This window comes from Gambusia affinis, linkage group LG04, assembly GCF_019740435.1.
Source record: "Gambusia affinis linkage group LG04, SWU_Gaff_1.0, whole genome shotgun sequence".
Classification (NCBI taxonomy): Eukaryota; Metazoa; Chordata; class Actinopteri; order Cyprinodontiformes; family Poeciliidae; genus Gambusia; species Gambusia affinis.
In genome coordinates this window covers 7501-125200 of record NC_057871.1, presented here as the reverse complement: position 1 = coordinate 125200, position 117700 = coordinate 7501, and the positions used below count along the sequence as shown (strand labels likewise).

The 117700-nt window shown below is 46.0% G+C and overlaps 10 protein-coding genes and 2 long non-coding RNA genes across 31 annotated transcripts; 8 read left to right on the top strand and 4 right to left on the bottom strand.

Moving 5' to 3' along the window:
* The first annotated feature begins 2146 nt into the window (after positions 1-2146).
* On the top strand, positions 2147-6800 carry eif4a3 (eukaryotic translation initiation factor 4A3). Its single transcript, XM_044114975.1, has 12 exons — positions 2147-2423; positions 3077-3149; positions 3219-3285; positions 3363-3425; positions 3504-3636; positions 3705-3785; positions 4067-4208; positions 4814-4952; positions 6025-6140; positions 6233-6340; positions 6439-6566; positions 6652-6800. Exons 1-12 carry the CDS (start codon positions 2270-2272, stop codon positions 6666-6668), a joined length of 1221 nt encoding a protein of 406 aa, XP_043970910.1. The 5' UTR covers positions 2147-2269; the 3' UTR covers positions 6669-6800.
* A 104-nt stretch (positions 6801-6904) lies between these two features.
* soul4 (heme-binding protein soul4) lies at positions 6905-8995 on the bottom strand. 2 transcript variants are annotated; one of them, XM_044114979.1, is made up of 6 exons: positions 8896-8995; positions 8171-8342; positions 7987-8072; positions 7779-7920; positions 7527-7710; positions 6905-7460 (listed from the first exon to the last, which is right to left on the bottom strand). In XM_044114979.1, the coding sequence occupies exons 2-6, from the start codon at positions 8322-8324 to the stop codon at positions 7283-7285; spliced, it is 744 nt and encodes a 247-aa protein (XP_043970914.1). In that variant the 5' UTR covers positions 8325-8342; positions 8896-8995; the 3' UTR covers positions 6905-7282. The 2 variants fall into 2 exon arrangements, with proteins under 2 accessions (XP_043970914.1, XP_043970915.1); XM_044114980.1 differs by having other exon boundaries at positions 6942-7460; positions 8171-8355; positions 8896-8974.
* On the top strand, positions 8895-22013 carry tmem178 (transmembrane protein 178). Of its 2 annotated transcripts, XM_044114976.1 has the most exons (7): positions 8895-9023; positions 9121-9248; positions 9327-11185; positions 14626-15242; positions 16122-16235; positions 18409-18546; positions 18870-22013. In XM_044114976.1, exons 4-7 carry the CDS (start codon positions 14753-14755, stop codon positions 19109-19111), a joined length of 984 nt encoding a protein of 327 aa, XP_043970911.1. In that variant the 5' UTR covers positions 8895-9023; positions 9121-9248; positions 9327-11185; positions 14626-14752; the 3' UTR covers positions 19112-22013. The 2 variants fall into 2 exon arrangements, with proteins under 2 accessions (XP_043970911.1, XP_043970912.1); XM_044114977.1 differs by lacking the exons at positions 8895-9023; positions 9121-9248; positions 9327-11185; positions 14626-15242 and adding an exon at positions 15815-15988.
* A 94-nt stretch (positions 22014-22107) lies between these two features.
* On the top strand, positions 22108-51231 carry LOC122829977 (serine/arginine-rich splicing factor 7-like). 9 transcript variants are annotated; one of them, XR_006370464.1, is made up of 27 exons: positions 22766-23266; positions 23351-23530; positions 23638-23763; positions 24297-24428; positions 24500-24664; positions 25994-26203; positions 26280-26423; positions 26492-26602; positions 27028-27126; positions 27417-27544; positions 33488-34143; positions 34681-34762; positions 35832-35948; positions 36030-36133; positions 36571-36799; positions 36870-36989; positions 39050-39212; positions 39407-39524; positions 39598-39770; positions 39844-39960; positions 40032-40302; positions 49471-49651; positions 49722-49901; positions 49966-50052; positions 50118-50246; positions 50314-50474; positions 51034-51231. XR_006370464.1 is itself a non-coding variant. In XM_044114967.1 (27 exons), the coding sequence occupies exons 1-27, from the start codon at positions 23264-23266 to the stop codon at positions 51065-51067; spliced, it is 4080 nt and encodes a 1359-aa protein (XP_043970902.1). In that variant the 5' UTR covers positions 22766-23263; the 3' UTR covers positions 51068-51231. The 9 variants fall into 9 exon arrangements, 8 of the variants coding, with proteins under 8 accessions (XP_043970905.1, XP_043970906.1, XP_043970907.1 ...); XM_044114967.1 differs by having other exon boundaries at positions 26018-26203; positions 50314-50358; XM_044114966.1 differs by having other exon boundaries at positions 22767-23266; positions 50314-50358.
* gemin6 (gem (nuclear organelle) associated protein 6) lies at positions 43952-45248 on the bottom strand. The gene is made up of 2 exons (XM_044114985.1): positions 44883-45248; positions 43952-44758 (listed from the first exon to the last, which is right to left on the bottom strand). Exons 1-2 carry the CDS (start codon positions 45014-45016, stop codon positions 44317-44319), a joined length of 576 nt encoding a protein of 191 aa, XP_043970920.1. The 5' UTR covers positions 45017-45248; the 3' UTR covers positions 43952-44316.
* A 129-nt stretch (positions 51232-51360) lies between the features above and the next one.
* Positions 51361-53399, top strand: LOC122829982 (reticulon-3-like). Of its 4 annotated transcripts, none has more exons than XM_044114981.1 (8): positions 51361-51531; positions 52267-52417; positions 52487-52543; positions 52611-52749; positions 52833-52902; positions 53058-53104; positions 53192-53250; positions 53317-53399. In XM_044114981.1, exons 1-8 carry the CDS (start codon positions 51471-51473, stop codon positions 53363-53365), a joined length of 633 nt encoding a protein of 210 aa, XP_043970916.1. In that variant the 5' UTR covers positions 51361-51470; the 3' UTR covers positions 53366-53399. The 4 variants fall into 4 exon arrangements, with proteins under 4 accessions (XP_043970916.1, XP_043970919.1, XP_043970918.1 ...); XM_044114983.1 differs by having other exon boundaries at positions 51442-51531; positions 51631-52417; XM_044114982.1 differs by having other exon boundaries at positions 51517-51531; positions 51618-52417.
* A 731-nt stretch (positions 53400-54130) lies between these two features.
* On the top strand, positions 54131-66550 carry cdk15 (cyclin-dependent kinase 15). Of its 3 annotated transcripts, none has more exons than XM_044115241.1 (14): positions 54131-54293; positions 55482-55622; positions 55710-55804; positions 56009-56088; positions 56198-56292; positions 56557-56619; positions 56688-56811; positions 58822-58942; positions 59020-59113; positions 59215-59278; positions 59352-59400; positions 65550-65692; positions 65887-66063; positions 66310-66549. In XM_044115241.1, the coding sequence occupies exons 1-13, from the start codon at positions 54141-54143 to the stop codon at positions 65997-65999; spliced, it is 1335 nt and encodes a 444-aa protein (XP_043971176.1). In that variant the 5' UTR covers positions 54131-54140; the 3' UTR covers positions 66000-66063; positions 66310-66549. The 3 variants fall into 3 exon arrangements, with proteins under 3 accessions (XP_043971176.1, XP_043971175.1, XP_043971174.1); XM_044115240.1 differs by having other exon boundaries at positions 58780-58942; XM_044115239.1 differs by having other exon boundaries at positions 58780-58942; positions 65887-66550.
* A 353-nt stretch (positions 66551-66903) lies between these two features.
* Positions 66904-83484, top strand: LOC122829937 (signal-induced proliferation-associated 1-like protein 2). Its single transcript, XM_044114867.1, has 19 exons — positions 66904-67182; positions 68309-69437; positions 69525-69652; positions 69725-69913; positions 70319-70472; positions 72821-72912; positions 72985-73139; positions 73211-73793; positions 73875-74149; positions 74542-74706; positions 74800-74912; positions 75060-75139; positions 75210-75457; positions 75836-76003; positions 76714-76744; positions 81571-81748; positions 81940-82018; positions 82102-82180; positions 82257-83484. The coding sequence occupies exons 2-19, from the start codon at positions 68477-68479 to the stop codon at positions 82398-82400; spliced, it is 3822 nt and encodes a 1273-aa protein (XP_043970802.1). The 5' UTR covers positions 66904-67182; positions 68309-68476; the 3' UTR covers positions 82401-83484.
* A 237-nt stretch (positions 83485-83721) lies between these two features.
* Positions 83722-91729, bottom strand: LOC122829938 (acylphosphatase-2-like). Its single transcript, XM_044114868.1, has 4 exons — positions 91591-91729; positions 91495-91511; positions 89934-90043; positions 83722-84400 (listed from the first exon to the last, which is right to left on the bottom strand). The coding sequence occupies exons 1-4, from the start codon at positions 91691-91693 to the stop codon at positions 84286-84288; spliced, it is 345 nt and encodes a 114-aa protein (XP_043970803.1). The 5' UTR covers positions 91694-91729; the 3' UTR covers positions 83722-84285.
* A 477-nt stretch (positions 91730-92206) lies between these two features.
* LOC122829528 lies at positions 92207-103300 on the top strand. 5 transcript variants are annotated; one of them, XR_006370384.1, is made up of 4 exons: positions 92207-92274; positions 92779-92928; positions 97533-100368; positions 100455-103300. It is a non-coding gene; the product is annotated as an uncharacterized LOC122829528 (long non-coding RNA). The 5 variants fall into 5 exon arrangements; XR_006370386.1 differs by having other exon boundaries at positions 97533-100762; positions 100849-103300; XR_006370385.1 differs by having other exon boundaries at positions 97533-100930; positions 101015-103300.
* LOC122829527 (equilibrative nucleoside transporter 1-like) lies at positions 93893-111517 on the bottom strand. Its single transcript, XM_044114151.1, has 13 exons — positions 111337-111517; positions 109464-109597; positions 109124-109205; positions 108054-108226; positions 106813-106952; positions 104433-104567; positions 104200-104297; positions 103440-103521; positions 103307-103371; positions 96313-96421; positions 96102-96187; positions 95829-96028; positions 93893-95744 (listed from the first exon to the last, which is right to left on the bottom strand). Exons 2-13 carry the CDS (start codon positions 109487-109489, stop codon positions 95633-95635), a joined length of 1308 nt encoding a protein of 435 aa, XP_043970086.1. The 5' UTR covers positions 109490-109597; positions 111337-111517; the 3' UTR covers positions 93893-95632.
* Positions 103445-104512, top strand: LOC122829529. The gene is made up of 3 exons (XR_006370387.1): positions 103445-103953; positions 104203-104314; positions 104431-104512. It is a non-coding gene; the product is annotated as an uncharacterized LOC122829529 (long non-coding RNA).
* Positions 111518-117700: the final 6183 nt, after the last annotated feature.

Sequence of the window (117700 nt, the reverse complement as noted above, 5' to 3'; positions counted from 1 at the left end):
GAGCTGGAGAGGGAATTCAAACATTTTGGAGCAGAGATGCATCTAAAAGTTGCAGGACGGTAGCCCTTGAGGAGTGGAGTAGGGGATCCCTGCACTACACCATCTTAGAGCTGTCGGCCGATTGTCGGCCCATTTTCAAAACCTGAGAGATCACACATTAGCCGACAGAAATCCTAGGTAGAACGGTTCCATCGGGTTCCATCGGGTTCCATCGGGCCGTGTGGTGTCCAACAATGGGCACAAAATAATGGCTCCAAGTCCAGTGAAGTCATTTTAAAACCAGGCATTAATCAATGCTTTACTACAATCTACCTGCAGTGCATGTGTCTCTAGTGTCAGCGTAACGTCCTGACTGAATGAAAATCATTAGAACCTTTTTATGTCACGTTAACGAAGAACAGCTGAAAAGTTACCGGGTTCATCAACTGGTACCAATTTGGCTCCAACTCCTCCCCTCATCATTTCTATATTCTTTACACCAAATGTTTTATAAACATTAATGTTGTTTCCACATATCATCTCCAATGTCCGCTGGACTTCGGGTTGCTCCGTGTCAGCTGTTTGGGATTCCCCTCTGTAATTTCCCCTCAGAAAGCAGGAGGAGAATCCGGCTTTCTGATTGGCTACCTGTCACATTCAACAGGCTGCGTTAAGCTCCCAGTGGGGAAAACCCCTGATTTAGATCGGAGCGCCACAACGATCTACCGTAACACACCACACACTACAGGATGATCGGTTATGAAACCACAAGAGACAATCTGAGAACATCAACGTTCTCAGATTGTCTTAAGGGGAAAATGTAGGAGTGAACTAACGTGTAGTGTGAACTATTGCATCAGGTAGTCGATGTTCCATCTTCTCTATTTAAATCTAATGATTACTGAAGGACAATATGGTTTACAGACTTCATAATCTGAACTCTTTTGGTTGAATCCAGTATTTATTTACACTTTGGTGTTTTTATTCATTTTTGTTAATGGAGACTGAGAATCCATTTTATTTTAGTTTTTGGTTGTTTTGTTTATTTTATCAGTTCCAGTGTTAAATGTTCTTTTGAAAATAAAGTGTATTTATCTTTGGCAGAAAATCACATGAATTATTATGTAATTTCCATTAAATCAGTGTGAAAAGGTCTTCAAACAATATTATCATTTATCGTAATCATTTTTGAGACAATTAATCGCTCAGTAAGATTTGTTATTGTGACAGGCCTAATCTGGATTGTTGAGTATTGAAAAAGGAAGTACAAATAATCATCTAACTATATTATATGAGTTCATGGCTGTTCATCAACAAAATAAAACTGTAATATTATTTTGAACTCCTGCTCATGTGGGTATTTTGGGTAATGAAAGAGCAGATAGCATGGCTAAGGAGGCTAATAAAAAGAAGATATTGATATGCCAATAAAGTTATCTAAATCTGAAGGCAAAAATATAGTTTGGAGAGAAAGTAAGAAGTTATGGAAAATTAGGTGGGATAATGAAATAAATGGAAGGCATTTATATAGGATACAAAATACAGATGATGTAGTAAAGATTAGAGGAATAAATAAGAGGGAGGAGATAATTATAAATAGAATAAGAACTGGTCAGTTTTTTAAACTGAACTCTTCAAGATGGGAAAACATCTTACTGGTTTATGTAGTTGGTGTGATGCTGTAGAAACGATGGAACATGTTTTTATTAGTTGTAGAAAATATGTAAATCAAAGAAGATTATTAAAAACTGAATTAGGTTTTAATAGGAAATGGAAATTTGAGAATGTGGTTGATCAATTAAATAGTATTGAGGGAAAAAAGATTTTTCGTTTTTTAAAAAAAATACTGGGATCATTATGAGAATTTGAGGAATAGATATTAGGATCCAATAGATGGCAACAGTAATGGATGTAAGCTGCCGTTAAAATCTAAAGAAAAATATTTTTTTATTCCCCCCCCCCCACCCCCCCCCCCCACCAGGGGGTCTTTTTTTGTGGGCTCTAGTGTCCTTTATGACAGTAGGCTGACAGAAAGGGGGGAAGAAGAGTAGGAAAGACATGCGGCAAATGTCTGTCGGGTCCGAGAGGCCTCCAAGCGTGGGTTGCGCTATCCCCTACGCCACCACAGCACTCCCCATAAAGAAGAAGAAGAAGAAGAAGCCTGCTTACGTCCTTATTACGTCATCTTGGCGACACGCGGGCTAGCGTTAGCAGTTAGTAGATCGTTGTGGCGGCTCGTCTTTTAACCCTGATTCACCGAATTTCAGCCGAAGCAGAAACCCGCATAACGATGGCTGCTGCCGGGGTACAAGGCAGGAAGAGGCTCCTAAAGGAGGAGGACATGACCAAAGTGGAGTTTGAGACCAGCGAGGAGGTGGATGTAACCCCCACCTTCGACACGATGGGTCTCCGGGAGGACCTGCTCCGCGGGATATACGCCTACGGTACGACCGGGGCTGGCCTGCGGCCTGCGGTGGAGTTAGCTCGGGATGCTAATGCTAATGTTCTTCCTCTGGTGAAAGTGGTCAACCTGCAGAAAATCGAACCTCTAGGAACTGGGTTAAAGACGGATGAACTGCAGATATTCTAGTGGAAGGAAAAGTTATTAATTTGTGTGAACCCTCTGGGGAGGAGGGAGAGTGGGTCGGAGAAACTCGCTCCGCTAATATCGCGATTCGGACAAAACACTGTTTGGTTCTAGGGGTCGGAGAAGAGGGGCTGCTTCTGCCGATAATTAGAGACCGACTCCCGGTAGCATGTTGGGACCAGCGTCGCTGCTGTGAAACTGACAAAAATTTGTACGAAGTCCGGCGGGAACACTGCAGCACTAGCAGACGGAGACAGGCCGGTGCAGCTAGCATCAGGACGCTAAGAGCTAACGCTGCGTTCAGCCGTTTCTGGTTGAATGGAGGAAAACTGGAGGAGTTTGTTTGTTTTGGTGCTAACTAGCATTAGCAGCGACAAAATATTTACTGTCCAGATGTTAAAAGATACTAAAGCACGGTGTGAACCAGAGACTGGACCTAACTGGTTCTAGTCTTAGTTCTGGTACTGGTTCCGGTTCTGATTCTGGTTCTGACCCGGTTCTGTGTTCCAGGCTTCGAGAAGCCGTCGGCCATCCAGCAGAGAGCCATCAAACAAATCATTAAAGGCCGTGACGTCATCGCTCAGTAAGCCTCCCAGCTCATCACCAGCCCTCCCGTCGTCATGGTGACTAACACCCTCTCCACTCTGTGCAGGTCTCAGTCCGGGACGGGGAAAACCGCCACCTTCTGCATCTCTGTGCTGCAGTGTTTGGACATCCAGGTCAGCGGCCGGGTTCTGACCCAATTCTGCTCCGGTTCTGTTCCGACCCTGTTCCGACCCCTTTGCTCTCTCTGCAGGTGAGGGAGACCCAAGCTCTGATCCTGGCTCCGACTCGGGAGCTGGCGGGACAGATCCAGAAGGTAACTCCGCCTCTTCCGTCCTCCAGGTGAGTGTTGTCTGTGGCGCGCTCTGATTGGCCGGTGGTCTCACCTGCGCAGGTGCTGCTGGCACTGGGCGACTACATGAATGTCCAGTGCCACTCCTGCATCGGTGGCACCAACGTGGGGGAGGACATCAGGAAGCTGGACTATGGGCAGCACGTGGTGGCCGGCACGCCGGGACGCGTCTTCGGTGAGTCTGGGAGGCGCAGAGCTTCGGCTAAGGCCCCGCCCTCTCTGACCCGTCACTTCTTCCCACAGACATGATCCGGCGCCGCAGCTTGAGAACCCGAGCCATCAAGATGCTGGTTCTGGACGAAGCCGACGAGATGCTGAATAAAGGTGCGTTAGCATGGAGGGACAGCCTCAGTTAGCATAGGGTTAGCATAGAGCAGGGGTGGGCACTCCTGGTCCTCGAGGGTCAGGTTAGGGTTAGCTGAATGACCTCCCAAGTGCAGTCAGGTTCTCCAGAGTTCTGCTAATGACCTCACTATTTGACTCGGGTGTGTTGAAGTAGAGATGCAGCTAAAAGTTGCAGGACACCGGCCCTCCAGGACCAGGAGTGCCCACCCCTGGTCTAACCCCTCCATGCTAGCCCATGCTAACGGCGGCTGTCCCGGCAGGGTTCAAGGAGCAGATCTACGATGTGTACCGGTACCTGCCTCCTGCCACCCAGGTGGTTCTGATCAGCGCCACGCTGCCTCACGAGATCCTGGAGATGACCAACAAGTTCATGACTGACCCAATCCGGATCCTGGTCAAGCGGTGAGTCTGAAACCGGGCTGGTTCTGATGATTTGGCACTAGAACTTTGGATCCAGACAGGAAACAGAAAACTTCTTCCTGTCTTTATTGCAGCTGGGTTGTTGCTGAACTCTGATACAGATCAGCACCGGGTCAGAACTAGTTCTGGTCCAGTTGGAACCTGTAGATGTGCGATGGGGTTAAATCTGGTTAAATGACAAATATCTCTGTAGAAACGATAAGTTAGATTCTGTTTACTCTCTCACTCAGTTTGCTCCAGGTTTCATGGTTTGACCTTGTGGTCTTAAGAGGTCATTAAATCCCAAAAGTTTTTTTACTGCACGCTTTTATCCCTGCTCACCATGAGACGATCAAACCAGAACCGGGTCCAGATGATTGATGTTTTTGGACCTGCCTTTGTAAGGAGCTCTGAGCCGCGTTGCTTCCTGCTCCGATGGCGGCCGTACCATCAACATGGCGGTTAGCTGAGAAAGGCGGGTCGCATATTCCTACTGCTGAGCAAGAACCAGTTCAACTCCTCTGGTTCTGGAACAAAACGAGAACCTGAGATGATCAGAACCTGCTGGTTCTGTTGGACCAGGACTGACCCAACCTCCTTTCCCCCAGTGATGAGCTGACCCTGGAGGGCATCAAGCAGTTCTTCGTCGCCGTGGAGAGAGAGGAGTGGAAGTTCGACACCCTGTGTGACCTTTACGACACGCTGACCATCACACAGGCTGTCATCTTCTGCAACACCAAGAGGAAGGTCAGACACACACGCACACACACATGCTGCTACACACTCTGCTTTTGTTGTTTAGTGGTTGCTATGGTGACTAGAGAGCAAAGAGGGGAAAAGCTGAATTTCACAGAGGCAGAAACTGAAACATTTCTGGTTGCCAGGTTTCTGTTTATGCCTGAAATTGGGCGCATTAAGACTTTTGTTTACCTGCCCATCAGTAGTAGCAGAGTTGCTAGCAGAGCCGCTAGCACAGTGCTTTTCAATTCCAGTCCTCAGCCCCCCCCCCTGCTCTGCATGTTTTAGATGTGCCTCTACACCAGAACAGCTGATTCAAATGATTGCATGACATCTTCTGCAGCCACCAAGTCCTGCAGGAGCCTGTTAATCACCCAAAGATTCAATCCAGGTGTGGCAGAAGGGAAACACCTAAAACATGCAGGCAGGGGGCCTGAGGACTGGAACTGGGAAACACTGAACTAGCAGAGCCGCCAGCAGCAACACCTGGAGATGTCAGGATTATTAAATCAAAGCGCTGCAGTAAAGCAGAAAATTACACACAAAAAAATGTTGAAAAAAACCCCACTTTTTTTCTCACTGTGTATGTAGACTACTCTACACTCACTCGTTGCCATAGCAACTGACGCCACCAAAAAAAACACTGAAACATTTCCATGCAAAGAATGATTATTTTTTAATTGTGGTAAAATAGCTACTGGTGCTATTAGCTAAGCTAACACTGTGGTGGATTAGCTAATTATTATATATTTTTAACCAAATTCCACAGCATATCTACACATTGTTGGTGTCAAAGTCAAGCTAGCATAGCTGAGCTACTTCCTTCTCCTTTGATATTTTTCCTTAAATTTTTTCTGACCTTGTGATCTAGTTGTCATACTGTAGCAAAGCGCTACATCCCGTTGCTTTGATACTTGGCTAAAACCAATGCTAGTCATCAGTCAGCCAGCAGCTTTTGGACCTCACCCTGCAACGTATCCATAGGATACTAATGAAGCGCCCTCTGCAGGCTGGAGCGGCTTACAGCATCAATATGGGCCAAAGCCTGATGGGAAATGTAGTTAGCGTGTTTCTGCTGCAGGTGGACTGGCTGACGGAGAAGATGAGGGAGGCGAACTTCACCGTGTCGTCGATGCATGGAGACATGCCCCAGAAAGAGAGAGAGTCCATCATGAAGGAGTTCAGGTCCGGCGCCAGGTGAGACTGGGAGGGAACTGAGAGGAGAATGAGGCAGATCGGGTGAGACTTGTAGACCCGTCCCCACTGACCCGTGTCCCCCGTGTCCCCAGCCGGGTCCTGATCTCCACAGACGTGTGGGCGCGCGGTCTGGACGTCCCCCAGGTGTCGCTGATCATCAACTACGACTTGCCCAACAACAGAGAGCTCTACATCCACAGGTAGGCCGACGCTCTGGGCACAACATTATGACCGCTGCAGAGCAGGTCTGAGGTGCTGACCCGTTCTGATTGGTCACGTGACCCTTCGTCTCTCCCAGGATTGGCCGGTCAGGTCGCTACGGCAGGAAGGGCGTGGCCATCAACTTTGTGAAAAACGACGACATCCGGATCCTGCGGGACATCGAGCAGTACTACTCCACCCAGATCGACGAGATGCCCATGAATGGTACGGCCCGTTTCCATGGCAACAATGATGGCTCTGCTCCCATCGGCTGTTTCCACGTTAACGCCTTGTCTGGTTTTCTCTGCAGTGGCTGACCTGATCTGACCTGATGATGTCACAGCCCCGCCCCTTCCTGTTTACTCTTCATTGGCCTCTCTTGCTCCCTGTTTTAACTGTCCAGGTGACGTTCGCTGTTGAACGTCAGCTGTTTGTGTAAATAAATTTGCTTTGGATTCATGTATGTTGCTGACATCTTGTTTCCATGGAAACACTCCACAGCTGCTGTGGGCAAGCAGCAGCGCCCCCTGACTGCAGGAAGAGGAACTCAACGTACAGCCAAATTTGTTGAAATATTTTTAAACAAAAAGAAAAACATCACAAATTCAGATTTTATGAAGAAATATTGAACGCTTCAGAGGGGCGGAGCTCCATGGATCAGGCTTCCCCTCCAAACATTTTAACTTGTAAAAACAATAAAAACATGACTTTCATTTACAGGACAGGAAGCAACATGCTGCTAGCAGGAAGTGATGTCATTGTGTTGGAGGGACGGCGTACCCAAGGAAGTGATGTCAGAGTGTCTGGGAGCAGCAAGTTAGAGCTGCTGAAAGCAGAAACCAATCAGATGAAACTTCCTGTATGTGAGCCAATGACCGGAAACAGTTTACAAAAAAGTGTTCTGATTGGTCCATCGACAAGGTGAGCTCTGTGGGCGGATCCTACGGCTCTCTGTGGATGAACCAGATCTCGTTGCGGCGCTGCGGTGCTCCAGGGTTGTCGTACACGGCGACCATGTAGCGGTCGCCGTGGACGCCGGGGTCACCTGGCTCAAGCAGCTCCCGCAGGATGCGTATCTGCCAGCCCACCGTCTGCTCCGTGGTCGTCCCATAGAACGTCCTGCACGCAATCAGAGGGTCAGGGGCTGGTCAGCTGATGTCCTGCTGCAAAAGGGGCGGGGCTTACCTTGCAATCACTCTGATTGGCTCCCGGTAGGTGACGCTGATGTCGGGATCGAGGGAGCGCAGCACGCTACTCTGGAACTCCGAGGGAAGAAAGAACGCCGTCTCCACACTCTTCTCAAAAGTTTCGCCGTCATCCATCACCTGGACGCTGCTGACCACAGGTACGGTCATGCCCAGGTAGCGCCCTGCGACCACAGAGACGCTGTGATGTCATCAGGCGCGCCAGCCGAGGGGTGTGAAGGCGGGGCCTCACCTGCAGAGTTCTCCTTGCAGATGAAGCGCATCAGCTTCATGAAGGCGAGGGAGATGCTCTGTTCATACAGATCCTCGCCGCTCCGCGCGCTCACCCAGAACCCGGCCGGGTACCGCCGCTCCTCGTACAGAACCTCGCCCATCTGGACACACACAGGCCATCACCATGGCAACAGCTACTCAGAACCGGGGTTCCCTTAGGCCTGTACCTTCTCATGGCGGGCGATCAGGACGAAGGGCAGCGGCTCCCTCTGCTGGCGGTTCCGGGTCATTTCCTGGATCGGCCCGGTCATTTCTGGAACGCAAAGAAAACAGGCCTCTATTTGGATGAGTGTTTGGCCCCGCCCCCTCAGCAGGCCTCTGATTGGAGGAGGGTTTGGCCGCGCCCCTCACCTGCAGGGACAGACACCTGGTGGGTGCTGGCCACCGCCTGCCAGTGGCTCAGCAGGCCGTCCTCGTCCCCCATTGGCTCAGCGTTGTCGGTGATGTCATCGGCCAGCTGCTCGTCGTCCAATCCCTCCAGGTCATCCAGTGAGATCAAAGCCATGACGGCAGCGGACCGGACCTGCGGACCGGACAGAACCAGAACCTCTGGGTTCTGTGAGCCGTCGCAACAGATCCGTGTGGACCAGAACTTCTGGATCGGTTCTGCTGAACGGACTTTTTGAGTTCTGAGCACAATAATCTGTGACGTCACTAGCTATGAAACGCTGTAAATCGCTCTGACGTCACACTCAGACCTTTAATGACCCCCCCTCCCCCCGGCCGGCTTGAACCGGTTCTGAACGGTACCGACGTTTCGCCGGGACAGGTTTTCTATGTCAGCAAAAAACCTGGACCGGTTCGGCCGGACTGGATCGAAACAGAAAGTGGGTCACGAACGGAACTAGTCCAAACAGAACCGAACTCGCTGCGAACTCCGTTCGGTGACGGTTCCGAGTTTCTGCTGCCCCTCCTGATTCTACAGGCAGACAGAACCGGTCCAAACCCAAGCGGAACCGAACCGGAGCGGGTTCTGTACAGATTAGCTCTGTTAGCAGCAGGTTCGGATCAGCGGCAGCACCGAATCGATCCAAACGGGACCGCTACTGAGCCCGGCCCTGGGCGGGATGGCTTACCGGGTTCTGGTCGCACCTGTTCCTCAGGTGAGTTCGGAGCTCCGACGGTCCAAACAGTTCAGAAGCTTCTCTGCTTCCGGCTGCTGGTCTGCGCCAAGACTTTCACAATAAAAGCCTGATGACAGCAGGTGAGTTTCCAACTGATCTGAGTCGACGTGACGTCATATCATAGCAACAATAATAAAGACTTTAATCCTGTTTTTATTTTTACTGTTTACTACTCAGAACCAGAACCTACTCGGGGTTCTGCAGATAAAACCGAACTGGGTTCTAAGTTCTGCTGTTTATAACTCCAGTAACAGTTCTGGAGAGACAACAGAACCGAATCAGAACCTAACGACAACAAGCTGCGGGTAATTTTTCATCATCTTAGATAACCAATAATGAATAATAATCAATAATTAATAATAATCAATCAATCCTCTCTGCAGTCTCATAAAGTGCATAAAGGTGGGAAACCCAGGATGACAAGAATAAATATATTAAATGAAAAAATGTCCAAAATGACTCGGTCCTGGTCACCGGGCAGCAGGCCGAGCGGAACCAGGACTCCACACCGGTACCAGCCAGTAACACGAGAGGCGACGGATTAGACCAGGACCAGACATGCAGAACCAGAACCGATCCAGCACTGGTTCTGTTTGGGCTTCAGACATTGTCAGCTGATTTTTTTGTTTGTTTGTTGTTTGGACCTTTATTTCTCCAGAACCTTTAACGGGTCAGAAGTTCTACAGAATCCATTTGATTCTGTTACAGAAAACTTCTGTTTGGGTCGACCAGAACCAGAGGGCGGTCCTGCATGCGGAAGAACCTGGTGGTCAGGTTGGGACTGGTATCGGTACTGCCTGCTCATCTCTAGATGATCATGATTGGACCTGTTTCCTTCTGGACCAGGTCCACCAGAACCAGGAGTTCTCAGGTTCTGACCCGGCTGACATTCATCATTTAGATAAAAACTGAAGCTTGACAGAAATGGAAAGTTCTGGTTCTGGACTGGTTCTGATCCATTATACAGCTGCTTAAACCCATTTAGTTGCTGTGATGGTTCTGGAGGCCCAGGAGACATCTGCAGGTTCTGGTTCTGTTGCCCCACAGGTGGTATTCGTGCTGGGTTCTGGTTCTGATTCCAAAACGTCAGAAGGATCGACATCAATCGGAACCAATCCAGAACCGGTACACGACCTTGGTTGTGGGTCGGTCCAGATCCTGGTTCAGTTGGTTTCAGAACCTGTTAGAATTCCTGCAGGTACCAGAGAGCAGGTCGGACCGGATCCAGTTAGGCGGTGACTCCGCCCCCTTTTGGTGCATTTGACTATGAATTTCCTGTATCGTAAATGTTTATTTTGAAGCAGTTATCGGTTCTTCTCAGTTATTATTGGTTATCGGTTATTAATTATTACTTGTTGGTGTCGGTCTCTAATTTGAACTCTAATTTTTTGATGTCAGTTTTTTAAACCAAGCTGCCACTCACAACATGTCCACTTCTCTGCCCTGCTGTTTTTATAGTCTGTTGCCATGGCAGCAGCCTCTTGGCTGTTGACCTTCATGCAGCTCACATCTGAACAGCGTCAGCAGAACCAGACCGCTGTGAGCGCGCTCAGTTGGCTCAACATGACCATTTCCTGTCACAGCTGATCAATAATATCCTCATTATCAATAATCAGCATCATAAACACTTCTGGTGTCACAGCACCTGCTCCTCTTTGCAGTTACACCAGTCACCATGGCAACCATCCAGATCCACTGTCACCGGCCACATTAAGGTTGTCTTTGAGATGTGGGAGACATTTACTTTGAAAGTCCCATAAGGAAGTGGTTCCACCTCAGTGACCTCCATCCTGCTGCTATCACCATGTCACACCTCTACCACTCTGACAGGGTGCTAATTAACCACACACACACACACACACATACACACACACACACATTTGCGTGGCTATATTTGTGGGGACTTTCCATTGACTTCCATTCATTTCTACAGCTTAACTAACCAAAACTCAATTCAAATCTGACCTCTGACCCTCTTATGGGGACCAGGCTTTGGTCATAGGGAGCAATTGGTCCCCACAACGTAGTATGTCTCAGAAAAATGGTCCCCACAAGGAATTACACACACACACACACACACACACACACACACACACACAGTCCCCCCCACCATCTCCCCTCCAAGGTGATCTGGACCCGCTGGTCGATTTGAGCTGATGGAGCTTCGGGACGATGATCAATACCTTCTGTGAGGAGGAAGAGGAAGAGGAGGAAGAGCTGACAAGAGGCAGCTTCTGTCCCGGTGAGTTGCTCTGGGTCTGGTGGAGGTTCTGGTCCGACCGGGTGGAGCTAGATGTTAAAGGATCCACAATTATTTCTAATAATCAACTTTATTTAGATGTAAAAACAATGCAGTAATAAAACTGTAGGCTATTTAGTTTCTATTAATTTTAATGAAATATTGTCACATGAACATTGCCACGTTATTCACGCTGCAAAGTATTCTGGGTAAATGACGTCAAATGGTCCAACTGAGAGCAACGTTATTAGCCTTTTTAAGGGATGTGCTGTGGTGGCGCAGGGCTTAAGCACAACCGCAGGTTCGATTCCCAGCCTGGTGAACTTTGCCGCATGTCTTTATTCCTGGGAGGTTTACACTGGAAACGATTATTAATCTTACTTCCGGACCAAACGGATTTTGCTGTGACGTCACAATGTTGGCGGCATCACGGCTCAAACACTTTGATCTCATTCAAAACGATGACATGAACTTGTTAGTTCCTCTGTCCATTGTAGTAGCTGATATATTGTGAAAATCCAGTAGAAATGAAGCACTAATGGAGTCAGAAATACACAGCAGAGAATCAGTCCAAGTGCAAGACGCCATGTTTCCATAGAAACAACACGCCGCCAGGCTGTTTGTGAGACTTGCGGCCACCTGGGATTTTCTAGATGGTTGTGGGCGGAGCTTGGTAAGGACCATTCCAGTGAGGATCTCTCTTTCTGACGCAACAACAATATATTTATTACTGACAGAAATTCAAACAATCTTTATATAATAATAATAATAATAATAATAATAATAATAATAATAATAATGTTTAAATTACAGATATGTTCCACGTTCCTCCTGAGTGAAATTAAAGCTGCACCATGTAACTGTCATAAAAATTTTTTTAAAACTGTCATTATGTTGTCAAAGTATGGATTGAGAGATAATTTGTGTAATTTGTGATAAAATGATTTCCTCTGCCTTCTCCCAGTGTCGTCTAGAAACAACCAATCAGAGACAATGAGGCGGGTTTTAATGCTGTCAATCACAATCTCCCGTGGCTGCTCATCCCTATGCTGCATCTAGCGCAGCCTGTTGTAAATGCTCAGTCTCGTTAGCATAGCTACCAATGACAGCAGAGAATCATTTTCCCTGTAATAATAAGTTGTTTTTCCACCATTTAGCAGTGAGTGAATGAGGTTGATTGAGGGGAGAGACATTTATAATCTAAACCTAATTTAAAATGTTGCAAACAGCATGCAGATTGTTGCATGTAAAATTCATGAGCAGTAAATATGGTGCTAGTATCCAAAGAAAGCGAGGTCGTTGCAAGCCTTTCAAATTTGATGCCTTTTATGGGTCAAATAGACTCAAGGAATTGTAGCAGCAGGGGCCCCCAATTAATTTTTTGTGACGGGGCCCAGGATTTCTAGCGCCGCCCCTGTGTCCAGTGGAGCTTCCTGTTTTCAAAACCTCCTGCTTTTAGTAGATTCCTGTTTTATTTTGGAGAGTGTTCCTGTTCCTGAGGCTCTTGTTCGGTTCTGTTTTATCTGGTCGGGTTTGGGGGGAGGTGTTGAGTTACAGGAAGCAGCAGAGGCCAGCAGGGACGCTCCTGAATTATTGATCGCTCTCATAGCTTTTATTTTCTTCCTGGGATGACGGCAGCAGCATTCACCTGAGATTTCCCAGGAGGCCTCAGTCACCCGGTCGCCACAGAAACAAGATAAAGCTGACAAGGACGAAGATGAGTCCAGTGGAGTCACGTGACCCTGACTCTCTCCAACAGGAAAACACACCCCGACGCCCCCACCCGCTAACCCCCCCCCCCCCCCCCATCGATCTGCAGACTCAGCGTTAATCTGGAGCTTCCTTCACGACCAAATTTCAAAATAAAACTACTGCATTATATCGCCTGCTCATTAAGGTGCCTGTGCTAGTCCTCTTTATCTCTGAGCCAAATATTTAGATTTGACACTAAATCGCTTGCTGATAACCGGAAGTGGACCACCAAAATAAAAAGAAGGGTCTTCATAAACCGTCATGTCTGCAATCATTGAGTCGAGATGCTTCAGCATCTCACCAGCAGAACTTATAGAGAAGTTGGCCCAGCCTTTATTTTGAAAGTCCCCCTCCCCCCCCCTCCACCTACCTCAAAGTAAATTTCCATTTTGGCTAAACATTTAGCTCTGAGCGAACTGGAGCTGAATATTTAGCTATCAATCAATCAAATGTTATTTATTGATCACATTTCAACATGTCATTTCAAAGAGTTTAAAAACAAAATGAAGAATCGAAACGTTCCATCAAATCCCAACAATAAATTATTGATCCATTCAGTGATTTCTAAACAACCAGTGAAGTACTGTAGAACCGGATGGTGTAGAACTGCTAGGTGTAGAATCAGAGGGTTCCAGGATGGAGCCTTGGGGAACCCCACATGTGACCTCTGACCTCTTGATGAGACGTTTCCTATTGAAATAGAAATCCCAGTTCTTCAGGTCGGTTCAGTAACGTGATCAGAACCAGAACCAGCTCTGTGGATTTTCCACCGTCTGTGTTTATGTGGATAAACTAGGCCTTTGACTAGGCTGGTCTCAGTGCTGCGGTAACCATGGAAACCAGGTTACCGGAAGCAGCTGCAGGCTGGAGATCCAGACGGATTCTACCAGGTTTGGTACCTGCTGGTTCTGAAACACCTGAACAGGTGAGATGAGTTTGTGATCCAGACGGTGATTTAATGATTCATCATTTCTTCTGGGGTTTTATAATGAAATAGTTGAAATTGGGTTTATGTTGGATAAACATCGGTGCTGTATTTTGGGTGGATGTGGAGATTAATCGTCTAGTTTCTAAAAAACTGTCTCTCTGGGATTATTAAATCCATATTTAGTCTGAAACTTTATATCTTAATGCAGAAAGCCGGCGCAATTTCTGAAAATATGACTTTGTTTTTTTCCTCTGTAAAGAATTAAATAATAATCTGAATAATCCAGATTAACTGAACATGATGATGAGTAATCAGAGGGTTCTGTTGGACTAGACCAGGGCTGGGCAGTCCTGGTCCTGGAGGGTCGCTGTCCTGCAGCTCTTAGAATCTCCCTGGTCCAACGGCTGAATCTCCTCCTCAGTGCAGTCGGGTTCTCCGGAGAACCGGTCAAACCAGTCGGGTTCTCCAGAGTCCTGCTAATGACCTCATTATTTGACTCAGGTGTGTTGAAGTAGAAACACATCTAAACGTTGCAGGAGACTGGACCTCCAGGAGACCGGACCTCCAGGACCAGGATTGCCCACCCCTGGACTAGACTCAGAACCAGCAGGTGGTTAGAACCTATTAATGACGTCAGATAGTGTTGTTGCAGCATCACCTGGACAGGTGTAGGTCAAAGTTCACTTCGGTTCTTTGATGTCAGCAGGAAGGGAGTCACTGGAAGTTTCTAGAACAAAAATGACGCTGGGCTTTTATTGTGAAGGGCCGGCTTCCGGTGCAGCTGCCCACCTGCACGCACCTTGACGCAGCTCACAGGCCAGTCGGCATGACAACGCGCTCTCCAGGGCAAACCGGGAACAGCTGATGGAGGAGGAGGATGGCAGCTCAGCATGTCCAGTAACGGAACCCGCGCAGAAAGCAGAACCGCCGCCGGTTCGGTCCAACTGCCTGCCATGGAGAGAGCGCGGCCCATCACGGTGAAGGTGTCCGCGGTGAGCCTGGCGCTCAGCTCGCTGTCCCTGCTGCTGCTGGTCACCTCCATCTCCACCGACCACTGGTACCAGACCGACACCCGCAGGCACAAGCAGAACTGCGACGGTTCCGACTCCAACGACCAGAAGAACCGGGAGATGCCCATCTACCACCTGCCGCTGGTGGACACCGGCGGCGCCGCGGCCCGGCAGCGGGACGTGGCGCTGATGAAGCCCGTGCATGTGGGCAGCAGGGAGGAGGAGCTGCTGGAGAACTGGCGGGCCATCCTGGGGATGGGCATCCTGGAGACGGAGTGCGGCAGGCCGCTGTTCTCCACGCACTCCGGCCTCTGGAGGAAGTGCTACTTCAAGGGACTGGACCCGGACATCGACAAGCTGATCGATCGGGGTGCGTGAACCGCACACACGCACACACACACACACACACACACACACACACACACACACACACTGATAAATGCACCACTGATGAGGGATGGATCGGAATGGTTAATCACGTGATCTGCTGCTGCGGATGTTCCGTTCAGACCCTGATGACATCACAGGAGGTCATAGAACAGAAAGCTGACAGCGAGGACGTCAAAGGTCCCTGATGACGTCATGAGGTCATCAGTCTGTGTGTTGAAATTGAACTGGAGTGAGAAGAAGCTGGACTCAACCCAATACCTGCCGGTACCAGCGAACTGGGAGGACTGGTGGGACTGGCAACCTGTCCATGGTGTCAACAGTTGAGAGCTGGTTCTGGCTCTGGCTGGTTCTGGTGGTTCTGGTTCTGCTGGTTCTGTGGACACACTACCTGCAGCTTTCCTCCAGCCTCCTGCTGTGACCCGGTTTCCCCTGGAGCTTTCTCTGGTTGGATGGTTCGTTCAGGTTCTGGATCTGATCCCGGTCAGATCCAGAACCGTGCAGAGGCAGGTTCCAGAACGATCTGGGTTCCAGATTCTGTTTAGGTGTTGAAGACGTGCAGCTGGATATTGCTGAGCTCTGACCCGACCCAACAGTGGTGGGCCAGGACAGATCAGAACCAGGATCCTGCTGACCTGGGACCAGCAGACTGGGTCCTACCAAACGCTCTGGCCCGCTCTGGAGCTGGCAGAACCAGAACCACAGATTACATCAGCCTCCATTTCTCAGGTTAAAGCCACGCCGCATCACTATGTTTCCCATGATGCACCTGCCACTCTGACCCTGACGGCTGGCAGGTGATCAGGGAGCTTCTGCTGGCTGATGACATCATCACAGGTGTGTCTCACCTGTGTGTCTGCAGGTATCGCAGATCGCTGCACAGCTGTGAAGTACCACTTCTCTCAGCCAATCAGATTAAGGAACATCCCCCTGAACCTAACCAGGACCATCCAGCAGGACGAGTGGCACCTGCTGCGTAAGTACAAACACACACACACACACACACACACACACACACACACACACACACACACACACACACACACATGCAGATGACACATACACTTGCATGTTTGTTTCTCTATGTTTCCAGGGACCACCCACTGACTTCCATTCATTTCTAATCTGAACCTTAAAACAGCTCCAGTAGCCTCCTGTTGGTTCCTTAAGGTTCCTGTTGGTTCCTTTAGGTTCCTGTTGGTCCCTGTAGGCTCCTGTAGGCTTCTGTAGGTTCCTGTTGGTCCCTGTAGGTTCCTGTTGGTTCCTTTAGGTTCCTGTTGGTTCCTTTAGGTTCCTGTTGGTTTCTGTAGGTTCCTGTTGGTTCCTTTAGGTCCCTGTTGGTTCCTGTAGGTTCCTGTTGGTTCCTTTAGGTTCCTGTTGGTCCCTGTAGGTTCCTGTTGGTTCCTTTAGGTTCCTGTTGGTTCCTTTAGGTTCCTGTTGGTTTCTGTAGGTTCCTGTTGGTCCCTGTAGGTTCCTGTTGGTCCCTGTAGGTTCCTGTAGGCTTCTGTTGGTTCCTTAAGGTTCCTGTTGGTTCCTTTAGGTTCCTGTTGGTCCCTGTAGGCTCCTGTAGGCTTCTGTTGGTTCCTTAAGGTTCCTGTTGGTTTCTGTAGGTTCCTGTTGGTTCTTGTAGGCTCCTGTTGGTCCCTGTAGGCTCCTGTAGGCTTCTGTTGGTTCCTTAAGGTTCCTGTTGGTTCCTTTAGGTTCCTGTTGGTTTCTGTAGGTTCCTGTTGGTCCCTGTAGGTTCCTGTTGGTCCCTGTAGGTTCCTGTAGGCTTCTGTTGGTTCCTTAAGGTTCCTGTTGGTTCCTTTAGGTTCCTGTTGGTTTCTGTAGGTTCCTGTTGGTCCCTGTAGGTTCCTGTTGGTCCCTGTAGGTTCCTGTAGGCTTCTGTTGGTTCCTTAAGGTTCCTGTTGGTTCCTTTAGGTTCCTGTTGGTTTCTGTAGGTTCCTGTTGGTCCCTGTAGGTTCCTGTTGGTCCCTGTAGGCTCCTGTAGGCTTCTGTTGGTTCCTTAAGGTTCCTGTTGGTTTCTGTAGGTTCCTGTTGGTTCCTTTAGGTTCCTGTTGGTCCCTGTAGGCTCCTGTAGGCTTCTGTTGGTTCCTTAAGGTTCCTGTTGGTTCCTTTAGGTTCCTGTTGGTTTCTGTAGGTTCCTGTTGGTCCCTGTAGGTTCCTGTTGGTCCCTGTAGGTTCCTGTAGGCTTCTGTTGGTTCCTTAAGGTTCCTGTTGGTTCCTTTAGGTTCCTGTTGGTTCCTGTTGGTCCCTGTAGGCTTCTGTTGGTTCCTTAAGGTTCCTGTTGGTTCCTTTAGGTTCCTGTTGGTCCCTGTAGGCTCCTGTAGGCTTCTGTTGGTTCCTTAAGGTTCCTGTTGGTTTCTGTAGGTTCCTGTTGGTTCTTGTAGGCTCCTGTTGGTCCCTGTAGGCTCCTGTTGGTCCCTGTAGGCTCCTGTTGGTTCCTTTAGGTTCCTGTTGGTTTCTGTAGGTTCCTGTTGGTCCCTGTAGGCTCCTGTAGGCTTCTGTTGGTTCCTTAAGGTTCCTGTTGGTTTCTGTAGGTTCCTGTTGGTTCTTGTAGGCTCCTGTTGGTCCCTGTAGGCTCCTGTTGGTCCCTGTAGGCTCCTGTTGGTTCCTTTGGGTTCCTGTTGGTCCCTGTAGGCTCCTGTAGGCTTCTGTTGGTTCCTTAAGGTTCCTGTTGGTTTCTGTAGGCTCCTGTTGGTTCCTGATCACAAAGTGATGTGTGTCAGGAAAATAATTCCCACAATGCATTAAATACATGGCACACACACAATGTGAAGGTTACCTGCAGGTTTATGTCACCTGAGTGACATCACTGAGTCAGCCTCCCATTGGCTGCACTGGAGCTCCTTAGTCCCTCCTTACTGTATGTCGCCAGTTGCCATGGAAACATGCTAGGTTGGTTATGTAACAGAGGGGGGTGAGCAGGAACCGGTTACCATGGCAACAATTTATGGGTCTCTGAGCCTCATTAGACATATTAGAAACTGAAGAAAAGATGTTTTCCTGGTCTTCAAACAGAACCAGAACTAGAACCTGGACCTGGTACTCTGAGAACTTTCTGCCTGCTCGTGTAGTTTGACAGCACAGGTCCAGATCCTCACTGCTGTGTGTGTTATATATACATATATATGTGTGTGTGTCCTCAGATCTGCGGCGCATCACGGCAGGCTTCCTGGGCATGGCGGCCGCCGTCCTGCTGTGCGGCAGCATCGTGGCGTCGGTCGGCTTCTTCTGGGAGGAGAGTCTGACGCAGCACGTCTCCGGCCTGCTCTTCCTCATGGCAGGTAGGGGGCACCCCCTGCTGGGGCAGCCAGGCGCTGCAGCACACACTGAAGGTCACCGGACCGGTCCGACCCAGACACAGAACCACAGATACGATTATACACGGTCCATTAAAAAGTGATCTGTTCAGAACCAGAACCGGACGGCGGCTAAGCAGCAGGTATGATTCCAACCAGGAGAAAGAACTTCCTGTTTGGGTCTCGGTTCTGTTTGATTTGCTGAAGGTCCTGAGGTTCTGACCCACTGAGGTTCTACTGGGACAGGTTCTGCTTTCAGAAACCAGAATACTTTGTGTGTTCTGACCCAGCGTTGCTTCTGTCTTCAGGGATCTTCTGCACCATTTCTCTGTGCACGTATGCAGCCAGCGTGACCTATGACCTCTCCAGGAACCCACCCTTCATCTACGGCCTCCCGTCCGACGTGGACCACGGCTACGGCTGGTCCATCTGCTGCGCCTGGGCCAGCTTGGGTCTGACCGTCGCCTCTGGCTGCCTCGGAACCGCCTTCCCTTTCCTCAGCCGGGCCGGCGCGCTCCGATCCAAAACGGCCCGTGAATCCTCCGTGTGAACCGCCGGTACCGGCCATGCGACTTTGGACCTCAAGTGGACAGACTCACCTGTCTGTAGATCCTTTATGTAGGTAGCTCCCCCTGGTGGAGGTAAACTATGGGAGTGTTAACTGAATCCAGTTGGGCTCTGAACACAGCAGACTTTCAGGTGTTCTGCTATGATATCACAGGTGGGCGTGGCCACACGGGCGCCGCTCCTCACAGTTTCTCCTGAGAGCTTTTATTTTGGAGGAAGAGGCATTTTTTCATTCCACTGGACTGCCCACTGCCCAGATCTGGACTTGTTAAAAATCACAGCTCGTTAACATATCTGAACTCGTTAACTCAACTCGTTAACATCTCTGGACTCATTATCTCGACTTGTTAAAGTCTCTGGACTTGTTATCTTGACTCATTAACGAGATAACGCGTTAATGTCGACATTGACAAGTTGACATTAATTCGACTTGTTAATGTCTCTGGACCAGTTAACATCTTTGGACTCATCAAAGTATCTTGACTCGTTAAAGTCTCTGGACTCGTTATCTCAACTAGTTAAAGTCTCTGGACTTGTTAACTCCACTAGTTAAAGTCTCTGGACTCGTTATCTAAACTTGTTAAAGTCTCTGGACTCATTAACTCCACTAGTTAAAGTCTCTGGACTCGTTATCTCAACTAGTTAGTCTCTGGACTCGTTAACTCGACTAGTTAAATTATCTGGACTTGTTAACTCGACTAGTTAAAGTCTATGGACTCGTTATCTCAACTAGTTAAAGTCTCTGGACTCGTTAACTCCACTAGATAAAGTCTCTGGACTTGTTAACTCGACTAGTTAAATTATCTGGACTCGTTAACTCCACTAGATAAAGTCTCTGGACTCGTTATCTCAACTAGTTAAAGTCTCTGGACTCGTTAACTCCACTAGATAAAGTCTCTGGACTCGTTAACTCGACTAGTTAAAGTCTCTGGACTCGTTATCTCAACTAGTTAAAGTCTCTGTTCCCATTAACTCGGCTGCTTAAAGTCTCTGGACTCGTTAATTCGACTAGTTAAATTCTCTGGACTCGTTAACTCCACTAGATAAAGTCTCTGGACTCGTTAATTCGACTAGTTAAAGTCTCTGGACTCGTTATCTCAACTAGTTAAAGTCTCTGGACTCGTTAACTCCACTAGATAAAGTCTCTGGACTCGTTAATTCGACTAGTTAAATTCTCTGGACTCGTTATCTAAACTTGCTAAAGTCTCTGGACTCATTAACTCCACTAGTTAAAGTCTCTGGACTTGTTATCTCAACTAGTTAGTCTCTGAACTCTTTAACTCGACTGGTTAAAGTCTCTGGACTTGTTATCTCAACTAGTTAGTCTCTGGACTCATTAACATCTCTAGACTCGTCTCAGCTTGATAAATTTGTGGATACCAGGTCTTTCTCCAGGTCTTTCTCCAGGTGATCATCTGATTGGATGAAACAAACGTCTCTAGTGAGCGCGCTCAGAAGTTTCAGTCTGTAGGACGAACTGGGCAAGTGGTTGCTTAAGAACCGGACCTGCAGAACGGACCTGAAACTCAGCTGCTCCTGTCCAGAATTCTGCTGCTCAGGTCCGGTTCCATCAGAACCTGTAGGTGAGCCAATCGTACCTAACCGGGTCAATGGGTTGGTTGGTTCTGGCTGGAGAAGCCGAGAGATTGGTTCTGTGAATGTTGGACCACAGCCTGGATGTAAATACTGTAAATGTTCTGATCCGGTATTATTCTGCAGCCGTGTTCTAATAGTTATGATCATTCAGCTACTGAGCCACAAACTGGAAGGAACCAACCGGACCGAACCAGTTTCCAGGTCAGAGAGTTTATGGGTCAGAAAAAACAGAACCAGGTGCATTCCACTGACCACTCTGGTTCTGCCTGCTTTATGGCAGAATCCGCTCCCGAACCAGAGTCTGGATCCAGCTGCTTCCCAGATGGAACTTCATCAGAACCCGGTATACCTGTCCAGTTCTGTTCCTGTGGAGCCGGGTGAGGAACTCCTGGATCAGAACCAGATGCCTCAAGTCCGTCTCAGCCGTCCAGGTTTCTGTCCTCATTGCCCAGAGACTCTCTGACCTGTTAATGTCAGCTGCAACCGATCCCTTACAGAACTTTGTGCTGGGTTCTGCCCCCCCGCTGGGTTCTGGAGGTGCCTCTGTATCCACTGATGTCATTCTGAGATTCTGTAAATAAACGATGTAACGCCTCCATGTGGCTTCATGTCTTTGTTTCTTACAGCTAAAATGTGAGTAACGGCCTTTGACCTTCAGATACTCATGACCGGGCCGGTTCTTCTGGGCCTGTGTGCTGTGTTGCTGAAGGTCGGTTTCTAATTCACCGTTTGGGCCTGCAGATGTGTGAAGTGAGTCAGTGTGATTTCAGAGAAACATGGTTTCTAGAAGCTGCTGTGAGGATGATGAGCACCGACTCGTCCTCTCTGCTGCGGAAACCGAGCCACAGACAGGAGAACCGGTCTGACACCAAGTCCAGTTCAACGCTGGAACATCTGCTGCATCCAGAGAGACTTGATGGAGGGGTGATGGAGGCCCCCATCAAAATACCGTGTGAGGCCTGTGGTACTGACCGTGGGTCAGATTGTTCCAGTTTGATGAAGATCTATGGAGGAATCCACTGAACTCAAAGGTTAGCATTCTCTCTGGCTGCAGCCTGTGTTAAACTCAAGGCCTGGGGGCCAAAACGTTTAAATCCTTGGTATATTCTAAAATGAGCAGGAGTTTGTCAGGGCTGGTCTAGAGAGTGAAGACAGGAGAGAGCAGGTCTGAGATTAAACTAAAACTTTCCTGGTAAGCAGTATTTAACACCGAATTAGAGATGAAAACTGGGAGCCGAGCCGCAGCTCGGTACCAAACGAACCGAGGCTTCTGACCCGCTGCTTGCCCTCACTGCAGTACCGCGACCGGCCGCACGCTCCCTTCATCAGTAACCCCCCTATGTACGTCACTGATCTGTAGACAGCGCATGCGCAGGTGAGCACAACGTACGGCACCGCCACAGTGACAACAACCGCCGCCGTTTGGTCGGCGAGTGTCCGCCCGCCACTGGCCCCGCAGCCAGACCCAGACCCGGTCAGGCTTTCACACCCAGCGCAGGAGCTGCATGATCGCAGCCAAGTCTATGAGACCCGACGGTATCGAACCGAGTCCACCGAACCGGCCCAGCTGCTCCCAGAGTCTCCACTACGGTCCAGAGAGGCAGACACCGGCAGCTGCGGGCCGCCTTCCCGGAGAACCAGGGGATCCCCGCCGCTAGCAGCGCCGCAGCTAACAGGCTAACGGTACCATGCCCTCCTCCCGCTGACCCGAACTAGCGAAGCGACTCCCAGCTGCAGACCGCGGAGCTAACTTCCAGCCAAGCCTTCGCGACTCCTCTGTGGGACGGCCAAGGATGGTGGCGGGGACTGGCTCCGCTTCGGAGGATCGTCCCGGCCCCGCCGGACCCGCCGGACCCGGGGCTTGCTTCATGTAGCCCGGCCTGCCGTGCCGGTCCGGTCCGCCGCGGGGCTCCAGCTGCCGGCCCGGGCCGCAGACATGCAGGCCGCTCAGCCGCAGTACGACTTCTTCAGCGAGGACAACGCCGGAAAGTGGAGAGGCCTGCTGGTTCCGGCCCTGGAGAAGGTACCGCCGAACCGAACCGCTCTGACCCGGTTCAGTCAGGGAGAGGATAGGACCAGAAGCAGATCAGGTCCAACAAAGACACCCTGGAGTTCTTGTCCAACTCGGTCCAGGTTCTGACCCGTCCTCTGTTGTCATAGTAACGCTCAGGTTGTACCATAGTCAGCTCCCCAGACTGTTCAGTGAATAGTTTCCTTGACAACCGGTGATGTCACATCTCTGTATGATGTCACATAGGTAAACAGAGAGGTCATAAAGCCAGCAGCTGCGGTTTCAGGTGGTTCTGGGTCGGGTCAGAACCTGATGCACCTTATCTCCACACCTGCTGACATCATCGCCAGCCGGCCAATCACTGACCCTTTTCATTAGTGAATAACCTCAGAGCTGCAGCAACCACCTGTTCCTCAGGTGATCTCAGTGCTTCCTGGTTCTGGTTCTGCAGCTGGACCTCGGGTCACTGTGGGTTAACCGACCAGGAAGCAGCTCTTTTGGAACTGGACCGGCCCACACGAATCTGTCATGGTGAGTTCAGGTTATTCTCCAGAGGAAACAAGTTCCCTTTAGAACCAGAACCCAGTGGGTCTAAACGGAAATCTCTCTGACCAGAACCAGCCCAGGACTGGTTCTGACCCTACAGCAGGCTCAATCTTTGTGGTTCTGATCCGGTTCCTGAGGCGAGATGAATCGGGTCAGAGCGAGCTCTTCCTAGTCCGATTCGGAGAAGCACAGGAAGTTTGTGTTGCTCCGGCCTTTACTAACCTTCTGGGGACCAAAGCCGGGTCAGAGGTCAGAGGTCATTCTCAGAGGGGGAATTAGGTTAGGCAATATGTCTGGTTAGCCATGAATCGAAACCAATGGAAGCCAAACAAACGCGTGTGTGTGTGTGTGTACAGGTGTTGTACCAGGTACATCCTAACCTGAAGTCCCAGCAGGAGGCGCTGCAGTACATCGAGGACCTGATCCTGCAGCTGCTCAGCATGCTGTGTCAGGCTCAGCCGCGCAGCGTGCAGGACGTGGAGGTAACACACACACACACACACACACACACACACACACCTGTCTGTAACATGGTGGGTGTAACTAAAGCTGATGACGTCATGCAGTGGGCGTGGCCTTTCATTCCCTCACTGTGGCTCCACCCAGTCAATCTGTCTTCCTGTCAGCCAATCAGCAGCTTGCAGCTGTGATGTCATCATCAGGACTTCACAGAGTGGCTGATTGGCTGTTTCCATGGTAACCGGTCTTCAGAGAGGTTCAGTTCAGAGCTAGGAGCAGATGGTACTGAGACCAATTCAGAATGGCCAGATGGCCTGAGCCAGAACCAGAACCAGACCGAAACTGGGCCAGAACCGATGTTCAGCTGGAGTCCACCGAGCATCACTGTGTCCAGGGTCCAATATGGCCCCTGCAGGTGAATGGTTCTCCAGAACCACTTTAAATCTGTTGGACCCAGTTCATTTAGACATTTGGGCCCACTGCTGGATTCTTCTCACAGTACCAGAACACAGAACCCACTGGGTTCTGGCCCTGGTTCTGACCCGTCTCTCTTCAGGAGCGGGTCCAGAGGAGTTTCCCTCACCCCATTGATAAGTGGGCAATCGCCGATGCTCTGGCTGCCATCGAGAAGAAGAAGAGGAAGAACCCGCTGGCACTTCCTGTCGACAAGATCCACCCCCTGCTCAAGGTATGCTGCTCTTCATCCTTCTCTTCTTCATCCTCTTCCTCCTCTTCATCCTCCTCCTCCTCCCCCTGCAGGAGGTGTTGGGCTATAAACTCGACCATCAGGTCTGCGTCTACATGGTCGCCGTTCTGGAGTATATCTCGGCAGACATCTTGAAGCTGGCGGGGAATTACGTCAGGAACATCCGCCATGATGACATCACCAAGCAGGACATCACTGTGGCGATGTGCGCCGACAAGGTGAGCAGTTGAACCTTAGACCTGACATTTGTTTCAGGCTTGTGTGGTATAAAGGTCAAAGAGGAGTCGGGGAGGACGAAGCGATTCCTCAGCAGTTTAGGAGGAAGAAGATGGAGTGATGAAGAGGAGGGAGCTGGTTAAACTGAGGGACGGCAGCCATATTCATTATTTATTGATCCGTTCAGACAGGAAGTGACGATGACTCCGGCGTTTCTGGGTAGAAGAAACGATGAAGAGCTGAACATGAGTCGCCTCCAAATCACTGAATGTAGTGAAGAGATTCGCACAAAAGTGATAAAAAAATTTTAAAACCAAGATTAATAAAATACAGAAGGATCATTTGTAAACATGGTGGAACTGTACAAGCTGACTGCACAAACTAACCCCTGTTGGCTTCATCGGGTCGTGATCTGCAGCTCTCGCTGGAGCGGTTCGCAGCCGAGTGTGAAGCGGCTGGGATGGCAATCAGTGCCTCCAAACCCGATTCCATGGTCTTGAGCCGGAAAAGGGTAGAGTGCCTTCTCCGGGTCGGGGGGTGTCCTGCCCCAAGTGGAGGAGTTCAAGTATCTCGGGATCTTGTTCACGAATGGGGGAAGAAGGGAGCGGGAGATCGACAGGCGGATTGGTGCAGTGTCTGCCGTCAAGCGGGCGCTGTACCGGTCCGTCGTGGTGAAGAGAGAGCTGAGCCAAAAAACGAAGCTCTCAATTTACCGGTCGATCTACGTTCCCACCCTCATCTATGGTCATGAGCTTTGGGTCATGACCGAAAGAACAAGATCGCGGATACAAGCGGCCGAAATGGGTTTTCTCCGTAGGGTGTCTGGGCTCTCCCTTGGAGACAGAAGCTCAGTCATCCAGGAGGGACTCAGAGTAGAGCCGCTGCTCCTTCACATCGAGAGGAGCCAGTTGAGGAGCATCTGGTCAGGATGCCTCCTGGACGCCTCCCTGGTGAGGAGTTCATGTCCCACCCGGAGGAGGGGAAACCCAGGACACTCTGGAGGGACGATGTCTCTCTGCTGGCCTGGGAACGCCTTGGGATTCCTGGAGGAGCTGGAAGAAGAGACTGGAGAGGGAAGACTGGGCCTCCCTTCTGAAGCTGCTGACCCCACGACCCGACCAGGATAAGAGGAAGAAGATGGATCGATGGAGGACGAATGAGACATGAGCGTTTCGTAGTTTGACTTACACTGATGATGTCACTGGACGTGCCGGCATTTGACCAAGTTACTAGGAAACAGCGACTCAGCCGCTAAAACAAAGGAGAGCAGCAACATTTTAATGAGTCGGGTCGGGGTTTTGGGCCGCTCTAACCTCCAGGCGACCTTGCAGGTTCTGATGGACATGTTCCACCAGGACGAGGAGGACATGGGTCTGTTCCCGCTGCTGGACGAGGAGCCGTCGGCCAATGAGGAGCAGCGATACTGCGACCTGGTCCGGAGCTTCCTGGCTGACGGACACCAGTACCTGAGGCAGCTGCACCTGTTGCTCAAGGTGTTCAGGGAGCCCTTCGCCTCCTGCCCCGCCCTCTTCTCCACACAGGTACGGCTCCGTCGGTTCCGGTCCGGGTTCAGGTTCCGACCCGGCTCCGGTTCTGACCCGGTTCCCTGTTCCCCAGGACGTGGACAGCATCTTTGGCCGCCTGGCGGACATCCAGGAAGTGACGGTGAAGCTGCTGGGCCTGCTGGAGGACACGGTGGAGATGACGGACGAGGGGAGCCCACACCCACTGGTGGGCAGCTGCTTTGAGGACCTGGCAGAGGTGAGCTCACCTGGAGCCGCTCACCTGGAGCCGCTCAACTGGTTGCCAATCTGTCCTCTTATTGGCAGGAGTTGGCCTTTGACCCCTATGAGGCGTATGCTCAGGAAGTCCTGCATCCTGCCTTCCACGAACACTTCCTGGATCTAGTGACCAAACCTGGAGCCTCTGTCCATCTGCAGGTAAGACCGGTTACACCTGGGGGCGCTTCACCTGACAGTTCCCACAGTGATGATGAAGTTCTGACATGAGTCAGAACCGGATCCCCAGTTCGGCCGACTATGACTCTGGAACCGGCACGTTATCATGCCTGCAACCGGTCTAGAGGCTGTGGAGCTAGCAGCGCTAACGGCTGTGGAGCTAGCAGCGCTAACGGCTGTGGAGCTAGCAGCGCTAACGGCTGTGGAGCTAGCAGCGCTAACGGCTGTGGAGCTAGCAGCGCTAACGGCTGTGGAGCTAGCAGCGCTAACGGCTGTGGAGCTAGCAGCGCTAACGGAGGCGCAGCCAGCAGTGGTTTTCTCTTCTCTTATGGGGTCAGGGTCCCTTTAAATATAGAACTATGATGATGATGACTGATGAAGATGGACCTCTTCATCTTCTGTTCCAGTCCATCTGCGACGGATTTAAAGAAGCCGTCCGCTACGTCCTGCCCAGGCTGCTGCTGACCCCCGTCTACCACTGCCTCCACCTGCTGGACACACTGAAGGTCACACACCTCTCCTCCACCTTCTCTCTCCTCCACCTTCTGTCTCCACCTTTTCTCACCTCCACCTTTTCTCTCTGAGGGTCCAATAGTAGATGGGCCCTGGTCCAAGACAAAGAAGCTGAGCTACTGGATCAGAACCGGTCCAGAACCAGTCATTTATCCAATATGTTCTGCTGGTTCTGGTTTCCAGTTGGGCCAGAACCTGGCAGGTCTGGTTCGTGGTTCTGGTCCAGCTGGCCCCTCAAGCTGCACCTGTGCAGGTGCCCCTGACTCGGGTTGTGTTTCCATAGCAACTGGAGGAGCGCAGCGAGGATGAGGAGGATAAGGAGTGTCTTCGTCAGGCCATCACGGCGCTGCTGAACCTGCAGAGCAGCTTGGAGAGGATCTGCTCCAGGAGCCTGGCCAAGCGGAGACTCAGGTAGGAACGTCTTCCTTCCACTAAACGCTAAACGGACCGAAGCCCCATCTTCACCACAAAGCACTGAACTCCACAGTCACATTCACAAGCACACACACATTTAGATACTGATTTGCAGATCGGTAGGGAGTTTGGGGTTAAGTGCCTTGCCCAGGGCCACATAGTCATGTGGCAGGAGGAAGCTGGAATCGAACCTACAACCTTCCAATCTCAAGACGACTACTCGCCCGGACTAACTTCTCTGAATAAACAGAACCACACAGGTGAAGCCCAGCTAGAGGGTCAGTTAACCCCTAGTGCTCTGCTACGCTGCAGCTAGCATAGCCTGCTATGAATGCTAAGGCTAGTTAGCATAGCCACTGACAACGGTGGATAAGCAGTTTTTGCGTAGTGGTAAGTTGTTTCTCTGCCATTAGCATAGTTAGCAGTGAGTACATGGGGTTGATTGGTCGCACTAAGTAAAAAACATTTCTTATAAAAGTTAATTGGTGAAGCTTCCATAAGTTCAGGTCACTGAACTCTAGAGGAGTTTGAGGCAGCGTTCACACCGAACATGTTTCAGGCTTCAAAAACGCGTCTGACGCTTTCACAATTATTCAATAAAAAAACATCATGTCAAACGGAAAAAAAATAGAGTTGTGATCAAAACTTTTGGATTACAAAAAAGTTTCAAACAAAAAAAATATCTCAATCAAATTGTAATTGTAAGAATGCATTTTATTTAACTAAAAAATGTTTAAAAAGCTTTGTTTTTTTTATTGAAGTCACCCATTTTGGTTTGGAACTTATTTTTCAATATCAGAACTTTTTACTTGAGAACCCAAGTTTTTGGTTGAGTCCAAGGTTGTTGTTTTTTTTCTTTTGATGCTCCTTTTTTTGCTTGCGGTCCCCACATGAACATCCTGGGCGGGACCTAAAGACGAGCAATGTAAGACGTGTTCCTATTGGATGCGAGCGATTTAAGACGTGTTCCTATTGGATGCGAGCGATTTAAGACGTGTTCCTATTGGTTAGCGCTGACTAAAGTGGATGACTCCGACTCCCTGCGATCTCAGAAACTTGTCCCGAACTGCAGGGCTTCGGTGACGGGACACAGAATGTGAATGGTAAGTAATCTAAACAAAATTACACCGTTTAGCAGCTACTAAAGTGTCCACCCTGTTTCAAAGAAGAAATCTTACAGAACTTATGACCACAGTCCCATATTTCATCTGCCGCAATCCCAGGTAGCATATCGTGCTAGCTAATGTTAGCACTAGGTAATGTTAGCACTAGGTAATGTTAGCACTAGGTAATGTTAGCACTAGGTAAAGTACATAAACTAGGCTTGTTTAATATTCGCCTGTCTTTATGTTGAATTCATTAACCACCTCTGTCGAGTGGCGTTAAGCGTGGAAAATACCAAATGTATCTGGAGGAAATATGTTGAAAACTGTTGTGTAATCCTCCGTGTGTGTGTGAACTAGCATTGACGCTAAAGTGGGAAAACACAGCGGATCGCTGCACCAATATCATTAGGTCCACGTTAATATGCACCACACGTTAAGTGACCGTACAGATTATTTATTTCCCAAGCACATATTCAGTGTTGTGGATGAGGGAGGCAATGTAACTCTTAAATGTATATTTTCTTCCAGATGCAAAATGAAAAATCAAGCTGGTAGATCACAGGCTGAAGGAGGATATTCACATAATTTCTGTCTTTTTTATTTGGTGTGTGTGTCTTGTACTACTTTATTTAGAATTAGATGTAATATTTGCTGTGTTATGTTATGAAATTAAATTGGTGTTCTCCTAATTCCCCGTCCTAGTCTGACCAGCAGAGAGCAGCTGAAGCAGGACAGGCTTGTAGGTTTTAGTGAATGGAGCGATTCCTCCAGCCAGAGAGGATCAGAACATGGAAAGACCAGCAGATGTTGAGTCAGAGACGGCCAGGTAGGAAAGGAAGTGTTGCTTTAAGGGCCAGGTGTATTTGGCTAACTATATTTCTCCAAGTCAGTTTCTTTATTGGGTTTAAAACTAATGCATGCTTATGTGTTGATAATGGCACATTGTAATAAAAATACAAAAATTACCACCAACATCCTGGCAGAAGTCCAAAACAAGTTTATTTCTGAGCTTTTTTTTTTTTACATCTGGAACACAATGAAAGCGAATTACCAAATGAGCTTTATTCCCTGCTATGTTAATGTTTTGTTATTTCTCCCTTTTTCATCCTCATTGCAGCTGGAGCTGGACTGGAGTTCTGTTGGGCTTTGGTGGCTTTCTGGACAGAGACGTCGGCTGAGCTAAAGCTGCTAACAATGCAACATTTTCCTTCTCCTATCATAAACTTAGCTTTTTTTCAACATGGAAAATATTCCTTCATCAGTCGCTTTGTTTGTTACTTTGACATCAATGCTTATCTGGTGGCCAATTGATCCTCTTAACCACTGAATGGGTCAGAACCACCTGGACTGAGCTGGTTTCATCAGAGGTAGCCAAGACTTTTCTCGATAAAATGACTTCCTGTATTTTAAGATGTTCTTAAGGTAAAATTGCATCTTTATGATGCTAATATGACTACATTCTCATTATTAAAAATTCTTGTAACCTGGCTATAACACTCACAAGATGAATGATAGAAATAAAGCCACTTTTTGAAAGTATTTTCTGTATTTTTTTTTTTAGAAAAGAGATTGAGGGTGACTAAAATTAAATCTGTAATGAAAAAACTGTTCAGTCAAATCGTAGCGGTCAGCAGGTCCAGGTGCTTGGATCCAAGGGAAAGGTCATTTAACAACAGGAAGGCCTCAGGGGTTGATGGAGTTAGATAGTTCCTCTCTGTCCTGGTTGAACATCATAGCGCGTCTCAATCTTGGCTCAGAAACGCATCAAGAAGCTTTATGACGCAAACCTAAAAACGCAAAAAAGGGAAAATACCAATAAGTGATCATATTTAGCCACACAACATAATCAAAACTCAATAAGCCCTAAAATCTTTTTCAGAGTTTTATTTGAAAATAAATTGACGATATCTCAGAAAATTAAATGTTCAAGGGAAACAGTTTCTGTATCACAATAAGGGAAGCTGCTAAAAATATTTCAGAGGTGTAACACTGAAGTTACTGAGAAAGAATAAACTGAAATATTTAGTAATTAGAAAATGCATGTTACAATTTGAATATTCTTATGAAAGTATGCAGCTGAAATCAATTTGAACTAGCAGCAGAAACGGTATAAGGTACGCTGATTATCTGTACTAAAAATGTAACACAGAAGAGGTATTAGTTTTAAAACCAATAAAGTGAGTGACTTGGAGAAATATAGCCAAATACACCCGGGCCTTAAAGCAACACTTACTTGAAAATCCCAAAGTTTTGATCACAATTCTTTTTTTTTTTTGTTTAACATTATTATTTGTTTTATTATTGAATAATTGTGAAACAAATTTAACTCCATACTTGTGCAGTCAGACATTTTTGCTGTAGCTGCGCGTGACGCTCAAATGGTGTTTAGTGTGAATGCACCATCAGACTCATGACCCTCACTGCTAGCCATCCAACCAGCTAAGCTCTGTGTGGCATCCACTACCCACTCATTCATTGCCTAGCAACAACCTGTTGCTTAAAAACAAACGATAGCTGAAATAGATCAGGAAAAGTCACCACTTTGGCAGGATTTCAGATATTTTAAACAAACCAATCAATGGATCTTTCCAAGCTCCGCCCACAACCGACCCACGTGACCACAAGTCTCAAACAAAGCCTTGCAGTGCGTTGTTTCTATGGAAACATGACTCATTAGTGCATCCTTTCAAGCTGATTTTCACAATATATCAGCTACTGCAATGGACAGAGGAACTAACAGGTTCATGTCATCTGGGAGGAGGTTACTGGTTTCTCAGTCACAAACTGGTTGCAAACCTGAGGCCAGCAGGTGTCAGTCAGTTATGGTAGAGCTGAACTTTGACCTCAATATAAGAAGCTACAGACTGAACTAAAAAAGGAACCAAAGAGCTCTGGAAAGGTAAAGGCAAATCTTCTGAAGCTGGGATATAATTCATTTAATTTCACATAATTATCGCGGTAGAAGCCATTTGTTAAAATGTTATGAAATCTATTTGTTCTACTTGATGTTTGTTGTGAATGACGTAAACTCACAAAGGAACGAGGTAATTAGTCCAACGTTTAGAAACTACAGCGGCTGTAATGAGCCACAGCAAAGGTAAACAAAGGTAAAATAACCCGAACAGGTGATCAACTCAAAACCACTCGTACCTTTTTACTCTCTCTCTTTGTAGTTTAAGCACACCTGTTACCGTGGCAACCGTCTGCCCCTGCAAGACGACCAAAGATTACGTTAAAAACAAAACATTCAGTCTGTTAAGATATCAAGTTTCCAGGCTTGATATTTATTTGTGGATTATTAATCGTTGGTTCCCTGAACACAGTGATGGTTGATTGACCAACTGTACTTGGTGCTAGAGAGGCTAACAGGAGGAACGGTTTAGTCCAAAACCTTTTCAGCTAAAATAAAATCTTCAGTGTGAGTCAGATACACGTTGCATATTGATCAGTTTAGCTAACATAAGACTGTAGCAGACAGGCTACAAGGTGTACAAGTTGTGTCCCTAACCCTAACGGGAAGCGTGTTTGTGAGACGGTCACGCACGTGACCGTAGAGCGGGCATCAACCAATGAAAAGCGGCCCCTCTGATAAGGTCCATAATTATCAATATGGAGCGACATGAATGGACCTTACCAGAGGGGCCGCTTTTCATTGGCTGATGCCCATTCTACTGGTCACCTGATTGGCCGTCTCACAAACAGCTTCCCGTTAGCTAAGTACAGCATAATAGCAGAACTGATACACCTTGTACACCTTGTAGCCTGTCTGCTACAGTCTTACGTTAGCTAAACAGATCAATATGCAACGTGTATCTGACTCACACTGAAGATTTTATTTTAGCAGAAAAGGTTTTGGACTAAACTGTTCCTCCTGTTAGCCTCTCTAGCACCAAGTACAGCTGGTCAATCAACCATCGCTGCGTTCAGGGAACCAACGATTAATAATCCACAAATAAATATCAAGCCTGGAAACTTGATATCGTAACGGACTGAATGCTTTGTTTTTAACGTAATCTTTGCTCGTCTTGCGGCAGGCGGTTGCCATGGTAACAGGTGTGCATAAACTACAAAGAGAGAGAGAGTAAAAAGGTAGGAGTGGTTTTGAGTTGATCACCTGTTCGGGTTATTTTACCTTTGTTTACCTTTGCTGTGACTCATTACAGCCGCTGTAGTTTCTAAACGTTGGACTAATTACCTCGTTTGTTTGTGAGTTTACGTCATTCATAACAAACATCAAGTAGAACAAATAGATTTCATAACATTTTAACAAACAAATGGCTTCTTTACCTTTCCAGAGCTCTTTGGTTCCTCCTATCAGTCTGTAGCTTCTCATATTGAGGTCAAAGTTCAGATCTACCATAACTGACTGACACCTGCTGGCCTCAGGTTTGCAACCAGTTTGACTGAGAAACCAGTAACCTCCTCCCAGTTGATGACATGAACTTGTTAGTTCCTCTGTCCATTGTAGTAGCTGATATATTGTAGAAATGATGCACTAATGGAGTCATGTTTACATAGAAACAATGCGCTACGAGGCTTTGCTTGTGAGACTTGCGGTCACAGGGGTCAGTTGTGGGCGGAGCTTGGTAAGGTCCATGCTACGTGCAGTGGAGTAAAGCTAGTGTGAACACTCATGGTGTGTTTAAAGACGGCTCAGAAAAACACATTGCCGTATGTCAGCTGCCAATGAAATAGTTTAACGGCTAAAAAAGGATAGATAGTGGGACATGAGGGGGACATGTCCAACATGTTCATTACACCACGAGTCCCCATGTCTCTCTGGTCCCCCGCTTCCTCTTCCGCCTCTGACCTGTCTCTTCTTCCTCTTCCTCAGCGAGCCGGCCTGCCGGCTCCACAGCCAGCAGGTAAAGAGTAAGCACCTGGCCATTAGGAGGATGAAGGATGTCCAGCGGAGCATCGACGGCTGGGAGGGGGCGGACATTGTCCAGTGCTGTAACGAGTTTATCATGGAGGGCACGTTGAGCCGCGTCGGTGCCAAGCACGAGCGCCACATCTTCCTGTTCGACGGTCTGATGATCAGCTGCAAGGCTGGCCACGCGCCTCCGCGGCTGCCCGGCGCTGCCGCCGCCGAGTTCCGCCTCAAGGAGAAGTTCTTGATGCGGAAGGTCCGGGTGGTGGACCGGGAGGACCGGGACGGCGAGTGGCGCCACGCCTTCGAGGTGGCGCCGAAGGACGGCGGCGGCGTGCTGTTCGCCGCCAAGTCAGCAGAGGAGAAGAACGGGTGGATGGCGGCGCTGGTGTCGCTGCAGTACCGCGGCACGCTGGAGCGCATGCTGGACCAGGCGCTGCTGCAGGACGAGGAGCAGCAGATGCGGCTGCCGTCGGTCCAGCGGTACCGCTTCGCCGAACCCGATTCGGACCAGAACGTTGTGTTTGAGGACAGCGTCCAGTCCAAGTCTGGCATCCCCGTCATTAAAGCCGGGACAGTCCTGAAGCTCATCGAGAGGCTCACCTTCCACCTATACGCAGGTGAGGATAAGCGGAACTTTCCACGTTTTTAACTTTCCACGGACTGAGGCGCAGGACCAACCAACGACTATGATTAGCATAATCTGCTGTGGAATCAAATAACACCAAAAACAGGAAGTATGACCCGCAACCTTCCTCTTCCATAGCAGTGTCTCTGGACTCCCAGGAAGTGTTAGCGGTAGCAACTTTAGCGGTGCTTACTCTTGAGATTTACCGTCTGAAGATTCAGTTATTATATTTCTGCTAAAATGTTTACTATTACTATTAAGACCTGAGTTTTTTTCAGCAATATTGATTGATTTTCATTGATCAGTTGTATTAATTATTGCTGCAGTATTGCTGACAGTGTGTCTTTAATGACCTTTGGGCTCTGAATGCATCACCACCCAGTCTGGGAGTGGTCGCCTGCCTGACCCGACGTCGGTAGGTTTGGTAGGAGGACCTCCCGATGGGAGCTGGTTCTCCAGAACCTCTGAACCCGGTCCTCAGTACACTCTCTGAATCAGAACCACTCAGTCATGTTTCCTGTTTCCACAGATCCAAACTTTGTCCGGACCTTTCTGACCACGTACAGGTCCTTCTGCCGGCCCGGGGAGCTGCTGGACCTGCTGGTAGAGAGGTGAGCTCATCTGGTCTAATGGGCCAATCAGGACCTCCACAACTCAGACCAGAAAGCGACGTCACACAGACAGCAGGTGTCAACGCTGAGCCTGAACCCAGTCTTCCTCTGAAGTGGTTCTGCTCCAGACTCTGGATTAGCTTGGTTCTGGTCCAGACTCCCAGCCCATCTAAAGGGTTACTATAAAGGTCTGCAGCCATCTTGTTTCCTTTGGTCCATTACTGACACAACATTTACTGTCTGCACGCACTCTGAGAAACATGCTAATTCTTGAAATATAAAAAACAGACAGATTGGTAACTAACATCACATTGTAACTTCACAAACATTTGAACATATTCATCTCAAAGTAATGAAAACTGGACAAAACCAGAGCAAACCTGGAAACCCAAACTGTTAGCCAGCTATCTGGGCCCAGCGCATCCTGACTCACCAGGAGCTAACTAGCCTAGCATGTCCTCACCTTTTTCACAGGTAGGAGTCAGGCTGGTTTGGGGGGCTGCTGCTGACTCAGACTCATCTGCTGTTAAGTGGTAAAACCAACAAGTTAAATATATTTGAAATTAATATTTGTCCTTCACTGATTAAATCCTGGCCAATTAGAGGCTAACAGCTTAGTTAGCTTAGCTACAGACTACTAACCGGTCGATAGCCACCGACCTCTTGAAGAAAAACAGGGTTACTAATTGACTCCCTTTCTTCCCGCTGTTCTTTTGTAAACCTGGTTTTCTGGTTATTATCTCTTTCTCTACTGACTGCTAAACACCGTCACCGTCCGGCGCTCAGCAGGAACAAACCATTTCACGTAGAAACGGGGGTCACTAAATATAGACGCTGGCTTTCTGGTCTGGGAGGGAGAACATTTAACTCTCACTGCTAGAAACAAGTAAAATCAACTATAGCATTTACTGGATTGGTGACAAAAAGGCCTTTTGGTATTAAAAAATACATTTTTGTGGGGGGCCCCCTAGTGGTCAGGCCTTTGAAGGGCTAACTTCTCCTCCTACGAGGAACACTCTGTTCTGGTTCTGGTCCTGGTTCTGGTCCTAAAGCCTGTCTGTGTCTGCAGGTTTGACATTCCTGAGCCAGCGCCGGCCGAATCGGACCCGACAGACGGGTTGGAGCAGGTTCTCAGCGCCGACCTAAAACGGTTCCGTAAAGAGTTTGTTCAGCCGGTCCAGCTCAGGTACAGAGCTCCTGCTGGCAGTCCTGGCCCTGGTAATGATCCTGGTTCTGGTTCTGATGTGCGGCCCGTGTCGTCCTGCAGGGTTCTGAACGTGTGCCGCCACTGGGTAGAGCATCACTTCTACGACTTCGAGCGAGATCCGGGTCTGCTGAGCCGACTGGAGGACTTCATCGCTTCGGTCAGAGGTCGGTGCCGGTCCAATACCCTATACAGAACCAACACTGACACCTACAGAACCAAAACCAGATCCAGAACAGTGCTGACCCACCTCCTGCTGCAGGTTTGACCTGTTTACCTGGATCCAGTCAGAAGCGGGCCTGGACCCGGAGAGGACCTGTACTTGGACTGGACCTGGACTAGGACTGGACCTGGACTTGGACCTGTACTAGAAGACGCTGTCCCTTTAAGACAGCTCTACTTCCTGGGTCTTATTTCAGAATCCTGAACAGTGATTGGTCAGCAGGCAGAGGGGGAGCGCACCCTGCTGGGCGCCACACCAACCTGCTGCTGGTTCTAGATGACAGACTTTCAGCTGGTTCTGTTGGTGGTTCTGAGCCTGACTGCTGGTGTCCGGTTCTTCGGACCCGGTCCGGTCGGGTGAAGGGTTCTGGTTGTGTTGCAGGGAAGGCCATGAGGAAATGGGTGGAGTCCATCACTAAGATCATCCAGAGGAAGCAGCAGGTGCAGGTGAGCCAGGTGAGCCCCCCCCCCAGCATCACCTTCCAGAACTCGCCCCCCCCCATCGAGTGGCACCTCTGCAGGCAAGGAGCCATTGAGACCTTTGACCTCATGACCCTTCACCCCATTGAGATCGCCCGCCAGCTGACGCTGCTCGAGTCTGACTTCTACAGGTAACGTACGATTGCCAGCGCACCGGGCCCGTCTGACCTCTGACCCCTGACCTCTGACCTGGGCCCTCAGGGCGGTGCGTCCGTCAGAGCTGGTGGGAAGTGTCTGGACCAAGGAGGACAAGGAGCTGCACTCGCCCAACCTGCTGAGGATGATCCGGCACACCACCAACCTCACACTGTGGCTGGAGAAGTAAGACATGGAGCCGACCCGGTGGTACCTGGTGGACACCTGGTGGACACCTGGTGGTACCTGGTGGACACCTGGTGGACACCCGGTGGACACCTGGTGGACACCTGGTGGTACCTGGTGGACACCTGGTGGTACCCGGTGGACACCCGGTGGACACCCGGTGGTACCTGGTGGTACCTGGTGGACACCTGGTGGTACCCGGTGGACACCCGGTGGACACCCGGTGGTTCCTGGTGGTACCCGGTGGACACCCGGTGGACACCTGGTGGTACCTGGTGGACACCCGGTGGACACCCGGTGGACACCTGGTGGTACCTGGTGGACACCTGGTGGTACCCGGTGGTTCCTGGTGGACACCTGGTGGACACCCGGTGGACACCCGGTGGTTCCTGGAGCCCCTTTTGCACTGCCCTGCTGAAGCTGGGCCGATCGTTTTTGCATTAGCACTTCCAGCCCGGTACCACCTCGCTCTCTGGAACCTTGAGAGCTTTGGTTCCAATCGGGCTGGCCAGACCGGGCCGGTTTGGAGTTAGCTGTTGATTGGTTCATCGGCTACGGGGGTGGGACAAAGATCAGGTGCCTCATGGAAAAATTTAGAAAAGTGCGGCGCACAAAAAAATATGCCGCGCAGCGTTTCTTTAGAAATTCTGATTAGTGGGAAACAGAGCAGCTGCTGCTCCTCCTGTCGCCTCCATGAATACATATTAATGTTAATTAGTATAAATACCTGGAAGTCTGCTGCCGCGTGAAGCAGTAACCATGGCAACGGTGTCGTTTGTGGCAGTATAAATATTTATAACAATAATAATAATTACATATATTATTTAAAAGGTGCTTTCAGAGAATATAAGGTAACCTCACAAAAATAAAGATAATGCATTTTAAAGAGAGAAAAAATCCAAATAATATAAAAAAAATAAAGAGATTTTGTAAATGCCTGTTGGAACATCAGAGCATTGAGCCGATTTAAAGACTCAGAGAGTCACTGAGTGGGAAAATGGACGTTTATTATGAATACAGGAATCATGAGCAGAAGTTACATTTATAGAATAGAGATGAACAGAGACTGCAACTGGACCGGTACTGGTACCGGTACCCACTTTAAGTTCTACTCAGAGCTCCAGGATGATCAGTCTGGATGAATCTAAACGCTGATAAACCAGCAGATCAATCTGATCAATCTGATCTCTGATCAATGGCTCCATGTTCTCCTCAGATAGCGGCTCACCTGGATGCAGCTACTGATGGACCTGATTGTCTCCACACCTGATCAATAATCAAACTGTCTGGAGTTAATCTGATGATCCAACCTGTTTTATTTTTTCAGTGAGAATAAAATGACCCATAGATGTATTTTTTTTTTACCCCTCCAGGGGTTTTTTGTGGGCTCTAGTGTCTCTTATAAGGAGGCAGGCTGACAGGAGAGGGGAAACTAGAGGGGGGAAGACATGCGGCAAATATCGTGGGTCTGGGAGTCGAACCTGCAACCGCCGCGTGGAGGACTCCGGGCCTCCAAACGTGGATCGCGCTGTCCCCTACGCCACCACAACAACCCCACATAGATGTATTTTGCACAGACCACTGTGTTACATCTTTATGAGACACAAACTGAGGAAATTTATTTTTTACATTCTAGTGAGGTTTTAGCATCTTTTTATTTTATATTCTTTATTTTGATCGCTTGTTAGTTTGTCTGAGGATAAATGCGGTTCAGTTTTATTGTTTACTTTAAACAATAAAATATTAAAATCATGAAGAAACCTTAAATCATGGGGTTTGATGTAGTTTCTCTCAGCTTCCTCGCCGATGAGCGCATACAGAAAAAATGGGCCTGGAGACCCAAGAGGAAAACCGTTCTGCGGTCGCTGGGGAGATCGCCTCGGTAGCTTTAGCAAGGATTTGATTTACGTGATGAGCCGCTCAATGCAAAACGACCAGGGCTATAGGACCAGTAGGACCGGGTCGAACGGAGCCGGGCTGGGCTAGGCCGGACCCTGCAGTGCAGAAAGGGCTTTGGTTTCCTCAAGGTGACGTCCACTCAGGCTGCCGTCTCTCTGCAGGTGCATTGTTGAGACGGAGAACCTGGAGGAGCGGGTTGCCGTGGTTTCTCGGATCATCGAGATCTTACAGGTTTTTCAGGAACTGAATAACTTCAACGGCGTTCTGGAAGTGGTCAGCGCCATGAACTCCTCACCTGTCTATAGACTGGACCACACTTTCGAGGTAGAGCCCCCTGATGCTCCGCCCATCCAACTGACCCACAGAACATGGTCCAACAGGTCTGGCAGGTCCAGATCACATGGTCTTAGATGCATCCTGGGATCTGTTGGATCTGCCATCAGGTTTAAAGAACCTGGCAGAATGCCTGGTGAACAGAACCATTGGTACCGATTCTGACAAATCTGCTTCTGTTTTAGCAAATCCCGAGTCGCCAGAGGAAGATCCTGGAAGAAGCTCATGAGCTGAGTGAAGATCACTACAAGAAATACCTGGCCAAGCTGCGCTCCATCAACCCGCCCTGCGTCCCGTTCTTTGGTACAACCCGACCGCGGCCTGCTGGTGCTGGCACCATCAGAACTTTGCTCTGATGGTGCCATTTGTGCTGTAGGGATCTATCTGACCAACATCCTGAAGACGGAGGAGGGAAACCCGGACTTCCTGCGGCGACACGGCAAAGACCTGATCAACTTCAGCAAGAGGCGGAAAGTGGCAGAGATCACTGGAGAGATCCAACAGTACCAGAACCAGCCTTACTGCCTGAGCGTGGAGCCCGACATCAGGGTGAGGCGCTGCTGATGTCACTTCCTGTGCCATGGAGTAGGGTTGAAGGTAATCTGTTGTGTCTGTGGAGCAGAAGTTCTTGGAGAACCTGAACCCGATGGAGGACCTGTCCGAGAAGGACTTTGCTGATCATCTCTTCAACAAGTCCTTGGAGATCGAACCTCGAAACACGCGGTCGTTGCCTCGTTTCGTAAGTGTTGCCGTAGTAACTGCCCGTCGCATGTTAATTTGTTCCATGACACGTTCTCATTCCTGGTCCAGGTGAAGCGGTACACCTGTCCTCTGAAGTCCCCGGGAATCAGACCCACGTCCGCAAGGGTCGGCTCCATGAGACATCCCACCCCACTGCAGAACGAGCCCAGGAAGATCAGCTACAACCGGGTCACCGACAGCGAGTCTGAAGGTGGTGTCATCTCTGCTCCCAACTCCCCCCGCACGCCGCTGACTCCGCCCCCGGCCTCTGCGTCCAGCTCCACAGATGTGGGCAGCGTGTTCGACTCGCCTCAGGGTCCAAGCAGCCCCTTCCACTCAAGTAAGGCCTGATCTCTCGCTGCGCCCACAAACATTAGCCACGCCAAAACTGGCCCCCAGATACTAACCACACAAACCATAGCCCCGCCCACAGACACAAGCTCCGCCCATAGACTAGTATTTGAGGCCAATATCTGTTGTGAGACATAAATTTGACTTTGACTAGCTTGCAAAGCGTGACTCCGCCCACACATACTGCCATCGAACACACCCCCACCCTCTGACCGCTGAATCACCCTAACTCCACCAGACGGATATTCCTTTCTGCTCAGTGATATTCTGATCTTGTGATTCACACTAACCTTCATCTCAGAACCAGTTTCCACAGCTGAACCGGGCCGGTTCTGCTCCTCTGACCCGTTTGTTCTGCTCGCCCTGCAGCCTGCGACAGCATATTCGCTGTAATCTCTCTGCCTCACGGCCCACGTCAGTATGACCCTCCAGATTCTCCGTCATCACACCTCACCTGTCGGCGCACGCCTAGGTTCAGGCTGGCCGGTGCTGGGCGGGAAACTTTGGGTCTGCATCCGGGTTCTGTAGGGTGTATGAATATATTTGGGCCTGGCGCCGAATTAAACAACACAGAACCGTTTTTCGAATCTGAGTCGTCTCTGCTGGTTCGACTTAAGAACCATCAGAAATTCTTCAGATCCTGGAATAATTGGGGCGTCGGTTCTGCTGATGATCCGTCATGGACCCAGCCAGCACTGACCTGTCTCACCTAGTCAACATCTGTCTCCATGGAAACCATCAGCTCACCTCTGACTGTTGGAAGGAAACACAACTACTGGAGCATTAGCCTTCAGGTCGCTTAAGGAGTACACTGGAGCCTGGCAGAACCCTGACCCGGTTCTCCAGGTTCCAGTCCAGTCATGGATTAGAACCAGTTTACCGGATAGAACCAGTATAAACCCAGTCTACCTGCTGGTTACAGAACCAGACTGTAGTCGAGTTTCCTTTAAATCATCCCTTCATCTCAGACTCATTGAACCTGTTCCCTCCCAGTGAAACCTGGTCTGTGTTCTTCCCATCCCACCAAATGTTCTGGATGTTTAACCGGTTCTGACCCGTCTCATCTCAGGGTCGTCCTCCGTCTCTTCAATGGTGAGCTTCAGTCGGACTGCAGAGGACGCTGCCGTCCCCCCTCCGGTTCCACCGCGCAGACGACCCGAATCAGCTCCTTTGGAGTCCTCCCCGTCCAAGGTACCAGCAACAGAACCAGGCAGCAACAGAACCAGGCAGCAACAGAACCAGGCAGCAACACAACCAGGCAGCAACACAACCAGGCAGCAACACAACCAGGCAGCAACACAACCAGGCAGCAACACAACCAGGCAGCAACACAACCAGGCAGCAACAGAACCAGGCAGCAACAGAACCAGGCAGCAACACAAACCAGGCAGCAACACAACCAGGCAGCAACACAACCAGGCAGCAACACAACCAGGCAGCAACACAACCAGGCAGCAACACAACCAGGCAGCAACACAACCAGGCAGCAACACAACCAGGCAGCAACACGAGACAGCAACAGAACCAAGCAGCAACAGAACCAGGCAGCAACAGAACCAGGCAGCAACACAACCAGGCAGCAACACAACCAGGCAGCAACAGAACCAGGCAGCAACAGAACCAGGCAGCAACAGAACCAGGCAGCAACACAACCAGGCAGCAACACAACCAGGCAGCAACAGAACCAGGCAGCAACAGAACCAGGCAGCAACACAAACCAGGCAGCAACACAAACCAGGCAGCAACACAACCAGGCAGCAACACAACCAGGCAGCAACACAACCAGGCAGCAACAGAACCAGGCAGCAACAGAACCAGGCAGCAACACAACCAGGCAGCAACACGAGACAGCAACACAACCAGGCAGCAACAGAACCAGGCAGCAACACAACGAGACAGCAACAGAACCAGGCAGCAACAAAACCAGGCAGCAACACAACCAGGCAGCAACACAAACCAGGCAGCAACACAACCAGGCAGCAACACAACCAGGCAGCAACACAACCAGGCAGCAACAGAACCAGGCAGCAACACAAACCAGGCAGCAACACAACCAGGCAGCAACACAACCAGGCAGCAACAGAACCAGGCAGCAACAGAACCAGGCAGCAACACAACGAGACGGCAACAGAACCAGGCAGCAACAAAACCAGGCAGCAACAGAACCAGGCAGCAACAAAACCAGGCAGCAACAGAACCAGGCAGCAACAGAACCAGGCAGCAACAAAACCAGTAAACATCCTGTTTCTGCCCCTCCCCCTCCTCCTTGACTCCGCCTCCTCTCCAGATCCAGTCAGCGTTGGAGAGCCCCCCCGCTGTGCCTCCTCGCCAGCCTACCTGTAAGCTCCTCCCCCCTCGTTACTCGTCGCTGTCCTCGTCTCCCCCAGACAGCCCCCCCTTGCTGCCTCCCCGAGAGCCGCTCAGTTCCCCCTTGCACCTCCTCCCTCCCCCACAAGGGCGCTCTCGCTGCGAAGTCTTGTCCCAGGCCTTCTTCCCTTCCTCCTCCTCCTCTTCATCTCTGAGCTCCGCCCCCGCGCCCTTGAATTCCTCACCACCACTCACCCCCACAGGAAGGAAGAAGCCCTTCCCCTCCCCGCCGCGAGATGGCCCCCCGGTGCCGCCGCGCCACGGCGTCCCCAAACTGCCCCCCAAGACGTACAAGAGGGAGTCTCTGAGCAATGCGCCCCCTGCTGGACACGCCCCCTGCTCTGCGGTTGGACATCTTGTGAAAGAGGCGGAGCTGGAAACGCTATAGCTGATTGGATGAACAAAGAGTTGGCCCATGAGAAGGTTCTGACCCGTCAGAACCAAGCTGAAACTGGATCCAAGTGGTCTCTTTTTGCGGTCCTTGAAGTTTGTTTGGGGTCATTTCACTTTTGGTCCTCATCTGGGAACTGTGGGAACCGGATCAGAACCAGTCGCATGTGTTGAGAACTGATTGGACCAGAGCTTAAACGGCTGTGGGAACTGTGGTCTGCAGCCAGCAGGTACTGGTCCAGAACCTGAGGTACTGATGCTGGTTCTGGTGATGTAAGTTTGTTTTTGTTTGTTGTTGTAAACAAAGGGAATAAATGTTTCTGCCTCTGACGCGGCGCTGCTCTTTATTTACCTCCATGGTCCCACTGAGCATGCTCAGTCTGACTCACCTGCTCAGGTGCTTCTCAGAGTCCAGGTCCGGTCTTTGGTGGTTTTTCATGCTGACCTGTCCCGTTCCCCAAGAGTTCTACAGAACCAGCCAAACCCGACAGAACCGATTCCCCAAGCTTCCCATTTGGACCCGTCCTGCCTCCTCCTGGTTCTGCTGCTTGTTGTGTTTTTCAGGTCGGACCGCAGTTCTATTTCTAAATGAGACAAAGGACGTGTTTGGATGTTTTTTTAAAAGGTTTTATTGGCTCTAGTGGCTTTTATTTGATAGTTGATTGACAGGAAAGTGGGTAATGAGAGAAGGAGGAAGACATGCGGCAAAGGTCGCCAGGCTGGGAATCGAACCCGCGACGGCCGCGTCGAGGACCAAGGCCTCCTCATGTGGTTTGTGCTTAACCTCAGCCCGGCTGCCAGGAACAGACTTGGAGCCTGGTGTCGGCCACCGGGGGGCGCTGTAAGGAGATTTTATTGTAGGAAAACAAGACAAACTCGGATTAATGGTAGAATGTGATTTAATGGATCAATCAGACCACACTGTCCATGGCCCAGTTCTTGAGAACTTTAACCCCAGCTAGCTGACAGGAGGTCCAGAGAACAAAACCGGAACGGAAAGTCAGTTTGGTTTGAAAGGATTCAAACTAAACTGATTCATGATCAGCTGATTGGAGGAGACCAGCAGGAAGGGGCGGGGCTTCTGCCCTTAGATTTAAAGGGCCATGCCCGTTTCCAGCTGGTTCTGTTCAGGAGCTGGTGATAGATCCAGACTGAGGTTCAGAAACCCGTTTGGTACCAGAGGCTCATGTAAAGCCAGTTAACAGGAACTGGATCCAGACTGAACCAGAACCGCTCTGGATCCGTCTCAATGCCCAGGTGGAATGGGTCCATCTAGACCCGGAGCAATCTCTGGAGCCTGGCTGATCTCCAGAACCGGGTCAGAATCTGGAACCGGGTCGGGCTGGACCCGAAGCAGTCTCTGGACCCGGTCTAGAATGATCTGGTTGGCGCTGCTGCAGTCGTCGGGTCGATATGGGGCCCGGATGGTCAGAACACGGGCGACCCGAAGTTCGTTCCCATCCTCCTCTACCGGAACCCGGTTCTGCTGGAGCCAGCGGCGGACTCCGGACCTCCTCCGGCGACGCTCGTCCGGATCCGGGCCACCAGTCTCCGGAGGTGGGAGGAGGGAGCGGAGCCGCTCCTCCGTGTCCGGGTCCGGTTCCTGCAGAACCTCCACGTGTTCCACGGCGTGACCCAGAACCACCCGGACCGACGCACCGTCCTCCCCGAAACTCACCAGAGCCACACTGGAGACAGAACAGAACAGAACCACATCAGAACCACAAGCTGATTCTGGTTCTGAAGCATTACGTGGGCCGAAAGAACACCCTCAGGTCTGTAGGGTGTGAATAGCGATCACGTGTGTCTCACCTGTGGGACACCGGGTCCACGGTCAGCAGCCAGCCGCGGTGCTCCTCCCGCAGCTTTCCCGCCGTCACTTTCACCTGTCTATGGACGCACTGGAGCCACAACTGCGGACCTGAATGAAGCCAGCTGCACTGCATCACGGTCCTCTGATCAGAACTCGGTCATCAGCCCTCTTTTGAATACCGGTCCCGCTCTGCAGGCGTCCGAAGGAAACACAGCAAACACAAGAGTTCCGCTTTATGCTCCACAAACAGCCGCTGCTGCCCCCTGCAGGCCGGGAACAGAAACAACAGTTAGATTTCCTTTGAGGGGAAAATTAATGTTCAAACTAAAGATTTTAGATGAGGTGCAGCTATTCTACAACTGGACAGGTGAAAAAGAAAAAGATGTCTCTATCATCTCCAAGCTTATAGAGAATAATCTAAAAAATAAAATAAAAATAAGAAAAGTTAAAGTTGCATCTTAATAAAAACTGAAAACTTTCAGATCACTCCAGAAATATTGAAATCAACATTATATTATCTATCAGCATCAGTCATTGCTTCAAAGTATGTGTTCAATTTGTAGATGAAACTTCGTATCCAATATGGCTGCTCCTCACATTACCAGCATGCTGTGGCGAAAACGGGTTTGTATTCCCAGAGTCAAAATCAATGTTACATGCAGAAGCTGCATGTTTCCATGTAGAAGGTAGAATTTAAATGATGCTCGGAAGATGTGAGCAGCCTGAGTGGGAGCGCTGCTCCTCCGTCAAGATGATGATGATGATGATGATGATGTGTTGCAGCAGCAGTTCAGCTCTGCGCACTGGAGATAATCCTTGAAGTAAAAAAAGAAAATAATAGTTTTTGGATTTTTTTTATTATCTAATCCTCTTTACTATTAACACAATTGTGGAGAAAAATGATCTTTTGTGTGAAAACGTCTTGTAGTAGTGAGTCTGTTGTGGGAACAAAGCCTGAACCTGATTGGTCAGTTTGTCTTTTCTGTGAGCTAAAAATCAATGAGGGAGTTTGATCCTCCTGTAGTTCTAAGAGCCGTTTGGATCCCGCCTGAGCTTTTCACAGTGTGCGGTTCTGGTGGGTCGCCGGTTTTATGGTTTAGCGAACCGGTTGGCCGACCGTGACATCTGCCGCTCTTCCTGAGCGTGGCGCTACATCTGCCAGTTAAACAGTTAAATCAGTGGAAATGTTGGCCAAGGAGTAGAAATGAAGCAGACATTGTTGCTTCTCCTCCTCTGGGCGTCTCAGAGCCACCAGAACCTGGGAATCTCCATCCGCCTCCAGGTTTCATGTCTTCCTATTTAGCATAATGTGTGGAAAAATAAATAAAAAAACATCAAAAAGCCTGCCGTTTCAGTGGGCCATGCACATTACGCGCTGTGGTTTAGGTTTGTCCTGGTTTCATGAGCATTGTGCTCTTGCAGGTCAGGAGCAGCGATACTTCAGCACCCTGATGTGGTGAACCTTATGTCTGCTCTAAATGGGTCTGTTTCTCTCAGTATTTTAAACTTTTTACATATAATTTAGATGAAACTGGTTTCCTTTGTTCAGCAGATTGAGGGAAATCAATCCATTCATCAAGTTAAACTTGTGTTTAACTTGATGGTTGTTAGGCCTCCACTCACACCTGCAGCCTGTTGGCTGATCAATCACTCAAATTTTATTTGTATATCATACTTCAGCAACAAGGCCTTTCAAAGTGCCTTGCATAAAAACAAAGTCATGCAACAAAGAATCAATAATCGAAATATTACAATTAGTCAAATGCTGCCGTTCTTAATCAATTATGTTTCAAAGGTCGACTCTGACCAGGTGGGCTTTTAGTCGAGTCTCTGTGTTTCAGCCATTTTGCTGCTTGTCCATGTTTGGTTCTGGTTCTGGATGCAGATTAGAACCGGGACACCTGAGAGTTCTGGAAGGTTGATGCAACAACAGCAGATCGTTAATGTGTTGTGGTGCTGAACTGTTCAGTGATTTATAAACTACCAGCAGTAGTTTAAAGGCTGTGGGAAAAGAAGAAATAAAAAGAATAATCACAAACTGAGTGAGGAAAATAAAACAAATGTCAAATCTTAAGATATTAACATGTTGGTTACAGATTGGCCTTTTCTGATGCTACAACATTTAAACTAAAATAAAATGATTTCACTTTAAAGTGGAGGTGATTTTTAGGATTAAATATATTATAATTTAACTCTTCGTCTCCTTATTATTTTAAAACTTAACTATAGAATAAGTTTCTATATTCATTTTTTATGATTTTGAAACAAATATTTTCTTCTAGATGAGGAGCAGAAAACTGATAGGAGCTGCTGATGAATTTATTGTTACATTTTTGGTTCATAAAGTCACAACATTCATAGTTCATTTTAAAAAGTTCATTTTAGTTTCATTTTTATTTCATTTTTCACATGTAGCATCAGGAATTTTTATGATTTTCTAAATATGCTGTATGTTTGTCCTTCACTTGATCTTTGTTATTATCTCCACTTTATACCAAAACTAACTGTTAGCTGCATAAAACAGATGGTTTTATGGGTAAAAATTATTAGAACATTTTAATCTGTATTTTTTGCTATCTTGGAAATATGGTAAAGTTCAGAGCAAACTGTCTGCTGCCAAAACCAAGAAAAATAAAAAATAAAATCAGTTTTCAAAAGTAAAGTATTGAAATTATGTTGGTTTTGCTGATCATGAGGGATTATATTGATTAATCTGTATTCAACAAGTCGTAACAGAACATATTTCTCCAACAATGACTTACGGAAGCAGAAATACTTTTACTGTACATTTAACAGAATCTGTTCTGTTGTAGTTTTTAGCAGCAGGATGCTAAACAGGGACCAGTCGGCCATTTTGTGTCACAAGCCTGACCCCTGACCCCTGATGTGACTTTGACTGAGTCCACACTTCATAGGGGAGTATGGCGCACTTAGCGCCTGGACCGGGCCTTTATGTGGCTCTGAAGGTTCAGGTCAGAGGTCATCACTTCTCCCAGGTTTCAGGCTGATCTCTGGTTTTTAGTTTTAATAACTGAAGCTGTGTGTTGATTGTTCCTCTTTAGGTCCAAAGATAATAATATCAGCCCAGGTCTTTAGTTCAGCATTCAACCTCCTCAGTATTTAAGCTTCTCATTCAAAAACCTTCCCCTTCCAAACTTGTATGTAACCATGGCAACAAGGTATTGTTTTTGCGAAACAGCAAAAGCCCAAATAATCCCTGAACTCTGAGCTCTAGTCCCAGAGAAGGTGAAAAGGCGACTTCATGGTTGCAGCTCCTTCATAGCAGGTCAGAATGATTTCAGCTGGTCCAAATGGTGCAGCAGAGTTCTGATGAAAACTAAAAACAGAAATTATATTTCTTCTGTTTTAGCTTCCCTTCATCAGCTCCCTGTTAATTAAGATTATAATCTCAGATTCTGCTTGTCACATATAGCGGTCATAATAATCAGATCAGAGATCTGACTGGTCCAGATGTTCCTAGCAGAACCTTCTGGTACCAGACTGCAGGTTCTACTGGTTCTGGAGGTTCCAGCAGTAGAATGGGAGTCAGATCTTTCAGTTTACTGAGTCGACGCCCTGAATACTTAGTAGATCAAAACTTTGCTCTGTGTGAAGCTGATGGTTAAACGAGATGTTTGTCCAGTCGAGCGGCTCCACAGCACCATACACACACATGATAAAATCAGAATTAATGAACTGATTTAAAGTGAACAGAAATTTTAATAAGCAGAGCCATAGCACACACTCCTGGAACTGAACAACACACCGTTCAAATTATAAACTCAATTCAACCAAACTTTTACGCTGAAATCCAACCGGAAAAGACCTGCTTTGTTTCCGGCGCCGGATCAGTGAGCAGCTAGCAGCAGAGCTAACCTGATCGCAGACCGATCAGAACCGTCCGGTGTCAGAATGTCCCGCTTCGGGCGCTACGGAGGAGGTAACCCGCTGTGACTGTCTTCTTAATCGGTACCGGTCCGTAGAACCGTCCGGTACTCTCTCACTGGATAGTTGCGGAGAGTTTTCGCAGCTAGCGAGCTATAAGTAGAGCTAACTGCTAACATTCGGCTGTGACGTCACTATTGTACCTGCTGCACGTGTCATCAGGTGTTATCCGTGGTATTTGTTTCATGTGATCACAGGCGTAGATCAATGGGTTTGATTAAGTGGCGGAAGTTGTTAAATTAGCGGGAAATATACCGGAGTCTGGTTCAGTGAGTAGCCAACAGATGAGAGGATGCTGCCCCCTTGTGGCACACCGGAAATTACAGCAACAAACTGAGAGCAGCTGAGCCCGCCCACCGGCACATACCTTCAGATTTATTATACTGATTTTAATACAGTGTGTTTGACGTTAGTGCAAATTATTATAGCTTTATTACACACTGTGGTTCTAATGCCGGTTCCGATGGCGGTTCTGCTGGCGTTCAATTGGTGGTTCTGTTGACGATTCTGATGGTGGTTCTTTGATGGTCTTGTTGACGCCATGTCTCTGGCCCCTCCTCCATCCGCTTCAGAATGTTCCTGTACTCTGATTGGCTGTTGGAGTTGCTGGCTCCGCCCCCTGACTCTGTCTCCTGTCTGCAGAGTCCAAGGTTTACGTGGGGAACCTGGGAACCGGCGCCGGGAAGGCCGAGCTGGAGCGGGCCTTTGGGTACTACGGGCCTCTCAGAACCGTCTGGATCGCCAGGAACCCGCCGGGCTTTGCCTTTGTGGAATTTGAAGATTCCAGGGATGCCGAGGACGCCGTCCGAGGGCTGGATGGGAAGTGGGTACCGCGACGGAGCATAGGTGAGCCGGGCGCAGCGGCGGACTGACCGGCTGTCGGCGTGTTTCAGGGTGATCTGCGGCAGCCGGGTCCGGGTGGAGCCATCCAACGGGATGCCGCGGCGTTCCCGCTACGAGAGGCCGCCGCCACGGCGACCGTTTGACCCCGACGACAAGTGCTATGAGTGTGGACAGAAAGGCCACTACGCCTACGACTGCCACCGCTACGGCCGCCGCGGCCACCGCAGCAGGTACGCCACCGCCCTGAGGTCACGCCACCCGTCCGCTCTGGTCTCATGATGCGATCCGCTTCAGGTCCCGGTCTAGGTCCCGGTCCCGATCCCGGTCCCGGGGGAGGCGGTATTCCCGGAGCCGGAGTCGCAGCCGGAGTCGAGGGAGGAGGTGAGTTCTGTCAACCTGCCGGTCTGGAACCACAGCGCCGGGCTCTGACCCTGTGATGTCATCAGATCCAGGTCCTCTCCTCGGCGATCCAGGTCCAGCTCACCCAGAAGGTCCAGGTCCGGTTCACCCAGAAGGCTGCGGTCTGGTTCTCCTGGGAGGTCCCGGTCCCGGTCGGTGTCAAAGTGCCGCAGCAGGTGGGTGTGGCTGTTCTGAGCACGCTCAGTGCAGAGTTCCCCTTGACCGACGGTTCTGTCTCTGCAGGTCTGGATCCATGGGCCGGTCTCATTCCGGATCTCGAGCCAGAAGGTGAGACCAGAGGGCAGTTATAGAGGTCATGGAGGTCATGGAGGTCATCAAGGGCGGTCCTGTCCATAGACATGAATTCGTAGATGCCTCATTGAGCGGATCGGCCCGTGCGATACGTGAGAGCGTCCGCCATATTGGATGGGGCGTATCTGCCGGACACATTCTATTTTTAGTTCTTTCACACGTTTTCTCTCTCTCTCTAATATATCTGGGAATCAAAAGCACAATGTTTTTAATTAATAAATCAGATTTTCCATCCTTGTTATATTGGCATTGATAAACGCACACCTTTACATGGATGTATTTATAAACATATTTACATGATTTCATAATTCAATGTGCATTTGCTATTTCAAGATATGAAGAAAAAATTGGTATTTTATTGTTTAGACAATAAACTTTGATCAATGGTCATTTATCAAATATACATATTTGATAAATATATATAGATTCTTTATTTTTTTGGTTCAGGAAAACATTTTTATTATAGTACAACGTCTGTGAAAGAAATTATAACAAACTAAATTATTTTCATGTCATTATATAAACTCATAATACCCAGCACTTCAGACTGACATATTTCACTTACAAAATGCACAAAAAATGAAAAACAACAAAAAGTAAAATACAGATTATCAGCACTGATGAACTTCTGGTTTCTCTCTCTCTCTCCAGTCGCTCGGCCTCCAGGACTCCTGCTGACAACTGACTTCCTGTTTGCTCTCTGATGTTTTGTACGAACTCACTCTGTTGTGTAGCAGCTCTGTGATTATTGATTATTAATTAGTGACTATTGGTTTCTGATCAGCCTGCTTTGGTTCCTCAGCTGTTTACTTCCTGCAATGATCTGTTAATAAAAGTTTATCATTCAAACACGTGTGAGTGTTCAGTCCACCAATCAGGCTGAGTCATGGGACTGAAGCCCCGCCCCCTGAGCCACCAATCAGACTGAGTCATGGGACTGAAGCCCCGCCCCCTGAGCCACCAATCAGACTGAGTCATGGGACTGAAGCCCCGCCCCCTGAGCCACCAATCAGACTGAGTCATGGGACTGAAGCCCCGCCCCCTGAGCTGTTAAAGTGTTCTTGGAGTCTGAGAAGCTGCAGAAGAAGATGGAGGACTCTTCTTCACCCAACCACTCCTCTTCATCACCCATGGAGCTCTTTCAGGCAGGTAAGACACACCTGAACACCTGCTCCTATGTGGTTGCCATGGAGACTAGCTGTGTTCAGTGAGCTGATTGGCTGTCACTAATCCAGTCTGTATGCCCAGTTATAGCCAGTTAAACCAGTACAGAACCTTAAACTGAGCCAAATCCAGGGTAGAACTCTGCAGAACCTCAGTCTGCAACAGAACCGAGCTACCGCTTGCTTCAGAACCCAAACAGAACCTCCAACTGGACCTCGGACCTGCTAATCTGCTGCGTAGCGTCGGTCACCTGATCGGATCAGCGCTGAGAACAGAAGCAGGTTGTTCCCGACCCACCAGGTCCTGGAGGTTCTGGTAGATCCAATTAGCTTCCTGGCGGTCGGTGGGACCACATCTCTGTCTTGGTTCTGCAGTTCTTCATGGAGACGTCATTGATGCCAAGTGCAGTCCCCAGAGAGGAGATGGGTCAGAACCAGTCCATCAGCCTGGGTCTGATTAGCAGGTGGAAGAAGAATTATAGTTCTGCTGGTTCTGGACTCATTCAGAACCAGTTTTCAGAAACGACTCCAACCTGGACTGCAGTCAGGATGGGATCCTATTCGGGTTCTGCCTGGAAGACACCATGTTCTGGATTTATGTGTTTGGAGATGAAACTGGGTAATACTGGATCAGAACCGGACAGGATCTGAAGCTCTAGGTTCCGATCTGATCAGAACCAGGTCCTACCCATAATGCCTCATGTTCTGCTGATCTCGCCAGCCCTGCAGCTCATCTATTGGAGGGAACCCAGAAAGTCCTTGGCGGCGTTTGTCTCATCTCTGATGGTCCTTGTTGCCATGGCGACGCTGTCGGTCATCAGCGTCGTGTCCTACCTGTTGCTGGCCTTTCTCTGCGTCACCATCACCTTCAGGTGGGTGGAGTTCAGTTGACAGAAATGATGTCACAGTGATGTCATGACGACTCTGCTTCCTGCCGCCAGGGTTTATAAATCCGTGATCCAGGCGGTCCAAAAGTCCCACGAAGGTCACCCCTTCAGGTAGGCCACAGAACCGCCTGGCCTCTGGGCTCCCTGACCTTTAACCCCATCCCTCATCCTCTGCAAGGTCTCTGCTGGACCGGGACATCTCCGTTTCCTCGGAGTCGGCCCGGCAGCTGGCCGATTGGTGCCGGAACCGCCTGAACTGGCTGAGCGTCCAGACCAGGAGGCTGCTGCTGGTGGAGGACCTGGTGGACTCGCTGAAGGTCAGCGGGCAGGATCCAGTCCGGTCAGAGGGCAGGATCCGGTTCGGTGGCCCGGTCTCAGCTGGGTTCTGGTTCTGTTGCAGATGGCGGCCATCATGTGGCTGATGACATACGTCGGTGCGTTGTTCAATGGCGTCACCATTCTGATCCTGGGTGAGTGGTTCTGGTTCTGGTCCATCTGCTGATCAACTCGTACTGTAATACCCACAGTCACCACTAGAGGCACTGACTCGCTCCTCCACCCACTGGCTCCACCCTGTTATCCTAATATGGTCGTTCCTCAGTTCTCATTATTGTTCTGTTTGCAGCCGATGTCGTTTTCTTCACCGCGCCGCCGATCTACCAGAAGAAGAAGGTACACCACCTTCCTCTTCTTCCTCCTCTTCTTCCTCCTCCACCCTCCAGCGGAACCGACCCGGTTCTCTGTTCTCTGTGATTTCAGACCCAGATCGATCGGCAGCTGGTTCTGCTTCAGTCCAAACTGGAGAAGGTTCTGCTGAGGTGAGTCCGCTCTCTGTCGCCTGGTTACCGTTTCCATGGTGATACCTGACGGTGTCGCCGCCGCAGGCTGCAGGACCGGCTGCCTGGAGCTGTGAGGAGGAGCAAAGCGGAGTGAACCCGAGATCAGCCCGGTTCCGGCTCAATAAAGAGTTCTGATAAATAAACTGCTGTGCCGTTTTTATTCAGATTTGCAGAACCAAGAAAAACCGCAGAAACCATTTCAGAACCAGAACCAATACTTAGTCTCAGCTGGTCCAGTCCTAGTCATCAGATTTATTAATCTCTGCACATCTGACCAGTCGGGTCCACAGTAAAGTACCTGGTCTGGACTGGTTCTGGTTCTGATCAGACAACCTACCCATCGTCTAACCCCTAACCCGCTGCAGCTGGAGAGACAGAAACAGAACCAGATGGAGTCAGCCCAGAGTCCTGAAGCCCCAAAGCTGCAGAGCAGCTCTGCTGCAGCCTGAGCCCGACCCAACAGAAGGTTCTGGTTCTGATAAAGTGCTTAGTCCGGGCTGTGGTCTCACTGCTTCCCCTGAAGAACCTCCAGCTGATAAGGGGTCAGAAAAGAACAAGTGCGGTTCTGACCCGGCTGATCCGGTCCACTTCAGGCTTTAGGAAGTCATGCTGAGCTCTGCTGGGACCAGAGCGGCCAGCAGGGGGCAGCAGATCCCTGCGCCTCAGTCTGAATGGAGACTGTTGTTCCCAGAGACCAGGATGGAGGGTGAGGGGGTCATGGGACCTGAAGGGGGGGCTGGGGGGGGGTCATGGGACCTGAAGGGGGGGCTGGGGGGGGGTCATGGGACCTGTAGGGGGGGGGGTCATGGGATGAGTTTGCTTCTCCTGATCCTTGTGAGTCTTGAGGAGGAAGAAGCAGCAGAGGAAAGATGGAGGAGTTTTCCCGCTGCGTGACGGAGGCCGGCGGCTGGCTGAGGAGCTGCTGCTGCTGCCAGGAGGAGGAGGAGGAAGATGAAGGACCAGAGGAGGAGGAGGAACATCCCAGGAGCTGCACGAACTGGACCTCCATCCCGCCTTCTGTGGTACCGGTCCAGATCCTCCACATGCTTCACATGAAATACTAGCTTCCTCACCCCAAAGGTTCTGGTTCTGTTGGGCCTCAGAAACTTTGGTGTCACTAAACACCATCACAAACAGGTGATGTTAAAGGTGGATGCATTGTTTAAAGGGGGATGCTTTGTTTAAAGGTAATGTAATTTGATCTTTATAGCACATTTTCAAAGGGCTTTACATGAATTAGAAGGAAATACAAAGAAAACAACAAACCAAAAAGATCAAAGTATTAAGAGTTAGAATAAATAGTCCATAATTTATAAACTAGTCGGAGTTTCTCTGGATTCTTGTTCTGATGAAACTAAATGTTGGTTTTCCATGTTTGATCCGTGATCTGGGATGTTAAGTGGATGGTACTTTCTATGTTTGTTCTAGATTCATAAACTAACAGGACTTTTTCTAGGTCTTGCTTCAATATTAAAAATATAAAGCTGAATGTTGGTCTAAGGGAATAATTACTCCACAGTTTATAAAAGTAGTAAATTAAACCCAGACAGACAGGGCAAAGAAATGACCAGCAAAAGGCAGTGATGGCAGGGAGCCTCTGTGGCCAGGAGATGTTTGCAGTGACCAGTTCTTACAGTCTCTGAGATGGTGCTATTATCCAAGAGAAGTCCTTGGAGATTGTATGAATGTCATCAGAAGGGGAGAGGAGATATGTTCACATATCTCCCAGGATTTGAGATTTGAGATATCCAGCCAGTCAAGGCTAACAGGGGAGCCAGTTCAGATACAGAGAGCTTTAGGTCGGGTAGATTGAAATTTTTTATCGGTCCTAAAGTCTCACCGATACATCTCTGTTAATTCCAATCATCCAAATTAGTGTGGTCGTTCCACTGAACCGAAACGAGCAACTTCTCCAGGATCGATTTGTTCCTGCTAGAGTTTTAGTCTGCAGCTGGACTACCATTCTCAGCAAGAATCACATCCAACTTGCATCTCTGTCCCACAGCATGTCAGTCTGAGTGTTCGCTAGTCAGCAGTTTAAGGTGGAACCATTGATTCAAGGTGCCGTTTAAGGTGGAAGGTTCTTATCAACTCGATGTATAAGCTTTTTTTCCTCATGTTGGGTACCTGGGTTGTCCTAAAGCTGTGTTGTACCTGTCCAGCTGTAAGGTGCCCTCTGTCCTGCGTGTAAACTCTGTCTCTGTGTTCAGGTGGAACATGAAGCTCCTGGCCCGTCTGGGCCTCAGCCTTACTGGTTCCACACGCTGCAGGTCCGACGGCTCAGGATTCCAAGAGGACGAAGCAACAGTGACCCACTAAGAGCAGCGACTGCGCAGGAAGTCTTCACCTGGGTTAGCTGATGATGTCATGACATGTGTGATGTAAAGACCGCATCATGTTCTTCAGAAACTGAAGCTTGACGTTTGCGCTGTGCTCAGAAAGCCGGTCTGGAGTTCGGAGCGGCCCAGTCGTACCTGAGTCTGGAGAAGCTGGGAGAAGGAGCTTTCGCCTCCGTCTACAAGGGTATAAGCAGGTCAGATGGTCCATATATGATGACATCACAGAGTAAAAACACAAATAACTTGTTTTAAAAAAAAATCATACATTGTGATTTGCGGATTATTTTTTAGTCTCTTGCAGTAGTAGACATGCACCTGAGACGACAATTTCAGACCTCCATGATTTCTAAGTTGGAGAAAATCATGGAGGTCTCGTTGCGCCTGGTTTTTCTGTTTAGGATCAACGGCCAGCTGGTGGCTCTGAAGGTGATCCGTATGAAGACAGACGAGGGGATCCCGTTCACCGCCATCAGAGAAGGTGATCAATGAGAACCGTCCACCACCCACCTATTTGTGTCTGCACTCACCTGTATGTGTGTGTGTGCGTGTGCGTGTGTGTGTGCGTGCGTGTGTGTGTGCACGCACAGCCTCTCTCTTAAAGCATCTGAAACACGCCAACATTGTCCTCCTGCATGACATCATCCACACCAGAGAGACGCTCACCTTCGTCTTTGAATATGTGGTGAGGAAGGCCTTCTGTCTTACGCAGCAGTTCCCAGTCTGACCTGAGGTGGCGCTGCAGATACAATATCAGTCAGGCCTTGTTGATTTGAGCTAAATGTTTAGAGCTGGCAGCAAATGTTTGTGATGTTTCGGGATCTCCAGCAGCTCTGATTCACTGACTCGGTATTTGTCTGTTAGTGTAGTAGCTGCTGTCTTCCTGCAGGGGGCAGTGCAGCTCGCAGTGCTAGATTGAAGCATTCTGATTCTTGTGTTGCTGCTGCAGCAGACAGATCTGGCCCAGTACATGACGCAGCACCCCGGAGGACTTCATTCGCACAACGTGCGGGTATGTGCACAACCAGCAGGGGGCGCTGCAGGAACAGCATGTTGCACTGATGCTGTTCTTCCATGCAGATCTTCATGTTCCAGCTGCTGCGCGCCCTCAGCTACATCCACAGTCGCAGGATCCTTCACCGAGACCTGAAGCCCCACAACCTGCTCATCAGCTACCTGGGAGAACTCAAGGTGGCGGACTTCGGTGAGGAGCGCCCCCTATAGACTGACAGGCTTTACACTCTAAAAAATTTAAATTCTGGTACTTGTTTTATCTAACTGTTTTATGTGCAAATTACTTTGTGAAATTCAGTTTTCATGCTGAACATAAGCGCGTTTTTGTTGTATTTACATAACAACAAAATACGCTAACTGTCAATTAAACATCATCCTGTCACTTTAAATCTAATGAGTATTTATGCAAATTAACGTTGTCCCTAGTTGCTTTCTGTATTGCATCATCACGCCAACTGTATTTGGGTAGCAGCACTCCATACTGCTTTTGGTGTCAAAAAACAGTTTCGGTGTTATTTTTTATTTTATTTTATTTATTTATGTTTTTTTCACCAAACCCGGATGAAGTCCTGCTAGCATGAACTGTAAAAATTAGAGTAAAAATTGAGTCTGAGCTGAAATATACCAAAAATAATTAAAATAATAAAAAACAAAATGAACCTTAATCTTAATTTGTGGATTCTGGGGACGTTTTCTGCTCTGCAGTTCTTCTCTATGCTGCGGTGAAAAGAGTCATGTGAAAGTAAGCTAGGTTTGCCCAATTACTGTGATGACGCAATACGGAAAGCAACTGGGGACAATATTTATTTGCATAAATAGCTACTAGATTTAAAGTGACAGGATTAGGTTTGATTAACCTGCTCAGCCTGAGTTGTTTTAACACGTTATGTAAAAACAATGAAACACGTTTCTGTTCAGCATAAAAACTAAATTTTAAATATTAATCTGAACATAGAACAAGCATCAAGTTTAATTTCTTGGAGTATAGTGTGACGTTTTGAATAAAAATGCCTGATCTCATAATCTATTTAAATTAAGTCGATGCAAAAAGTGAAGCATTTGAAAGCAGTGAGTACTGATGAATGTAAAGGGTTAACGTTACTCAAAGTTTTTAATATTTGTTCGACTGATTGTTGAAAAATAAATATGCAAACAGCTAAACAAATTTATCAAGTTATTTTAGATTTGTAAAACTTAAATTGCACAACTTCATTTATTTTTATATGTTGCAATAACTGATTCTGTTGAGCCGATTACAGTAAGATTTGGCCAGCGAGGTTTCCCACAATGCATCGGGCCACCAACAGCCGCAACTAAACCACTTTTTATTTGTCTCAAAAATTAGCTTTAAGATGTTTAAGTCTAAAACAAAAACGCAAAATCTTCATCTACGCAGTCAGTTCACCATGAATGAGGCGCTTATTAAATAGTTTAAACTTTAATATTTGAATTCACAAAACTGCACCATGAGTGAAATTGATTATTATTTTTGGGATTATTTATTTGCTGTTCTGCGGTTAATTGTGTTTGTTTTACTGAAGGAAACTGAAGCGACAGTTTCTGATATACCATCTTTAACTTTTAAAAATATATTTTAGTGAGTTAGATTTGTCTAATTAATCCAATGAAACAGAAATAATTTCACTGTTTCCATTGATTAACTTAGTTATGTCAACTGGTTCCACTAAACCAGGGGCCCCCACAGTGGCCCCTGAGGGCCTCCTGCATGTTTTAGTCTCTTCCTGGTTTAATGCACCTGGACCCAATGATGGATCTTTAGAGGCCTAAGAAGAATTTTGACCTGCTGAAAAGGTTGTTACGACCAGCAGGGAGAGAATAAAACATGCAATCGGCCCTCAGGGACCCACTTTGGAGGCCCCTGATCTAAACCCTCATTATAACTTAATGTTGAACAAACTGACGTCTATAAATTTAACTTCAGCATTAAGTTAAATAAAGTTATGCCTAAAGTGTCCCTAAACTCATTTTACTGACCTGAGTTTATTTGTTTTTACTTGAATAATTTTGTTGAAAATAAATATGAAACACTTTACATTTTATGAGCCCATTGACATAACTTGGTTAAGTAAATTCAACATTTCATTTCTTACAGTGTAGCACAGAATATTTAGTTTTTTCACTTTTAGAAAAAGCACAGGTCTCTGCTGTGCTTTTAACCCTGAGAGACTCCATGGTGCAGGGCTGGCCCGGTCCAAGTCCATTCCTGCCCAGAACTTCTCCTCAGAGGTGGTGACGCTGTGCTATCGCCCCCCCGACGTTCTGATGGGATCCATCCACTATTCTACGGCCCTGGACATGTGGTGAGTGCTGCTGCTGGCCGCCGCTGGGCCACCCGCCGCTGCCACCTCATCACTAAAGGTTGCTTTGCTTGAATCAGGGGGGCGGGCTGCATCTTCATAGAGATGCTGCAGGGAGCGCCAGCGTTCGCAGGAGGTTCTGATGAGCTGGAGCAGCTGCAGAACATCTGGACGGTCAGTTCTACGAGTTCTGATCGGGTCTGGATCCAGTTCTGATCAGGTCCACCTTAAAGGCTTTGGTTTTGTTGCGGCCGTGTGTTGGTGGTCTTCTGCAGGTTCTGGGCGTCCCGTCAGAGGACAGCTGGCCCGGGGTCAGTCTGCTGCCTAATTACACACCAGGTGAGCTCACCTGTCCACGTTCACATGCTGAAGGTACGTAGCACATTGACTTATGTTTCTGTTGTCATCTTAGAGCGCTTCATTCACTGCAGGCCGAAGCTTTTTAGAGATGTCTGGAAAAGGTAAGCTAAACCAAGATAAGGTCATTTTATTTATACAGCAGATTTTCAGCAACAAGGCAATTCAAAGTGGTTTAAATTAATTAGAAGGAAATACAAACAAAACAACAAACCAAAGGAAAGAGCAAAAGAAGAGAAAGTATAAAACTACATATTGTTTCCCCATGCTTAAGAATAAGTAGTCCGTAATTTATAAACTAGCAGAGGATTTCTATGGATTCTTGTTCTGATAATGTTGAGCTAAGGTAGCAAGGTGAGTTCCTCTGGATTCTAAGTTTGTTCAAATTCCTTTTCTGGGTTGCAAGTACTACAAGTACACGATAATGTATAATTTGTAAGCTAGAAGTATTTTTTCTGGAAAAACTAATAGAAGTTTCTCTGCATAATGATCTAAAAAGTATAATATTGGTCTAATCAATACTTCTGAAATACTGGGGCCGCCCACAGACATGAATATGTAGACGCCCCATTGACGCCCCTGAGTCCTACGTTACGTCGCCGCCATCTTGCGTGTGGCAGTAGAGCGATCGGAGCTCTAAGTTGTGTGCTGTGTGGACTTGTTACAACCGTTTTACTATATAAACTGGATTCCTTGGCATTACCTTTCACATGTAAGGATGAAAGAGCTGAATTACTTGACTTTTCAGCCAGAAACTCGCTTCTAAACTACCGAGAAATATTTCCTATGTAGCTAAACTGGCCCAAAGGAACCACTGATTGTTAGCATAGCTAATATTTTCATACTGTTTTCTAATGAGAGCTGGTGAGAAACCGCTGCTGGAGGGGAAGTGCATTAAAGACCAGTATAAATAATGACATTTGTGTTTTAGTGCACACTTTTATTTGTTCACGTTTTTTGTATTTTTAAGTGAAACATTTCAATGTGAAGTATTAGTGTTTTAACACAACTTATGTAATGAAATAAAAACAATTTACTCTGTTAGATTGCTTTTCACTCTTGTTTATGCCGTCCATAGCAGAGTTTACATGTCATACTGTAATAAATATATTTTCCAGAAAAACAGTAAGACAAAAATATGTAGCTAATGTTTGATAATGACTAATTTATCAAAGTTTACTGTCTTTACAGTAAAATATCCAAAAATAAAAGAAAATAATTTATTTTCTTCAGAATCATTTCTATCAAATGAAAATATTCTGCTCTTTATTCAGAAGTCCCCTAAAACAGGGGTGGGCAGTCCTGGTCCTGGAGGTCCGGTCTCCTGGAGGTCCGGAGGTCCTGGTCCTGGAGGTCCGGAGGTCCGGTCTCCTGGAGGTCCGGAGGTCCGGTCTCCTGGAGGTCCGGAGGTCCGGTCTCCTGGAGGTCCGGTCTCCTGGAGGTCCGGAGGTCCGGTCTCCTGGAGGTCCGGAGGTCCGGTCTCCTGGAGGTCCGGAGGTCCGGTCTCCTGGAGGTCCGGTCTCCTGGAGGTCCGGTCTCCTGGAGGTCCGGTCTCCTGGAGGTCCGGTCTCCTGGAGAACCCGACTGCACTGAGGAGGAGATTCAGCTGTTGGACCAGGGAGACCCTAAGAGCTGCGGGACAGCGGCCCTCCAGGACCAGGACTGCCCTAAAACAATTAAATAGTCACATCAAAGGTTGGAAACTCGGTCTTTAGTTATTTCTTTGATTACCAAATAAATTTGTGTGTGTGAGAAAATGTGTCAATGTCAGGAATTAACTTAAAATACTTTGTAGAACGGCACTTTGTGAAATTCGGTCCATTTAATTGGCTCCTGGCAGATAGGCCACATTCAACATGGCGGACGCTGCGGTGAGGCGTCTGCATAGTCATGTCCCCCCCCCTCACCCCAGTGGGCGGGGCGAAGTGTCAGGTGGGCGCGAGAAGCAGGACTTTATAAATGTTAATTCACGCTTAACTGATAAACCAGCCTCTGGTCACTAGGTGGCAGCAGCGTTCAAACTAATCAACTGTTTAAGCCAGTAGAAGTAGCTGGAGAAATATATTTACCGTCATAGAAGAGAGATGAAGTTTGACAGTGAACAGAAAAACGGCAGCAGAGGTCAGTAAAGCACGTATGACAGTTTTATGGTGAGGCTAAGAGATTTAAATTTTCAAATACAAGAATGCAGTCATAATACTACGAGAACCAAGTCGCATTAGCAGAATAGTTTAAATATTGGCAGAATAAAGACACAATATTGCCGGAAGAAAGTCCGGCAGTATATTTTAGCTGTCATCCACATGCAACTAAGAAGCTGATGGAGTGACGAGTAACGTGACCCGCGCAGGAAGTCTGGTTCTTTCTATTAAATAAAAAGTTGTTTAAACAATTGTTTCAAAGTTCTGGGGTTGAAAATTAGTTTCTGACGTGCTAAAACATTGAGTATTTACTCATTTGTTAAACTAGTACCAACTATAACCTTACAAGACTCAGTAATTCGCAATGTAGCGTAGAATGGTGAAAAGTTATAAAATTACAACTTTATTCTCGTCCAAATTTACTCGTATTTAAAACAAATGAAAAACTCAGAGCCTGGCTCTTATACTCCATCAAAAGCAAGTAAGTGTAACTCAGAAAAAGGCCAGGAAATGGACAAAACTTATATTTTTATTGCTAATGCAAAATGTTTCTCTTTTCATCTCTTCTCATCTGACAAGATGAAATATAAGCAATGTTTTTTACCCAATAAATATTTATTCACTTAATACTGAAAAAACATTTAGTATTATGAATACTTAATGTTTAACTAATTTTGGAAATTATTTTGAGACTTGAAACAATAAAACAGTTTTGATAATAAGGTCGTACAATGCTGGAGCCAGTCAAATTATTAAATATTAACAGATTCACAATAGTATTTCAATTTTGGGGGGGCATGAAAAAAATTATGATCCCCAGAGGCGGATGGCAGAAAATAGTTGAGAAACTCTGGGTTAAATAGTGAGGACTTAATTTTAAAAAGTAATAAAATAAACTAAACCAGGGGAGCCCAAACTTTTTGAGACCAACTTTTCTTTCACCAGCCAACTGAGACCTTCGACACGGAGATATAAAAATGATAAATTAAACTCTTTTGACTTATTTTATATCCATCAGTTACAGCAGAAACATTAAAGTGATAAAAACCTGATGCAGTTTCTTCCTCAGTGAGATTCTGACACTGGGAGCAGGTTACTGGTTTCTCAGTCAGTTCTGGCAGATCTGAACTTTGACCTCAACATGAGAAACTTCAGACTGACAGCAGGAACCACGGAGCTGTTGGCTTAAAGCTCATCTTGTGAAGTTTCCAGAGGAATCAGCTCAGATGTTGGACTGGATTTGATTTCAATGTCATTTGTGAATGTTGCTCCTCATTTCCATCAGCGGAGCTAGAAAGGTTATCATTTTGGAGAAAGTCTCATCAACATCAATATTTCCACTAAATAAGAGACAAAAATTAATATGATGTTTGATGGAGGAAAATCCTCTCAGACTCTGAGCTCAACGCCAGACAGCAGCAAGCCAGTTTTAAAACTATTTAACATTTCATTTAATTTCACATAATTATTACAGTAGAAGCCATTTGTTTGTTATTGAATGAAATATATTTGTCATATTTTTGTAAATGACTTGTACTCGCAGACGAACGAGGTCATTAGTCCAGGTTTGTTGTTTATTGAACGTTCAGAAACTCCAGCAGCTGATCAGCTCAAAACCATGAGGACCTTTTCACTCGCTGTCGTTTAGTTGCCGTGGCAACCGCCTGCGCTCCACAAGTCGGGCAGAGATTACGTTAAAAACATAACATTCAGTCCGTTACGACATTAGGTTTTCAGGCTTGATATTTGTTTTATGATTATTAATAAGCCGATGAGCCAATTTAAACTCCTGCTCTGATTGTCAGTCAGTCTTTGAGTCCCTTTTTTGTTTAGGAAATGAAACTGAAATGCGCAGAATTGGGCAACACCTTATTGAAACAATAATTACTGTGATTATTATTTTTGTTGGGTCATTAATTTGAACATATTTTATTGATTTTTTTTAACTTTAATAAAGTTACAAACATTTTGAAACTTGATGATCAGAGGACGTGCTGATCTCAGCGTCCTGGTGACGTTCACTTTGTCACCTACTGCTGAGATCAACTCAAAACCTTCCGCAATCGACCGATCAATCGATATTGACATATTGAACACCTCTGAACTAGACAGACAGGACAAGGAATAGATGCATCAGGGAAGTATGCACATGTAGCTACATTAAGATAAGACAAAGACATGAGTGAAAGTGTATCTGTTTGCTGTTTTTGCGTGTTGCATGTGTACAAACATGAAACCATGCAGCTCGGTCTCCCAGGCAACAGTCTGATATGATGGTGTTATCTAGGAGCAAGTCCTTGGGAGCGCTCTGCTCCACAGTCACATGGATGATTTTAGAAAGCAGTGAGGAGAGCAGGGGGCTCATGTTCACATATCTTCCAGGAGATTTGAGATATCCAGCCAGTCAAGGCTAACAGGGGAGCCAGTTCAGATACAGAGAGCTTTAGGTCGGGTAGATTGAAATTTTTTATCTGTCCTAAAGTCTCACCGATACATCTCTGTTAATTCCAATCATCCAAATTAGTGTGGTCGTTCCACTGAACCGAAACGAGCAACTTCTCCAGGATCGATTTGTTCCTGCTAGAGAGTTTTAGTCTGCAGCTGGACTACCATTCTCAGCAAGAATCACATCCAATTTGCATCTCTGTCCCACAGCATGTCAGTCTGAGTGTTCGCTAGTCGGCACAAATTTGTTGACATGCCAGGTACCCGCCAACTCCAAACAGAAATCCTGTTGTCATGAATAAATCCAAGATGAATCTCTCTGGGTGTGTCCACGTAGGACAGGAGGGCTCTCCTGTGCCCAGTCTTCTTCTCAAGAAAATTTGATCAATTACATTGAGACAGCAGCTGACCAGATCCATAGTTTGTAGATTCGGAGGATGTGCAAAGAAAGGCTCCAAAAACAGAGAGAAAAAGACAGGACAAAAACAAGAGGCAGGGCAGCAAGGGAGCAGAGGAAAAATGTGTTCACCTCCACCAAGAGCTAGAGAGAAAAAAAGAGACTAAGCTGAAATCTAAGATTTAGCAGCTAAAGTGTTTAACAGTGTTTAATCGCCACTGGCTGCCTGTGTATACTTGTTAGGGTTTGGGGGCGTGGCCAGGGGCCCAGGCGATGGAGTAGGTGAGAGGACGGGGACACCCTGGACAGGGGTCTGGGCCTTCACAGATAAAGACGGGACAATGCAGCATGTTAGGGCTAATTTAGAGGGACCATGGTGGGAAGAAGCTGGAGTACCTGGGAAAACGCGGCATTCTGGGAGACAATATGCCAACTCCCCTGATGTGCTGCCTGCTTTAGGCGTAAACATCCCAAATGGACCTGGATGAGAATAGTGCTAAGCTGCTAAATAAAAGCTAACAGGCTGCACAGTGGTAAATCAAATCAAATCAAATTTTATTAGTAGCACATTTCAGCAGCAAGGCATTTCAAAGAGCTTCACATCAAATCAAAACAAAAACACAGAGTGACGCAACATAGAATCAACAATCAAAACAGAACATCAAGTCAGATTCCATCAATAAATTAGTAATTGATTATGTTTCTAATAAAACTCTAAACAAGTGGGGTTTTAGTCCAGATTTAAAGGAAATCAGTGTTTCAGCTGTTTTACAGTTTTCTGGAAGTTTGTTCCAGATTTGTGGTGCATAGATGCTGAATGCTGCTTCTCCTCGTTTGGTTCTGGTTCTGGGGATGCAGAGCAGAACCAGAACCAGAACCTGAGAGGTTCTGGAAGGTTGATACAACAGCAGCACTGGTAGCACTGTTGCCTTGCAGCAAGAAGGTCCTGGGTTCGATTCCCGGCACGGGGTCTTTCTGCATGTTCTCCCTGTGCATGCTGGGTTCTCTCCGGTTCTCCGGCTTCCTCCCACAGTCCAGGAACATGAGTGTCAGGTTAATTGCTCTCTTGAAAGTCTTCCTAGGTGTGTGTGTGTGTGTGTGTGTGTGTGTCCTGTCTGTCTCTGTGTTGCCCTGCGACAGGCTGGCGACCTGTCCAGGTGACCCCGCTTCTCGCCACTGACAGCTGGAGGCACCATCACCTCCTGACCCCATGAGGGACCAGGGTGTAAGAAAACATGCGTCCTGCTCAGTCTCTGCTCCTCTGCATCAGGTTGGATCAGCTCTCCTGTAGGACTGATGACCTGGTCCAGAAGATGCTCAGGCTGGTTCCGACAGAACGGATTTCAGCCCAGGAGGCTTTGCAGCATCCATATTTTAGCACGCTTCCTGCTCCCATCATGCACCTCAGAGACTGTAAGAACACCACCTGCTAAAAAAGCTACAAAAAAATTCTTTCCAGATGAATGTGTAATACAATATAGAACCATGGTGCAGAGATTTCATATTCAGATTTACTAAATGCAGACACTATAAGCATCAGCATCACATTTTATACACAGAAGAAAATCCAAATTACTTGAATGAAAGTAAAATTTGCTGTTTTTCAGCTGTGTCCATCTTCAAAGTTCCTGGCGTTCGCCTGGAGACAGAGTTCAGAGACATCTTGAACCCCGGACGGAAACTGAAGTCAGCCCGGCTTCCTGCCGCCGGCTGTTGGTGATCAAACCACAAATCAGATCAACTCGACCTGACAAGACGAGGAAAGGGGCAAACCAACCCCTTAGGTAGACGGATTCATAAACTAGGGATGGATTTCTGATGCACTGGTCCAGGGCAGCTGCAGCTATGATGCAGTGGAGTCCTCTGGACTTGATCAACACTGCAGAATGTTTTGCAGAGAACCTAAATAAAACGTTGAGCGTCTCAGCGGGTGTGGTCCTGCCTGAATCAACATGAATCCAGAGACTCTTTCTGCTCCTCCAGAAACAGGTTCTGGTCCACAGGGCGTAACCGTTTCTGTTTTGTTTCAGGTTACAACACGTCTCCATCTGTCTGCTTCAGGCTCTCAGAGCGTTACCTGGAAGGAAATCCACCAGTCAGGTTCTGTTGGAGGAGAGGAGCTGCTCTGTGAAACTCACTTCTGCCTGACCATTGATGTTGTGACCAAGAGCCAGAAGCTGCAACTGCTGAGATGTTTATACATTTATGTATATTTGTTTTGTACATTTGATTTCCAAAGAAATTAAAAGAAAAACATCCAGACCTCTGGAAATCTGCTGAAGCCTGTTGTTCCCTTTTTCACCTGGACTGCTGGTTTTCATCCTGTTGAAGGTTTTACAACCCTAACTTTAAAATGGTTATTATTATTATTATTATTATTATTATTATTATTATTATTATTATTATTATTATTATTATTATTAATAATAATAATAATTTATTTTTCTTTTTTTACTTTAATAATTTAGAAATACCGATCACTAAATCCATCAGCTACCCTTTGCCTCCACCAGGTGGCAGCAAAGGGTATATTTGTTCTCTTTTTTTCCAACCACATGAAGCGCAGCTTCTGCTGCTGCTGCTGGTGATGATGATGATGATGATGGTGATGATGGTGATGATGATGATGATGGTGGTGGTGGTGGCTTGGTTCTGATAAAGGGTGAACAGAACTTTTGAGCGAATGATCAGAGGAAAGTAGTTAATAATCCGAGCCGTAAGTGAAGGCAGCACCAGCCGAAACTCCGACCGGAAACAGCTGAGATACTTTTCCCATTCGGGACCAAAAACCACAGAACCGAATCTGGAGTAGAGTTTTTCTGGGGACCAGTTCAGCACGGTACCAGCTGGAGATTCTGCCGGATGTGGTTCCGGTTCGGCAGGGAGTGTTTATGGCGTTATTGGTGAGTTGTTCTGGCGAACCACATTTAGATCCAGAAGTTATTGTATGAAGTTAGATCCTGGTTGTGGTTCTGGGGCCTTTGGACTCTGCTGAGTTCGGAGGGTGTTTTCAGAACTTTTTGGGTCTGTTTGATTTTGTGTAGCTTACGTCAGAAAATCCAGAATGTCCGAACTTGATGGGAAACTGGTTTCATCTTCTCTCAGAACTACCGCAGAGTCCAGAAGAACTCCGAACCTCCGGTTCCGATGTGTTCGGGTTTCGTTAGTAAATAAAGTGTTTCATTCTGCAGCCGGTGCACGATGTTACAGTCGGTTCAGTGTTGGATCAGAACTTCCAATCAGCTTCCCGGAGAACCTTTGTGTGTTTTTGGACTGACTGACAGAACCGGTTCCTGGAGAACATGCTCCCAGCTGCACACTGGCATCCCGCCGAGCCCAGACTCGGGACCGGACATTGTGGACTGAGTTTAGTCCAGTTTGGGCCCATCTTGAGCAGAACCCGCCAGGTTCTAGAGGCTCACAAGTTGAACTAACTAGTGGTGAACGAGTCTAGCTGGTTAAGACCGAGTTAATGAAACGATCTACAGGTTAACTAGTTTAACTAGCTAGTACCAACTAGTTAAACTACAGGTGAACTAAGTAACTGGCTCATCCAGGCAGAACCACCAGAACCAGCGGTTCTGCTGATGAGGAAGAGGATTTCTCGAAAGATACAGGAAGTGATGTCATAGCAATCAGCTGATTGGAATCAGTAAACAGGACTGATGTTGTCCTGGAGCTGGTTCTGACCCACAGCACCGGCTCAGAACCAGAAGAACCCCAGGCTGAGACAGAGCGTCTGTCCTCAGGCTCCTCCTGGTGGACGAATGTCTCACCAAAGTACAGATGGAAGATTTAACTCTGTATTTCTGAAATCTGAGAAAAACTCCCAAGTTCCATAAAGTATCAGAATATTGTAAAAAATGTGAGAAATTTTCCTGAGGACAAGTTGGGATTTGTTCAGATTGAACTTTGACCCTAAGATCCTTGACGCTGTTGTTCTCTCTCCAACTGTAACCCAGTTGTTCTGTCGTCCTGCCCTTTGACCTCAGAACTGTCAGTTCTTCAACTGTTCTTTTTGTCTTTCAGGTCCAAAGGAACGTCTCATCCGTGGACCGACTGGACCCGATGGACCACAGACAGCAGCAGGAGGAGTTCTGATCTCTGATTCAGGACTGGGACAAAGATCTTGGTGGACTTCCTGAACACCTCTAATTGATTGGAAGAGCTGTGGACAGCTGAGTGTCTCTGGAGGTCATGGGTCCTCCACAGACCCAGGGATCTCCAGCTGTTCCTCAGATGGGGGTTCGCGCCCGTGTGTCAAACTGGTCAAAGAAGCAGGACATTGGGAACGCCGGGCCTCCCTCCAGAGTTGACAGCCTGGGACCGAGACAGTTGGATGGACCTTCTAGGAAGTTTCTGGAGGATAGCCTGGACCTGTCAGGTCGGTCGGAGACCGACGTCCAGGTCTTCAGGACAGGCCTGGTGAGGATGAAGAGGAGCAACAGCGAGGCGACCATCAGTGACTTCAGTTCTGAGGACGCGGGTTTCACAGCCACGCTGACCAGAAGACATGGGAGCTCGTCCAGCGTGGACCTGTTGAGCTCAGCGGGGTTCTGGGACGTTCTGGACCAGGAGCCCAGTGCTCCTCCACCAGTCCCCGAGCCTGACGCCGTCTCTGCCGTGCTTTCTCCCAGCCTACAGGCGGCCGTCCAGATCGCACGTGGGGACATCGTCTTCATTCCAGGACAGGACACTGACAGAGATCCCAGGAAGAAGACAGAGACGTCTGTCCTCGGCCGCCTGAGGCCTCAGCGGACCGACAGCATTGAGGTGCACCAGGACAGCAGCTGCCCTTTGACCCCTCACAGGTGGTTCTCTCATTATGATGTTCAGAGTGTCCTGGTCACTGTAGCAGAGGGACGTCCCTGTGCAGAAGCTCCTGACTTGCTGCCGTCAGTGGGACATGAAGACCAGGATGGTGACGAACGGAGCAGCGCTCTGGTCCTAGCCTGTCCTCACTTCCTGAATGAGCTTGGAGGGGAAATGAACCAGAACTTGGACCTGAACCGGCTCAGCGGCTCTATTGGCACCAATGCTGCCGTGTCTGTCCTGGAGGCGTCTAGAGGAAGCAAGTGCTGTCCTGCAGACCTCAGGGGGACGGACGAGTACCTGGACCTGGGAGCCACGTACTACCAGAAATACTTCTACACCAAAGGTAAGATCTGGTTCCGGTCCTGGTTCTGCTCCCAGTGTTTAACTGTTTCAGGTTCTGTGACCCGTTTCCTGGCTGCTGTCCCTCTAGACCACCAGAATTATTTTGGCGTTGATCCGAAGTTCGGTCCGGTTTCGCTGAGTGTCCGTCGAGACGCTCTGGATGATGGAGGAAACCCAATCAGGTTCTGCTACAGGATCATCCTCCGGACCGGCCAGGTAACTGATCCGACTGGCCTGGGTCAGCGCAAGTTCTCATGGTCTAAGAAGCAGCTTCCTGTTTCTCCTTAGCTGTCCACCCTGAGAGGGTCCATCATGGAGGACTCGGTCCCTTCTTCGTCCAAACACGGAACGGGTCGAGGTCTTCCCCTGAAGGATGTCCTGGAGTTTGTGGTCCCAGAACTCAACATCCAGAGTCTGCGAGCGGCGAGCCGTTCCCCCCGAGTCCCAGACCTGCTGCTGCAACTGGACCAGCAGGAGGTGAGCTGGTTCTGCTGGTTCTGCTGATTCCACTGCCTGTTCTGGTGGTTCTGGTATTCCTACGGACCTTATAGTGTTGAAAAGCAGGAATGGTTTTCCTTTCTCTCCAAGGTTCTGGACAAGGTTCTGCTGGTTCCTATTAACACACTAAATGTGGTTGGACCGGAACCAGGACACCAGAACCCCAGGCTGCAGTTCTGAGGTTCTGGTGTTGCTGGATTGAGCCACGTTCTGACATGTAAAAGCAACACGGCGATGGACCTTGTAGAAGTAGAAAGGACGGGCGGTTCTGGGTCTGGCAGAGCAGAATGTGGCGTAAACACTGGAGTTGGACCGACAGGTTTATCATCACAACCCTTGACGCGCTGGTTCTGATCCGACCTCCGTCTTCCTGTTTTCCTGCAGCTCATCCTCCAGCACAGAGTGGACCTGCAGCTGAGCCGGGCCGGTCAGAACACAGGAGAGACCAGCAGTCCTGCCCTGACCCAGTTCCTTAATTTGCTGGGCCACAGAGACCCGATGAAGAGTTTCTACAAGCACCAAGACCAGCAGAACTCTGGTACCAGAACCTCCTTTCTTATGGCCCAAATTATGTTCTGTTCAAGATCAGCTCCACTTTTAGATATTTGACCAAACCAGAACTTCTGTCCAGGTCATTCATGTTGGAGCCCAATGTCTCAGGCCGGGTCCAAAAGGTTCTAACCCCTAACCCAGTGCCCTCTCTCTAAATGCGTGATCATCTGAAGGTTTTCTTCCACAAACCCGTCCAAGTTGCTGCCTGTCAGTGAGAGGTTTGACGGCGCCGCCCGGCCCGGTCATGTGACCCTGAAACCACGCGAGAACAGACACACTGTGAACGGTCTCCGTTCTCGTTTGGTTTCTTTTTGTGCTTAAAAGAAATGAAGGACTTTTAAAAAAATAAATCCTTAACTTAATACAATAAATAAAAGAAGTGGGAAAAATTAGCCTGGTTACTGAAGGCTAACCTGACTCTCAACCTGAACATCCACTCTGAAGAGAGTTTGATGCGCAAGACCAGAACGCGGTGTGGTGAGTTTCTTTCAATCCTTCACTGGTCAGCTTAATCCCCGGGCGTTGACTGGAGTATCCAGGGTGCTTTCTAGGTTTTTTGAAATTCATACACTGTATTGCCAAAACTATTTGCTCACCCATCCAAATGAATGGAATCAGGTGTTTCAATCGCCTTCATGGCCACCGGACGCATAAAGAATGTTTTTACAAACATTTGAGAACCAATGTTTCGCTCTAGGATGTGCAACAAATCCAGTCCTGAAATTTCCAGCTCCTAAATATTCACAGTCAGCTGTGTTGTATGAAAGTGGAAGCAACTCAGCCACCTAGTGGTCAGCCACCTAAACTGAGGGTCAGCAGTTGCTGAAGCTCACAGTGTGAAGAGGTCGCCAACTTTCTGCAGTCAGTCACTACAGACCTCCACACTTCTTGTGGCCTTCAGATTAGCTCAGGAGCAGAGAACTTCATGGAATGGGTTTCCATGGCGACCAGCTGCATCCCAGCCAAACATCACAGAATGCAAGGCAACGTAGAGGTGTAAAGCTGCCGCCACTGGACTCTAGAACAGTGGAGGTTGTCAAATCACACTTCTCCATCTGGGAATCTGATGGACGAGTCTGGGTTTGGCTGTTGCCAGGACAACGACACCCATCTGACACCCTTGTGCCAAGTGTAAAATTTGGTGGAGGGGGTATCATGGTGTGGGGTTGCTGTTGAGGAGCCCCTTTATTCCTGGGACTAAGAACTCTGACTGCTTCAGCAGACCAAGACATTTTGGACACTTCCAGGCTCCCATCTTTGTGGGAACAGTTTTGATCAGGACCCTTTATGGACCAGAGCACAAGGCACGGTCCATAAAGACGTGATGGAGATCCTGGCCTTCTCGTCCCACATCAGTGTGTGGCCTCACAAATGCGCTTCTGGAAGAATGGTCAGAAATCCTCATAAACTCTCTGCTAGATCAGGTGGACAACCAGAATAGTTGAAGCTTGTCCAGCGGCAGAGGGACCAACGTTACATTGAACCTGGTGGGTCATTATGGGATGGCACTGAAGCTCATGTGTGAGTCAATGCAGGTGGCAATATAGCGTATGTTATATTCATATTATCTTGAGAGTGCCATGCACTTAATGCACTAGGGCATGAGTTATTGCTCCTGATACATGCTCTCACAGAATGAATCAGATGTTTTCTGTTTTTTATCCAATTTCCTTCTGGGATCAATCAATCAAATTTTATTTGTATAGCACATTTCAGCAGCAAGACATTTCAAAGTGCTTTACACCAAATCAAACACAATGCAACATAGAATCAACAATCAAAACAGAACATCAAGTCAGGTTCCGTCAATAAATTTGTAATTGATCACGTTTCAAATAAAACTCTAAACAAGTGGGTTTTTAGTTGAGATTTAAAGGAAGTCAGTGTTTCAGCTGTTTTACAATTTTCTGGAAGTTTGTTCCAGATTTGTGGTGCATAGATGCTGAATGCTGCTTCTCCTCATTTGGTTCTGGTTGAGGGGATGCAGAACAGAACCAGAACCAGAACCTGAAGACCTGAGAGGTTCTGGAAGGTTGATACAACAGCAGCAGATCTTTCTTTATGTGGCTCTGAATGTTAAGGTCAGAGTTCATCACTACTCCCAGGTTTCAGGCTGATCGCTGGTTTTTAGTTGTAATAACTGAAGCTGTGCACTGACTCTAGATCTATAACTCTAGATCTATAACTATAGATCTATAACTCTAGGTCCAACTTTAGGTCCAAAAATAATAACTTCAGTTTTGTTTTGTTCAGCTGGAATGTGAATAAAACTGTAACTAAAATCCTTTTGCAACCCGAATCCAAGAGCAAATGGTTTCTGTCTCCTTTCAACAGAAAGTCCAACTGTTTCCATGATGTTCCAAGAATTTCAGCTGACGTTCCACGTTTCTGCCCTGCTGCAAACTGTGGCTGATGGTTCTGGTCAGGTACTGCATGGTGCTATGCTACAGGGGGCTCCACAGCGCTACAAGAGAAGTGAAGTCGGTTTTTGTTTTCAGATGCTGAGGTCACATCTTGTTGGGAACGATGTCACCGTGATTTTCCAGGAACCTGATGCTCCGCCCTTCAAGCCCCAGATCGTCCATGCCGACCTCCAGCACGTCTTCATCATCGTTAGAGTTCACCGACCTTGCACCCAGCACACCTGTTACAGGTTAGACTTTGTCCACAGGAAGTGAGGTGTCCCAGGTCTGAGTCCAGGTGTGAAGTTGCTGTGTCTTTCAGTCTTGCCGTGTCTAGGTCTCGGGGCGTCCCGCCCTTCGGTCCATCAATCCCATCTGGTTGGATGGCTCCTGCCTCTTCTGCCTTTGTGGACTTCCTGCTGACCAAGATCATCAATGCCAAACATGCCACCCGCAAGTCCGAGTCTTTTGTCACCATGGCGACTCGTGCTCGCAAAGAGCAGCTGAAGCAGTTGGTGGACAGCTTTGTAACGACGACACCATTGGACTCCTCCTCTGGCGCCCGCTTCAGCTTCATCTCTCTGGCCGGAAAGAAGAAGGAGCGTCTGGCGCCGCATCCGCTGGCCTACCTGCAGAGTGCAGGCGCCCTCACCTGGAGCGTAACGGTTCACGACCCCCGCACTTCTGTGGCAGTCGCCTGCCGACTGGCCGTCTCCAGCGAGCTGCTGGTGCTGATAGAAGAGGCGGGCAGAAAGGTGGTGTTTCACTGTTCATGCAGGGACGTGATTGGCTGGAACACCGCACACGGTTCCATCCAGGTGTTCTACCAACACGGACTTTGCGTGGCGTTCTCCACACGGGATGGCCGCTGGGAGGACTCTCAGGAAATCACGCAAAGGTTGAAGGTGAGCAGGGCTCTCATCGGTCCCGACCCCTCTCCGACCGCCTCCTTAACCATGTTATAACCCGGTCATGTGACCTATCAGGCGGTGACCCACGGCGCTGCGGGGGCAGCCGTGACTCTGAGGAGGAACCGGCTCGGTCAGCTTGGCTTCCACGTCAACTTCGAGGGCGTGGTGGCCGACGTCGAGACCCACGGCTTCGCCTGGCAGGCGGGTCTTCGCCCCGGCTGCCGGTTGGTGGAAATCTGCTCAGTTGCCGTGGCAACACTTTCTCACGAGCAGATGATCGAGCTGCTGAGGACATCGGCGAAAGTCAGCGCCATCGTACTCCCGCCCCTCAGAGACGGGACGCCACGCAGGTAGGAGAAAGAAATGTTCTTGTTTACCTGAAGTCAAATCAGCAGTAGATCCACCTGAGCTGCTTTAAATGGAAATTGTACGGTTCCATTTCACAAGGTCCAGGGGTCAGAGGTCACATGACCCTGACATCTGTATTTGTTTCAGAAGCACAATTTGTCCCTCATCTGGTTTCTGGTGTCGAGAAAAAACATTTACAGTCTTTTGACCTGTGAGGAGGAAATGTATTGAGTTTTATTGTAATGAATCATAATATAATTAATATTTTGAATTAGTGTTTATTTGTTTTCATTATGAATGAATGTTGTTTTCAAAGATGTGTGAACTGAACTGAACTTGTTCAGATGAAGAACTACTTTCAGTTTGTGAAGCTTCACTAAAGTTTCATCTTCAGGAGTTTCTTTGAGACTCAACGGCTCCCCCTGCTGGAGCTCAGACTGGACCTTGATGTCACTTCCTGCCCCTACGGGACCTCTGCAGCCCCGCCCACTGCCAGAACAGCATCCAATCAGAGTCCAGTCCAACTGAGCTCTTCCACTGACATCAAGAACGACATCAGGTATTAGAAGTGGACCAGAACCGAATTGGAACAGAACCAGATTCCCCAGCAGAAATGGACCTTGACAGCAATGTGTGTTTATCCGCCATGCAGAGCTCCTCCTGATTGGTTTGTCGGTTCTGATGGACGCACCGGGTCCACGCAACACCGGCCCAGTAGAGACAGAGCTGACTGGAACCGGAACCAGGATCCATTTGGCTTCCAGAGTGAGAGCTTAACGATTGAACGTTTAGTTTCCTGAGATGTTTCTGCCGCAGCTCGGTCCCATGAACCTGCGGGTTCTGTAGGTTCTGCAGACCCGGTTGTTTTAATCTTCACCCTGACCCGGCCTGTCTGCTCATGCTCCCCTCCAGAACCCAGACTCCACGGTCTTCCTGCTCATCTTTCTCAGCCAGCGAGTCCAGCAGACGGAGACGGCAGCCGGCGGCCGCAGGTGAGTCCACCGAAACGCCAGAAATGGTTCTTAAAGTTTTTCAGTCCCGCCTGAACGCATCTCTCTGCAGTTTGCAGCCACAAGTTGCTCAAGTTGCAGCAACACGTTGTCCAGCAGCAGCAGTGACGGCAGGACCTCGACGCCTCAGCTCACCTGTATCAGCGGCGTGTCGGTGGACAGCGGCATAGACTCTGCTCTGTACGCGCCCTCAGCACTGCCTTCAGTTGCTGGGGCAACGCTGGTCCTGACGGACGTCCACAGGACGGAGTCTGCGGGGCTGAGGCGTCTTGTGACCGACCTCAGAGGTTCTGTTGCTAGGTAACTCCAGAGTCACTTCTCCAAAATGAATATAGTCCTACTGTCGCCTGGAGCGGCGCTCCCTGCTGCACTGGAGCAGAAACGCCAACGTTTCTGATTAACATTTCACCATTTAATCCACACGTTTGTGTGCATGCTCAGAAGCATGCACACAAACGTGTGTATCAGCTTGTACCATAACTGATACAAGCTGACAGCATTTATGTATCAATATTTCTATAGCAAACATTTGGAGCAAATGTAGTCTGTTTATTAGGCCTTATTTGACCTTTATTTGACCTTTATTTGACCTTTATTTGACCTGTAATGGTTTCCCGTCAGGGCAGGACAGGTGAGTCTAGCTGGGCAGGTGCTTAACATCTGCTCTGCTTTTTTCAGAGACCATCATGGAACCAGATCAGCAGACAGAGTGAAGGAAGATTCACCTTTGACCCGTCCATGTGACACCATCTGGGATGCAGAACGTCTCTGCAGCCAAGACACCTCTCCGTGGGAGGCGGGGCTTAGCAGGTTGAACAGCGGTCTGTTACTGGAAGAAACTGGCAGGTGAGAAAAACCAGGTGACAACTGGGTGCTGTCACTTGAGACACATGCTTACCTTCTAGCATCTGACCCCCATCTGACCCCCATCTGACCTCCATCTGACCCCCATCTGACCTCCATCTGACCTCCATCTGACCCCCACCTGCCCTCCATCTGACCCCCATCTGACCTCCATCTGATCTCCATCTGACTGCAGATGGAGATCTGCAGTCAGATGGAGGCCTACGTTCTCGTTCTGAACGTAGGCCCAGAACGAGAGGCCTACGTTCAGAACGTAGCTGGAGAGGAACCAGAACCTCCCTAACCCCCATCTGATCTCCATCTGATCTCCATCTGACCTCCATCTGACCCCCATCTGACCTCCATCTGACCTCCATCTGACCCCCATCTGACCCCATCTGACCTCCATCTATGTCACTTGGTTCTACGTCAGCCGGTTCTGTGTCACTCGTCTCTTTAAACTGCTGCTAGTTTCGAAATCACTGAACGGATTAAAGTTCTGCTGTTGCTCAACAGCTGAAACTCTGAGCTGCTTCCAGGCTAGAAATCCAGCTGGTTGGAGTTAAATTAATGAAGTATGAATATTGATAATATATTGATGATTGTAATGAATGTTTCTCAGTTAGTGACTCAGTGATGTTCATTAAATGTAAAACACCTTGAAGTGCCTTGTTGCTCTAGACTAATAAACTTGACCTGACTTCCTGTTCCAGACCCAGCCATCGTCCAATCAGAGGCCAGAAGGTGAGTCTGAAATATGTTATTATTATTTTATTATTATATTATCAGTAATAAAACAATGAGATCTGAACTAAATGAGCGAGTAAAAACCTTCTGACCTGAGATCCTGCAGGAAGTAGCAGTTTCTAAGACGAATGAGCAGCAACCTGATTGGTCAGGTGTTAGCATGGCCCCGCCTCTTCAGCAGAGTACAGCGCTTTGGCACTGATGTCACTGTGTGTGATGTTTACGTCGCTCGGCGCCATCTTGTAGGGCCACAGACCAAAACTAACTTTTTCCGGTGTCCGTCCATTTCCGAACCAAACACTCCTGTAAATAAATGCCTTATGACCAACTGATACAAAAAAGTGTATCGTGTAATAATTCATGTTATAACACGATGCACACTATCCTCTATTAAAATGTTAAGAGACAGACTGGCGACCTGTCCAGGGTGACTCCGCCTCTCGCCCAGAACGTAGCTGGAGAGGAACCAGAACCTCCCGACCCACTAAACACAAGGATGTAGGACATCGGTGTTACACTCCAGTCCTCCAGGGTCACTTTCCTGCAGGTTTTAGATGAGCCACAGGTACAAAACCCTGGAATGAAACGGCTTCATGACCTCCTGGTGTAGATCAGTTCTCCACAGCCTTAATGACCTGATTATTCTGTTCAGGTGCTGCAGCAGCAGCTCATCTAAAAGTTGCAGGACTGCGGCCCTCCAGGACTGGAGTTTGAGACCCCTGGTGTAAGAAAATGGGTGGATAAATCATTTTAATATTAAATAATATGATTTATTCAATAGCTTCCAAATCGTGGCCCCATGAACCCAACATCAGAGTTAAATTGTTCTGCTGGTCTGTAGATGAAGCATCTAACTCATCACCCATCTTTATTACATTTGACCCCTTTTTTATTGAACTAATTTTATATAAAAAATATATATATAAAGTTAATAAAATGTTTTACCTCAGATGATCATCACATTTGTTAGCTGTAATGTTCATTTACATAAAATTCTAGGATCTATTTCATTCTTACCTGAAACATGTTAAATACAACAAATATTTCCTTAAAGTTTGATCTATTTCATAATATTTACCTTTATTAACCTGAAATGTTTAATTACACATTAAATGTTTAAAGATGGACTCTTTCATCTGGTTTGATTGTTAAATTAAATGTTTACTGCAAAATGTCTGATTATATAATTGTTTACTTTAATCACATAAAATGTTTATTTAAAATATAATATTTAATTTGTTTATTACCTGAAATATTTTAAATATCAAATTTTTACTTGAAATGTGATTCATTTCATCACCTGTTTACAGCAACCTGAAGATCTTGAATCAAAAGTTTGATGAATTTTTAGCACATTAAATGATTAAATGAGAGAAAACAGCCACTTCCAACTGAACACATTTATTTCAACACAAATGGTTCCTGTTCCTCTGCAGCCTTGCTGAGCTCTTCTCCTGGGGTTTCCTCCTCTTCTCCAGCCTCCACTGTGTTGTCATGACAACAGTCTCTGTAACTTGTTGATCCATCGTGGTTTCGCTGCATCGCCTCTTTAATTGACCCTCATGTCGGTCCCATGTTGTGGCGTTGACCTCGCAGTGACCCAGATTCAGTCTGGATTGATCTGATCCATTTCATACGTCGGTTTGTCTTGAAGTGGAGACATCAAACACACATCATTTTTTTTAATCACTGTCTTCTTATTGAGTTTTTTCCTTTAATACATACAGTTTGTGAATACAAAGAAGTGTATCTAGTTAAAGTGTATCTAACACATACATAAAATAATACACACAGAGAAAACAATCCCTCCAAAATAATCCCATTAACCCACCCAGGTCACTGCCCAGTAGGTCCACCCACTGCATTCCTATCCCTGACAGAAATGAAACACATCTTAATAAAATCAATTAACTTCATTAATCTGGAGCATCATTGTATGTTTTGAAATGAGTCAAGAAAGGCTCCCCATGTTTTTTCAAATTTACCAGTTGCATGTTGAAGAGAACATCTAATCCTTTCCAGTTTCAAACACGACATAAGGTCACAGAGTCTCTGCTTGTGAGTTGGAGGAGCAGCAGCTTCCACCTGGTCAGAACTGAGCGCCTCGATATCAGTGAGCAGAATGCCAGGGCCCGTCGTTTAGAGGCTGGGAAAGGCAACACTGAACCACTGAACCCAAAGAGAGCCAAGAAAGGACCAGGTGTTACTGCTGGCCAACCTGGACATCTTGGGAAAACATCTGTCCAGAACTGACCCAAAGCGGGCAGGACCAGTACATACGGACCAGTACATACGGACCAGTACATACGGACCAGTACATACGGACCAGTACATACGGACCAGTACATATGAACTAGAGTGGCTACAGCAGTTTTGTATTTGTCGCAGTATGGGGTGACTTCTGGATAGAAACGAGACAGTTTGCTTTTGGAGAGATGGGCTCTATGTACTATTTTGAACTAAATGAGACAATGGCGCACAGAGAGATGTTGTATTCACCAGTTTAAGTAGAGAGTCCCATGTCTCATCCAGTATAGATATATTCAAATCTTCTTCCCATGAGGTTTTAAGTTCAGGTGAGGAGGATCTCTTTCATACTCAACATTTTATTATAAAGCCAAGAAACCAGCCCTTTACGAGTCGGGTTCAACAATAAAACGGTTTCCAACAGTGTAAACTCTGGTGGAGAAGTTGAGCCTGATAAGTGAGACTGAATAAAGTTTCTGGTTTGCAAATATCTAAAAAAAATGGGATTTAGGTAAACCATATTTAGTGGTAAGTTCCTCAAAGGATGCCAGATTCTTCTCTATAAAAAGGTCCTTAAAATAAATAAGCCCCCTCCGTTGCCACTCTAGAAACACCCCATCCTGAACAGATGGTTTGAAAAAATGGTTAAGTCACTTAAGAGGGAAAAGTCGTGAAGTTTAAAGTATTTCCTAAACTGGCCCCATATTTTCAGTGAGTGTTTCACTACAGGGTTTGAAATGGCGCTAAATGAAGAGAGTGAAAGTGGGGAACAGAGCAAGGCAGGGATGGATATATTGTTACCACTGCGTAGCTCCATAGCCACCCAGTCAGGACCGTCACCCAGGTTGTAGTAGAAATACCAAAACACTGAGCATCTGAGGTTGGCGGCCCAATAATAAAACCGGAAACTGGGGGAGGCAAACCCCCCCCCTGCTGTTTAGGTGTTTCTGTTTAGGTGTTTGGAGTTGTAATTTATTAAGCCTTGGGCGTTTACCCTGCCAAATAAAAGACGAGAGTTGAGTCTAGCTCATTAAAAAAGTATTAGGAATAAAAATGGGTAATGCCTGAAAGAGGTATAAAAGTTTGTGTAGTATATTCATTTTAATTGAGTTGATTCGTCCCACAAGGGACATGGAAAAGGGCGTCCACTTTCTGAGGGATCCCTTCACTTGGTTCAACAGTTGAATCAGATTCTCTTTGAACAGGTTTTTATGTTTTCTTGTCACTGTGATACCAAGGTATGTGAATTTTTGTCTTTCAGTTCTGAACGGCAGATTGGCTAAATCTGACATATCGGCTTTATTACCTATTGGGAGAAGCTCACTTTGGTGAGGTTCAGCTTATACCCAGAAATCTGACCAAATTGGCTAAATATATCGAGAGCAAAAGGCAATGAGGTTGATGGTTTGGAAAAGTAAAAGGTCATCTGCATAAAGCGACACTTTTTGTTGCATATCATTCCTCCAAATGCCAGAAATCTCTTTACTGGTTTTAAGTGCAATGGCGAGGGGCTCTATGGCCAGATCAAAAAGCAGGGGACTAAGGGGGCAGCCCTGACGGGTGCCTCGCTGTAATTTAAAAGGTTTTGAGGTGGTATTGGTATAATAGTTTAATCCATGAAATGAAGTTTCCTCCAAAGCCAAATCTGCTAAGGACTGCAAAAAGATAGTCAAACTCAACCCGGTCAAAGGCTTTTTCAGCGTCCAGAGAGACAACACACTCATCTGAATCTGAGGCGCTGGAATAAATGATATCAAAGAGCCTTCTAACATTGAAATATGAGTGCCGACCTTTAATGAAGCCTGTTTGGTCTTTTGAAATAACCGATGGTAAGACAGTTTCAAGTCTACGGGCAAGAATTTTGGCTAAGATTTTCACATTCTCCAGGCTTTTGAAAACTTTCTTCTGGCTCCTGGTACAATATGAGGTCTGCAGCTCCAGATAGTTTGTTATGTGGATCTAACTAACTATCTGGAGTGTAAATCCTCAAGCTTATAAGAGAAGTCTTTTTTTTTTTTTTTACCAAGATAATATGAATCATATCCTAAATATACACAAAGTTTTTTGAGCTGCCTCGTCTCTTCCAGCGCAGTTAGCGGGTTAGCTACTCGCTGTGATCCATTTTGCTCTGTTGTGAACCAGAGAAATCCACTTCTGGACCTCCATCTGAATTTTGCGCGTCTTCCGGGTCACATGTCTGAAACTCAGCTATAGTTAACCCGAAAACGTTTCATAGTGAACACAAAAACTTTATAGATGGAGGAGCTTCACCACTTGAAACTCACGGAAGCAATCGGTGTTTATACAACTTCACACAAACTCTTCAGACGAATAACGAGGTTCTGGTGACGGGCAGAACCTCCACTTCCGGAACCCAGACTTCTGCCACACCCGCCTTGGTTCTGAGGTGCCAGCTGGGTCCCTCTCAGGTCCTGGTCGGCCTGGTCGGTTCTGACCAATCAGAGCTCTGAGGGGTTAGGGTTCAGGAAGCTGACGAGACACGGCTGTGATTGGTCAGAACCGTAATGAGGTCACAGTCAGAGTGGCTCGGCCCCCTTACCTGGTTCCCGTCTCAGTCTACCTGCAGAGCCTCTGGAGTCTCCGCCATGTTTCCATGGAAACGTCTAACCCGCAGCAGGTCACATGACAGTTTGTTCGTTGCCAGCGGCGGGAATCTGCAGAGCCACGCCCACATCCTGCGGCGCCGCCACAGCGCACCGACTATAAGACGCCAGCCTACATCTCTTCAGAAGGGTGAGCAGCTGGACTTTCACAATAAAACTACTTCCTGTTGCAGCTTTCCTAAGCCCTCACCTCATTGGCTGAGGCCAGAGAGCTTGGGGGCGGAGTTAGACATGGGAAGAGAGACGGGTGAAGGTCAGACTGCCTCAGTGTGTGTGTGTGTGCGTGTGTGTGTGTGTGTGTGTGTGTGTGAACCACTGCAGGTGTGTTTCCGTCGTCTCTCACTGACCATCCGCACCGTTACATTCAGGAAGTGAGATCAGGGAGCCCTGCCTTGGACAGGTGAGGAATAACACCTGGACCCACTTTGAAGGCACTTTGTGATGTCATTGATGATGTCATCATTATTGTCCTCTCCCCCTCAGTGACATCACAGCTTCCCTCTCAGGTAAAGTGTCTCAGCTGGAGGAAATCCTTCAGCGGCTTCAGCTGGACCTGCTGAAGGTAAGCCGGACTTGCTGATGTCATACAGGTGAGAGGATGACATCATCAGGCTGAGGTGTTGCTGTGATGCGTTCAGGAGCAGCAGGACAAAGCAGCACTGCAGCAGCAGATCCTCGACCTGCGACGGGACAACCTGCGCCTGCAGGAGGAGAGCCGTGGCGCCGCCCAGCAGATGCGACGCTTCGCCGCATGGATGCTGCGCAGGGGCTCGTTGCCATGACAACACCACCTAACCGTCCAGTCAGGACGGGCCTCTCGGAGTCTGCCAGACTAAATCACCAGAACCGTCGGGCCTGTTCAGAACTCTTTAGGTGTCAGAAGGTTTGTGGGATGAAACCCGACATCACATCTGCTGAACCTCCGGTTCTGACCCGGATGCTGGTTCTGGTTCACTGCCAGATAAAATCAGAACTTTTTTCCAATCAGAGCAGAAGTCTGAACCAGACCTGATGACAGAGGATGATTCTGGTCGGGTCAAATCGGGTCGAATGGAGAACATATAAATATTTTGATGTTTTGTCTGCTTCCATCACTTCCTGTATTTAAGGAATATCTGGTTCATTCATTCATGAAGGGAAATTTCTCTGAACTTCAGCTTCATTAAATAATTTAACTGATCAGTCAGTGAAACACTGCCCCCATGTGGACACCAGTGGAACACCAGCAGCAAACAGGAAACCAGTAGCACAGCTCCTTACTGCTCTGATTTCAGCATCAATTCCTCCTGATCTAGACGATCTAGGTCTATCAAGATGGCTGTGAACCAGATCAGGTTCCAGATGTTCAGCTGAACAGGAGCCTCCTGAAGGTTCATATTTCTGCATCAGCTAGCTTGCTACTGGTTACCAGTTTGTTACTGGTTACTGGACCTGATGACCTATTTTGTTACATAGTTACTGGTTACTGCTGGATTATAGAATTCAATTTAAAATGAATTCCAATTCATTTTAAATTCTGTTCTTGACCTTTCTGTTAGGGTCAGGAACAGAAAGAAACATTGTCCGTTTGGAGCCTCAGCTGGTCCAGGGGTCCGTTTGGAGCCTCAGCTGGTCCAGGGGTCCGTTTGGAGCCTCAGCTGGTCCAGGGGTCCGTTTGGAGCCTCAGCTGGTCCAGGGGTCCGTTTGGAGCCTCAGCTGGTCCAGGGGTCCTTGAGGCCGACCCTGAAGCGGTGCATCGAGTCGGACTTTTGGATTTCCACTGTAAAATCTGCTTGTTTTTGACTCTGGAATCGTTTAGAAACGGCTGGAGACATTTATGAACAAAATATCTTCAGCCGCTTCTTTAAAATAAACTTTTCTGACCGATCTGCTTATCAGACTCACCAGTCTCAGTTAGAGGTCACAGAGGTCACTTTAAAAGCTGATGGCAGCCAGTGGACATGAGGCTCTGACTTCCTGTTTTGTGTTCCCATTCTGGATCATTTCTAAACTCTAGAAAACCAGAGAAATGTAACAACTGCTTGAATCAGTTCATCCAATTTAAAGTAATTTTCCAAATAGACAGTAAAATCATGATGAAAAAATAACTAACACGAGTCTGTATTAGAAGAATTAAGAAATTTATTAAAAGCTTTCTGGAAGAGAACCACCTACAGAGCGAGAGCCGACTGTCAGGCTCTAAGTTTTGGTCGCCAGGTAACAGCAAGTTGAGAATCTTGATTGAACTACAGATTGAAGATTTGATTGTTTTGCACAAAGACTCTGGAGCTCAGCACCGACGATCTTCAACATCAAACACATCAAACCTTTTTGTTTACAACAGCCAAACGTCCAGAACATGTTAACCTGGTCAAAGCTGAGCCAGACCCCATCAGCTTTGGTTCTGATCAGTTCTGGGTCAGGAAATGAAAACGTCGATGATCTTTAGCATCAAAGATCTTCCTGCTGTTCTGATGCTGTGGAGATTTATGAGAGCAGCTGACCAACCTGACGACAACAGAAACCAGTCAGCATTTCCACATGCAGCCAGGATTACCCAGAAATCCTGACGTTTTATCTGCTGACAGTTTGCAAATTAGGCTGAAACACATTTAGTTGGAGGTTTGTTTGCATCCTTTGATGAATTTAAATAACTACTAATGAAGCTGTTGGTTAGTCTGAGCATGCTCAGTAGCGAGTGGAGAAGCCCTGGACCTCCAGGTTAGAAATGTCTCTCTCGTTGGAGAAAACGGCTCGGTCAATCCGAGAACTCGGACTGCCGACGTTCTTCAACCAAAGTTTCCTGCAAAACACACAGAGGAAGAGAAGGTGATTCTCCGCACTGCTTCAGAAAGCAACGCTTTGGAAAAACGTCTGAAGGTTTGTTGAAATATCAGACAGAAAAACTTTAATCTGAAGTTAAATTCTGAAAATCTGTGTCTATTTAAAAATGGATGCGGTCCGGAGTTTCACTCCATTCATTCTCTCATCCCTGAGGGCCGTTAATGGATGCTCAGGGCCACAGCAGGGGTCAGTGGCCCCTGCTAACAAGGGCTGGATTTTCTCTATTTATTACTATGAAGATTTTTGGGTTACAATATATTTTAAATTTATTCTTCAATTTGTAACCAAGTCTCTCAAGAGTTAACATTAGCATTGTTGTCGCCCGCCTGCAGTGCATATTGTGACAACAAGCCGTGTCACTTCCTGTTTCCTCACTTCCTCTATCAGACTGAAAGGCGTTTGGACCGGCAACTCTTTCCACAGTCAGTGTGAGTTTATGATGGTCTCTAGTTCTTAGTAAAACCTCTTATTGATTTAACCAAACTCTCCTCTTTGCTAGCAGCTATAAAGCTAAATCTGTTAGCTCAGCGCTGCCAGCCATCATAAAAAGCTTTGGACCCATTTTGAAAACTGAGGTCAGATTTTTTTGAAGATTTCATAGTCATGTAGGATTCGTTACTTACTTTTAAAAATTTTTTTTTTTTTATACTCTTTATTTAACATTTTTCATTACAATAAAACATACAACACACACAGAACTTGGGGCACTGATACATAGATAAGTAAAAAGACAGAAAAAAATAATACATTACAAGATGATACACCTGGTTATGCTTCCTTGCTTTTGTAGGTCAGCCATTTAGACCAGCGTTTATTGTAAGAATGTCCTTTCATACGTAAAAGATATGTCAGTTTTTCCATAGAGTGAATCTCCTCCACGACGTCTCGCCAGTGGTCCAGCTGGGGAGGGAGTTTCTTTAGCCAAGACCGTGTAATTGCTTTTTTGCTTGCAATTGACAGAACTTTAAAAAGGTACTGATCTTCTTTTTGAAACACTTTTCCAGACATCAACCCCAGCAGAAAAATTCTAGGGTCCTTGGGGATGACATACCCCAAAATTATCCCAGTAGTCCGACAGATTCCATCCCAATAAGTTACCAACTTTGGTCAGGACCAAAATACATGACAGTGATTGGCGTTCTGATGGCCACACTGTCTCCAACATTGCTGTTCTTCTCCTCTATGTCTACTAGTAATTTGAGGTGTAATAAAGGATCTGATTAAGCACTTCCATCCAAATTCCTTCCATCTTTTGGAGCTAGTAGATGTTTGTTGTGTCACACACATTGAAAGCCAATCATCCTCTGTAACTTTTACTCCCAATTCTCTTTCCCATTTAGACTTAATATTCAAGGTGTTATTTCCATTATATTTCTGCAACCCTTTATATAGTTTGGAAACAGTTTTACAAGGGAGGTGGGTATAAGCTTTCGTAAAAATTTTCACAATAGTATTACCTTCCGGAGGAACACCTTTTTTTACTTTCGTATTGTAAAAATGTCTTACCTGGAAATATTTAAATAAGTCTCTGTTCTCAAGATTATAATCCCTTTTCAGTTGCTCAAATGTTTTAAAGGTGTTACCTTCTACAAACTGGCACAAAGCCACAAGTCCTCTATCTTTCCAGCCTAAAAAAGAAGAATCTAATTCTCCTGGCCGAAACTTTGAGTTACAGGAGGGCCACATCAGGAGTCCAGTGACATCCGCCAATCTGTATCTATCAACCACTTCCTTCCAGATTAACAATGTGTCTTCAACTATACCATTCCCATTTTTGTCTGTAACTATTTTACCTCCCAGACGTGTTTGGGGTTGGGCCCCACCCTGCCTTAGTTCTATCTGTTTCCATCCAGTCTCCATTTCTGGGGAGCACCAGCAGACCATGAATCTCATCTGAGATGCATAATAGTATTCCCTCAGATTTGGAAGGGCCAGGCCCCCCTGGTCCCTATTAATTTGGAGTATTTTAAATTTTATTCTTGGTCTGGTCCCGGACCAAATAAATCTGGAGATCAACCTGTCCCAAGCATGGAACTGTGTGCTAGATATTCTAATAGGCAATGACATGAAAAGATATAAAAATCTAGGAAGCAGATTCATCCTCACTATTTCCATTCTAGCTGTGAAGTCCAACAATAACCTTGACCAGGCTGACAAGTCCGTTCGTATGTTTTCAGTAAGATTATCAAAGTTCAAACTAAATAACTCATCCAAATCTTGAGAAATAAATACTCCCAGGTATTTTAGCTTTTTGGCATCCCACTTAAGTCCATAGGTCTTTCTTATAAATTTACTAGGGGAGTAGTTAATTGCCAGGACCTGTGTTTTTGTGATGTTTAGACTGTAGCCCGACAGTTGACCAAACTCAGTTAGAGCTGACATAACCTTAGGGAGCGTTATATCTGGGTTTTGGAGGTATGTGATTACATCATCTGCAAAAAGGGCAATTTTGTGTTCAGTATTTGCAAAACTAATTCCCTTTATCCCATTATCCTCTCTAATGGCCTGTGCCAAGGGTTCAATGAATATTGCAAAAAGCGATGGGCTTAGACAACATCCCTGACGGGTTCCTCTGTGTAGTTGGAAGCTGTTTGTTAGGTGCCCATTAATTTTTACCCTGGCCCGTGGTTCATCATAAAGTGACCGCAAGCACCTAATAAACTGGTTATTAAAGCCCAGGCGTTCTAGTACCTTATATAGAAAGGTCCAGTTGACCCGATCAAAGGCCTTTTCTGTGTCTAGACTAATTAATGCGGCGTTGAGGCCCTGCTTTTTGGTTTGGTCTAAGATATGTAATGTTCGTCTTATGCTGTCATGAGTTTGTCGGCCTTTGATGAATCCCGTCTGGTCTTCGTGTATTAGGTCTAACAAGTAATACTCCATTCTCCGAGAAATTATTGATGTAAAAATTTTATAAATCGACATTCAGAATTGAGATTGGGCGATATGATTCGCAGTATTCAACATTTTTCCCTTCTTTAGGGAGGACAGATATTACAGCCTCTCCAAGATGGTGGGATCTCAGCTCTGCTCAATGTCCAGTTTAAAGAATCGAGCAGGACAGGAGAAAGCTCCTTCCTGAACGTCTTGTACCATTCATTTGGAAATCCATCGCTACCTGGGCACTTATTACTTTTCAATTGTCCGATAACTGTATCTAATTCTTTCTGCGTAATGGGAGCAGATAGAGTTTTGTTTTGGATTAGACCAAGTGAAAGTAGATCCAAAGCTGCCAAATAATCATCAATAGCAGTTACGTTAACTGATCCTGGAGCAGAATATAGTGTTTTAAAGTAATTTTCAAAGGTCTTGTGTATTTTATCCATGTCATAGGTTAAGTTACCAGTTGAGGATTCTCTAATTTTGGTAATCGAATGATTCAAATGGTGTTTACGAAGTTGTCTAGCTAAGATCCGTGTAGCTTTTGGGCCTGATTCGTAAAATGTTTGTTTGCAGAATCGTAATTTTTCCTCAAGTTCCTCAAGTATCATATCATTTATTTTGTTTTTAGTTTTTGTTATTTGTTCTGAAAATCCTCCATTATTAGTCACTTGCTGTTTTAATTCTAATTTCTTCAATGTTTTTTCCAATTCATCGTATTTTAACCTTTTTATTTTTTTAAGATAAGCAGTTCTAGAAATTAGTCTCCCTCTCATTACTGCCTTGACAAACTAAGGTGGGATTTACCTGCCCATTATTATTGTCTTTTACACACTCCGTTATTTCTTTTCTAATCTCCTTTGCTGTGGTTTCATTATTAAGAATGCCTATATTTAGGCGCCATAATGTTGTTTTAGGCCTATTATACAAACCGATGGTCAGATAGATAATGTTGTGGTCTGAAATATCCGATGTTCCAATTAAGCATTCAGGAATTCGTTACTTACTTTGAAGAAAAACCTGTTGGTAGGAACTGTGGACTCTGAATTATGGATCTGATTCAAATTATTCACCCATTTTTAAACATTTCTCTTGATGCAGATTTGTTTGCATAAGCAATTTATATTAATTGGTTTAGCTCCTGATTTAACTACAATTGTTTCCCCTCTTTAATTCTTGTCTTGAGGTCAGCAGCATCCAGTCAAGCTTTGGGTTCTTCCTGAATTACATGTTGAGATTAAACTATCAAATTTAATGAAGAAAATTAGTAGATTAGTCACTCCGTTTTGACAAAAGACAACATGGCAGCTCTGCCATCTGTCCCAGAGTCTGCAGGATGAATGAAGCCACATGGATAGGTTTGGCGACATGAATGGACGCTTTTCATTGGCTGATGTCCGTTCTACGTGGTCACCTGATTGGCCGTCTCACAAACAGCTTCCTGTTAGCTAAGTACAGCATAATAGCACTGATACACCTTGTACACCTTGTAGCCTGTCTGCTACAGTCTCACGTTAGCTAAACAGATCAATATATCAAACATCAAATAGAACAAATTTATTTCATAAACTTTTAACAAATGGCTTCTACCGCGATAATTATGTGAAATTAAATGAATTATATCCCAGCTTCAGAAGATTTGCCTTTACCTTTCCAGAGCTCTTTGGTTCCTCCTATCAGTCTGTAGTTTCTCATATTGAGGTCAAAGTTCAGCTCTACCATAACTGACTGACACCTGCTGGCCTCAGGTTTGCAACCAGTTTGACTGAGAAACCAGTAACCTCCTCCCAGTTGACATGAACCTGTTAGTTCCTCTGTCCATTGCAGTAGCTGATATATTGTGAAAATCAGCTTGAAATGATGCACTAATGAGTCATGTTTCCATAGAAACAACGCGCCGCGAGGCTTTGTTTGAGACTTGTGGTCACATGGGTCGGTTGTGGGCGGAGCTTGGAAAGATCCATTGAATGGTCCTTTAGCAAAGCATCAGCCTGTAGCTGTCTGGCTGCTTCATCGTCTGCAGGACGCAGATATTCAGAGGTCAGAACCTGTTTGTTCCTGAACATCTTAGGGGAGGCGCTTCATCAAACTCTGGCTCCAAACCACACACATTGTTCCGACCCATATGGGATCCAGAGGCTTGAAAGTTAAAGGACTTTTGATGTTAAACATGGTCGATAAATTCTTGGCTGAATCAATTGATTTAAAGTCTGACGGGGGCAGAAGTTGCGCTAGACTTTTTCATTGTCATTTTGACTGAAAAATTCCATCATAATCAAAATTTACCTGTCGATTTTTAAAATGACAAAATGCGTGGAGTTCAGTTACAGACCAGAGGGTTATATTTTCTACTACTTGATTTTGGTGACTTTTGTGATATTTTCTGTGCATAGAGTTGAAACTCTGCACCAAGTGGTCAGATGTCTGTAATCAGTCAAGATGATGGACGGCCTTCAAAGTTTTCTGTCAATGTTCTCTATAAAAATATTTGGTCAACGACTCCTGGACAGAGTTATGAATAATTTGGAGCTGAAGTGTAGCACTTCCCTGCAGTCACCTGATTGGCTTTGGTGTGAAGGTAGGTGTTCTCTGACTGGTTGGTCTGGACTTACATGCTGTTGACCCTCTGAGCCGGTCCCTGGATCTGGCCGATCACCGTCCCCTGTCGGGTGTTCTTCACCCAGCCGCCCAGTCCCAGAGCGCGGCCCTGATCCTCGGTGTACTGGGAACCAGAACATAGTCGGTTTTGTCAGCCAGTAGCTGACTGGGTCTGAGTCACCTACAGGAACATTGAGCGCTATCGATCAGCTTGATTAATAAATCAGTAAATGATCTCTGACCATCACCTGCAGCACTGAGATGTTTTTTTCCTCAGTGTCTGAGCCAAATGAAGGAGAGAAGACAGAAGACCATCATGTGTGCATGCTAAAGAAAGGAGGTTTTAGAAAAGTGATGTCAGAGATCACCTGACTTCCATGCTTTGGGAACCTGTTAGGGTTCTGCACAATCTTCTTATTGTGACTGAATGTGATTCATTCAGAGCTTGGATTCCTCTAGTTATTCATTCCTGTGGATCAACTTAACTCAACCTGTTCTATTTACGACGAAAACTTTCATATGAACTCAATCTGTGTTGTAAAGTTCTGAACCTGCTGGTGAATTCGTCCTTCATGAATAAAAGTTTCTGAGGAATGTTCCATACAGGAAGTGAGCAGAAAGTCGCTCACTGTCTGAATTTGTTTCAGCTGTAGCCTGTTTTATATACCCAGAGTAGTTGGGTTTCGCCTCCTAGTGGGCTCTGGACCACCAGGAGGCGTTCTCTGGGTGTCCCTGCTTAGGGTTCTGATGCCGCCACCTGACCCGACCCGACCCGACCCGACTGTGGAAAAAAACCCATCTGACTGAACAGCCAGCAGACAATTTTCCTCTCAAATGAAATGTGATGTTTAACGGTATGTTGCCTGAAGGACGACGTCCAACAGCTTTTGATGTTACTCAAACTTCTGATCTTGAAGACATTAAAATAAAATTCTTTTCTCTCGCTGAACAAATAGAAATAATTTTGGTGATTCTGACCTGAGAAGTTTGGTCTGATTTAACTTCACTTCGCTGAGAAACAGCGGTGTATGTAAACTTCTGGTTTCCACCATAACTTGTACGTTGAAGTTTTGGTTGAAATGCTCCATGATGTGCAGGGCAGCGGAGGTTCTGAACCGACCCGTTTTTTTTCTCCTGTCTGATGTCAAACAGTCAGTAAGACTCGGGGAGCCATGGCAACGCCGAGTCCCGATGCTCAGAGCTCACCGGGTTCTGACCCGGTGAGAACATTTCCTAAAGCATTGAGTTTCTGCTCCTGCTGGAGCAAACAGAACCATGGTGACACCAGAACAGAACCAAGCCCAGGTTCTGGTTTTGGCCGTAATCACTGAGTCAGATTGCGAAAACCATGAATGTGACCTACGGTTGGACTGCAGCTTTTTATTTGACCTTTAACCTTTAGGAAAGACCAGTCGATGTCCGTCTCAGGAACTCGTCCTGTTCTTGTGGGTGTGTAGCGACTCCAGATCATCTGATCGATTTCAACGATTGTATTTTGTTCTGTATTTTTTCCAGTTCTGATGTTTTCAGATTTGAATTAAAAAGGTGAAACGTGGTCATGATGGAAAAACTCACCATCCTGAAGCAAACACCTGGATGGAGCAGCACAAAGTCAGAGTCACAAAGTTGCACAAACTCGTCATGTATGACATCCCAGGTCATGTGACTCACCCTGCACATTCCCAAAAATCTCAAAGTCGACTGAAATCAATTTCTCTTCAGACATGACGAAGCGAAAGCCGCAGAATATCAGAACACAGAGCAGCAACAGCATGGTGCAGCTATTTTTATCCCGACCTCTCCCAGAGCGTCTTCCTGCTACAGCCTTCACAATAAAAGCATCAAAAATCAGGATTTTACTCTGAAGGCTTCAGAAACCCGACAGGTTTTCAACCAGTATTTCAGCTGTTGGACCACTTGCGTGCAGTCAGTCACATTGTGAGAGCTTCGTTTTGTGTCCCACAAGGTGACAAACAACCAAGAAAGGGTACACTGGTGCTGTGACGACTGAGAAGGGTTACACTGATTTTAATTAGCAATAAATTCAGTAGCAAAGTTACTTTGGTTCTAGGGTCACACAGGAGGATGGTAAGCATATAAGTTTAAACAACTCAAATTTACCCCCCCCCCAAAAAAAAAAAAAAAAAAAAAAAAAAATCCAGGTAACACTAATTACCTTAATAAAATTAAGAATAAAACTTATATTGTCCACCCTTTTGTAGCAGCATAAATGGTACGCTGCCACTTTAAGACCAATTTCGGCTGCTGCATATAAGCAGGTCTCCACCTGCCGCGAGGCTGCTTGCGTCATGACGTTGTATCGTTCTGCTTCCTTTGTTTGCTGAACTATGCTGGGTAAGCGTGGCTGTTTCTTTGTTTATCAGCTTTAATTGTAACCATTAATGCAAACTGGTCTGCTCTGGTTAGCCTCCTTTCTTTGTTTGCTTGCTGCCGGGAAGGTAAGGGCTAGGGTGGCTAGGTAACATCCATCCCATGTAAACAAAGCCGTTACATAGCATTTTGTTACAGCTGCGCTCCATAGGCAGAATTGTGACTCCGTTTATCTGGCAGCCTGGTAATGCAACAGGTAAGCGGCTATCATAAATAATAGTTTTCATCAGCAGTTGTATTGATGATCTGCTCTATTTTTTTAGCCTCCTGATGAGTTTCTGACCACCATTGTATTGGGATTGACACTCGCTGATGTTTTGCCTATAAAGAAATGCTTTAAAAGCCCTACCTGAACTGTCCCCTGCTGCCGGGAGCATTGATGGCACTACCATCTGGATAAAGTGCAACATTGTAGGGCTATTGTACCACTGTTTTACTCATATTGTTCAATTTTTTTCTTTCTTTTAGGATCTGAGGCTTCTCTGGTGACGGTGTCTCTTCTTGTGTCTTTTGTTGGAGCGCATTCTTTTTTTTGTTTGCTGTGTTTTTGTAGTGTCCTATAGTGACCCCTTTTCTTCACTGGATGTTGCCCCTTTTCTCACCACTCCCCCCCCACTGGTAAGCCTCAGTTTCCTTTTGAAATTTAAACATTTTATTATAAACAATTTCATAAAAAATGCATTCACTGTTTTAACCATTCAATTGCAGATTATTGCGAATATTTTTAAACAAAAGAAGCATATTGAAGTTTAATAGACTGTTGTAGAACTATTTGAATCTTGTCTCATTTCCAGTAGAACTTACCTGTGTCCTTACTATTCTATTTTCCTGGAGTTATTCCAGGTGGCGTTGTCGGTTTCCCATATTAGCTTTAATGTCTTACATTTGGGTTTCATAAAAAAAAAAGAAAATCCACCCCAGGTTGCCACACTTATAGAAAAATCAAATTAATATTTTGAAAATTGAGGGTAGGTTTTCTAAACTGTAGCTTTAAAGCTCATTTCAACAAAGAAATGACATATTCCAGTTAGTCCTTCAATATAACAGTTCAGTCAGTCGTTCGGTCAATGTGCACATAAGTTGTCAGTTTTGAAAATGTTCATGAACAAATAGTTTGTGGAATGAAACAAAATAAAGGATTGGGGCCCCTTTTTCTTAAATGAGCTTATCTGTTGTCCAAGCAAAAGATCAGGCTCCAGCAGCACCGGTCCCTCCGTCTTTCCAGGCTTCAGTCCGAGTCACAAAGATGGCGGCGGGACCGTCCTGCTTCTGGAACTCCACTGGCTCGTTCAGAAGTCGGCCCTCCAAAAAAAAACAACAACCTGCATGCAGAGAGTTAACCGATCATGCAGGTATGCAGAAACCGGTTACTTCTTGGTGAAAATCAAATTGGCGTTTAAAATAAACCAGAAACACTCAGTAATAAAGAAATTACTTAATAAACATCACTTCACCACAAAATAAGAGCTATGCTACTTCCAGAGCGAAGCCTTATACTCCGGTTGGGGTTTTTTCCCAGTTAAAAAAAACTGAGCAACATTAGCTCCAGCTAGGTAGCCATAAAACAACAGACTCACCAGAGAAATCCCAGAACAGAATATACATTATCCAGTTCAAAATAAACAGATTATTTTGGTATCCCAGCAGCACTTATGAATAGTAACTTCTCTACTTCAGGACAGCGGGCCTTTAGGGCTGGAGTTTGACACCTCTGGTCTAGTTTGCCATTTCCTTTTTTCTTCCCCCCTCTCTTTGCCCTTCTTCTCATACCGGCAGGAGAAATGTGGGTGTAGTGCCCTCGACAGCAGTGGTCCCAACCTTTTTACCACCACGGACTGGTCAGGGCTTAGCAATTTTACTGCGACCCGAGGGAAGGGGGGGGACACCCCTGATTGTCGTAGATTGTCTCTTGAAATAATTGTAACCGATCCTCCTGTACTGTGAGGTGTGTCACGACTGATCTGGTCCAGTCGGTAGAACGTTGAGACCGCTCCGATCTAAAATCGGCCATATTCAACATTGTCTTGGCCCAACTATTGCAGCCTGTGGGGTTTTCCCTGACCGTGAGCTGAGCGAGAACGCAGTGACGTAAGCATGGAGGGAATCCCAAACAGCTGACATGCTCAACTATAGAGAGCAGCTGCTCACACAGTCATTTATCCAGAGTCTTTTCTTTTTGTTACATCTTTTATTGCTTAAAATGAGTCCACAAACTATCACTGCTGCTTCTACATTATCATCCGTGTTTCTTTATTCTAAATTCACATATGGTATGTTGGGGATTTTATGGGATTTTCTTCTAGAATCAGGATGCTTGTGAGTGGAATCGGTTCGTGTGAAGTGTGTTGCTCCTGCCGTGTGGCTGGACTCAGGAACCGATCGAACCTCCTGTACATCGGCTCTGTGGTCACACAGGTTTGGAAAATCGGCCGACAATTCTTAAATCGTGCCGTATGAACCAGATTTAAGACTCACAAGCTTTACTCAACTCGTCTCTCCACTGCCCTAACCTCTCTGACTCTGGTCGCTATGGTAACGTCTACACATCCCTTCAAAATAAGATACACATGCTCCACAAAAACAAACATTTGGCCTCAGGATAAGGACTAATGGAGAACTGAACTTGTTTCTCTGCAACCAGACGGTCCATCTGGGAGAGATGAGAGACACCAGAAGTGTTGCTGATGCTCAGGGTTCTTGGTCTCTAGTGGAGAAACAGTTTGAAGCTTCATGGCCTCATTAACATCCGGTCACCATATCATGCAGAGCTTGGACTGTGGGAATCACCTACTGGATAAATCCATCCTCCTGTCTCTTCTCTGGGCCTTTTCCCTTCATAAAGAAACTTTATCTGAATCTGATCTGGTTCTGACCCATTTTGCTGCTTGTGGCTCAATGTTGGCGCCAAGACGGAACCCAGAGAGTCCGGTTAAAGGATTTTCAAAATAAAAGATCCTCCAGACTCAAATAATGCATAAAATGGAAACATTTAATTATTTCTTGTGCGGCCCGGTACCAACTGGTCTACGTACCGGTCCGCGGCCCGGGGGTTGGGGACCACTGGTCTACAGGACATTCTGAGAACTAACAAAACAAACATATTAAACATACAGACAGATCAGCAGTTTATGGGGGTTACACAGACATGAAACTAAATTCTTTATAACTAGAACTGTTTCCACTCCTGTCAGGTTCATGGATTTGATTCATTTTTTCTTCATAATCTGACTTTCTACATTTTATTTCCATTTAAAACATTTAGTGAACTCCAGTAGATTTAAATATGTGCTGCTCTTTAGATGTTAAAATGAAGGGGTTCCAGTCAGACCAGTACTCTGAATAGGAAGGAGATGGCGGCTCCGGCAGCCAATCCCAGAGCCAGGAAGAACGCCATGATGGCTCCGGCGGTTTCTGCTTCATGAGGAAGAACGTTCCTGCAGAACAACAGAATTAAATACAGTCTGTTGTCATGGAAACAGAGCGCCTGCGTCGGCTAGTGTGTTTTGCTGCTTTCTTACTTCGGTCCATAACACATGCAGAGGCTGGCCAGGTAGCCATTGCTGAAGGCGAAGAGGAGCATGAAGGCGATGAAGAAGCCATCGTGATAGAAGAAGACGGGCAGATGGGAGCGGGGCTGAACGTTGCACAGCATGAAGAGAGGTACGAAGACAATGCGAGCCAAGATGGCCGCCGGCAGCACCGGGCTGTCTTTACCTGGCTGCACAAACGCCATCTTCAGATCCGACGAGGCCCTACAGGCCAAAAATGCGCCATAACAATCAGAAACTCACCCACATGAAGACGGCGGTCAGGCTCCGCCCAGTCCAGTCGCTCAGGTTGAAGAGCAGGAAGCAGCTGACGGGGACAAAGTAGAGCTCTGCGCCGGGAACACGGAAAAAACACGGGAGAGTCATTAGAGCCAGGCAGACCTCATGTGACCAATATGGAGTACTGACGCCAGAAGGTCATGTGGAGGTCATGCAGTCAACATGGAAGACTGACCCCAGGTTCCCCCGTCGGCCAGCGTGGATCGCGTGTCGGCAGTGATGGCGGGAAACGTGCCGATGGTGACGGTGAAGGTGAAGCAGACCGACGTTGCCAAGATCCAAATCTGAGGTTTGAAACGCAGGAAGAAGGAAGACGTTGGGTTTCAGCTACTGGTTTATGTATCAGTGAAGCATGTGTTTTTAGAAGCATCTGAAGCTTCTGACAGAGTTAACCATCATAAACTGTTCATTAAACTGCAACATAGAGGAACATAATCACTCCATTGCTATGAAAAATGTATTATTTTTTATTGAACATTTTTTTGAACAGTTACAGTGAAGAGGTATCAGCACATTTACATACATAATGTTTGTTATCAATAGGCCTATCCATTTGTCTGGTTACAGAAGCGTCGTCATAAGATAAGATCATTTTATTAGTCTTCCATAGGAGAAATTTATCTTGGAAACAGGGGCAAAACTGCAACACAACAACAAAATAAATAAAAACAAGAATTGCATAAGAGCACAAATATCAGATCGGCAGTACCATTTCCACTCACATACAATGCTAATGTTGGTCATCGTCTGGACCGCCTGTTACTCTGTCCAGGCCCCGCTGGTCGGCCATTTATCAGGTTCATGGAGAGTGGTACAGATGAATGTTTCAAATGGTTCTATTTACACAGAGGAACCTGAACCTTCTCCCAGAGTTCATAAGAACATATTCTGATGCCATGTGACCCATCAGACAAAATGTTCTGAGCTGATCAAACAGGTGCTGTGGGGAAGATAGATCCAGAGTATTGATAATCTTACTTGCCATCTTCACCAGGCTTTGAATTTGAGCTTTTAGTTTAACAATAAGATTTCCAAACCACCCAGTAACACCATATCTAAGAACAGACTCGATGGCTGCCCTATAAAAGATCAACATTATCATTTTAAAAATGCCACACAATCGAAGTCGTCTAAGAAAATAGAGACGCTGGTGAACCTTTGCACATACATTTGTCACGTGTGTGCGCCAGCTCAGATCGCCGTCATCCTTATATCTATAGTCCATTTTGCCCATTTTACAACAAACTGATCCTCCTGCAATTTTAGTCTGCGTGTGATTTTTTTATTTTTCATCACAAAACTTTCTTGGACACTGAGCCACTGCTCCACAGTTGGTGGTTCCTTACTGTGTCACAATTGTGCCAACCCAGTGTTTTGATTTTGACCTCCTTGCAGGATTCCCTCGTGGCTCCTTGGTAGATACCCATAGTTGCCTGAGTCCCTCAGTCCGGTGACCAAAGACCATCTCAAGAAGATCCCTCTGCTTGTTCATCCATACTGGCGAATACCCGTTCCCCCATCCTCCAGTCTGCCGATTACCTGTCTGCCCTCCAACATACTACCACCATCTACCTCCAGTGATCTCCTACTCCTCTTATCATCTGATCCTGGACTGGACACCTCTAACCAGCCATTAGATGAATTCGTTAACCTTTTACAAAGGACCCTTCAACAAGTTCCTGATCCTGTTCCAACTCCTCCAGTCCGCTCCGTGTGTTCGGAAGTCCGTCCACCAAACCCGGAAAAATACTCAGGTGAAGTAAATCGCTGTGGTGAATTCCTCTTACAATGCACCCTTGCCTTCAATCACTCACCTCAAAGTTTCTCTTATAATGCTGCTAAGATTTCTTCTATAATTTCACACCTGATGGGAATGGCTCTAGAATGAGTTGAAGCCAGATTTAAATATCTGACAGATTTTTGCTGCACCTTTGACAAATTCCTCACTGAATTCAAGCAGACATTTACCCAAGAGTCAGACAAGACATATGATTCAAGAAACCTTTTGACAACAAAACAGAGATCTGTAGCAGATTTTGTAGTGGATTTCAGGATTAAAACGGCGGCATCCATGTGGAACGAATAATCTGTAAAGAGTATGCTTTTCCATGCCCTTAACAATTCACTTAAAGATAAATTAGCAACTCAAGATGAACCCAGCACACTGAGAGAACTTTTCTCAGTTGCTATTCACTTGGATAATCGAATTAGAGAGAGAAATAAAGACAAAAGTAGAAGGATTCCATCTGTTAAAGTTACCTTCTCTCTGGGTCCATCTCCTTCTCAACTGCCCTCTCCTTCACAGACTCAGTCAGATCCTGAACCTATGCAGATTGGTCGTACCTGGTGATCACCTGAGGAGTGACAGAAAAGAATGAATTCTCACTTGTGCCTGTATTTTGGATCCCTTGGCCACTTCATCGCCACTTGTCCTGTTTTGCCAAAACCCCCGGCCTGCCCGTAGAAACGAGGAGGCTGGTGGGCCAGTTGAGAAAAGACAAGACTTCTCTTCCCGGCGACACTATTTGTCAACAACAATTCCCTCAGTCTGTCTTTGTTGATTGATTAGGGGTGTGAATGTAGTCTCATTGATTCAGCCTTTATACAGCAGATATTACTAGAAACCATTCAACTCCTGACTTCTGTCAGTGTAACCGCCTTGGATGGTAAATCTTTGCCTCAAATCACTCACATGACTAAACCGTTACAGTTACTCATTTCTGACAATCATTGGGAACTGATATCATTTACTCACATTTACCCCACAGCTAACTCTTCCTAAGTTCTAGGTTTCGAGTGGTTGCAAAACCATAATCCCCACATCAACTGGTCTGAGCTGCACATTGAATCCTGGTGACATGAATGTCATTCTTGTCTCTGCTCCCCAGTTCCCCCAAGTCCACCACTGGCCGTTCATCAGGAGGCTAATACACCTGATTTGACTCTCATTCCCCCTGATTATCACAATTTGGCTCCCATCTTCGGCAAATCAAAGGTTCTCTCACTTTCATCCCATCACCTTTACAACTGCACAATCGACCTTCTGCCTGGCGCTCCATTACCTTCGAGTCACCTATATTACATTTCACGACCTGAACATGAGGCAATGGAAGAATACATCAAAGATTCCCTGGCAACTGGCATCATCCGTCCTTCCTCTTCTCCCTTAGGAGCGGGGTTCTTTTTTGTGGGGAAGAAAGATGGTTTCTTCAGACCTTGTATTGATTATAGAGGTCTAAATCAAATAACTATTAAGAATAAATATCCCTTAGCTCTTCTTTCTTCAGCATTAGTACCTGTTCATGGAGCGACTGTTTTTTCTTTGCTTACCACCTACTCCGCATCCGCCAGGGGGATGAGTGGAAAACCACATTCAAAACTCCCATAGGTCACTTTGAATACTTGGTCATGGCGTTCGGTCTCTCCAACGCCCCAGAATTTTTTTTCAAGCTGTGGTTAATGATGTTCTCTGAGACGTCTTAAAAACGTTTTCGTGTTCGTCTATTTGGATGATATTTTCATCTATTCAAAAAATATTACAGAACACAAGAAACACGTCAGTCTGGTTCTACAATGCTTCCTTGAAAACAAACTACGTAAAAGCCATCTGTAACTTTCCTGGGTTTCATTCTTGAGGGCGGACAGGCAAGGCCTACTTCGGAAAAGATACAAGCAGTACTGGTTACACAAAGGATGAAACGACAGACTGGGCACACAGACGACAGAGACTAGAAGCCAAATGAGATGAGGACCCGACAAAGACACAGAGACACAGGTTATACTAAATACACAGGAGGTAATCAGGGAACGAGACACACCAGGGAACTAATCAAGGGGAGACAGGACAACTCGGAGACACAGGAAACTCGAAATAAACACACAGAGAAACTCAAATCGTGACAATATTTCCAGTCTGCCACGAGACTTAACCCCCGTCAATCCCACTCGTCATTGTTTTTCTCTTGGTTTAACCTCTCCGTTTCCTATCTCCTCAGATCCAGTAACATCAAGCCTGATGCGCTTTCCAGAGTGTACTCACCAGATGAGTCCATCCTTCCTCCCAGCTGTACTGTAGCTGTAGTAACCTGGGAAATCGAGGACATCATTCACCAAGCTCAGCAGTCAGAACCCGACCTCAGAACTGGACCAACCAATCAACTTTATGTTCCTCCCTCTGTCCGAGCCCGTCTCATCCATTGGATTCACACCGCCAAGTTCTCTGCTTATCCCAGTACAAGTCGCACCATAATCACCTTAATCACCTTAATCATCATAATCACCATTCCTGATTAAGTCGTTTCTGCCCTCTCTTCAAAGGGATGTAAAAGAATACATACTGGCCTGTCCTACCTGTGCTTGTAACAAACCATCTCATCAACTTCCGGATGGTCTTCTTCAACCAGTATCTATACCAAAGCGTCCTTGGTCGCATATCGCCATCTGCTTTTTTACCAGACTTCCCATCTCAAGAGGTATGACCACTATTTTCACAGTCATTGACCGTTTTTCCAAGACCTGCCATCTGATCCCTCTCAGGAAACTCCCCACAGCCTTTCAAACAATAACTAGTCATCAAACATGTTTTCTGCTTACATGGAATCCATCAAGAAATCCTTCTGCCCAAGGTCCTCAGTTCATGTCACAAGTTTGGAAACATTTCTGTTCAGCCATTGAAGCAAAGGTTACATTAACTTCTGGTTATCACCCTCAGTCAAACGGCCAAACAGAAAGGATGAATCAAGAACCCTAACCCACCCTCCAATGCTTTTCTTCCACCAATCCATCCGACTGGAGTCAGTTTCTATCATGGGTAGAATATGCTCACAATACTCACATTTCTGCTGCTAATGGTTTGTCTCCATTTGAAATCTCTTTAGGTTACCAACCTCTCTCTTGTCCATCTGACAAAAGAGAGATCGCAGTCACTTCAGTCCAACATCACATGCGCTGCTGCAGAAACATCTGGAATAGGACCATCTCTGCATTCAACCTAACTGCTGAACAGAACAAACATTATGCTCATCAGAAGAGAACACCTGCTCCACAATATTCTCCTGGACAAAAGATTTGACTTTCTGCTCGGATATCCCTTTGAAATCCATGCCAAATAAATTTTCTCCCAGGTTCATCAGCCCTTATGAAGTAGTCAGTTATCAGTCCATCTGCAGTCCGACTTCGTCTTCCGTCTTTTCTCCGCATCCATCCCACTTTCCATGCTTCCCAAATAAAACCAGTCCAGACCAGTACAGTACCGAATATTTAAACTAGATGGTTCTGTTATGAGTACTCCATAATTTATGATAGAAGGAGTCTCTCTGGATGATAATAAGCTAAATATTAGTCTAAAGTAATAAGTACTCCACAGTTTAAAAAGTATATAAACTATATGCTCCTGTTCTGGGTTGCTAGGTAAATGCAAGTACTCCATAATTTATGAGGCATAAAACTAAATGTTGGTTCTCCATGTTTGATTCTATTAAGTAGATGGTCCTAAATGAGAATCTAAGGTAACGAGTAGTTTCTCTAGATGAGTTTCTCTGGATTCAAGGTTTATTCTAATTATTTTTCTGGGTTGCAAGATTATTAGAAGTACTCCAAAATCATAAGCTAGAAGGGTTTTTTCTGGAAAAACTAATAGAATTTTCTCTGCATAATAATCTAGAAAGTATAATATTGGTCTAAATAATAAGTACTCCACAATTTTTAAAAGTAATAAAATAACAGGACAAGGAATAGATGAATCAGGGAAGTATGCACATGTAGCTACATTAAGATAAGACAAAGACATGAGTGAAAGTGTATCTGTTTGCTGTTTTTGCGTGTTGCATGTGTACAAACATGAAACCATGCAGCTCGGTCTCCCAGGCAACAGTCTGATATGATGGTGTTATCTAGGAGCAAGTCCTTGGGAGCGCTCTGCTCCACAGTCACATGGATGATTTTAGAAAGCAGTGAGGAGAGCAGGGGGCTCATGTTCACATATCTTCCAGGAGATTTGAGATATCCAGCCAGTCAAGGCTAACAGGGGAGCCAGTTCAGATACAGAGAGCTTTAGGTCGGGTAGATTGAAATTTTTTATTTGTCCTAAAGTCTCACCGATACATCTCTGTTAATTCCAATCATCCAAATTAGTGTGGTCGTTCCACTGAACCGAAACGAGCAACTTCTCCAGGATCGATTTGTTCCTGCTAGAGAGTTTTAGTCTGCAGCTGGACTACCATTCTCAGCAAGAATCACATCCAACTTGCATCTCTGTCCCACAGCATGTCAGTCTGAGTGTTCGCTAGTCGGCACAAATTTGTCGACATGAAGGCAAATAAATCCAGCAGATTTATAAAAAACAGAGTGGCTGGAATATTAGCTACTTATAGCCCGGTTCAGGCTATAAGCGGCTTATATATGCAGGTTTCCAGTATTTTAAAAAAGCTCTGTGAATGAGGTTTATAGTGAGGAGCGCTCTATAGTCTGGAAAATATGTTAATGTAGTGGTATAGAAATATATGTATTGCTATACAAATAGCTTTCAGGTGTGAGGTTCTGGTTGGGCAAAGTGGGCGTGGTTTATAAGAAGCTGCTGCGCCCAATCGGACACACATGTCTTCCTCAAGCTTTTGCTGTGACTCGCGTCTCATGGACTTTGACAGTCAGAAGGCAACATAACATCAAGTGCATGCTGCTTTGATCTTGAGATGGCAAAGCGCTACTGTGCGGCTCTCCTCCTCATCGTCGTTTTGTGAGTGTGTGTGTGCATGAGTTTGTCTGGATTAGGAGATCTCCCCATATTACTATTGCTGCTTTGTTGGTATCCCGGATTCTGCGCATCACCGATCAACATCGGATTGTGGTGGCGGCTACACGCCCTAATTGAAGTGGTGTTTGGCATGCGCTCAGGTCGCCTCCTGTTACGGCGTGGCCAGAGGGTCACACCGGCTTCGGATATTTTAATTTATTTTGTTGCTATTTAAAACTATTTATAAAACTATTTATTCATTTGGGCTGATATTGTTTTCTTTTTGTTATACATTTTGGGTTGTTGTCCTTATTAATTGTTTTTTTTTTCTCTGTTGGCAGTTGCTGAGGTCCGGCGGAGGTGTTGGTGTGGTTATCGCACATTAATAATAATAATCCGATGAACTTTAAAACAGATTCATGTGGATTTAGTGTCTGACCTTCTTGAAGATCTTCATCATGGAGATGCTTTGTTGTTTCTCATCTGCTGCAGCATCTTTATTCTCTGAACAAAAACACCAACATATGTGACTCACAATAATCGGAATAATAGAAATAATCTCAGCTCCATACCTGCGTTCATCAGAGTGATGATATTCTGCTCATCATCTGTTCTTTGTTTTCTGTTCCTTTCTTGATAAAACTGGAAAAATGTCTGAAATGAAAGTTTTTTTCACATATTAATCATCAACCATAGAAGCTGTTTCGTATTATTGCATCTTGATTTATGATCCACGGTCAGACACAAACAGATTTCAGTTCTTCTGATTGTTGACGCTGCCATCTTTAAGGGACTGGAAATGTCTGGTCGTGACTTTGGAAAAACAACATAGCCTTCAGTTTCGTTTGACCTGAGTGCTGCAGTGCTCACCAGAGCAACCTGTGACCTTTTATTAACATATTGCGCACACCTGTGTAAATCTCCACCAACAACAGGAAGTCAACAAGAACATCAACAATAAGATTCAACAATGATAAATGTAGTTTTTGTTTTAATACAGATCTTCTATCACCAACCTGATCTCCTTCATCTCCATCGAGTTTGTCTTCAAGAGGAACTAAACCCCACATCGACTTGTTTCTGAAGGTTAGCTGTAAATTGGCCTTAAGGGTGCTACTTATGTGTTTACAGGTGCAGTATTATGAGCACCTTTTTCAGAATTTGTCTAGGGCTGGCTATGTTTTCACAGGGGGGTTAGCCACGCTTTAAATTAAATATATACTTTTGCCATGTGAAAAAAAGCCTAAATATGTTTGACAAACCCTTAAGGTTTGCTCTGAAACAAACTGATAAAGAATATTGCTGAGAGTTGTTGTTCCGGTTTGACTTTACCAGTTTGGGCAGTAAGACGTAGGACAAGATGGACAGGAAAATGACAACACAGGCTACGATGAAATAACCGAATGCTGCGTCCTCCAGCTCAGAACCACCTGGAGGAAGTGACACAGTTAAGATGTTGATCATTTGTCATGTATTCATCCTATTGTCAAAATTGTGATCAACAAAGACTTATTTCACATGAAGGCTATCTTGCAAATCAGTTATTGAAAGCTTATCTGACAGACTTGCAATGGCACAGATCATAGAAGCAGCAGCGAAGGTTCCAGCGAGTCCTTGGCCGCTCATGATGGGAGTGGTGTACGACGCTGGAAGCAAACCGGCCATCCCAAACAGACTGCCCTGCAGCACCGCTCCAAACGCTGGAACATAACCAACAGTTCAACAAGCTGATTAGAACGACTCCGAGTTTGTTAACCCTTGGTCTTCTGGGGCTCTAGCACTATTCAGTGTTATGTGTTTGATTCCAGTTTCATCCCTGCTTCTTGTCAGTGCGTCATTGAGCAAGGCACAGTGGAATAAAATAATTATTCACAGTATGTTTACTTTTATTAAAAGTTTATTTAATGTTAATCTTACAATGTTTAATCAGTTTATTATATTTTACTCAGACTTACAGAGTCATTGTTTCTCTTCTAGCCTTCACAAGTTTTCTCCAGAAGCCGAGCAACAAGTGATAAGTAAATAACTATCAAACCTCCAGAGTGACAGACCAGACCCAACGACTGACTGATTATTATTAGGCACAGAATATTCTGCCTGAAACTGGTTTTTAACTAAAGGTTGCATTTTTCTCACTATGTGTATTAATCTGATAAGCTTTTTTAGAATATCAGCGATGACACCCAGTCTGTGTTTTGTTCTCTCTTTTTAACAAAGTTTGGACTTTGTTAATTTCTTGCACTCGACAGCACTTAACCCACAGTTACCTTCTGATCTCCATGCTGGTGGATAAATGTTCCTGCATTTGGGAGCCTGGCAGGGTGGATGTGGCTGTTGGAGTAGTTGGTGCTAAATGAGTTCAGCTTTGTTCTGCAAAAACAATATCTGGAGAGTTTCTTATTCCTGCGACTGACTTTGAAATCAAATTTGCATCTGGCTGCTCACATAAAGAAGGAGCTTGTATTTGTGTGACCTTTCGTGTTTTAGCATTTCTCCCCTGGTAAGAAATGCCACAAGTTGTATTTGAACAAATATTCTGATTGGTTTGTTGTTTAATAAGCAGTGACTCTGATTAATCCTCCTGTTTGTTTCTGGGATACAGCAAAAATGTTCCTGGATCAATTTGACCCGGGAAGTGTTTAATCATGCAATAGTTTCAGAAACCAAAAAAATCCTTCAAAACATTTTTGTATCTGATTATTAACTCCAATACTAACCATTTCAATCAATATTTGTGCAATGAGGTTTTTTTTATGTCTCAGAAATTAAGGATTAATGACAACAACCAGTGATAGCAAAGTTACTTTGAAAAAGTAACTTTAATCAGATTACTGATTACTCCTTGAAAAAGTAACTCAGATTACTCACTACTTGATTTGGAAAGTAACTAAGTTACAATAAAAGTAACTTTTTACTGTTTTACAGTTCGAGAAAGTTATTACGACGTGGTACCAGTTTGTTTGTTGTTTTTTTCTCCCCGTTCCTCTAAGTCGAGGTTCCTGGGGCGGATGAAGGAAAAAAAAAAAATCATACCGGAAGTAGGATGACCACAGGAAGGGGTATGTTGTATGGACCAATGAAATAAACTGAATGGATGCTAGTAAATGTCTGTACCACCTTTTGTAAATAGAGGAGATACACATCCTCCTTGTTGTTCCTTAATAAAAATGTGAATTTAAAAAAAAAGTAACTTTTTTAGTTCCTTTCAGGAGCTGCTAACAACAACGCAGTGAAAATCACATTGATCTTTGCCAAAACGTATTGTCAGCTATTTTATAATGCCAACAATGTGTCTCTGTCATGATTTGTGGTGAGGCAGCAGGCAGTAGACCCAGGATTAAATGAATAATGATACTTTTAATGATCGGTGCCCAAAATACCAGGCAGCACAGCTGAGCGGAAGGCTAAGGCTCATCACTGGTAGCAACTGGCTAAACGCAGAGACAGCAATACAGACTGGAACCAAACACCCGACAGAGACACAGAGACACAGAGACACAGAGACACAGAGACACAGAGACACAGAGACACAGAGACACAGAGACACAGAGACACAGAGACACAGAGACACAGAGACACAGAGACACAGGTGACATTAAATACACGGGAGGTAATCAGGGAACAAGACACACCTGGGAACCATCAAGGGGAGACAGGAACTCAAATCAACACAGAGAAAAACCCAAATCCTTCCAGTCTCCACTGATAAGGTTGAACTGAAGGGGAGATTTTTTAATGGTTATAGTACCAAAAAAAGTCGTTAGTAATTTGTGCGTGTTTTTGTGTTGTCCACTGTTGCAAGACTCTCATATTTTATCCTGAACATTGAGGAGAAACGACCTTAGGCTTTTAGATGCTCAGAGTTTAACATTGAGATATTGGGTATCCATCCATCCATCCATATTGGCTACAAGACATCAAATGATTATCAAATAAATATCTCACAGTTGATGATGATTATCTTCACCATGGTTATGGAGAAGAAAGGCAGCGGCTCCAGAGGAACTTTGACAAGGACAGCAGTGATGATGAAGACAAACATGATGATGAAGAGGCTTCCCATCACACGCAGGCGCTGAGGAACGCTGACAGAACGAGAACAAATTAAATCCAGCTTTGTTTGTGAAGCAGGACTGATGTTCTGTAGGTGAAACGCTGACACTAAACTGCTTAGATTGAAGTATTCTGCAAAAAAAACAACAGAAGGATTTTTTAAGTCATGATTGTTTTAGGGTTCCTGTTTGGTTCCTTCTGTCTTTCCTTGTTTTGGACCTGATTTTTCATCACATTTCCTGTAAGTCATCACTCTAATTCATTTTTAGGTTCACATTTTTCTAACGATTCCTTCCTTTGTCCTGTTGTGTGAAAAACGTTCATTTGATTTATACATAGTGGTATGATGATGATTGCTGGGTTTCTACAACATATCAGCTGAATTTAATGTTTTCATGTTGAACAGCTTGTGGTCATTTTTGATCCGAGAAGCTCTGGCAGCAGCTGTACGGTGATGAAATGTTGTTGTAACTCATATTATCCACGGTTCTTTAAAGAGTTGAAATAGATGCTGATGGGTGTTAGCAGGAAACATCTCCTGTAGCAGTCTGTATTACAGCGAGTGAAGGAGCCTCTGACTGAAGACACTCTGTTTCTCCAGGCCAGTCTGAGGAAGAGGACGGTCATGGTTGGACAGAATAGAGTAAATGACAGAAGGTTCTCCTGCTGCCTCCTGGTTCAACCCCCGATCTGTTAGAGAGGCAGCCATAGATATAGATCAGATAGATCAGATTTATTTCTAGAGCCAGGTGAGGCTGAAGCTGCACCTGATCCTCAGAGCTGCTGCTCCGTCCAGGTGGCAGCGGCTCTGATGGAGCAAGTGGATGATGGCGTCTCCATGGCGATAAGCAGACTGCTTCCTCAGGTGGGCCAGCAGGCGTCTCTTCAGGACCTCCATGATGGGAGTTGTCATGGCAACAAGTCTGTAGTCGTTGGTGATTTTCCTTTGCTTCTGTAACTGGAGCAACTTGAACGTCCAACTGAACGTAAATCTGCCCACATTACAGAATTAAACTACCACACATCTCTGACCTAGAAACTGCTCTAGTACTACTGTAGTATTTGTTTAGTACTTTGTGCATTACTGGTGTAGTACCTGTGTAGTACCTGTGTAGTACCTGTGTAGTACTCACAGGCTGTGCAGGAAGGAGGTGAGGCAGGTGCACAGCAGCAGAGGCAACATGGCGCACAGCGTCATCACATTGTTGAATTTGGTCTCTAGAACACTTTGATGTTGACCTGCTGCTTCACTCTGATTGGCTGAAACCTCAGTGGGCAAAGGTTCCTTCAGACGATTCCTGAAGTACTGCAAGGACAATAAAACCTCTGTTCACGTACAAAGAGTTTTGGTCAAAGGAAGACTGTTAGTGGGACAATAAGTGGACTTGGATTCAGTAAGAGAACCTTTACTGGACTTGTGAACCCAGATGGTTAATGGCCTGAACTTAAATTGCTATTTTCCATCCATACTGACTCCTCAGAGCACTTTACACCAGAGACACATTCAGCCATTCACACTCACAAACCCACACACATCGGCAGGCAACTTGTGGTAAAGCAACAGGAAGTCTCAACCCTCTGCATCCATCCCAGTCAGACCTTTTAGGGATGACAAAAAGCTGCTCACACAACAGATCATTTGGTAGCACTGACCTCTGTTGGTCATTTGATGCTGCAGCGCCACTTTAAATGGAAAAGTAAATACACTCAGCGTACAAACCACTCAAAGTGCTTTACTCTCCAATCACATTTGGCCAATCCCACTCACATTCATGTATTGATAGACTGATTGAAAGGCAACTTGGGGTTAAGTGTCTTGCTAAAGGGCACATCGACATGTTGGCATCAGGCTCTCAGCTTGATGCCAACATCTTTTCTACTCAGCCAGTCTCTCCTGAGTCTGAATCCAGGTGCTGCTTTCTTCAAAGGTGACATTTGTAGGGAAATAATCAAAGCCTTTCCAAATTCAAACTCTCCTCCAAATGTGTTCTTCTTTTCATGGTCCACCATATCCCATGATTCATTGCAGGTCCAAACTGGGGGTTCAGGCAAAGCGACAATGGCGGTGAAGAGTGAAAAATTATGTTGTTATATTCTGTCAAATTCATTGACATTTATTCAGAACCCAGGCACAATGTTTCAGCTTCTCTGGTTTTGCTAATGTCAAAACAAGTCTGTGCATAAAAAGCAGAGGATGCTTCACCACGGTAGCAGTCATGAAGAAGTTCCAGGGCAGCAATGTTCCCAGACCAAGCATGAAGAAGATCACCCACACAGCCAAATATCTGCAAGAAATAAAATTGAATGATTTAATCAATGGCTGTCAGTGAGAGCTCAAGAGCTAGATCACTGAAAGTTAAAACTGATTTATCCTGAGTTTAGCTAGTTAATCAAGTCAGGTTATGTATCATTTTGACAACAGTTTTTCTCTTAATTATACAAACATTCACATTTGTAGCAAATCTTTACTAAGTATTGATGATTGTGTTCATGTTACAGCATCCTACCTAAAGAAGTCTAAATAAAGTCATTCTCTGAATTACTTGTCTTTGGGTGAAGTGGTCGCCATCGTCACAGAGAAACCAAGTGGCTGAAAGACGGAGACGCTGGACTGCAGGTCCGGATTGGGCTGGAGCAAAATGAGGAGGATCAGAACAACCTCTGGGTGTTTCTTGAGCTGGAATAAAATATATACTAATGATGAAACAGAAGAGGAGAACTAGACACTGTATTCACTCATCTTTTCTATTTTTAACTCAGACTTTCTCCGGAAAAGTTTTATTTTGGAATAAAGACGTGCTCAGTATGGATTGATTTTAATTGATCAACCAGGTCAATTGTTGATTCATCTGCAGTGTAAAGTTTCTGACAAGCTGCCTTTAAAGCTCTGTGGACCCTGAACACATCCGAATTCCCAGTGGGGGTCGGGATGATAAAGCACTGCTGCTAACCTGCTGTAGTCCTGCTGCTTAGTCTCATAGTGTCACTGACCTTTGACCCCTCATTATTGAATTAATTTTGTTCTTCTGGCTTTATCCTGCAAAAACTTTATTTTCTGTTTTTTCTCTCCTGTCCTCCGTTTCCTTTCCTTTTAACGAATTCAACCTGCTCCTCTTTCTTCCTGTCTTTTCATTTTCCAGTTGGGAGGGGCTGCCTGTGTCTCCACTTTGTTATTCCAGCTGGAAACTAAAGATCAGGATGACCTCTGCCCTGAACATTCAGAGACATGTAAAGACAGTTACAAAGTCGGCCTTCTATCAGCTGAAGAACATTTCCAGACTTACTCTTAATTTTTATGTAACCGGGCAGTTTACTAGATTTTAAATGGTGTTTATGTAAAAGTGGCTGTAAATTCCCACCTGTATTGGGCCCATGAACACACCTTTGCCCCCTAACCCTGACCTTCTGTCTTTGCTCGCCTGTGCTGCCTGGACTTTTTCACCCTTTTGATATCGCCATTAAAAAACATTTTTGCAGTACCACCTGAGTCCAGTCCTTCCTCCATTTCATGTCAAAATGGGACAGAAGGCCTTCAAAGTACACAAAGAGCATTTCTTTTGTTCTACATACAAAAACATTTTAATTCCTGACCAGGTTTCAATAAATCTTACTCAGACATTGAGAATTAACAAAAGTGGTGGAGCAGGACGTCCCATTTGGGTCAGCCTAGAATCTCCAGAGGTGAAGGTCATTATAGTGGTTAACCTTAACTATTAACTTTCATTTTGGCACCAAATGTGACAACCTAAATGTTGCTTGTAAAAAGAAAAAAGGTTTTTCAAATGAAAACTTATTTTTCCTCCAAAGGACTGAAAATGAAACATCCTCATATTCCTACTGGGTAAGGGTTAGTTAAATGCAAGTTAAAGTTAGAGACTCAACAGGAAGTAGAGCAGTAAAATGTTTTTCTGCCCTCTTGGGAGACGAAGGGAAGGCAGGACGATCGATCTGATCCAGTGTTGATCTACTCACCTTCACAGCTATGAAAACAGATTGATACCTGAGAAGGAACATTTGGGGAGCAAAGGTGCTACTTCCTATTTTCAGTCAGACATTTGAACTGTTGAAGAGTGTGTATATTGTTGGCAGTTGGTTCCTGTGTTTATTAGGAAAGATAATTCAGTCTTGTGAAATTACTTGAAAAGAGCAATAACCATCTCTCATGTATTCTGCAGAGCCTGCTACCTGAATTTCCTGAATGTCCCTGAATGCACCATCTGATGTCACAGATATTGGGAATGAAAAATCTCTCAATGTTGTGACATGTTTGGTGTCCAACCTCACAGAGGAAGTTCTTAGCCCAGAAAATCCCAATCAAACTCATGAGACATTTTATTTCCCGTCACGATCAGCAGCCATCAGAAGATTGAAGAAACCCAGACAGGATAAAATGATGAAACCAGGTTCAGGTTTTACCTTCAGTGTTTGACAGCAGCCATCCAGTCGTTATCACAGCAGATATTGTTGATCGTTCTGTGCGTACAGCTGCTTGTGAAATCCTTCGTCCTCGGTTACCTTCCTGTCTTCGAGCTCTTCCTCATGGTTTGGTGCCGTCTCAGCAGAATCACTTCTTCCTCTGCGGTGGCCTTTAACCTCTGATATCAGCCTGTTCTCTGGACTTTGGTTCTGTGTAAATAACAGATAACAGAACATTTTCAACCTGTGGAAATCATACAGATTGTTAATGAGGATTCAATTTATTGTACAAGGTAGCTTTAATGTGAAAACAGAAAATGCGTTGAGAGGCTTCGAGTTACACAGTGATCAGCAAGAGGCTGATCTAAAGTCAGATAAATCAGGTAAACTTCAAGTCATTTGTTAAATAACTCTTAAAACATTTATGGATTGTAATTCTGAAAATAAGTTTATAAGTTTCACTCAGGCATGAACCAGGAAATATTTTAAAATAAAAAATCCAAGTCTGGATGAAAAGCTCTGCCAGGCAGAGAAACACATGAGTTTTATAGCAAAGATAAAGAATTAACAACAATGGAGAGAGATTCTGGTTCTGATGTAGAAATCAACTTCCAACCTTCTACATGAAACCCAAATAGATTCTTTTGGTGAGAGTTCATAAGCATTTCATATAACATGACTAGCAGATGTCACCTTATTGCAATTTTTCCATCACACATTCAAAATATTCCATGAAAATAATCCAGATTAAATTCAGGTGGATCAGTCAGATTCTTTCTAAAAGGTTTGAAATCATTATTATTATTAATGTTGATTTGAAATCAATGGCTAATCTTATTGTTTGATAATGTTGCAGGTTCTCTCTAGTCTGGCTAAATCCAGCTTTTTATTTTCCTCCTGCACAGGACTGAATGTGAGACCATTGCTTAATAGCTCTGTGTTATTAATATTACCCTATAATAACATTTTTTAGAGAAGTTACAAACATTATTAAGAATACTACTGTGTCCTTCCTTCCCAAACAACTCTTGTCTCTGCACCAATGTTTTTATTCTTTTTCAAATGTTTATTGATACTCAAACAGTTAATTACAGCACCAACTTTCAGAATAAATACAACTTTTATGTTAAATTAGATTTTAAAAAGTGGTACATTTAAAAAGTTTCTGTTTGTTTAAAAGTTGTGTAGGACCAGGGTGACTCCCTACAAAGCTTGGAGCCGTCTTTTTCTTCCAAAGCAGCTCTGGTGCTCAGAGTGGCTCCTCCTTCCCCCCATCCTCACCCAGAGAGCCGGGTCACCGCTGGAACCATTGGTTCCTTGGTCCAAATGGGCGCAGAGGCGATGCTTTGTCCTTGGTGCGCCACCAGCAAGTTTCTGGAGGTCCTTGTGGCGTCTTTGATGGTGGCTAGGGTGAGCCACATCTCCACAAAGTTCCTCTCCGCCTCCTTTCATTGGTCACTCCGTCCAGCACTAGCTGGACCTCCCTTGCTAGGAAGTATGGGAATTGCAAAGAGGTGGCCTTTGCCCACAGGTTCACCGCAGCACTGCACTGCCACAGCAGGAGCCTCACCGACTCCGACGCGCCACAACCGGGTCGGATGCAGATGGACGGGATGCTGCAGGAGTCCATGGTGGCTCTGACTGGGAGGATCCCAGTGTGGCTGCCCTGGAAGCCACACTGGGATCCAGCCTGTTTGAGGCTTTGGTAAATAAAGATTGTTTCCCTTATTCTCAGTCTCAGTTTTGACATAAGAGCCTCCCCTGGTCGGGTCCCTAATGGCCTTAAGGGTAACAAAATGTTGAAAATATTAACTTCACAGTTCTGGAAATTAGAGAAAAAAGAGGGTCAAGGAAGTTCTATTATTTCAAAACAGAACCTGTAATTAGTTTTGAATGAACAAAAATGACCAAAAGACTCATCAATTGTATGGAAAGTAACAATAAAAGTTGGTTCCTGTGAATAAAAGTGTTTTTAGAAACAGTTAAAGTACCTCCTGTGGAGATCTCAGGGTTTATGTATATATTGTCAGTTGATTTAGGATGGAGTGAAAATAGTCTCAAAACAGCATCTTTGTGTTTAACTTTGGATAGTTTTTTCTGTGAAACATGATTTGTAAACCTTTAAAAAATGAAATTTGTGCGAAACTCCGGTTACTTTTAAATATGTGGTCAAATGCATAAAAAAAGAAAAAAAATTACAAATTCAAAATAAAATTACACACATAATTACAATTGCTACAAACGTAAAATTTCTACACAAATTTTCTAACTTCACCCTCACAATTCTAATAATTTTAAATCCAAATCTTCTCCTACAAATGTTGAATAAGAAGCACACAAACCAAACTGCATTTAGGCACAGATCCGGTTACGAATGCACAAGGATTTGTGAGGCTCATTTCACGGTTCCAGCTGCTGCAGATTTCAGTAAGTGGTGCGTTTAAATGCTGCTGTAAAGTTGGTCATCTGATTTTTGCTGAGTGTTTTGTTTTCATCCTCTGAATGTTTCTCACTGTGCTTGTGTTGTAGTAGCAAAGATGTTATTTTGTTGCAACACAGAATATCTCAGCACTTCTTTATAGTACAAAAAATGTTTATACACATATTGTGCATTTTTCATTGATACAGATGAGATTACATGGTTTAAAAATGGCCACTAGGTGGCGGAAAAAAGGCAGTCATACAAGACGGAGGTCTGCCCTCAGAAGTAAGTAGAAGTTAAACCTGCACACTTTACTCTCCAGTCATTTTAAATAATTTGAATAAATTTTTCAAATAATTTGAAACCCCCCCCCACAAAAAAACAAAACAAAAACTCTTTAACATTATAAAGAGTTGTGACTTCCTCAGGTAAAGCATATTTCTGGTCCCACTAAGTAGACTAAATATTGTTATATTTAAAAGATGGAGCCTATTATTATGTTCCACTGTTCTGCCATGAACTTCCATTCATTTTTGGCCTAGTCCAAGTCCAGATAGGAACGTCCTATCAAACTGGAACTTAACCTTGTCCTCTTACCTCAACTTTACCAGATTTGTATTATGATTCATGTTCTGTCCTGTCCATGTTGAGATTAATCCCTCATTCAGTTCACCTGCCACTCCTGGTTGCCTTCCTGATCCACCTGGGCCCCGCCCTACTTCAACACCTCTCAGTTTTTTCCTCCTTGCCAGATTATCGACAGCCACGAACCAATAGAGATCCAGCGTTTCCTTCCAAGCCTTCAGTGATTCTTTGACCCCTTTCTGTCCACGGATTGACCCCCCCCCCGCCAAGACCTTCTCGGATCCCAACTGTTCTGGATTTCTGGACCCTGACCCAAGCTTTGCCTCATGACCACTGAGTATTACCTGCCCCTCAAGCTAACTTTGCTCTCTCTGCCCTCCCATGTATGACCTCTGCCTGATCATCGTCTCAGTCTCTGGGTGTCGCCTTCTGGATCTCCTTGTGGAGTTTCATTGGTTCCACAGCAGCCCGTTCTACCCTGGTTCTGTGCTCCACCCGTCCACTGCACTACAGGTCAGTTCAGCTGAACATTTCTAAGTTGCCCCTCCTTTATCAGTGCATCACCAGTCTTCTCCCCTCTCTTCTCAGTGCTGTTTGTCGACCACATCCTGAGCAGCAACCAGAATATGAATATTTTATTAAACTTGTTTTTTTCCTTTCCAAACTCCTGTCTGTTGTTGAATTTCCGGGTCCCCACTGAGTGTCCTTACAGATTTGATTACATTTTTATTTGTTGTTGAGCGCATCTTTTTTTTTTTAAAGAAGTCACAGCTCAGCTTTAAAATCTCATCTCTGAACTCCTGTTGGATGAACTTTTTCCTGAATGCTGCTCTGAAAGTTAGTATTTAGCTTGGACAGCCCACTTTTTAACCAGTTTTTAATGTCATTTTATTTTTCTTCAAACTATTTTCCTTACAGAAATTACAACTCAGCTTGTAATCTCATCTTTGAGCTTCTGCTAGGTGCAGAAAATTTTTGTTAACTCCGTTCTGTACAACAAAAATGGACTTTAAAATTTCCATCAGCATTACCCAGAATGCATTGCATGGTTTGGCTTAATATTTTAGCTTCCAGTTCAGATATTTTTGCTGGAATCGCTAAAAAAACCCATATAGCGTTGCAAACAGCATGAGCTCCTCTTTCTAACCCTAGATGGCTGAGAATGAGTTTTGAGACATGTAGAAAATTTGCACCATGACTCAGAATGGGTTGTGCTATGTTGAACTGCTACCTACTGCTAATTAATCACAGAAGACGCCATTGCTGGCTGTTTTGGGTAAGTCGTTTCACTTTGCTAAAGTAGTTATGTACCTTTTTGGACCATATATAATGAGCTTTCTAGAGGTCTTGCGGTGTATGATGGCACTAGAATTGCTCTTTTGTTCTCATTTTAGGGATGATGGTTTGAAGCCCAACAGGTATCTGGAGATCTGGAAGGCAGCAGCTTGTTGTGGCTGGTCCAGTTGGAAAATGGCTGGGTGATGATGACTTGCTGCTTTTGCTGCTTTTGCTCATCCTCCTGGGGAGCATTATAGCACAGGGAGCCGTACCAATCTGTTGGAGATCTGCTGGTGCACAGTTCACTCTGGCTAGTTTGGCAAAGGTGAGTCGGTGCACCACGAAACGGATTCCTGGCACTCAATGCAGGCGAGACTGGAAGAGAATCAACGGAGAACGCTTCTGCTTCCTGGGCATGCTAGTTCCACCTTGCGGTGTTAACGGATAGCGTGTTTTTGAAACCAGGTGCCCGGTACGTATCAGCCTTCCCAGGTTCCGCCTATAGGAACAGCACGTGGGAAAGGTGACTCTGGGACTCGGGAGTCTTAAATGCAGTCCAGTCTTCTATGAGGAATAGCCTCACACACACACACAGCAACATACACACCAAGCTATTCTATTTCCATTGTACAGCAACAAAACTTGTAACTGCAAAAGGAATGAATGTTATTTTTAGGAAATCTTCAGCTTAAAGGTCTGCTAAACAACTTTAACCTCCAAAGATCTGAGCTCTTGTATAGCATGTATTATTAAATTCTCAGATTTTTGCAATCATTAGCACCCAATCAGCCCCAATATAATGTTTTTACATGATTTAGTTGCGGAACAAAATTACGTCCACATATGAGGACATTCATTTTAAATGTAAAAATCAATCAATCAAATTTTATTAACGCATTTCAAAGTGCTTTACATCAAATCAAACACAATGCAACACAGAATCAACGATCAAACCAGAACATTACGTCAGGATTCATCATGAAATTAGTAATTGATTACGTTTCAAATAAAATCCTAAACAAGTGTGTTTTTAGTTGAGATTTAAAGGAAGTCAGTGTTTAAGCTGGTTTACAGTTTTCTGGAAGTTTGTTCCAGATTTGTGGTTAGATACTGAATGCTGCTTCTCCTCATTTGGTTCTGGTTCTTGGGATGCAGAACCTGAGACTTCTGGAAGGTTGATACAACAGCAGATCTTTAATGTATTGTAGTGCTAAACCATTTAGTGATTTATAAACTAACAGTATTTTAAATCTATTCTTTGAGCTACAGGGAGCCAGTGGAGGGACTTTAAAACTGGTGTTATGTGCTCTATCTTCCTGGTTTTAGTAAGAACTCCAGCAGCAGCATTCTGGATCAGTTGCAGCTATTTGATTGATTTGTTGGACAGACCTGTGAAGACGCTGTTGCAATAATCAATGTTACTGAAGATAAATGAGTTTCTCTAGATCTGGCTGAGACATTATTCCTTTAATCCTGGAAATGTTCTTCAGGTGATAGAAGGCCGACTTTGTAACTGTCTTTATGTGGCTCTGGAGGTTCAGGTCAGAGTCCATCACTACTCCCAGGTTTCGTGCTGATCGCTCGTTTTTAGTTGTAATAACTGAAGCTGTGCACTGACTGTAGATCCATAGCTCTAGATCCATAGCTCTAGGTCGTTCGTCTTTAGGTACAAAAATAATGAACACTAATAACCTACATCCATCTTATTGTAATGAATTCCACAAATCTGGTAGATGTAAAGGTCCAATCTCAGTAAACCTTTGCTATAGAGTCTAGATAGATCACCTTTAACCAAGCCTTCCAAAGGCTACCCTACCATAACAAGCCAAAATATTATTTCATTCTCACATTTTTTGATAAAAGAGTAATGGTTGTTTATTATACACAAGTGAGTGTAGTTTCATGAAACCTGTAGTTAATAATGGTAAATTGGTGTGTACAATCAATGTAAATAATTTTTTTAAGGAAGCATACCACTGTGCAAAACCTAACATTTAGGGTTAAGAACATTTAGGGTTAAGAACATTTAGGGTTAAGAACATTTAGGGTTAAGAACATTTAGGGTTAAGAACATTTAGG

Bases quoted from the DNA above. Each gene is read 5' to 3' on its own strand.
- eif4a3 (XM_044114975.1), top strand. From the start codon at position 2,270: ATGGCTGCTGCCGGGGTACAAGGCAGGAAGAGGCTCCTAAAGGAGGAG. The intron at 2,424-3,076 runs GTACGACCGGGG...TCTGTGTTCCAG, and splicing joins CCGCGGGATATACGCCTACG to GCTTCGAGAAGCCGTCGGCC. The intron at 4,953-6,024 runs GTCAGACACACA...TTTCTGCTGCAG, and splicing joins TCTGCAACACCAAGAGGAAG to GTGGACTGGCTGACGGAGAA.
- soul4 (XM_044114979.1), bottom strand. From the start codon at position 8,324: ATGGCTTTGATCTCACTGGATGACCTGGAGGGATTGGACGACGAGCAG. The intron at 8,073-8,170 runs GTGAGGGGCGCG...TTTGCGTTCCAG, and splicing joins CCAGGTGTCTGTCCCTGCAG to AAATGACCGGGCCGATCCAG. The intron at 7,461-7,526 runs GTAAGCCCCGCC...GATTGCGTGCAG, and splicing joins CCAATCAGAGTGATTGCAAG to GACGTTCTATGGGACGACCA.
- tmem178 (XM_044114976.1), top strand. From the start codon at position 14,753: ATGTCCAGTAACGGAACCCGCGCAGAAAGCAGAACCGCCGCCGGTTCG. The intron at 15,243-16,121 runs GTGCGTGAACCG...GTGTGTCTGCAG, and splicing joins CGACAAGCTGATCGATCGGG to GTATCGCAGATCGCTGCACA. The intron at 18,547-18,869 runs GTAGGGGGCACC...TTCTGTCTTCAG, and splicing joins CCTGCTCTTCCTCATGGCAG to GGATCTTCTGCACCATTTCT.
- LOC122829977 (XM_044114966.1), top strand. The intron at 26,204-26,279 runs GTACGGCTCCGT...CCTGTTCCCCAG, and splicing joins CCGCCCTCTTCTCCACACAG to GACGTGGACAGCATCTTTGG. The intron at 26,424-26,491 runs GTGAGCTCACCT...TCTTATTGGCAG, and splicing joins GCTTTGAGGACCTGGCAGAG to GAGTTGGCCTTTGACCCCTA.
- gemin6 (XM_044114985.1), bottom strand. From the start codon at position 45,016: ATGCAGTGCAGCTGGCTTCATTCAGGTCCGCAGTTGTGGCTCCAGTGC. The intron at 44,759-44,882 runs GTGAGACACACG...TTCTGTCTCCAG, and splicing joins GTGGACCCGGTGTCCCACAG to TGTGGCTCTGGTGAGTTTCG.
- LOC122829982 (XM_044114981.1), top strand. From the start codon at position 51,471: ATGGAGGACTCTTCTTCACCCAACCACTCCTCTTCATCACCCATGGAG. The intron at 52,418-52,486 runs GTGGGTGGAGTT...TCCTGCCGCCAG, and splicing joins TGCGTCACCATCACCTTCAG to GGTTTATAAATCCGTGATCC. The intron at 52,544-52,610 runs GTAGGCCACAGA...ATCCTCTGCAAG, and splicing joins CACGAAGGTCACCCCTTCAG to GTCTCTGCTGGACCGGGACA.
- cdk15 (XM_044115239.1), top strand. From the start codon at position 54,141: ATGGAGGAGTTTTCCCGCTGCGTGACGGAGGCCGGCGGCTGGCTGAGG. The intron at 55,623-55,709 runs GTTAGCTGATGA...CGCTGTGCTCAG, and splicing joins CGCAGGAAGTCTTCACCTGG to AAAGCCGGTCTGGAGTTCGG. The intron at 59,401-65,549 runs GTAAGCTAAACC...CCTCTGCATCAG, and splicing joins TTTAGAGATGTCTGGAAAAG to GTTGGATCAGCTCTCCTGTA.
- LOC122829937 (XM_044114867.1), top strand. From the start codon at position 68,477: ATGGGTCCTCCACAGACCCAGGGATCTCCAGCTGTTCCTCAGATGGGG. The intron at 73,794-73,874 runs GTGAGCAGGGCT...GTGACCTATCAG, and splicing joins AAATCACGCAAAGGTTGAAG to GCGGTGACCCACGGCGCTGC. The intron at 82,181-82,256 runs GTAAGCCGGACT...TGATGCGTTCAG, and splicing joins TTCAGCTGGACCTGCTGAAG to GAGCAGCAGGACAAAGCAGC.
- LOC122829938 (XM_044114868.1), bottom strand. From the start codon at position 91,693: ATGCTGTTGCTGCTCTGTGTTCTGATATTCTGCGGCTTTCGCTTCGTC. The intron at 84,401-89,933 runs GTAAGTCCAGAC...TGTGTTTTGCAG, and splicing joins GCTCAGAGGGTCAACAGCAT to GAAACTTTGGTTGAAGAACG.
- LOC122829527 (XM_044114151.1), bottom strand. From the start codon at position 109,489: ATGGCGACCACTTCACCCAAAGACAA. The intron at 109,206-109,463 runs GTAATTCAGAGA...TATTTCTTGCAG, and splicing joins ACCACTTCACCCAAAGACAA to ATATTTGGCTGTGTGGGTGA. The intron at 106,953-108,053 runs GTGAGTACTACA...TCGTTCTGTCAG, and splicing joins ACCTCCTTCCTGCACAGCCT to CGTTCCTCAGCGCCTGCGTG.